Raw genomic sequence first — 104,104 nt, 5'->3', positions numbered from 1 at the left:
GCTTAGAGCCGCTTCCAGCATCACAAGACTATGGGGACAACTCACAAGCTCCTTTGCCCCTCAAACTTGAAGGGCCTTCAATGGGAAGGGGGCAGGGGGGGGGGCACTTCTGCCGGGGAAAAACCGTTACGGCCCTAAAGGGGATGGAGACAGGACTGACAGACCTCTGCTTTCTGGGTTCAGCTGCGTCAAGGCCCCTGTCCAGTAGACAAGTCCCAGAGACTTGGGGCTCTCCTTCCACCAGGTAACCAGCCTTTTAGATGAAGGCCTAGAAACCAGCTGGCTACTCTAGGATGCCCCGGGGTGGGGGGGTGGGGGGGCTTGTAGTGCTGAGACACCAGATGGCAGAATTCAGAGAAAACCGGCCAGAAAGGGGACTTCCCGGGCTTCAGTGTGGAACCCTGGCATTTCGGGTTCCATCAGGCAAAAGCACTCACACTGAACCAGGACAGAGCTTGAGGGCAGTTCCTGGCTTGGGATGGCGCTGGGCCAGGGCTTGAATTGGCCCCATGGAACCCAGGGCTGGGCAGTCTCTACCTTCCTGCAACCCACGACCCGATGCAAGAAGTGACAGCCTCCCCCTGCCCTCCCGCTCGTGCTCTCATGCTCAGTGGTGTTGGTTCTGATGAATTCGTGTCTAAAAGGATGCTCAGCCCCTGGAGGGGTCAGAAGCCTCCCTATCCAGGAACCGTGAAGGAACAGACCAAGTAGCCTGGATACCTGGTTCTCAGGGTGTAGGAAGCCAGGAAGCCAAACCGCAGGCCTGGGGGGGAGGCACGGCGAGGCTGAGTCCACATACGCAGAGCAGTCAGAACTGTCCCATCCCTAGACTGTCCCCCAGAGGGCCAGCTGTGGTGACAGCCTGTGTGGAGAGTCCCATTGTCAGGTGAGCACCGGACCCTGGGCTGAGCCCCCCATTCCTGCTTCTCTTCTCTGGCTTGGCAGAGAAGTTAGCAAGACCTTAGTTAGCAGGTCTTAGAGAAGTTAGCAAACCCTTAGCAAGAGGGTTTCCCGCTAGGGTAAGAGCCCCAAAGCTAGGAAGTCGGCCTTAAAAGGGCAAGTCTTCAATGCAAGAAATTTGGTGGGAATGGATTATGGGAGGTGGAAGCAACAATATCACTTGTAACTCAGGTCCCTGGGTGCCCACCCACAGGGCTCCGTTCTCAGCCCAAATCTAAGGGTGGGAACGAAGGTGCTCGTGACCTGCTGGGGGAGGGGAGAGACACAGGGTGTTTAGGAGGGGTCAGGAGTCCTCTGGGAGGAGGTCCCGTGTCCTCTCAGGTTGCAGCTCAGGGCCCAGATTTCCTGGGAAGGGATTCGGAGGCACCAGCCACAGGGCACCTGAAAGCAGCACAGGGTCAGGGAATGGATGAAAAGTTCCAGAGGAAGAGAACGGGGGAATGGGAAGTCTAAATGCAGTCGCTGGGGCCCTTCTTCGGAGAGCTGGTTCAGTAGCTGTGTGGCAGGCCTGGCGACCCACAGGGTTACTCCTGATGGTTCAACAGAACCATCCGGCCACTGGCCCAAAAAGGGAGATGTGGGACAGGGCAGGGCCCGGGCCCTCCCTCAGGTGAGCCATTGCTGACCTGGTCCAAAGCAGTGCTCTGCTCTGCTCTCGGCCGTGGAAGCCAGGGACGGGCCCCTCCGCCAAGGTGCCCCAGTGTTGGCCCAGAAGCCAGCTGCTCCTCTCACACAGAGTGAACCTGGGTCAGTACCAACTCCTCACCGGCGGATGGGAAAAGTCAGGGGAAAAGAGCCCAGTTCTGCCCTGAAAGGAGAAACCTTGCCAAAGGAAAGTATTCAAAGGCTGCCTCCACGGACTGGTCACGAGGGGCTTTCCTGCAGGGCCCTGTGGCCCTGGGAGAGGCTGCTCCAGCCTGGGTCACAGACTCTGTTCCACTGCCACCTGCTGACCAGAGGAATGCCAGGGCAGAGAGGTTTGGTTCAGCTGCTTCCTTTATTAGAAACAAGTGAGATGTAACCAGTGGAACTACAATGCGTTTGGTACTTCCCCGCCCTGGAAACAGATGCCCCTCCCACAGCCCAGAGAAAAGCCCAGACAAAAGTGAAGCTTCCCCCTTCCCTGTTCCCAGATTCGGCACCTTGCCTGCAGTCAGTATTTTTGAGTTTAATTGAATGAGACTGTCTCACACAGCCTCCTGGAGCACAGCCTGTTGGTGGGCCTGCCTTTGCTTTGCGGTGGGGCAAAACCGAAGACGACTCTGGTTCTAGGGCAGGCAGGCCAGGCCACAAGAAGGCTGACCCCTGGGTGGGTAGGCACCGGCCAGGGATGTGCTCCTGCCCCCTCTCCTAGCCCAACAGTCAGGCCCTCTCCCTCTCCCAGACTGCAGCTCTGTGAAGCCACCCAGGCCTTTGGGTATCTTTTCCGTTGGTTAAATGCTGGTCATCTTTGGGCAAAGAATTCAGACCACAGGGACCCCCACCCCTAGGCTTCAGTGAGCAGCAAGTGAGGGGGGCCATGACAGTTACATGAGAATTGCAGGCAAGGCCTGAATTTCCCACAAACCTGGGTGTCGAGGTGGCTTGGTGTGGGCCACCCTTCAAACCAAATGTTAGCATCTTTGAAAGTAGGCATGTGCGGGGGGAAACAACCCTAGCTACACCTCCATCCGGAACTGAGGCTTCCTTTCTAACCAGCCTTCTCCCCTACAAAGAGGTCGGAGGCCATGGGAATGTGCGAGGGAATCAAATGTAGAGTCAATCCAAAAGCAGGAAGCAAACGTCTGGAAACATGGAGTCCAAAAGCCCAGGGTGGCAGCAGGGTGAGGGCCATCCCTGGGAGAACTTCCAACAACGGCTGCCTGAAGCAGGTCCCAGGTGATGAGCTTGGAGCCCCCACCATCCTGCAAGGCTCCTCGTGAAGAGCCCCGAACCCCAAACAATGCTTCTCTCTGAGCTCTCTGACCAGAAGTCCTGGAAGGGGTTGAGTGAAGAACGTGGGATCTGTCTGGACAGAAAGAGAGACGAACAGCAGGCACCAAGCCGACTCCCACAGACCCGGGAGGCAGTGTGGAGGGCTGGGCAGGGTTCCTACCATGCAGAGTCCAAGGAGCAGGCCACATGGTTTTGCAGGGAGACACGGAGGCCTTTCCCGGAGATCTGTTTCTTCTATAGCAGCCAGGGACTCAGAGTTTCCATTCCAGAACCGGGTTAGCCAAAGCAAAGCTCACTCCAGGGGCTGTTGTGCACCCCAACTTTCAGTGGGCAGCTTGGACCGGGACCTGGCCCAGAGCTGCCCAGGCTTACGATGGGGAACCTTTCCAAGTTCCGGGTCCTGCCCAAGGTAAGAACGAGTCGGACACTTTGTTCTTTGATATCCTCAGGTGCTCGCACAGGATGAGCTGCTCTGGGACTTGGGGCGCTTTGTGTCTGATGTCTGTGAGGCTGTAAAGGCAAGCCCCGGTCTCTCCGACTCCTCCCGTCTGCGGAATGCAGTGCACATCGTGCTAAGAACAGCAGCTTCTTTGGTCTGGGTATCTTGGAGTCAAGGAGTCAAAAGTCAGCCACGATCGCTGGTGCATGCAGTGGGCAGCACAGGGGCAACGAGGAGAAGGGAGGCCCCTAGAGGCCGCTGACGAAAATGCAACACATCGGAGCGGCGGCAGCAGTTTGCACAGCGGGCAGCGCAGGTGGCGCGGCCCCCAGCCCAAGCACACGATCTCCTCCAGCTCTGGGGACCCTACCCGGCTAGCCTCTGGCAAACCTCGCCGGAACCCACAGCCTGAAACTCGGCTCCGTTAGCCTGCAGAGCATGGCCTCCTGGCTAAGGCTTCCTTCCCCCTACAAGGAGCCGAGAAGTGCAAGCAGCCAGGAAACCGGCCCACACCACCTCCCGTTTACTTCCTCCTAGAGCAGTTACACAGGCCTGGATGTGGGCTGCTGGCAACTCCACAGCCCAGTCCTCCCCAGGCTACCTGACTGAGCACAACTGAGGAAAGCCTGCACAGCCTCGTGACCCGAGGCTCCATCGCCCTTGGGGAAACTGGCAGCATCAACAGCCATCACCACTACCACAAAAATCCCCAACACATCATCAGAGAAAACCAGATTCAGACAATGGTGACACAAGATCATTTCTGCTGTCAAAATCCAGATCGGTGTCCGGCCACCGCTCCTTGCTACGACTTGCAGGTTGTGCGTCTTGGAAAGGAGCACGAGAGCTGGCTAATGGACTGGAAGGCACAGGCCACGGGCTGGTGGCTGAAGGGCTCTGGGTATCGGCCCCACGCCATCCTTGGCCAGACACCCTAGGGTGGTCAGGGTGCTGGCTCTTCGCTCTAAGATGAGCCGAGCAAGGATTGCACTGGTATGGTCTCCACAAGGTCCCAGATGCTACAAGGAGGTCAAAGGTCCCCTTCAAACTGCCAGTCACCCCAGGCAGTGGAAAATCAATCTCACAGGGGACTCATCCGTATAAAGTTGGCAACAGCTGGCTAAAGAGCCCTTTAAAATCAGTTGGCAGGATGACTTTCCACAGGGAGCAGAGCGAAGGGGGAAGAAGGGACTCCATAAAAGAAATCTGTTTCCACAGATGGTCCCCGCTGCCCAGTTTCAGAATGCAGAAAAGAACCAGCCCCTGCAGGACAGCCTCTGAGTAGGGACAGCCCCACCCAGGACTCCACCTGCAGCCCTGGGAGTTCTGAGCCCTCCTCATGGTCAGCACAGTCCCTCCACCTTACCCTGCCTTCTCGAAGATCAGCATTTCAGCCCATCCAGAAGGGAGACCGGTTAAGATTCCCCACATCCTCTTTCTCCTGCTCCCCTAAGAGAAGTCAATGCCTGCTTTTCAGAACGAAACAATTCACTGTACCAGTATGTGTTTGTCTGGCACTGTCCTTGCATTCTAATTTTGAGGAATGATCTGGATTCAGTTTTTCATTAGAGACCAAGCATCCTTGTACATTTGGAACGTGAAAGATATTTAAAATATTTATATATATATAATATATATATATATACTTTTATTATTCACCCGTTAACTCCATAATATGCCAATCACGAGCTAGTTTTCAGCAGTTACATTCCCTTGATCACGGCTGCGTAAGGATGTGATTAATTGGAAAACAGGGAGACCAGAGACACGGCCAGAGGTGACATCGCGCAGCCTACGCCATCGTAATGCAATACAATTGTCAAGTTCAGCGGCGGTTTGGTAAAGCCGGTTCAGTTCTGTTCCCTTTGCCAGGGATTCTCACATTTGTGAAAGTTGGACCGACAAGTGGTGGGGTTCCATTTTCTGGTTTGAATTCTCAGTGGCTTTATCCAGAATCTCACTGGCAACTGATTACTGTAACACCAGCCCAACCTAGGAGAGCCAACAGGGAGAGGCAGGGTTGAGTTGACAGCCATCCAAAGTCTGCCCCATTTTCCCACCCGATTCAGAAGTTCCAAGGGACTGGATCTGCACAGTGCCGCCAGGAGCCGGGAGCCCTCGCTCAACTTTCACGAGGGGCTTCGTACATCACCCAGCTCCTTCAAGGAAAGCAACCGCCAGCAACCTGAGCCACACTCATCATGAGGCCTCCCTCCAGCTGGTCTGTCACGCATTCTGTAAGTGCTGAGGACACCATAGCCCCGGGCTGCCCTCTGGAGCCATCAGAGGAAGGGCTGAGGGTCATGCAGGGAATGAGGGCAGTAGCCCAGCACAGGAGACGCCTCAGATCCTCTGACTCTAACCCTCCTAGCTGACCTCGGACAGCTCGACCTGCGGTTCCCTGAAGCGGTCCCGAATGCCCTGCCTCCAGCCAGCCGAGGCGGCTCATCTCGTGGGGAGAGAAGCTGGAGACAGGGTTCCTGCTTTTGTATGGCTCTGGGGCCTGTCCCCTCTGCCACCTTCACACCTGCTGCAGAAAGGGGAATGTGGACTCTGCCGGTCTGGCCCTCAGAGGGAGGAGACTTTCCAGGGCCCGGAACGCCAGCTGACAAGGGCCCAGTCCCGTGGCCCCGTCCTGCTGAAGGAGCGGACGTACCTTCTCTGCCCCCATGCTGGGGCACTTCCAGTTGTAAAGGTAATACTGCAAGTTGCCGTCCCCTATGCCAAACTTGAGCTTCTCCAGAAAGGTTTTGTTCTCCATGAGATCCAGGGCATTGAACACGTCAAACCCTTTCTGCACAGCAGGGAAAAACAAGAACAGGTGAAGAGAGATCAAAGCTGCCTCGCCCTCCTGCCTCCATCATGTCAAAGCCATATGGCACAGGTGGCCAGGACAGCAATCTCCCTTCAGAAGCTCTAACTGCATCCACGTTAAATCCAGACTCCAGCCGGCACCCGCTCTCCATCGGAGGCGCTCAGGACACTCAGAACGCCACCACGCCCGGCCTCTCCTCACTGGCCCTCCGAGTGCACACTCGTGTACTCGGCGTCCGGGTCACTGCTCCTGCCTCCCCCAAACACTAGTCATTGGCACCGTCTTCTCTGGAGACCAAGCCCGGAAGCCCTTCCTCTGAGAAGTTGGCTCCTAGCAGCTGCTCAGCACTCCTGTCTCCCCCTTACTCCCCAGACACCTCAACTACTAGGCCTCAGTGTGCACCCTGTGACTTTAGGGCCGCTGATACACTGCTAGAGAAAGACGCTTCCTAAATCTCACCAAGTTGACCAGAAGTTCTCACGGGGCACAGACTAGACTGGCCACCATCTGGCTGGCCCACGGGGGCCGCTCTCAGTTGGGGCGGGACCCCCGACGAAGGACTGACTGACGCTGACCTCTTCGGGTCTTTTTTCTTTCTTTCTTTTTTTTTTTTTTTTAAAGCCTGGGCCCCTCCCCCGACGTGCTACAGTCAGCCACTCCAATGACTCACCACGACAGGGACCAATCTCCCCATTGCCATGCTGGGGAAGTTGTAAGGAGAACCCCTTTACTCCCGGAGCAGGCCTGGCTGTTCAGGCTCCTTGGGAGCGTCTCCCGTGAGAACGAAACTCACTGAAGTAAATCAGGAGTTCAGTGCCTTCACTTCATGTGGGTCCTCCTAGTTTTGAGCCGCTGGCTGAGGAGTGGTGGGCCCCTTCCTAAGCAGAGCGGGAGGCCAGCTATGCTCACCACTGCTCCCACTGCCCTTCCCCACACGTGTCCAGGCCCTCCAGTCCGCTCCTCACCATTTTGGCGAGAACAAGGGCGTCGCTCATGAGGTCTAGAAGAGGGGTCTGGGTGTGGACGTTGTAGAAAGAATAAGCAGCCTTTAGACTCTTGTGGGTTGGGTGATTCATAATGGTGGAGGGAAGTGTATAAAAGCTCAGGAAATCTGTCACTTCACCGTTTGCATTCTGCAGGGAAAACAATAAAAGGCAACGTCACGCACGCGCGGTGATCCTGCAGCCTGGGAACAGTGTTTCCTATTGCTTCTGCACCACCCGCAGGCAGCTCTGCCCCCTCAGAACAATGGGGGCACACCGAAACATCATGTGCAGGCAGGAGACAACACGCTGCCGAGGGCACCCGAGGACAGAGCCGGGAGCAAGAGGCAGGCCGGACCAGGGGCTGACCCTGCTGAGCTCTCGCCCTGCCTGCAAACTGTCAGGGACCTCAGGCGGCTCACGCTCCCCCAGACGGTGTCCCTGATGCCTGGCCCGCACCACCTCAAGCCGGACGGCCAGGGAAACGAAGGCTTACCTGAGGAAAAGGGACCAGTTCTCTTCTACCGTGTCACCAGTGGGGACTGGGGGTTGGGATAAAGGAAAGAAGGGCCCGTGCCAAGTCCAGAGGGCACCATTTTAGCAAGTACAAGCTACAACTTCCATTCTTCAGGGAGGACCAAGCAAGGAGGGCCAAGGAAGTCTAGGATGCCAACACCGCCATCAACCGGCTGGGTCTTCAGTCACCGAGTGTGAGAAACCTAGCCACTCGAGGAGGATGCCTCACCCGGGCCCAGAACACCCCTCCCCACTCACCTCCACCACAAAAGTGTCGATGATATTCTCCTGGGGGTAGAACCAGTGCTCCACTTCCTCCTGGCTCATGACCGGTGTGAGGTGGAACTGCTTCAGGTACCTGGTGAGGAGCTGGTGCACTACTGGAATGTCCTTTTTTTCCATTGGTCGCAGTCCAGCTGTCTTGGGAGTCTGGAATGAAGAAAGACGACACAGTTATCAGCTGTGCCGTGAGCATCTTGGCTCCCTCTCAAGTCCTGCAGGAACCAAAAACTTCACAGTCTCCTTTCCTACCCCAACCCTGAATCCCTCCACCCAGGTGCTCAAGAGACAATCCTCAGTCACCCCTGGCGATGGCCCCTCGCTCACGGCCCCACTGCACTCAGGCCCGAGTCCTGCCTTGTCGGGGTCTCTGGCCCTCTCCCTCCTAGTGAAGGCTACCCTCTCTGGCTGAGGCTATCGCTTTGATCGCTCATCCATATGGCCCGGCCACCTGCTTAAGGAAACACAACCCATCACGCCCCTCCCTTGCTCTCAACTCCCTAACATGGAACACAAGACAGTCCACCCTCTGGATCAGCTGGCAGTTCTGACTGTCCTGTCGTTCCAGCCCAGTGGTTCTTAATGGGGGCAACTGTGCCCCCGGAGGACATCTGACAATACTCTGAGACATTTTCAGTTGGCACAAGGGGGAGGGGCACTACTGGCACCTAGTGGGCAGGAGCCAGGGAAGCTGCTAAACACCTTACAATGAACAAGCCACTCCCCATGACAAAAAATGACCCAGCCCCAAATGTCAACAGTGCTGTGACAGAGCAAAACCCTCATGGATGTGCTGGGGAAGGCCCAGCCCAGTGTTACCCATCAGCCTAGTGGAGCCTTTCTTGGCTCCTTTCCTCCGAACCCTCGCCATCTCCCACTGAACTGTAGCTGATCTCCTCCTGGGCTGGTCTCTCTCCGGCAGACTTAGAGCATGTCACAGACCAGCTTCCAGTCTAGGCCCGGTGGAGCCCGTGGGCCCAGCAGAGTCCACAGCAGACGCCTGCTTTGTCTGTCTGTTCGGACCCTGCACCAGTAGGGCCTCCAGCAGGGCCTGCTGCAAGTTAAACCCTGAAGAAAAGCACCAAACTCCTGGGAGTTCATCTTAAATCAGGATCCCACCCCACAGCTGCTTTTTCTTAAGGAAGGCTTCAGTGGAATGAAGCCATGTGATGCTCCGGAGTAAATACTGGTGCCGACAGAACATCCCCAAAGGCCCAACACACAAAGGTGGGGTCAGCCAAGTCTGAAAGCCGGGGGGAGTTACAGTTTCTGTATCTGGGGGACTGCCTGATACAACTGCTTCCCTGTGTAGAAACTGTTTTTGAAAGAGTTCGAGGATCTCTACCCACCCAAATTCTCGCTAACCCTGAGGTCTCCAGAGAACACTCACTGACCTCGTTTCTACATGGTGGCTCCCACAAGGACACCTCCAATCCTGCACTGAAAGGGCCTCTCACCCACAGGTGGGGAGATCCAGAGACACCTTCTAGCTACGACACCCCTGTAAGAATGCTCTTTGCCTGCCTAAAACTCAAGACAAGTCTGTCATAATAACAGAAAGACTTCCATCACAGTCCTCCCAAATCTGATCTTTGGGGCAGTATCTAACTGTGCTACACCGTCTCTCAAATCTGGACACTGTCGACCCGGGGCCAGTGCGAGAGGAGCCCAATTCCAGGGTGATTACGCCAGTCTGGTGGCTGACGAATCCAGGCGGGTGCCCCTCTGGTCTGCAGGTGCCCAGTGGCTCTGCTGCCACGGAATGGAAGAGCTCTGTGGGAAGACACGTGGCCTTCAGAGCAGGGGAGGGGATCCTGAAACCACGCACAACTGGGGAGCAAGGAGCAGCATTTCTTTCATTGAGAAACTAGGTAACCTGAGACCCAGAGCAGAAAACCAGCTCACTCAAGGCTGCCTAGTCCTTCACCAGCCAAATTTGGATCGAGATGGGGGGGGGGAGGGTGCAGAGGGGCTGGGATTAGAAATTGAGGCTTACAGGGGCGCCTGGGTGGCTCAGTCGGTTGAGCGTCCGACTTCAGCTCAGGTCATGATCTCACAGTTCATGGGTTTTGAGCCCCACATCGGGCTCTGTGCTGACTGCTCAGAGCCTGGAGCCTGCTTCAGATTCTGTGTCTCCCTCTCTCTTTGCCCCTCTCCTGCTCATGCTCTGTCTCTCTCTCAAAAATAAACATAAAGAAAGAAAGGAAGGAAGGAAGGAAGGAAGGAAGGACGAACTCGAGGCTTCCCTCACAGGCTGGGGTCACCCCTCCTTTCCCTGCCCACCAGATGCTCTAGAGCATATTCATACTGGGCTCTGGGCTGCGCTGCAGGTCAGTGAGTAGATTCATCTTGCTCTTTATACTTCGCTAAGGCTAAAATCACAGAGGATAGATGTTCTCTGAGCTCATCAACAGATGACAGGGAAGCTAGCCCAGGTGCAGACACAGGAGAACTGAGAAAGCAAAACTAAAATAAAACCCTTGCTACAGACAACAGAAACAGCAGAGGCAGGAGGGTTGGAATCCAGAAACGACGAAGTGGGTCACTTTTCTGATGAGCTCCCGCTCCCAACACCCCGCCAAAGCCGTGCTGCGTTCCTGCCCAGGGCCAGGATCTCCTTGGCTTCTCTTGCCCCTGCCCAGCGCCCCAGGGCACCACTGGCCTCTGGCAGTCGGTAGAGCTTCATGGTACGCTGCATGGTCATATTTCTGCTCAGGTGGGAGAACTTCACTTCAATCAGCTTCCGAGGGTTTAGGGACCGATGCCAGTACCTGTAGGGACACAAATGTCCGGTCCTCAGAGGATTCTGGCAAGTCCCAAGGAGGGCGATGGCATGGAGCTCTCCAGATGGCCAGCAGGTGGCGTGAGAGACCCGTCAAGGCCCCATAAGCGCCAGTGGCGGCGCTGGGCACGCCAACATCCCCCCACCAGTAAGAGCAGACCTGCCACAGCTCTTCCCAGATTTCCTATCTGTCTTTCCTGATTTCAAAAGCCACTTCTCTGTTACAGCAGTTGTCTGGGAAGAGCCACCTTCACTTGTGGAATGAAGTCCATGGAAAGCCTTCTAGGTCTCGGAATGTTTATCCTCCTCCTCCCTCCTCTACTGCCTTCGCCTGCTGTTTCTCTTCTGAATTTGAGGCAGAGACTGTCCCTGGGTCACACGGGGATCCGACATGTCTCTTTGGCCCACATAATATTCAAAACAAAATTGTGCCAACCACCGAACACCTCTGGACATTTACCATCAAAATCCAGACTTGGGCTGGTCCTTAAAAACTAAAGCAAATCCCCAGCGGACTGCCCTCCCTTCTCCAAAAGGCAGGAATCAGTGGGAGCTGAGAATGGCTAAGCCCTCTGGACAGGGCACCCGCTCTCCTGTCTGTGCCCACAACCTCCCCCTTCACTCTTCCGTGCTCCCTACCTGGCTTCCGTGGGCGCCCACCTGCCACCTTATCAGACAGGAGACATGCTCTGGGGCGGGCACCAACTTAGCGCCAGTGCTGCGAGTCTGAAGCACGAGCTCCTCAGCTGGAGTGGGCACGCCGGGACTTCGAGCGCCCTGTAAGAGATCTTTACCTGCAGGTGCCAACAGGCTTTGGTAATACCACGCCGGCAGTGTAAACAGCTTGGAAGATGCCCTCCAGGTGAACTCGCCGGGTTATCTCCCGGATCAGGACCGGAGCCACCCTCTTGGAGCGCAGCTTCTTGTGGACACACAGGAAGTTGATCTCCACCATCTTCTTCTCTCTGGAGACAAAGGGAGAACTCCCAGTGACCAGGCTTTTAATGGGGAAGATACTCCCTCAAGCTGCTGGAGCCACCGTGTAGGGAGGGGGGCCTTCAGCTCAGGCACGCGTCCTGCCACCACCTGCACCCGACAGCTGGCACGTGGAGTCCCTCGACCCCGCCGCTGCTCTGCGGCACCAGGCAAGGAACCCACTCCCTTCAAGCAGACCGCGCTTTCCATGGGAGGTGGGGCTCAAGCAAACCCCTTTATCTGAAGGCACCGCCAGGATCTACCTCATGGATCCCCAATAGCAGGATGCCCACCTTTAGCTGGCAGGGCACCTCAGAGTTAAGTCAAGGGCTATCCGGGAATTTCAAGGGTTCTGACTCCCACTAGAATCCGAGGCCTGTAAGCCCAGAAGACTGCAGCAGATAGTTCTGATGTTTCCAGGGAAAATGTGAAGACCAGAGCTCGGAGGTCCCGTGAGGGTGTGGATGTTGAGTCACACTGGCTCCGGCCTGTTTCTGAAGCTGTTCAAGTGCACCACCACGTGACGGGTGCAAGCGCAAACACTGAGTCCCTGTGCAGGTAGCACGCTGGTCCTCAGGGTGGACCCCGTTCAGCCCAGGGCACAAATGAGAGAACCAGCAACAACTCAGAGCAAAAGACACGGTTCCTATGATGAATTTCTATCCCCAGGACCTGAGTTCCCTCCCTTCAAGGGATCTTCACCCTTCCTTTTGTGGAAGGTACGTGTATCTTTTCTTCCCTCGCTCCCAGACCAAGCAGGATGGTGGGGATGTGGGGCGCAGGGGGTGGTGCTGGTGCTTACGTGTCATAGATGTGGATGTTTGCTGGGATGGCACTGATGAACCCGACCAGTTTCCGACTTGAGACCACTCGAACCCCGCAGTGCCACTGGGGGAGCCAGCCAGGCGGCCGGAGAGCCCTAGAAGAGAGACAGAGGCCATGGTGCTGCTGACCAGTGGGCTGGGCAGGCTGCTTGGGCTCCAGAGCTGAGTCTGTTCTAAGCTCCTGCTACACCTCCCTGGGGGTAACCAGCTAAATTCTCCACAGGGCCAAGCCCTCCGGGACACACATGGGATTGAGCCAGAGCCCCTTCCTGCAGCTCGGCCCATTTGGCTTACTTACCCACCCAATCCAAGCTGTCACACTAAGGACTTCGCACCCGATCCAATTTCTTTGTGCTCACTCACCATGACAGCTTACGCTGGAGGACGGGCCTCACTGGCTCAGACTCCAGTGGGTCCTGTGGTTGGGAGCAGATCACAGAGAACCCAGAGCTCTGGTCTCCACCTGTCCCCCGGACACCATCACCCCCTCTTTCTGCCTGCCCAGTCTTCCCTTTTCAGGCAGTCATCCCTCTCCATTTCAGCCTCAGGCCTCTACATTCCTGGATACTAAACATGGCCCCAGGAGGCTGGATGGCTCAGCCAGGCAAGGCCATTTTCATATAACCGGGCAGGCTCAGCAACTGGATAGAAAAGGACCTTTCTTTCTTTTGAAATCTCAGTAGGTAGGTCTCGTCCCTCCTTCCCCTCTTACACAAAGTCACCACACAACACACCAATCTCTTCTGGGTACTGATGCCACAAAGGCCTCCCTCACCCAGTCATTCTACCTCAAATAAGGTTTTGACTCTTAGCTCCACTGAAAGCAACCCTCTCTCCTTCAGATGTGGGGATTCAAACTAGACACACTAGCTTGCGACTGAAGGCTGGTTCTTAGCAGGGATGAGAAAGTGGGCCCGCTGCGGTGGCCCTGCCCCACGCCTACCCGAGCCAGGAAGCCCTCACAGCTCACCACAGCAGAAAGTCCGGGGAGTAGTCGAACCGGAACATATTGTCATCATCCTCCACGTAGTTCTCATTCAGGAGGCCATAGAGTTCCTTCAGCTGCAGAGAGACAAGGGGCGGCCTCAGAACCACTCTGCCCGACGTCCTGGGGCTCAAAGCTTTTCGGAGGAACAAGGTAAACTATCAAAAACCACGTTTCATCTCATAGACCCTTTTCACTCCAGGCATGGCACGGACTCTTTTGGAACAAGCACCCCAGCTGTACTAGGAAACTGAGCCACGGAGAAGTAGAGCGGCCGTGACCCAAGTACACAGAGGGGCAGGGCAAGAATGTCAGTGTCAGCCAACTAACCAGCCACGGCGTCGTTACGACAGGGAACAGATGAAAAGAGGAACGAGACAAATGAACACACGGCAGAAGGGTATTACTCTAGGGAGCTACAGAGCTTAACTCTCCCCCTGCCCGAGAAGCCAAGGGCTATTTAATGGGGCATCTCAGGCAGGCCCCAGAGGTAAAAGACAGGGGACCGGGGTGGGAGAGGGGTGTGTCTGCTCCGACCTGCTTTGATTGGCTCTCAACAGAGTCCTTGAGAAAGTCTTGAGTAGTAGCTGTCTCCGTATGACAGCAGGGCTCACTCAAAGTGGCACTCGATCCACACTGCGGGCTGCCCAGGCCTACTCACCACACCACGGTCCCCCAGGTCCAAGGCATCCCAGGTGAAGCCCTGGGGCAGGGTGTAGGGCTCCTGGCGGATGTTGTCTTTGTCAGGCTCCACGGGGCCATGGGTGTTCACCACTTCTCCTGGAAGAAGAGCGCAGAGCCTCACCCTCTGTCTCCCGGGGGAGGCAAGCGGGGGCTCAGCTTAGACATCGACCGCAGCAAATTCCTCCTGTCCCCAGGAGCCCTCCATCTGAAGAACACTCTGTGCTTGGCAACTGCAGACCATCTTTCCAGCTACCCTTCGTCCCCAACTGAGAGCCAACTCGTGGCAAAGCTTCAGAATAATCACTAAGATCCAAGGTGCTTGGTTTTTTGGAAATTCTTTTAAATCTCCCTTCGGTTACTAAATGACAAACATTTATCTTGACTAATTTGGCTTCCTGCCTCCCGGCTGGTGTAAAAACAACTCTCATGGTCCTGGCTCAGGCCCATCAACCTGGATGGATTTATAAGGAGTTGCAACAAGGCTGCTTCTGTGTCGACAGCAACAATGTACCGGGCCCACTGCTGAACCAGATGATGGCATCGAGGCGCCAGGCTCAATCTTGGCCCTGCCAGCCTTGGCTTTCAGCAACGTGGGCCAGTTAACTGCTGCCGCCAACTTGGCCCCTCAGTGTTTACAGAGTCCTGCGAGTATCTTTAGGCTCAATCACTGAATCCACACAACGCTGCCAGGAAGTTACCCTTGACATGACATCCCCACTCTGGACGGACACCCCTCCTCTGTGGAGTGTGTGGAGAGCGCTTGGGGGTGTCAGACGATACAGGCCTGATACCCGCACGCAGCCCAAATGGACTCATGTGAGACACCTGAACAAATCGACCACTTAATTTTGGCCCTTGGAATTATTTAGTGTCTACAATTCATAGCTCATTCATAGTCACAATTCATAGCTCATTCATAGTCACAACTGGAAGAAGGCAACGTTTATCGTGCTTTGAAAACTGAGCCTTCAGAAGGGACCCACACTGCTTGCTCCCAGCATCAGGCTCTGTACACACTAGGCACTCAATTTGGGCTTTTCCTGACTTTCAGACCCCTGGCCCAAACATGTCATTCTAATGTGTAACAGGCAGCTGCAGACCCTCCCCGGTCACGGACCCATGGGGCAAGGATAGCGGAAACGGCCAGCTCAGGCTATGAGCTGAGGACAACACTGTTTGGGACTGACCATCTAACTTTCTCTCACTCAACACATTTCGTGAACAACACCCTGCTTCGGATGTCGCGCACTGGGATACAGCAGGGAAAAGACAAGGTCCCTGTTCCCACGAGATGTCCCATCTTCTGGTGAATATTTCATAAACAAATCATTACCAACATGCTAAGAGTCACAAACTGGAAAGCACAAGCAACAGCAAGGACACATAGCAAGGAAGCGTCCAGCTACCTCCTATTTACATCAGGCTCCCCAGTAGGTTTGCTTGGGAAAGAGGTTATATTTTTCTACCCTAGTTTATTTTTTTTTTTTTAATATTTTTTTAACGTTTATTTATTTTTGAGACAGAGAGAGGCAGAGCATGAACGGGGGAGGGTCAGAGAGAGAGGGAGACACAGAATCGGAAGCAGGCTCCAGGCTCTGGGCCATCATCAGCCCAGAGCCCGACGCGGGGCTCGAACTCACGGACCGTGAGATCCTGACCTGAGCCGAAGTCGGACGCTCAACCGACTGAGCCACCCAGGCGCCCCACTACCCTAGTTTAGAAACTGGCCTTCTGATTTATTCATAAAGTGGCCCTTGTGAATTAACTGAATATAAGTCAATCTAATTCTAATTCACCACCATGCAAAATTTTGGGAGGCTACAAAGTTGAGGGCTAGACCCTTGGAAAGTACTAAGATTTCTACGCTAGTCTTGTTGAGGTGCTGGTTGATGTTCCCGGCCTTCTATTGAATTTATACCCTTTCCAAAATACATTTAACTCCAGAAACTTTATTTATTTGCGGGAGAGCACAAATTGGGGACAGGGGCAGAGGGAGAGAGAGAATCCCAAGCAGGCTTCACGCCCAGCACAGAGCCCAATGTGGGACCCTGGGATCATGACCTGAGATCATGATCTCAAGAGTTGGGACACTCAACCAACTGAGCGATCCAGGTGCCCCTAACTTCAGAATCTTTTTATTTTTTTCTAAATGATTTCCATGGACAAGATAGTGGTGGTCTTCCCACTGTACTACAATAATCTCAAGGCTAAATCTTTTCAGGGGTACCTGGGTGACTTAGTCGGTTAAGCATCCGATTTTTTTTTTAATGTTTATTTATTTTGAGAGAGAGAGAAAAAGAAAGAGAATGAATGAGCATGCCCGTGCAAGAAGGGGAGGGGCAGAGAGAGGGAGAAAGAACCCTAAGCAGGCTCCCCGTGCTGTCAGCACAGAGCCCGATGGAGGGCTTGAACTCAAGAACCGTGAGATCATGGGGCACCTGGGTGGCTCAGTTGGTTGAGCGTCCAACTCCTGATTTCAGCTCAGGTCATGATCTCATGGGTTTCATGGGCTCGAACCCCACATCGGGCTCTGTGCTGACTCTACAGAGCCTGCTTGGGATATCCGTCCTCTCTCTCCATCCCTCCACAGCTCAAGCTCTGTCTCTCTCAAAATAAATTAAAAACAAAACAAAAAACTTTGAAATAAAAAAAAAAAAAAAAAGAAAAAAAAAAGAACCATGAGATCAAGACCTGAACCAAATTCAAGAGTCAGACGCTTAACCAAATAAACCACTCAGGCACCCCAAGTGTCTGACTCTTGATCTTGGGTCATGAGTTCAAGCCCCGCACTGAGCTCCATACTGAGTGTGGAGCTTACTTAAAAAAAATAGGGGCACTTGGATGGCTTACTCGGGTAAGCATCCGACTTGGGCTCAGGTCACGAACTCACGGCTTGTGAGTTTAAGCCCTATGTCAGGCTCTGTGCTGATGGCACAGAGCCTGTAGCCCGCTTCAGATTAGGTCTCCCTCTCTCTCTTTTGACCCTCCCCTGCTCACGCTCTCTCTCTTGCTCTCTCCCAAAAATAAACATTAAAAAAAAAAAAGGCTAAATCTTTTCACTTATGCTGGTTACTAGGCACTCTAAGCAACAAGCATTCCATTCACTCCTTCATCACATGTTCAGGGAGTCCCAGAATGTGCCAGTTCTGGGGTGGGAGCTGATGAATACAACAGCATCATCACGGGCACCTGCCACCCAGCAAGATGAGGGCCCCCGACAATGACAAACCAGTTCTCCCAGGTTGCCTCAAGGCTGTTTGATATCTTCGACACATAGCTGACAAAGCAGAGTTACAGGAAATACTTAGAAAGCTTCACAGTCTAAGGTGCCAATGAAACGCAGAAGTGGCCATAGGCTCCTGCAATGTTCTCCTGCCAGCCTAGCTTCAAGGCTTCCACCTGCAGGGAGTGACCTATCCTCCAGCTTCTCAGGGCTCTTGACTGCCTCCTGCTGCATCGGTGTGGAAGGCTGCCTCAGAGCATGCTGGGAGTGCAGCCAATGATCTCTAGACCACCCAAACCAAGTAGCCAACTGAGGGTGCTGGAAACTTTAAAAAAGAAAACCTTGGATTTTCAGAGGGTTTCTTTCTGTACCCTTTCCCCACAACGTTCTGTCTTCCAACATCAAAGATTCAAAACCACACAATGCAGCAACCATGAAGGACTCGGAAACAAAGAATGTGAGATCTGGGAGACTTTATCTTTTTTTTTTTTTTTTTAATTTTTTTTTTTACATTTATTTATTTTTGATAGAGACAGGGCACAAGTGGGGGAAGGGCAGAGAGAATGAGACACAGAATCCGAAGCAGACTCCAGGCTCTGAGCTGTTAGCACAGAGCCCGACGTAGGGCTCAAACTCACAAACCATGAGATCATGACCTGAGCTGAAGTCAGACGCTTAACCGACAGAGCCACCCAGGCATGCAGAGACTTTATCTTATTTTTAAATGTTTACTCATTTTTGAGAGAGAGAGAGAGAGAGAGAGAGAGAGCGCTCGTGTGTGAGTGGGACAGGAAGAGAGAGGGGGACAGAGGATCCCAAGAGGGCTCTGAGCTTACAGCAGAGAGCCCCACATGGGGCTCGAACCCACAAACTGCAAGATCGTGACCCAAGCTGAAGTTGGATGCTTAACTGAGCCACCCAGGCACCCCCAAATTTGGGAGACTTTAAACCAAACGAACAGGGCATGGATGAAGGTAAGAGCGGGGAGGCTTCTCTCTCGGAGCCCAGAGAAACTACGTACAAGTCCAAGTCCTCCCTTGGGTAGCTACTTATAAAAACTAATCTAAGGGACACCTGGTTGACTCAGTCAGTAGAGCATGCGGCTCTTGATCTCGGGGTTGTGACTTCTAGCCCCACGTTGGGTGTAAAGATTACTTAAAAATAAAATCTTTAAGGAGCGTCTGGGTGGCTCAGTCAGTTAAGCGTCCACTTTGTTTCAGGTCACGATCTCGTGGTTCGTGAGTTCCAGCCCCATGTCGGGCTCTGTGCTGACAGCTCAGAGCCTGGAGCCTGCTTCAGAGTCTGTGTTTCCCTCTCTCTCTGCCCCTCCCCTGCTCGCACGCTCTCTCTCTCTCAAAAGAATAAACATTAAAAATACATTTTTTAATAAATAAAATCTTAAAACACATTAAATACATAAAAAAAATTAAAACTAACCTAAGAGTGACGAGATTCCAATCCACGGAGATGAGGGGGAAAAGAGAGGGTTCCACATGCCTCTACTACAGTGGGAAAGTGGGGACTTTGAAAAAGTAGAAGGACATGATCTGAAAAGTTTATTTGGGAACAGAGTTATGCTTGTATGTGGGAACACAGAACGGTCACACAGCCTAAAACATGCTATTTAGAAGGCCCTTTGTGGTGAACTTAGGATGGCTGTAAACTTCTCAAGAATTCCAGGTCTCTTCAGTGGAATACAACCTAATCTTACCTCTCCCAACAAGGTGGGGAGTAAACAGTACACTTGATAGGCATGATCACTGGCCCCACCTCAGGGGAAAAAAATCACAGCAAGAAGCTGTAAGTCGCACTACCCTCGGGATACTTGGAAGAACTAGGCTGACATGTCAGCCACAACGACCGAACGAAGCCTGTAATGTGGTGCTTTCTGCGGGGCTAACTCACTAAAACAACGGAATCCTTCATTTGGGCCTAACCGTGGACCTGAAAGGCAGACTGGTCAGGTGCTCAGGGCACTGGCCCTTCCCCAGCACCCCACACTGTAGATGGCCCAGAAGGCACACCCAGAAGAAATACAGCTGACCTCGCTCCACCTTCCTGAAAGCGTCAGGAAGCTCTCAGGAGCAAATGTGTGGCTTTCTCGTGAACTTTCTGACAACCCCTGGAGCACTCTCTATATTTACAGGAGGAGAAACTGAGGCAAACAACACAGTGTAACAGGACTAATGAGGAACAGAAGTCCATGGATCTCAATTTACCTCTTTACCGGGTTCCATGTCTATGAAGAATGAAGCTAAGTTACCCATTTGCAAATTCCTAATGAAGAATAAAACCAGACCAAAACCCCCAAGCCCCATCTGAAAACTGGGCCAGGATGCCTGGCAGCCACCACAAAACGCTGTCGTGCATCTCGCTCAGAGGCGGAGTGTGCTGCTGTCTGCATTCATCCTACTCCTTGGTGGGGAGTAGTCCCTGGGACCCGTTCCTAGTAATGCCCTAGTAACAGCATTGCTGTGATCCAAAGCCTTCTTGGAGGGCTTAGCCAGTGGGCCTGGGGCCTGGCTGCCCTGGGCAGCCTGACAGACAAGCAAGTGGGTCGGGACAGGGTTCTAGAATAATGCCCGCTGCCGATTCACCGCTCCTCACCATCCAGGCAGTGTTTTTGCTTTCCACCCCCTGAGGGGCACACCTCAGCTTGCTTCTGGATTATGATTACACTGTCCAAGAACGGCATCTGCTCTAGAGTAGTTTCTGAAACTTCCAAAGTGGACACAAATCCTCTGCAAGTTCGGACTCCACAGGTCTGGGGTGAGGCCTCAGAGTCTGCATGTCTATAAGCTTTTAAGCAATGCCCACTCTGCTGGCCTGAGGATCACACTTTGAGTAGCACCTCCCCGTGTCGCATACTTCCCACCTCTGGAATAGATAATCCCCGTTATCTATTCCAGCTGCCCCTTTCCCCTCTCCCCTCTCCAGTCTCTGGCGCTACCCTGCCCCTGCCCCCTCCTCCAGACCAAACATCCTGGAGGCGATCAGTACATGCACAACCTGAAGGCCACTTACATTTGGTATCTGAACCCATGTTTTTTCAACATACTTACTTTCTCAGTCACAGAGAAAATAGAAATCGGGCCCCGAATTGTGATGTAACCACTCCAGAAACTTTTTGTCAACAGCAGCATCTGAAGTTAGCCATCAACGTTAGCTGTGGCTTGGTCTCAGCAGGAATCTCTAACTCGCCTGTTATGTCATCTCTTTACATTTTCTGCCTGTCCCACCCCTTTCAGAGTTCAGTATAGCTGTTTTAAAGAGTGCCAACCAAACCTGCACAGGGTATTTCCAGGGGTTGAACAATTGTGGTTAAGCAAATGTCAAATTTACCTGCAGTCGGTAAGCGTGCACTGGCTGACAAAGGGAAGAGGCTGGGGACTCAGCCCAACCCAGGATGAGACATCTGCCCAGATAAACAAGACAGCCCCTCCGTAAAACTCTTTGTGGGAAGACAGACCCATAGGCACACATCTCCACTGACCGTGTGCCAATATACTGTTTTTCTTTGTGACTTACAGATGACGATGGACTAAAAGAATCAGTATTTGTTCTCAACATGAACTCCTGTGAAATAGTAAGGTCCCTGAACATTAGTCTTTTCCATTCCTTTTTTTTTTAAGTAGGCTCCAAACCAGGGATGCCTGGTTAAGTGCCTGTCAAGCGTCTGACTTCAGCTCAGGTCATGATCTCATGGTTTGTGAGTTCGAGCCCCGAGTCAGGCTCTCTGCTGTCAGCACAGACCCTTCTTCAGATCCTCTGTCCCCTCCTTCCCCCTCTGGCCCTCCCCTGCTTGTGCTTGCTCTCTCAAAAATAAATAAACATTAAAAAAAAAAAAAAAAAAAAAAGGTAGGCTCCACACCCAGCGTGGAGCCCAACTTGGGCCTTGAACTCACGAATGACCCTAAGATCAAGACCTGAGCTAAAATCAAGAGTAGGATGCTTAACCGAATAAGCCAGCCAGGCACCCCTAGTCATTTCTATACTACATTTTAAAGACCACCTTCTAAAAATAACCACGAAGGAAGTCCAGGACTCTACTGTCCTCCCTCACAGATTCAGCAAGGCATCCTAAGCACGGCTAAGATACATCCCTCGCCCTCACCAGGGGAAGAAAGCACATACATACCCAGTTTGGGGACAGGCTGTGTGTCCCAGAACTGGTAGCTTCGCTTGCTAGCCTCCTCCATGGTTTTGGCAGGTCCCTGACCCACTGAAAACAGTTCAATGGCTTTCTGTATTTCCTGGATCCTCTCTGCTGGCAAAGAGTTCATCTGGACAAGACAAAGTTGGGGAGAGAAAAGGCCCATTATGTTAACAAGCACTTTTGATTAATCACTAATTCAGTAGTTAAGGGGTGCAACTCAAGGAAGGGGCGTGGTTCCTCCATCCCAATCCCAGAGGTCAGGTGTCATACGACAACTGGGAAAAGAGTGGTTGGCGATGGGCTATTTGAAAGGTGGGTGCTTCCCACTGGGTTTCTCCTTCTTGGTCTCATGATGTCTGATGGCAAAAGGAATACGTGCTCAGTGTCAAATTTCAAACACTGCAGAAATGTGTAAAACATACAGAAAGTAAAAAACCAACAATCCCACCCCTTAAATATAATCCTTGTCATCAACAGTTTTAATTTAGGAGGTAGGGTGAAAAGAGGCAAATATAATTTCAGGCTTTTTTGCATGCAGGCTCCAAACACACACACACACACACACACACACACACACACACACACACACATATTTTCAAAAACTAGAACTGGATCATATGGTATTATTCTACAAGCTGTTCTTTAAACACTATGTCTTAGAGACCCTTCCATGTGGACACACAGACCTGCTTATTCTAACAACTGAGTCCACTTTGTGCCCGGACCATAGTATATTCAGTGAGTCTCTCACCGATGGGCATTTCTGTGGTTTTGTTCTTCAGCTTTACACACAATGCTGTAATGAACCTTCTTGTACATCTATTTTTGTTCACTGGGATACATATTTCTGTAGGAGAAAGCCTAAGAAAAAGGCGTGCTGGGTCAAAGGATATGCACGTTTGAAATTATATATCATCAACTTGCTCTCTAAAAACAGAGTATCAACCAATAGCGCAATGAACAGTGTGTTCATTTAACTAATATCAATTAATAACCAAGTGAGCACATGTTTCTCCTTACCCTCATCTTAAGATTTGCCAAATCTTAAAACTCTACCAATCTAGGAGAAAAAAAAATATTGCTTTAATTTTCTTTCATTCATTGTGAATTTAACCATCTTTTCATACAGTGATGGAACAGTTTTAATTTTGTAAACTGCCTACTCATTTCATTAGTTTAAACTGGTTCATGTATTACAAATATTTTTCCAGCCTGTTGTTTATCTTTTTAACTTTTACAGAAAAGTTTTAAATTTGTCAATTTTTCTCTTATGGTTTCTGGGTCTTACGTCAGGCTTACGATGATATAAAAATACTCATAATTTCTTCTGATATTTTTACTTTACTGTTTTCTTTTCCCATTTAGATAGAGGACAGGGAGAACATAAACGAACATGTTTACAGTGCATCTTTCCTGGAGACAGGACTATGAGTGATTTTCATTTTCTCCGTCTTATTGTTTTTCCTAGATTCTTCACTGCTACCTGCTCTAGCATGCAGGTGCTGTGTAAATGGTGTTTTGTTAAATATTTCTAATTTCAAAGTGAATCACTTTGATACATGCTCGAGCTCAAATCCCCCTGGAGTCTTCTGAATACCCACCCCCAGACAAACAATGAAACAAAAGTCTCTAAAGCCAAATCACGGGCTTGGGCTAGAATCCCTGACCCAGAGATGTGGCTGAGCCACGGCTCTCATCTTAAGAACGAGGAAGACCCCCACCTCCCTAGTAGGGATGTTGAAGGTTTGGGGTTAATTTAAATGAAGCGTCGGGCAAGAACCTGGCCAACACGGTGGTCAATAACGGTGGGGATGTGGTTTTTTTTTTCATAGTGGATTTGATATTGAGAATGGTAAAAAATTACTTGAAGCCATTTCTCAATTACGTAGGAGATTCAAGATGGAGCGTGACATTCGTGGCACAAACACAGTAGGTATACTGGAGCGAGACTGGATTCCTTGTGAGGGTTAGACACTGTTTTGAAGGCAATTCGTAGAGAGGAATTATATGTTTAAGCTTCTCCTGGGGTCTACTCGGAAAGGGGCAGCACTTCACCTGAAATAAAAGGTGCTGGTGTTGTGTTGTGTTGTGTAATGTTGTTCTTTTAAGAAACCAACCAATCCCTCCCCATACTTCTGAATTTCAGGTCAGTGTGTCAGTCTTAGGCTTGTAAGGTCTAGGCCAGTGGTTCTCAACTGTGGGACTCACAGGTTCCGTTACAATGACCGTGGCGCTAAGAGAATGCTTGCAATATATAAAGGTTGGCCTTCAAAAGAACAGGCCTTTTCTTCTCCCACTGGCGAGGACCTGAGACAGAGAAGACTGAGAACCACTGCTCGAGGCGGCAGGGGCCGTTCCGACGGAAGTGCTCTATGGCACCTAGCACAGCACCACATGCAGCTATCCGTACCTGTACATACTGAGGGGGCAACACGCCTGGGGGTCAGTGTCTAACCTGCTGCATCTTTTAAGGTACGGACAGAAGTTTCATCACCTAGGTCTAGGGCAGCAGAGGGCAGCAGGGGGGTCCAACTCCTCCGTCCTGAAGTAATGCCAGTGGAGACTGTCAATCTGAATTGTTCCTATACGTTCACCCCCAAACTCTTTAGTCTGAAAAAGCAACTCTCTCAGTCACAAGAAAACAGAGCCTCCTTGTTACCTTCACAGGCTGATCCTGGGCTGAATCTGTCTCACTGCCTTTCTCTTTCTTCTTTTTTTGTTTCTTTTTCTTCTTTTTGGCTCCAGTGTCATTGGCTGGACTCAAACCACTGTAAGACAAAGTAAATACTGATGCAGGGTTTTTTAAAAATCATTTGTTTTGAGCCACACTGACAAAGAGCTTTCTGTGGAGCCAGACCTTCCTTAATCAGGCCTGTTGGCTTCAGAAGCAGACCAGAGAATCCAGGTCCCAAAGGGGCATTTGGAGGACACCAGCGGACACAGCTCTCCTCACTCCCACCAGCTCTGGGGGTGGTGGGAGTGGGGTGGGAGGGGGGCCTGCGCAAGAAACGTCCTATTTGTTTGGAAGGAACTTTTCAATTCTTGTTTCTATTTTATGTGTGTTTCTTCTCCAGATTGCCAGAGTGCTGGCTCCAGAGGCGAACGAATTGTTAGCAGGGCATTCATACCACCAATACTTCCTTAGAGCCCTGAATTTAAAATGATGACAGCCCATAGCAGTCTTTTTGGAAAGCTTCCTCACCCCCACTCCCACCCTCCCACTGCAATTGGTCTAGTGAGCTTCCCCAGCTGGATCTGAAGCTCAAGGCGGTGCTGGAAAGGGAGGAAGGAACGAGGAAAAAGGCAGTTTTGCGTTGCTACGATCCGTGTCCAAGCCAGGAAGACAATCGCGAGAACTGCCTACATCGAGCCTGCAGGACAGAGGACGACGATCAGCTGGTTCAGGCTGTGTGATTACCCAGAACTGGCAAAACCCAGTACTGGGGATCTGGGGAAAACAACAATGAAGCACCCAGCCACTCCTGCCACAAAGAGATTACATGAAACATGCCTGTGAGCCTACTAAAGGCGACTTCCTTGTGCTGTTTCCCTCTGCGTGACACACCCAACAAATGCAGCAAAAACAGTCTCTTAGCCAGATTTAACCGTCTCCTACAGCCTTTTAACATTGTTTTCTATCAATATCTTCACTGACACACAAATCATGTACTATACTGGGCTTCTTTGACATTTTCCATTCATTTGCTCCCTAATATTTTGTCCCAATTCTTGTTGATTTCTGGGTTTCCTTTATTTTATCTTTGTATTGGGTTTCCTTTATTTTATGGATGAATTTTAAGGCTCGCTTTGCATCTAGCTTTGCTCGTTATGGTTGTACAGTTGACCCTCGAACGACATAGGGGTTAGGGGTGCCAATCTCCCACACAGTCAAAAATCTGCATGCAACTTTCAATTCCCCAAAGTCTTAACTACTAACAGCCTACTGTTGACGAGAAGCCTTACTGATAACATAAAGTCAATTAACACAGATTTTGTAGTTATGTGTATTATACACTGTATTCTTAAAATAAAGTAAGCTAAAAAGAAAGAAAATATTGTCAAGGAAAACCTAAGGAAAACCCATTGATAGTGCTGTACCGTTACAAGTTTGCGGACCCATGTGGTCCAAACCCGTGCTGTGCATGGGTCACCTATGGCTGGCGTCTGCCATGTCTAAACTGATTTTGGCATTGTCAGCCTGGGAGCGATGCCTAAGGCGACTCTACCATGTTCGTTGGAAATCTTCCATTAAAAACTCAAAATGAGCAGTCCCACCCGAGACTACACTGAGCCCTAATCTGCAGGATCAGCTAAGCGCAGGGGGTTTGCTTTATATTCTAGATAATCAATTTTCAAAGAATTAAAATAGCATAAAATGTTTTCCATGCCATCATGGCAAATTCCATCTAAGCTTTATTTTGTAATTCAGAAAGTCTTCCTGGTCTTAAATGCCTTGGGGTGATTATGAATATTAATTTTCCTCTCACAGCAAGTGGTACTGTAGAGGGAGACGGCAACCTACAGCCACGTGCTGCCATTTCCTGTTGGAGATGTAGGAGCACTGGCGTCTAGACTTCATGACCTTATATGTGGACAAAAGTTACCTCCAGCCTTTCCTGGATCTCCCGGACTTCATAATCTTTCTACATCATCCTAAACTCTGTTCAGCTGTGGGACTTACCTCTGTGAAAAGGGTTTCCATGCTAGAAAGTGTGTCCTTCCCATGCTAGAAAGCCTACAGTGACAGCAGCCTCTTATCCTGGAATGTATCAAGCCCAACTTCTCCGGCCCAGAGCCTTCAGTTCCCAACTAGCTCATTCACTCTCACCTTGCCCTGCTCTGTGATAACTGCCTACACCCATCTGCCAGGCCTCTCAATGCCCCTGACGTAGGGAGACTACGGAGTCAGGTCTACCAAAGGCTGGAGGTTACGTTAGTCCAAGGGTAAGGTCATGAAGTCAGGATGCAAGTGCAACTCCTAGGTATTATCTTTTTTTTTTTTTTTAATTTTAAGTTTATTTATTTTGAGAGAGACAGAGAGAGCGTGAGCAGAGGAGGGGCAGAGGCAGAGAGAGAGAGAGAGAGAGAGAGAGAGAGAGAATATCCCAAGCAGGCTCTGCAGGGTCAGCACAGAGCCTGACATGGGGCTCGAACTCACAGAACTGTGAGATCATGACCTGAGCCGAAACCAAGAGTCGGAGGCTTAACCAACTGAACCACCCAAGCACCCCTCTAGGTATTATCTTAATGAGACACAGAATGCATAACATGAAAGAAAGACCAATAAAATTCAGAGGGGGGATAAGGTGAACTCCTTAAAACCAGATGCTCAGCAAAACCCTCAAGGCCATGGCAAAGAACATTAACCAGGAAGTCATTTATGGCCTAAAGAAAAAATTTTCCACTTAATAATTCAATGATGTTATCATATACAGGCCTATTTGCAGCCTGTAACAACTTTAAGTGGTTTTTAAATTCCAGACATACTCTCACTTCATTCTCAAGATTATATAAAGCATTATGAGGTTTAAAAGCTGGTTGATTTAGGAAACAAAGCAGTATCCCACTGTTGATACAATTTGTAAGTCCTCATTCATTTCAGTTTATGGAATGAGTTCCCTAGTTCCTGTCTATGAATTACCATAAAAAATATTTTTTCAAAAGTTCTGTGGATAAAAAAGGTCACGGTGAAGAAGTGCTGTGTATTAACCAACTTACTAAACACAGTTTCACGTAAGGAAAATAGAAGAGATTACTTCTTCCGACTTTAGAAATCTTTACAAGAATGCAAAATCACTTAAAAACTATCTTCCTGCTTTTGCTCTGCTATTCAGTGGAGACACCTCTGTGTAACCATTGCCTCATGGACCCCATTTTTGTGGAAGGATCTTAGACTGAGCACTTGTTCTGTTTTATGCATCACCAACATACATGTCTGACAAACTCTAAGACTCAAACTACAACCAGAGAGCAAACTTCATTTCCCTTGTACTGCCTTGAATCTGCACATGTACCTACTGAGCAACAATCCTGTTTCAACTTGTACGTCAAGCATACAGACAGATGAAGAACAAAGGGAAGTTAAAAGCGAGGAGAGTCATTTTCACTGAGCTGCCAGGTACCGAGCTATATCCATGAGAACACATTATGAGCTCACCATGGTCTTACAGTCAACAGTCCAGACAGGATGACAATGGACTGGGCTCAGAGAAGAGATTTCCAAAGAAATCCAAAGGGTTTCCAAAGGGTTAGTTTTCAAGCTGATTATAGCAATTTTAACTATTCATAAGAAACCAAGCTCAGAGGCCTTGTAAGTCTTCAAGAAGTGTCCTAAGATGCCAATACCATTTCAGAGAATAGCTTCAATGTGGATTTGGGGAGAACCAAATCAGAGGACCCCACTGAAGCAGGCTAGTCCTTCTCTAAGAATTCGGCATCATTTAAAAAGGGACCTGAGGGCCATACCCAGTTGCTAGGCATCCCAGGACATCTAGGGATTCTGCAAATTGCAACAAATCTCAGAGAGCTCTCTAAACCTGCCAGTCACCTTAACGCACTCCAAAGAGATGGGCCAGAACCACAGAATACAAAAATCAAAGTCCAACTTTGGCTTATTTGGTTCCAAAATAATGAGGAAAGAGTTAGTGAAATTTGCCTTCCTGGGGGAAGGGGGTCCCTACAATGGAAACGGACATAAGAGTTCACATAAAAATTTTAAAGTTTACATTCTAAAGTTGATAAGCTCAAGACCAACCCTAGTGAATATGGGATGAATTAGCAGAATTAGCCAGAACGGGGAAGACAGCAATCAAAAAATTAAAGGGGCGCCTGAGTGGCTCTGTCAGTTGAGCATCAGACTTCGGCTCAAGTCATGATCTCACAGTTGATGAGTTCAAGCCCCAGGGCAGGCTCTGTACTGACAGCTAGGAGCCTGGAGCCTCCTTCGGATTCTGTGTCTCCCACTCTCTGCACCCCCGCCCCTGCTCATGCTCTGTCTCCCAAAAATAAATAAATGTTAAAAAAAAATTAATTTTCAAATGTCATTAAAAAACATTTTTTTAATGGGGTGCCTGCGTGGTTCAGTCGATTAGGCGTCTAACTCTTGATTTTGGCTCAGGTCATGATCTTACAGTTTGTGGGACTGAGCCCCGCATCAGGCTCTGGGCTGACAGCACGGGAGCCTGCTTGGGATTCTCCCTCTCCCTCTCTCTCTCTCACTCTGTCCCTCCCCTGCTCGTCTCTCTCGCTCCCTCTCAAAATAAATAAATAACCTTAAAATACATATCTTTTTAATTTAAGTAGGCGCTGTGCCCAACACGGGGGCTCGAACTCATGACCCCAAGATCAAGAGTTGCATGCTCTACCGACTGAACCAGCCAGGCACTCCGAGAAATGTCATTTTTTAATGAACGCCAAGATATTCTCAGTTCAAACACAGAAGCCTTACGGATGCTCTGGTATAAAGTCAGAGCTCAGGGAGGGAATAGAGAATGAGCCTTAGTGCTGATTTCTAGAAACAGAATGCAGTGCCAGGATGTATGAGTGGGTGGGAGGGAGGGGCAGGCTGACAAATGAGCAGCAGGAGCACAGAACTTCCAGATAATGCCACAAGCAGGAACGGTTCATAATGCAGGCCCCTTCTCCATCCTGGGTGGCAGGAGTGACAGAATCCACTCAAAATCCACACAAAGTGGGTGACAAAATCCACTCAAAGGTGTGTGGCAGGAGGGAACAGAAAGCTGTTCTTGTGGGTGACTGCAAGCTCAGCCACCAGGGCTGGAAGAAATCTCAGGGCCACCAGGCTTAACTTGCTGTTTACAGGAGAGGAAACCAAGGCCCAGAGACATGAGACAAACTGGTCATCAACTAACCAACTGGTACCCAGGGACGAGCCACCAATCTTGAAAGACTCGGACCATTCCTTCCCAAACACTAGAGTCTTGTTTCTATGGGAACTTATGTGAGACTCCTCCAAAGCCAAAAGAACACCATTTCATCACCCAGGGCCCTAAAACAAATTTCTGTGGATCAGAGGAGCACGCAATGCAAGGAGGAAACTGAGCCCTGCTTTATTTAGAATGCCTCCTCTGACTACCCTAGCTCTCACTGATATCTAAGATTATGATCTCCCAAACAACTTAATACTCTACATGTAATGTGTTGCTCCCTACCTTCCCAATAAGATTAAGAATTTCCTGAGCAAGGGATATCTTATACAGCTGCTTCCTACAGCACCTCCAGTCGTGCCGAGTGCAGTTAACAGTTCAACAAATGATGTGCTTGACTGCTGCTTTCCAGCATAACAGACTAAAATAAAACCCTGAAAAGCTAGAGCCCAAAAGAGGGTCAGCAAAACATCTCCAGTAATGTTTCCATAGAACAGCTGTGTTAATATTCTATGAAAGGAGCAGAGACGCTGTGCTCTTTTGGGCCACTGGTTGAGATTTTAAACAATCGACTTTCTTATTAAATTATCAACTTCCTTATTTGTCATCTTCTCCCTCCTTCAGATCTGTCCTATTCCTAGGAAAGTTAAAACAAGAAAGTGCCAGTGAAACTGTTTCAAATGGTTCCAAGGTCTTAAGCACAGACCATGGGTTTAGTTTTTACCAGGAGAGCAAAGAAAAAAAGAGTTCAGAAAATAAAATTCACAACTTTTTGTCACTTACTTTCTACCCCTAAAAACTGGAAGTTAATTCTTTGGGCCAAAATTCAAAATTTCTACAGAAACCTATTAAATAAACCCTAGCCTCTAGTATTCTTTTGATTCTACTTTTGGATCTCAGGAAATCCTTCCGCAAATCAATTTACTTACGAGGTGTGATATGTTCACCAGTAATCCTGTTGGTACTCAAAAGGCCCACGAGGTGAATGAAGTGGCATACGAGGGCACCCGAGAAGAAACCACACGGCATGACTCACTATCAAATGCCTATCCTCTGCACTGCTGTGGCTGCAGGCAACACCCCAAACTCTGCAGAGTCCCACCAATCAGTTATTTATATAGAGAACTGCCTGTGAATCCTAGATGATGGGAAAAGTTGAAACACTTTAGCACTGCCATCAAGGTACTCCAGGAGGCCTGTGAAAAGAACAGCAGGTTGTACAAAGAGATTACAAAAATTGCTTGCACTGCCATCCTCGGCCCTTCCCGGGACAGTTAGCCAGAATTTTAAGGGTGAACGAGCCAGTTCCTGTCATGGAGGTTAACTGGTTTCTTTAGGGGTCACAAAAGCTCTGAAATACTAAGCTGTTTAGAACAGGATTGAGAGAGAAGTGTAAATTCCACATCCTCTGGGTTGCTTTGGTGAGCCAGACTGTAACCTGGCAACTCCAAGGTCGAATCAAATGCTGTTCAGAGATCACTTTCAGTAATTTTCTGAGCAATGACTCAATGCTGGCAGAAACTTCACCCACTAGAATGGCCTCTGCAAGAGATACTCATCCATTATGAAGAGTTTAAAGGGGCCGGCCATCTCCATCACCAACGGGATCCTTAGCCTGGGAAAGTCCACGGGTTGCTGAATGGACCCAAAGACAGGACTCACACTGCCGCAGAGTCAGGACGCAGAAACCAAGGTGGTGGGGGAAAGAAATCCAGCAAGTTCAGAATGGATCCTCCAGGGGTGTCAAAGGAAGCAGAGAAGCAAATCTCAAGCGCCACTACAAAAGCTAAATCAGTGTTTGTAAGTGAAGTCTGTTATGACATGATCCATGGAGAGGGCTTAGTGCAGCGACCAGCGTCCACAGATAACATTTATCAAACGCTTAGCAACAGTGAAACCCCCTCAGCTGTCTCTCAAAGTCAGCAGCAGCAGAAAAAATTTTCAACCAAGAACTGACCCTGGCGAAGAATTTTATTAGTTGGCTTCTTTTTTGTTGTTGCCATTGCGGCTGCTCTCACTAGAGAACATCGTGTTTTGTGTTGCCTTAAATGCAACAATCCCAACAGCACCTTCCTTGAGGAATCAGAAGAGGCGCCTGCAGGGTAGAGATTTCCGACAAGGTTACAGAGAAGAATTGTGAAGGAGGTCCTCCTAAAGTTATTACATCTATGGCCCCCAAATCTATGGAGTCTGCAGGCGAAGGATTAACTGCAGATTTGGTAAAGCTGGGAAATTTCAGAGTGAGCACATGAGTTAAACAATGTGAAAAATCAGCAAAACTGGTCTGCCACCAGCAGCAGTCTCCCTGAAATAGGCTCTCATTTACTTTTCATTTCTTCTGCTTTCCAGTCTCTTCTCTTTGAAGCAGCCCTTGATTAGTTTCTTTTTTAATTGCCACTTAATTGGGAAATAAAATTAGAACACTTATTTGATATCAGTGATGAGGTTTCTCGTTTCATTTCTGCTTTGATCTAGTTTTGAAAAACCAAAAGCTGAAGGGAGAAATTACGAAAAAGGGACCTAAAAGACTTCTTGTTTCCAAGAGCTAGATGCAGCTACAGGCCATCAAATAAATATGGAAAGAACCACTCTCGGAGAATCTGAAGAATAAAACAAAAGCAAGAGAGGCTGGCTTTATGGCATTTCCTTGCAAAAAGCCCTCTGTTTTCTGTTAAGTTTCTTCATAAGGGATAACAGCTCAGGACTAGTGAGGTAAACTTACAAGAACTCATCTCAACCTGTCCCCATGGAGAAAGAAAGCTGGACAAGGAAAGAGACATCCCTTATCAAAGGGACAACTTACCAGCATTTCAGAGGTATCAATGACACTGCAAAATAAATCCTAAAAGAATCCTAGGAACAAAATATCAAAGTCCTTTCCTGTTCCAATCATCCAAATAAACTTTACTTGTTTGTTAACCCAAAACTAAAATCTAACGCTAGCTGATAAGGTTTATCCTTTAATAACAATTCTTGGAAAGCCTTTCACTAAAAACAAACAAGCAAATTAAATCATACAGGTGAACTGTCAACTGCAGGGGGATACAGCATTAAGATTATCTTTAGCCTGACTCTTCTGTCGATTGCTCAGGGTAACTTATGTCAGGCAAGTAACTGGGGAGGAAATGCTGCCTGCCTTTGTCGGGTAGATTTTTAAAAACATAGCTAGTAGAAAAACTGCAGATACATATAGATATATACGTATACCTTGCATGTAGGCATGTGAACACACATTTGTGTTTCAATGCATATGTGAAATTAATACTCATCAAATGTTTATTTATAAATTATGGAAAAACACATAATAAGAAAAGTGAAGAACTAAGTTTATATACAAAGGGACACAAGATACTAGCATGTCTGTATTTCCTATTATTCCAGTGCCCGAACGTAGCTTATTTCATTACTGTAAAGTACCATGAGCCCTTTCTAAAAGGAAGGCCTAAGAAAATGATTAGTTTAAACTATCATTAACTTTTATTGCATATTGTATTTAAGACTCATTAGCATCGAAAGGAGGTATTCCCCTTCAATTTTTACATCACTTTTGAAAGCATTTTAAGTGATATTAAGTAAAGACAAGAAAAATTTCAAGAAGCCAAAACAAAAAACAAAAACAAAACAGTGGAAACTTTCCAGGGCAAATGAGAGGATCCCTGATTTCTGTAAGCAGTTCACAGAAAACTGTCGTAAGGCTTACAGTGAGACTGATTTGGGGAAAGAAAGTGTGTATGTAAGAAAAATGTGACACTCTTCCCCTCAGAGAGGAGAAATTCCACTAACATTGAGCCATGATTTTAACATTTGCCATTTGTTCACTCAGCAAAGACTCACTAATGCCCATTAAGTGCCAGGCATCTCAAAGATATGGTCCCTGTACTCAGGCACCTTACAGTCAGGTGAGGCGGGGACTGGACACATGTTATTTAACTGCTGTTATAAAAGCTACAAAAAAAAACAAAAAACAAAAAACAAAAAACCAACACCACACACACAACAACAACAGGGTATGGGATAAGAGCACAAGCTGGGGGAAGGAGGACAGGGAAGATATGAAGAAAGAACACGAGGGAGGGGCAAGGCTGCATTTGGATGTTATCTCATTTAATCCCTACAACTGGAGGTGAAGTAACTTTCCCAAGGTTACAGGACAAGTGTCAGAATCAGGCTTAGAACCCAGGTATGAATGACCCCAAAATCCATGCTTTTCCCACTGTGCCACACTGCTTCTTCCCAAAATCATTTCCTCTGACAATTAATAAGAAAATATTGACTCCTCAGATTCAAGACCTCAGATCTGACCTTAGATTCCAAGTGTCAGAAGTAGGCTGTCCTCCAAGCTAGGTCGTCTGTTTTTCACCTGCCACCTCCAAACTCATTTACACAGACCTCTAGATTTGGGATGCTAATAAATTTGTTCATCCAGGCCATATATGCACGTGCAACAACAATAACAACAAAACACTGTCAAAGTTCTTTTTTAAGGTTACCTCTTTGTTGTACTATAAATAAACCAGAACTTCCTGTCAAACAGTTTTGCAAAGTGATTCACAGATCATAGAGAACTAAACCAATTAGAGAGCTATAGATGTTGGTCAGGGCAACAGTTTAGCAGAGAAAAATAAAAGCGACTACACACACAGCAAAGAAAAAGCCATACTTTCCCTTCTGAAATGACTTTTGAATTCAAGAACTCTCATCTATGATTAGGATTTCTACTCAGGAGGGCTGCACTTTCCCTTCTTCCTGTTCCTATTTCCTCTTTAAAAGCTTTCTTTTTTAGGAATCTCAAGTTTCAAGGCTTTTGTTACATTATTATCTGTTGTGAGTTACAGCAAAAGAACACACTCTTATAAAACCAGATCTAACAAACTTTCTTTTTTTCTACATTCTTCTTGTGATTTTTAATTCTGGTCAAAAAACATAAAAGCTAGATCTTTTCAACCCCAGGATTCATCACAAGCAAACTGTAAACTACCTAAATAATCCTTTGTTCTTCCATCTCTACAAGGCAATAGATTTTTTTTTTTAAGTTTATCCAAAGATTTCAACCTTCTACTTTTACCTACAGGACGACTGCTAATACTGCAAATGACATCATGGCTATGAAAATGGGACTACCATACACATACACATACACACACACACACACACACACACACACTAAATCAGACCACCACAGACTCACCCAAAATTACACATAACTTTCCACTAAAAAACATATATGTAAATGTAGACAGACAGGGACAGAGTGAACTTCAGCACCAGCCACTGTAACAATATGAAGAAAGAAGGATGACAGGGTGTGGCTTATAAGAACAAAACCTGATTTGGAAATAGAACTCAACATTGAAATGCCTGATGAATTTCTTCTGCCCAAGCAACAAATATTACTAGGAGGCAAAACTGTAAAGTACAGGAGATGCAGTATTAAACCCACTTCCAAGCCCCCCGACCAAGATACATCACTCAATTTCTTGAAGCTCTGAGGCTATTTCACAAAGTTAACAGAGCAAAGATCCAGGATCTAATTATATATTGTTCAGGAAACTTATGGATTATTTGGAACAACGGGCACCGAATACATCAAAACATTATCATACAGTAATTACACGTAGGGTTTTTATAAGGTAAGTTTGTATTTTGAGTTTCTCCTGTAGTGATATTTTACAACATAATTATGGTTTGTACAGCCTGATTTATTTCCTCATTGAAGGTGAACTGCAGCGAAATGTTTTATTATTCGTTTATTGCTAATCACGTTGTTCACACACCTCTATAAGTAACGTTCCTTTGAACTGTTCTGTTACACTGACCCGTGTTGTGCATTGAAACCATCGTCCAACATGCTCTTTTCCCTGAATGGAGGTGAAGCACACGAGTGGAACATTACACAGAAGAACTTTTATATAATAAAAGTACTGAATGTCTCCGGCCCTTGATATACTGAGCACCCACCCTGGTAAATGACAAAGACAGCAACCAATCGCCAGGCAGGACCCCAACGTCTCAGCCAATAAGAATATGGGGGTGGGGTTACACTAAGCTCCCGGTGACTTCCCCGCACCCCAGAGACCCAGGTTGTGGGAGACTGGACGGGAATTGGACTCCGAGGATATCGTTACCCCCGGCTGTAGCTGTTGTCCTCCTCGTTCTCGCAGTCGCTGCAGTGCTCATGGCCGTTTCCGTTCCCTTCCATCATCTGCGGCAGCGGAGGTGCCGGCGGCTTCACTGCTGTCTCACTCTCGTCCGCCATCTTGAGTTGCGAGAGCCGGCCTCCGCGCCTCACTACATGAGGGGTTCCTATTGGACGAGAGGAACTTGCGGTATATTCTGGGTTTTGTAGTTTTTGGGGTGAAGAGAGACGTAACTGAGAACAGCTCATTCCCTAGAAACCGGAACAAGGTGGACTACAATACCCAGAAATCATGAAGAGAGGCTGTCCGGGGTGGGAGGGGCCAGCACTATCCGGAAGTCCTGGGCGTTCAGCCCCGTTTTGGGGAAAGAAGGGCCCCAAGGTTGGCTGGGCCGACACTCTGCGACGGGGCGGCCGCGTGGTATGCTGGGAATTGTAGTTCGATGCAGGCGTAGGGTTTCGGGATGAGGCGCCAAAATCCAAGGTTTGACCTCAGCTTGCCCTTGCTAGTGCCTGGACCACAGGTGAGCCGTTATTGGTTGCCGTTAAGGACCGTTATCATTCCCGGGTGAGTAGTAAGGACTGAGCCCTGTGGGTGCTACCCACCGGGAACCTGAATGCGTCAGGCCTTCTTGGAGAGCCTTTGCTTTAAGAAGCCAGGTTGGCTCCTGGCTGCCTTTCTTCACTCTTGATTTTGGGCGTCCCCTGGTCGTTGGTAGTTCAAGACCCCTTGAGAAGTGGTGGATTGTGGTATGCGGAACACTGATCCTGAGTCAGGAAACCTGACTGCTCCGTCAAGCTTTGCCGCCTCTTGGCCTCCAGGTACTGGTCTCCACGAAGCTTACACTGTAGCCCTTTCATTCTCCACCTCTACTCTCTAATGAGCCCTTACATGCCAGAGTCTGTATTTAAGGCTTTTCGTACATCACATGTAATCCTGTCATCAAGCCTAGAATGTGCATTGTACTATTATCTCCCTTTGGCACAGAGGAAGAAATGTAGCCCAGATTGGTTGGTAAATGGTAAACAATCCCATAGCAAATAAGTGGCAAAATCAGTATACAAATTTGGATCTGTCTGCCCTTAGGCCCTCTGAATTCTTTACCACTGCAAAAGTCCCATTGTCTGATACAGTTATTAGAAAGTAGTTGTAACATTTGGGGGCGCCTGGGTGGCTCAGTCGGTTGAGCGACTGTGAGTTCGAGCCCCGTGTCCGGCTCTGTGCTGACAGCTCGAGCTCAGAGCCTGGAGCCTGCTTCCGATTCTGTGTCTCCCTCTCTCGCCCCTCCCCCGCTCATGCTCTCTCTCTGTCTCAGAAATAAATAAACATAAAAAAAAAAAAAAAGAAAGAAAGTAGTTGTAACATCTTAATCTATTTTTAGCATTGACTGAACTGAATGCTTCAATCCCTTGGGTCTCACCCCTGTGACTGAGTAATTGCACCTGAACCTTGAGGCCAGGGCCCAAAGATATGATTCCCATTTCTAGAGATCACCCGTGCAGGTTGGATTGTGGGTTGTAGGGGAAGGACATGTTCTTATCATCAGAGGGTTCCATGACCAAAAAAAAAAAAAAAAAAAAAATGATCTTTGCCTTTGGGAAACTCTTCAACATGGAAAGAGGGATGAAGTGGGAAGAAACACTTCCCATCTCACTCAGGGAAACCAGACAAAAGAGAGATAAATATTGTCAGTTCTTCATTTTTCTCAGTGGCAAGAGCAGAAGTGAATATGATCCAAAACAACAGATAATCTCCTCATTTATATCTGACTTTAGAAGGGAAAGACACCTGCTCAGACTGAGAGTTGTCACCCACACTCATCTCTCCAGGACTAAGACTGCTGTCAATATGATGTCTTGTACGCAGCTGCAGGCCAGAGGAGGAGGTCAAAGATTGTAATAACGAAGCCTTACATGTGTTAGATGGACTTAACGTCTAAGTGTTTCATCTATTTTAACTCATGTGATCTTGTAAAGGAGGTAGGGAAGGGGACTTTAAGAAAATTGGGCTTGCCAAAAAAATATATATGTGTGTGTGTGTGCGTGTGTGTGTGTGTGTATGTATATCACATCACAGTGAGACCTAGTGGCAGAAACAGAACCCAAATCTAGTATTCTAATTCCCAATCCTGTATTTTCTTTTCTCACAGATATGCAGAGGTTGAACGAAAGCTAATAAAACATGACCAAGGAAGAGTGATTATAGGGTCCACTGTGGACCCTGCCATTCTTATAGTTCAAAGCTTAAGAAAGACACTGCCTTATATTTTACTGCAAACTGAGCAGATTTTGTTCGGTGGAGAGCTTTCCTGGGAGGTAGACAGGCAATGGGATTGTCCACGCTCAGAATGCAAATACCAGTCCAAAGTTCTGGAATCCAGCACCTCTGAGAATTTCAGAATTTGAGAGCACCTGAAATGCATTTATTTCCTCTCTCTCAGGATCTTTAGTTAGAGTCCTCACTTAGATTTTGTAGGGTCCATTATTTCTCCATAATAAAATTTAAATGTTACGTTTTTGAAAAGAAATTGAGGGGCGCCTGGGTGGCTCAGTTGGTCAAGCGTCTGACTTCAGCTCAGGTCATGATCTTGTGATTCGTGAGTTCCAGCCCCGCGTCGGGCTCCATGCTAACAGCTCAGAGCCTGGAGCCTGCTTCGGATTCTGTGTCTCCGTTGCTCTCTGCCCCTACCCCGCTCGCCCGCACACTCTCTCTCACTCTCTCTCAAAAATAAACATTAAAAATTTTTTTTAATAAAAAAAAGAAATTGAGTACATGTGATACTTTTTAAAAATGACCACTTAAAACTGAATATTGCCACGTGTGATTTTTTTAGTCACATTGGAATAGAATGATCACTAAGAGCAGTGCAGGGTGGAGTGTCCTAAATTGGGTCTGTGGGTCATTTCTTGGGATTCCAAGAGCTCTCCTATTTGCTCCTATTTTGAGCCTTCCACTTTCAGACAACTCTCATGGTGGAAACTTGGCCAAGTTCTGCCTTATGAAATTATGTGGAAGCATGCAATCCTGTGTCCCTCTAGATAATTTTGTTACGTGTTCTTCAATTAATGCCTGGTTCCCTAAAATTCTTTATTCCAAGGTAAACATTCCCAGCTTCCTGAGTGCCTCGTCAGATTAAAATAGCAGGCTTCTCCCATCTAGCTGTGCTGGCTCTTCCTATCCTCCCCATTTGGGCAGAAGCATTATACAAAGGCAGTGGGGTGCAGCAGGGCCCAAAGGGTGGCTGAAGAATGTGCCTATGAAACACCACAAATTCTGGAATTTACTCCTACTGTGGATACCCCCGTTATCCCTTCACAGTTATTACTGGAGACCATAGAATATAGTGATTAAGAGAACAGGCTTCAGACTCCCTGGGCTCTAAATCCTGGCGCTGCTTCTGCCTAATGAGTGACTTTAGGTAAGTCACTTACAACCTCCCTGAGTCTCAGTGTCCTTACCTATAAAATGAGACAATGCTGAGAAAACACTAAAGGGTCTAAGACAGTCAATACCTAATAAATGATTTCCCTTCCCGGGAAGTCAGCATGTCCTGTGATAACCAATTTTCTCATGATGTCCGTCACAGATCGAGGCCCTTGCTGTGCTCCCAGCCTACCAGAGATCCGTTTCTTCTAATGGGCCTAGGAGAGCCTGAGCCAGGTTGTGGTTCATTTATTCAACACCTCAGAGCGCTCACCACCTGTGAGTTCCATGGCAGGAACTAGAGAGTCAGGCATAGAACAACACAGTCCCTCTCCTGGGTTCACTCTACAAGTTGGCAGCTATTACAGACTGACAGTTATGGCTCAGTGTAAGACAGTGGGAACACCAGATGTAGCAGGAGCCTGGAGGGACCCTTAAACTGGGGAAAGGGGTTCTGGACCCAAAAGACCACTGAGCTGAGTTTTCAAAGGAGACACAGATAAACGGGAAGGGCAGGGGCAGAGGGAGTCCAGCTGCCTGAGACCGGGGTGCTTCTGAGGCACTGCAGCAAGAATGCTATGAGCATTTTGGAGGTTGAGACTGGAGAGGCAGTCAGGAGGTGGAAACAGGAAGGGACATGGATGCCATACTGAGGGGGTTGGGCTTTATCCTGAAGACTTTAGGAAGCTGCTGAAAGATTTTTTTTAATGTTTATTCTTTTTCGAGAGAAGGGGGAGGGGCAGAGAGAGAGGGGACAGAGGCTCCGAAGCAGCCTCTGTACTGACACTACTGAGCCCAATGCAGGGCTCAAACTCAGGAACCGTGAGATCGTGACCTGAGCTAAAGTCAGATGCTCAACTGACTGAGCCACCCAGGCGCCCCACCACTAAAAGATTTTTAGCTGGGGAGACAGAGAGGATCGAACTTTTATTGGAGAAAGATCATACTAGGCAGCAGCCTGGCTGTCCTAGGGAAGGGAGTGCTTCTCCTCTGAAGAACAGAGCTGGTGGGCTCAGTCACGAATAAGGGACAGGGAGATGGTCTTTGGTAGCTTCCCGGCTCCTCTGGAGCTCACTTTTAGGAAGGGTACCCTTCCTTCCTATGACAGCCCCTGACACATGGGCCTGGAACACAGTGGATCCAGCCTTCCGTGGCTTAAATCTGTGGGACTTAAGAGTAGCAGTCATTCCCTGCCCAGAAGACACTTACAGTGAGATTGGGAAAAGCAGGTGCAATTTGAAAACAAAATAACAAGGCCTGACTGGGTATGATTAAATGAGTTGGATAGATAAGTTAACTGAAGTTTGGGGTGGGGCAGGGGTGCAGGTCTCTGGAGTAGCATTGCTAGAAAAGGCTTCCTGGAGAAGGCAGACTTTGAGCTTGGCCTTGGAGGCAACTTGAGTGCTGGATCCTCCATTATAATTTCTGGGGGCTGTGTGGATCCACCCTTGAGCTGGAATCACAGCTGCAGTTTTACTTCTGTTTGTGTGGTTGCACAGTTTGCAACCATTTCCCTGTGGTTCCCCCTGGAACAGGACACTGTTCCACGAAGGGAGAGAATGCATTGGATTTTCCTCACCTCTATATCCCTTGGGCCAGCATGGAGTAGGCCCTCAATTAATATTTGTTGCATTACTTAATGTATGAGTGGTGAGAAGGAAGGGATAAGAGCTTCAGGTGTGGAAACATTACAAGTAAAGGGCAGAGAACAGGAACACACAGTATGGTGACCTATTGTGTTTGGATGGTGCTTTATTGCTCACAGAATGTACTAGCACACTATTTCCTTTGATCCCTATCATCAACGGTCTTGTTTGATGCTGTGCAATGAGTAGGGCAGTTGTTATTCCAGTTTTACAATGAGAGAACAAGAAGTTCAAGGATTTGTCCAAAGTTTCACTGCTACTTAGTAGGAATTCAGACTTGCATCTGGTGTTTTAACATGAAGTCTGGTGCAATAACTAAATCACTTTCCTCCTGGATTTTTCTCAATGGAGAACATACAGTAGGACATATGTCGAGAGGGGGTCCCCAGGGGCCAGGTCACAGAAGGCCTTAAGTTTCAGGCTAAGAAGTTTGGACTTTTATCTTGCAGCTGGTGACAACCTATGAGAGTTTTTTTTTTAAGCTGTTTAATAAAGAATAAATATTAATGGTATTTGTAAGGTATGGTATAAATTTAATTGCATATTAATATTTATTTAAAATAAACATACAGAAAGTAGTTTAATTTCAAGAACCAAGAGTCAAAGACCCAGGAGTCAAAGGAGTCATCTCTCTTGGACTCAGAGGGTTGTTCATCAAACAACTTGAAGTGGTACTATATTCCATGCATCATGCTTAATGCCAAGGACACAGAGGTGACGGAGATACAGGTCATTGTCAGGATGAAGTGAGACCGTGTAAGCAGCTAGAGCCACTTTATTATTGCCATCCTGAATAAAGGAGGATATGTGCTTGAGCTGAAAAAAAATCGTTGATGGCATCACCTCCCAACAGCCAAGGTAGAGCTTCAGTTTCAAGATTGTGCCCGAGTTGAAGCCCCTGCAGCATCCTTCAACTTTTCCTGGGGGCTCATCTCTGCAGAGATGAAGAGCAGAGATGAAGCTACCATTGGCCCATTGAACCACAAGGATGCCTACTTAAAAGACAAGCCCCTGGCCTGTATGCCAATAGATCACAATACTGTAAGGCAGTATCTGGGAAAAGCAGGATCATCTATAAGGGGTTCCTAGCAACATGCTCCAGGAAGAACTTGATAATTTGAAAGAGTGAAGGCATAGTCCTATCCCTATCATTGCCATGGCAGCCATAATTAATGATGGGAGTCTGTGTAGTCCTCGGATGTGTCGGGAGTAGGGGAAAAGTTGAGAACCACAAAGCCAGGGTATCTGTAAATTGTTTGGTTCAGGAAGGGAACAGGGCCATTAGATCTGGCCCTATGGAATAGGAATTAGAATTGTTCTGCCTGACCCCATGGACTAGAACAAGGGGAGATATTGTATTACCTAAGGAAAAAGTTTCAGTGTCAGGACTGGACTTCAAAGACATCATGAAGTTACCTTGAAAGACAGTTCCCTGACACTGGACATGGCTAAGTATAGACCCCAGAGATGATGTGGAGGAGATTTCAAACACTGGATTGGTGTTTGAACCAAATGGGCCCTTTGATCATGAGATACAATCCTATTTATTAGGTGATGGTGACATTAGGGAGAAGGGTGTCAGAGACTGGAGTAGTCATAGAAAAATGTTGAATTACTTCATTCTTCAATGTGTCAGATTCCTACTGTGCTGGGCACGGTTCTAGGCGCTTGGGGATATTTATTGGTGGTGGAAATAGACAAGATTCCTACTTTAAAGGAAGCAGAGAGTAGAGGTACAGTTTAGAGAGAGGGAAAGGAAGCAGGGTAATTAAGGACCCACCGATATGTGAGGCACCATTAGATGTTTTTATGTATTTCCAAATGCTTTCAACAAGTATAGCAGCGATCATTATACTTTAGTCGAGTAAGTGACTTGCTAGGCTTGTTTGTACAGAATGAGCTCTGCAACCAACTGACACTGTAAGAAAGCAAATGGATTAACCTATAAAAATCAGTTTCCTCTTGTGTGAAATGGGGATGATGACAGTACCCACCTCAAGGATTGTGAAAATTCAACGCGCTAAGGCCTCTAGAGGGCTCTTAAGGAGGCTGAAGTTTGGAGGTGCTCAGTTAACTGCCGCAGCCATTGCCAGAGGTTGCGCAGCTAGTGACTGCCAAGGCCTGACTTTGGAACTAGTACTTTCGGGGTTATTTTCCTCGGCTTGGGAGGACTCTGGCTCCAACAGAACAGTAACCCTAAGGTTCCCACCCGGCCCAGCACTCCCGGACTGTGCGACTTCCCCGCCTACCCCTCTCCAGACCCGCCCACCCCCTTCCGCCGGCCGGACGTCCGGTCCACGTGCGCGCCCTCCCGAGGCCCCGCCTGCCCGCCGGGAGCCACCCAGTAAGCCCCTCTGAGATTGGGCGAGCGACGGCGGCCCAGGCCGGGTCAGAGGCCTCGGGTACGTAGCGCGCCGCGCGGGGTGGGGTGGAAACGGCCGTGCCCCGGGGAGTGGGTGGGCGGGACGGTGGCGCCCCGGGGCTGGTTTGTTCTTTCCGGCTCAGAGAGCTGAGTCCACCCCCCGAGACTTGTCCCGGCGCCGGGCCTGGCTCTGGGCGCTCAGAAGCACCGCCCCAGGCCCCCCGGGCGTGCTGCGCGAAGGGGCAGACAGTACGCGCCTTCCCCCCCCCCCCCCCAAGCCTTGGCAACAGTTTGTTGAGCACGTACTGTGTAGCAGCCCCTGGATCAAGCACTTCTGCATCCATGACTCGTTGCCTTGGCAACAACCGTACTAAACAGGGTGCTGTTTACATCTGTGGCGATGAAGAAAGGTTTACAACTAAAATTGTGGCAGAGGTTGTGGTTTCAAACGCAGGTTCAGTCCAAAGTCGCTACACTTCAGAACTTGTGGTCAGGCCTGTTTGATTTTTGAATCCAGCCTCTGCCCCTTCCAGTTATGTGAACTCGAGTAGCGTTCCGACTGCCAGTTTGCTCATCTGGGAGCGGGCGGAATGAAAGTGCTTTGCTGGGTAGCTGCTGTTTTGCTGAGTGATCACTTCCACTTTCCTTTTCTGCGGGAGGCTGGACTGGGTATAAAGTTTTGGGAAGATTCCCCTCACCCGCACACCAGGCCTGGGTGGCATGGTGGATTCCCACTCATTCACTTGTAAAGAGGGTGGCCTGGCTTCCTGTTTTTCTTTCTACGCCTAGTTCCCAGTGGAGACCTTTGTCATTGAGTTAGCTTATGAAGTTTTCTTCCTCTCTTAGTTATGGGAAAATTATCACCCGAATGAATCTTGACATTAAATCCTAATTTTAAAGATGAGGAAAAATAGAAGCCTTGGATACGGGTTTTCAGCGTCTTGTTTCCTTCTTTCCTCCCTCCCTTCTCTTTCTTTCTTTCTTTCTTTCTTTCCTTCCTTCCTTCCTTCCTTCCTTCCTTCCTTCCTTCCTTCCTTCCTTTGTTGAGGGGTGGTGATGGCTGATTTTACCTAAATAAATCAGATGGATTTGGCTGGGTGCAGACCTAGGTCTTGGGAAAGGCAAAATGTTAGAACTCTGGCTGATGAATACAAAGTAGACTGGCTGGTTGGGGTGGTTTTCTTTGAGCAGGGCCCTAAGTTCCCACCGGATTCTCTTATGTCTTGTGCAAGGTCTGAACCTGTCCTCCTGGGTAATATGTTTAAAGGGTTCAGATCCTTTCTTGGTGCCTTGCCTTAGGAGAAAAGATTAAGGTTGATAACTGAAGGCAGGCAAGCAGTGAACTTTTGGTTTGTTTTGGAAACTACCCACTGGCACATTTTCAGATAACTAAAATTTTTCTCTGAAAGTTTCAGTAGTTGCAAAGGATATGATTTCTGGTTAATTGTAAATATTGACACTTTAAAAATAAAACTGTTACACCAGGCATTTAAACCTGTGCAGTGGAATCTCAATACCATAGTGATTTGATTTCCCATATCCTCTGGGGAAAAAAAAATATATACAAACCAGTTTTTAATTAACCTTTGAAATTTTACATTGTTATTTTTCTTCCTTGAACTTATATTTCCACCTAATTTCCTCCACAGAATTTTTTTCTCGTATGATAGATTTTGAAAGCCTTTGGTTTGTCGTCCTACATCTCTGCAACAAACAACAAAAAATATTAAAATTAAAACAGTTTTGAAAATTGTCTTGTGGTCATAATATTAAACAATTTCTTTTGACTTGAGTTTTTATAGTTATAAAATACACAGTCGATCAAAACTGGTTTTGATCAATTGTCAAAAACCTAAGTTTTATTTGAAATGCTTCTCTTAATAAGCTGAGTAGAACTTTGTAAAGTTCATGTGTGCATCCATGTATATTTGCTAGAATGAGCAGAGATTTTATTCATGGCCGTAAGCACTGAAGAAGTCTGTTCATGTAAATAAATATGCAGGACTTGAAGGCATTTTGTTGTGGTAATATTACTTAATTCTTTGAACACCCTCTGAGTTATAGGCCAAAATATCACAGTGAGCTGTCATTGAAATCAGTTATTAATGACCTGCCGGCAGACAGTTCTTTTAGGTCCTCCTTTAACTCTATTGACGGCAAAGATTTGGAAACCACCTGACTCAGCAGGAAGATTTATGTTGTGACTATGGGCAGGCACATATCCGCGTGAATACTGATGTTTCAAAGTGCTCCTGGATGGTGCCAGGGTAATTTTGCACTAGGGATAGTGCACCTTTGCAAGATTTGGCATGGGTGACTAGTTGTGCCTTTCTTTGAAACCTAGGAGATGGGGGAGGGTGAAAGGGGGACCTGGGAAGGGAGAGGATGAAGACATTCCAGAGCTGGTCTGCTTCCAGAGGAAGAGGCAGGGGGCATTGAGGTGGAAATTTATTCCTCCTAAACTGTGCCTTTGTGCCCCTTGGAAGAGCTTCATGCATGCCTCAGGGGTTCTCATTCCCCAGTGTGAAGATCGCCTAGAACTCTGATGGGCAAATTTCTAACTTCTTTTTAACTTCCATTTCTTCCCCTTTAGAATGGGAAAGAACCAAAGAACCTACTGGTTGTTGTGTTGAACAGACAAGATGAGGGATGTCCCTGGCACGTAGATGGTGCTCAAATGGTGGGCAGCTACTCTTATACTCTACTTCCTGCCTGCTGGAAACCTCGCCTTCCTATGTACTCTCTGCCTCAGTTTCCTCATCTGTGAGCCCAAGAAGTTGTTAGCCCAGAAACGTAGGGGTGGGAAGTGATGTGGAAAAGATTTTGTGATTCCCATAGTGGGCTTTCTGAAACAGGTATGCTCTTACTTTAAAATAGTTAATGTTGAGTTCCTGCTCACCTATGAGCTGGACATTTTCCTGCTGTGCTTTATGTGTTCATTCAACAGATACTTTTTGAGGGTCTTCTACTTGTCAGGCCCTGTTTTCAGCACCTTGGATACAGTAGTGCCCAGATTCTGGGTAGAGGCAGATTACAAGAAATGAACATGAAGATACATAACATGTTGGGTGGTGCTAAGTTGATAGCTGCTGTGAAGAAAAGTGGAATGGTGAGGAGACTAGAGAGTGAAATGAGGGTGCTATTCAGGACAGTCTCTGATAGGGTGAGGAGGGAAGTAAGCCATGCAGCCCTCTGGGGGAAGAGCTTTCCATCTGGAGGGAACAATATGTCCAAGGGCCCAAGGTGGGAGTGTGCTCGACATAGTCAAGGAACAGCAAGGTGGCCAGTGTGTCTGGAGGGCTGAGATCAGGAGGGGAGTGGTAGGACGTGTCGGGAGAGATGCCCATGGCCATCCGGAAGCCCCTGTAGAACCCTATGAAGACTTGGCTGGTGCTCTAAGTGAGAGAGGAACCATTGGAGGGTTTTGAGCAGAGGGGTGAAATTATTGGACTTGGATTAAAAACATTTTTTTGATGTTTATTTATTTTTGAGAGAGAGAGAGCGTGAGCAGGGGAAGGGCAGAGAGAGAAGGAGACACAGAATCTGAAGCAGGCTCCAGGCTCTGAGCTGTCAGCACAGACCCGACGAGGGGCTGGAACTCACAAACTACAAGATCATGACTTGAGCCAAAGTCGGACGCTTAACCGACTGAGCCACCCAGCGTCCCCGGACTTGCATTGTTAAAGATTCACACTAGATACTATATTGTGAATAGACAAAAGTTGAGGAGCAAAGGTGACAATAAGAGAATTTCTTTGAGACTACTGCAGTAATCCAGGAGCACAAGGCCAGTGGATGGACCCTGTGGTGTCTAGCTGGGTTGTGCAGGTGCAGGGTGGGCACGGCCAGCAGGGGGCGCTAGTGAGCGGGATGAAGATTGTGAGCGAGGAGCCAGGAGGACACGAAAATTTTTGGCCTGAGCAACCAAAAGGGTGCAGGTGGAGTCGATTGCAATGACTGATGTGTCACACACGCTGGGGAAGATGAGGTGACTGTGACATACGTTACATCATTTAATCCTGATAAAACCCATGAGTAGTCATTATTAATCACGTTTTATATGCAAGGAAGTAAGCCCACAATGCTGAAGTTGCCCGAGGCCACACAGCTAGTTAAGGGACAGGGCTGAGACCCCAGCTGAGGCCCCCATGACTCTGAAGCCCGTGAGAGTTGGTCTTCCCTGTGATCCTTTTTCTGCATAAGCACCAGCATAGTGGTCCAGTGCAAACAGTCTCCCTGCCCACACATAAAAGCTCCCTGGACTGATGGTTTGTGCTTGGAGAGTGCTCGAGAAGAGTGACCTGTTCCCTCCCCTTCCCTTGGTGTTGGCAGAGGAGAAGGTTGAGGAGGACTTACCGCCAATACCTTCTCTTGTGGCTCCCTCCAGGTAATTGGCAGCTTGGAGGAGGTAGTGACTTAATAGGCCTAGCAGACGAGAACTTGGACTCAGGTTTAAACAGCAGCCTCTCACCAATAATGAAAGATTAGGAGTGGGGAAACCATAGATAAAAATAGCACTTACTAGTTAACTGGAAAACAATATATTTTTGCAACCTCTGGTTCCATGAGAAAATAATTGGGTCCCAAGGCGGGGAATGACTCGTTTTCATGAATGATTATATTGATCATTGAAGCAAAATGGATACATCCCTTTTGGAAAGCGATTCGAAGAAGTGTCTGGCAGGTCAGGCATGCCCAGTGTTAAATCCTGGGAGGCTGCAGGAGGAGGAGGAAAGGAAGCTGCAAGCTAATGAGGGAGCCAGGTCCTGGCCCCAGCACCAGCAGGTTGGGGCTGTTGATTGGGACACACAAAGACACAGAACTTGCTTCCAACTTAAGTCCTGAGCTCTCCCAAGGGAGGAAAAAAAGAGTGTCCATTCAAGTATCAGTTTCTTATTCTGTTTAACCCATTGGGTGTTTTGTTTATTTCCTTTTTTTTACCCCCCAGGAGGGATTTACTAGCCTCAAGCAGCATATTCTGATGGAAAAGGGAGCAGGCTGGGAGATTGATTCTAGCCTCCCCCTTGCCACTGACAGGAGAATGCAACCCCAAGTATTTTTTCCATGGAATCATCCAGCCATTCATTCTACAAAGACTTTTCATACACTTTCTCATAACTAATAGGGAGCATGGGTGAGTGCTGGCACCGTTGTAAGCACTTTACATGTATGACCTCTTCTACTCTTCACAGGTACTCAGGGTGGGTGCCATTAGCTCCATTTTACAGGTGAAGAAACTGAGTCAAAGAATGCTCGAGTAACTTGAGCAGTATTACTCACCTGGTACATGATGGATAGACAGCAGACACTATGCTAGATGCCGGGGACAGAGGGGTACAAACGACATGGTGGGTGGCCTCGTGGAGCTTATTTTATCTAACACGTTGAAAACGGTCATACAAACACGATGGGTACAGGGAAGGAAAAGAATGGCGCAGAGAGAGGTCGGGGGCCTGATCTGAGTCGGCAGGTGGACAAGGCTGCTCTGAGTGGAACTGTGGTGTGCCCTCTCACTGCTTTCAGGTCCTCGCTTTGACCTCCGTGGTCCTGACTGAAGACAGCGACCCCCATCGCTCTGGATATGCTCCCCGCTAACCTCACCACACACATTGTGAGCGGATTATTTACACCCGCTCCTCCCGCGGTAGCGTGGAGGCTTTGCTTGGAGGGGGCAGGCACTCTACTCTTGCTTTGAGTGGTGCCCGGGGCACTACTGGTGGTGGCAGGGGCAACAGTGTTGCACATGGAGGCTGTGAGGTGGGAAAGAGACTGTGCATTCGGGGGCAGAAGGCGGGCGTGCAACAAGTTCCTTGATGGGGGGCAGAGAGGTCAAAGGGGGGCGGGCTAGGAGGCGAGGGAAGAAGGCAGTGAAGGGGTTTTGCTTGTTTGTTTTTAAGTTTATTTATTTCGAGAGAGCTAGCGAGCACGAGTTGGGGAGGGGCAGAGAGAGGGAGGGAGAGAAAATCCTAAGCAGGCTCGGCACTGTCAGCACGGAGCCCAGTGTGGCGCTTCATCCCACAACCGTGAGATCATGACCTGAGCCAAAATCAAGAGTTGGACGCTTAACCAGCTGAGCCACTCAAGCGTCCCAAAAGCAGTGAAGGTTTTAAGTGACGTGATCAGAAGTCCACTTTAAGCCATGACCCTGGCTGTCTTGGGAGAAGCTAGGCAGGGGACTGGAGAGTCAAGTCAAGAGGCCACTGCAGAGGTCTGGGCACAGGGTGATGGGACTTAGGTTCATAGGGTGGGGCCAGTGGAGTCAGAAGTAGGACTGGCAACCCAGGGCCATGGGGTTTTTTGTCTAGAGGCCCATGGAGAAGCCAGCAGCCCACTCTCATTTTTCCCTAAGAAACACTGCCAGAGAAGATTCCAAGAGAGACTTTTTTTTTTTTAAAGATTTTATTTTTAACTATTCTTTATACCCAATGTAGGGCTCGAACCCACAACCCCGAGACCAAGAGTCACATGCTCCACTGACTGATCCAGCCAGGCGCCCCAAGACTATTCCTCCTTCAATGTTTTTTTCTTCATCTTCTCTAGGCTGTTGGGGCCCAAGAGGTAAAAAATGAAAGGCAGGTTTGGGGAACCTCAATGAAAGGGACCCCTCCCCCATTTACAGAGCACAATAGAATTTGATCCTCACTTCACAGGCTGCAGACCCAGCCTCTGTGACTCAAGTCCCTACCCTTTCCTTTATACCCTGCCGTCTTTCCCCTGACAGGGAGAATGAGGGAGAAGAAAGGATTTGGTTGTGGCTCCCCTGGGGTTGGAGTCCTGCCTTGCTCATGAATTCAGGACTGGGATTACTTCCCAGAATCCAGCTTCCATGTCTCTTGTACTGGGCATTAGCTTTTCTCTGTTACCATGGGACTTGGGGTCGTCCTTCCTCTTCCAGCCAAGCCAGCTCTGGGAACAGCTTTTGGTATTGAGGAGGAGGATTCCCGGGCCACCAGCGGTCTTGTCAATCACTGGTCACCCAGGGCGAGCATCTATGGACTGCTCTGGGAAGTGCTGAACCACAGAAGGGAGGAAGAGAGCCCCAGTGTGCCTCACAGCCTCCCCTGGGGCTGATGCCCTGTTAGCATCGGCCCCTTACTTACAGGTTTGGAGACAGGATAGGGCAGGGGCAGACATTTGGGGGATGAGCTATTTGTTATTTATGGAGCACTTAACCACCCTGGGCCAGGCTGATTAGAAGGCTTATTGCAGTCACACAGCTTTATGGCAGAGTGCCGAGGGGCTGGGACCCAGGCTTCTCGATTTCCAGTCTACAACCTTCCATTTTAGCAGCGGTTCTGGTGCCCAGCTGGCTGGGACGCTAGGGTAGAGCCTGGGTTTCTGTCCCTTTTCTGAAGTTTCACAGGGGATTCAGATCAGGACCAGGTTTAGGAGTTGCTGTGAGGTTCTCACTGCCTGCGTGTAAAATGGCAGTGGAATGAGGGGAAATAAGTGGATTCTGGAGAAGGACTTTTGAGCCAGAGCAGGGAGAGGGTCAGGAACACGGGTTAAAGAGGTGGTCACTTGTCGCTGGGTGCCTGGGGAGGAGCTACCAGACAGGTCTGGGTGGGACTCAGAGGCAGTCGAAACCTCAGCCTTCTTTTCCTCCTGGCTAAGCCTGGAGGGGTGCTCACTGCCACACTCAGACGCGTGCGCACGCACATGCACGCACCCAGGCCCAGGGGGCGTACCACACGACGACTCTGGCTCACCTGCTGGTGCTGTGTTCTCCTTGGCTGGTTTCATTTGTTACTGTCTCCCCCTCCAGTTTTCCTGAGAGGCAAGACCTAAGTTTTCCTTTGGTCACCTGAGAGTCCCCGGCGCGGAGCTGCAAAGCGCAGAGGTGCTCAGTCAGCGCTTGGTGAAGGAATGAGTTATGGAGGAGCTTACTGGACGGGAACAGCTGGTATTTGTCCGGCCCCTTTCAGCCAGGGGCCCACGGCCTCCCAGGGCATGTGCTCCTTCATCCCCTTGGCCTTCCTGACAGAGGCCAAGCAGCTGTTGGTCTGTTTCCACAGATGGTCATCCGAGGCACAGAGAAAGGAAGAGATTCATTAGGTTGCCCCAGGAGTCTGGGACAGAGCTGAGCCTGGAATTTCCATCTGTGCTCTGGTTGCTGTCCATAAGACCTCACGCCTATCCTGCAGAGGGAGAGCACCAATACGATCATCTAGAAATCATCTTGCTTTGGTTCTGAACCGATCCGCTTAGAGCCAGATTCACTGTCCTTCTTTTGTCTAAGTCTAAAGATAAATTAAACTTTCATTCCCTGAGTACGTTAAGGTAGGAATCTAGACTCAGAGGTGGGAGGCCTGAATTCTATTCAGGGCTCCATTAATAGCTGTGGCCCTGGGTAAGTCCCTTCCCCTCTCTGGTCCTTAATGAAGAGTTAGAGTCGATCCCAAGCCTGTGACACAGAACTGCCAAGGCAGCTCCATTGCTAGAGATTCTTTTTTTTTTTTTTTTTAAGTTTATTTATCTATTTTGAGAGAGAGAGAGAGCCTGCATGCACAAGTGGAGGAGGGGCAGAGAGGGAGGGAGAGAGAGAATCCTAAGCAGGCTCCTTGCTGTCAGCCTGGAGCCCGATGTGGGGCTCGAACGCAACGAACCGTGAGACCGTGACCGGGGCCAAAACCAAGAGTCAGACATTCAACCACTGAGCCACCCGGGCGCCCCTCGATCGCTAGAGATTATGATTCGGTGTGTCTCGGGAGGGGTCCTGGTCCCGTGAAAGGGCAGGAGTTGGGGTCCCATGCTCCTTGGGGCCCCTTCAGCCACGTCTGGCAAAGTTGGATGACCAGGTGACAGAGGCTTGCTTGCAGCAATGAGGGGCCAGAGGCCAGTGGGTTTTTGGCCTTTACGCTGTCCCTCAGCCACCACCTGTCCTCAGGTCCCATTCCCGTGCTTTCAGACCGGCCTTCTGCAGAGGAGAAGCAAGCTCGCGGCTTTAGGGACAACAGCACAGAGCTGGGATTACAATGCTGTTGCTGGGTTTTCCATTTCGCAGCTTCAGCTGAGTGAACAAAAAAAAATTTTTTTTGACAACTGAACCCTGTCCTTAAGTCTTCTTTGTGTAAGCTGGAGGGAGACCACCTGGGGGCGACGCCAGTCCCAGATTGAGGAGCGCTGCTTCGTAAACCGTTTAATAATTGAGTTAGATCTCTCCATTTGGATGACGACTCTAGTGGGTATTTTCCTCTCTCCGCCCCTGGCTGCCCTGGGAGGACGAGCCTGGGCAGATTTAAACTTCTGGGCTGGTCCCCCCACCACCCACATCCAAGCAGCTGCCTCCCCCTGTCACTTGGTGTGTCCTCAGGGGAGGCAAACTCATTTCGGTATAAGCTCAAGCAAAGTGTAATTAGGACAGTAAATCTGCCGTTTTATATTAAAAAAAAAAAAAAAAACCAGCAAAACCCATGACAGATTTCAAGGTCCTAGAGAAGTGATTTGATGCTCAGGGAAGGGTGGGAGAGACCTGGCCTTCACTTTAATTTCTTCTAACCTGGGAGCAGACTCCAAGACACGGTAACCCCATTTACTCCCCAAAATGCAACATGACTTGAAAACAGTCTTTTGTGGGGCGCCTGGGTGGCGCAGTCGGTTAAGCGTCCGACTTCAGCCAGGTCACGATCTCGCGGTCCGTGAGTTCGGGCCCCGCGTCAGGCTCTGGGCTGATGGCTCGGAGCCTGGAGCCTGTTTCCGATTCTGTGTCTCCCTCTCTCTCTGCCCCTCCCCCGTTCATGCTCTGTCTCTCTCTGTCCCAAAAATAAATAAAAAACGTTGAAAAAAAAATTTAAAAAAGAAAACAGTCTTTTGTGAGCGGTGCCAGGGTGGAACAGCCGGTTGAGTATTCGACTTTGACTCAGGTCATGATCTCGCGGTTTGGTTGAGCCCTTGCATTGGGCTGTCTGTTGTCAGCACAGGGCCCGCCTCGGATCTTCTGTCTCCCTCTCTCTGTCCCTCCCCAGCTCGTGCTCCTCGCTCTCTGTCTCTCTCTCAATCTCAAAAATAAATAAACATTTACCAAAAAAAAGTCTCTTGGGAGATAGTCTGAGGTTGCAAGAATGGGGACGTAACTTCACGAACGTCTTTTAGTCTCTGTGCCTCGCGGTGTGACTTCAGCGCCTGCCTCCCGTCCTCACTTCCTTTACGGGACACTTACTGCGTGAAGGGCTTTGTAGGCATTTTCTCAGTCTGCAAAGAGCCTTATGAGATAGGTTCCATCACCCCCATGTTACGGACGAGAAAACTGAGGTTCCGAGAGACAGGCGACCTGTCCAGGGTTGCACAGCATTGTAAGTGGAGGAACTGGGCCTCACCTCCTCTATGCTGCTGCTGCTCAGTCTGAGAGAGCCGCAGATTCCAACGCCACGTTCTCTCCCGCAGCCTGTCATCCTTCCCTCACATTCCTCCTGGGCAAGATCCATACTCCTCTAAACCTCAGGCCTAATCACCACCAGCCACTGCTTCCGCTGAGCTCTCCCGTCTGGGCCACTTGTTGGTTGAAGCGGGAGGATTCTTCTGTCTAAACTAGCCACCTAGACCGTCTTAGTGTTGGTGCTGGGGGGTGGGGGGGGGGGGGGGGGGGGAGGACATTCTTCCCTGTGAGCCTCAGTGTCCCAGACTATAAAGTGGCCAGAGACAGGGGAGCTCTGTGGGCATCTGGAAAGTGCCTTGGGTTCACCACGGAGGGACAGGTGTGCCCTTCTTAGGGGAAGTTCGCCTATAGCGGGTACCGCCGCCTCCAGAAAGCACTCTGCGTCGCAGCACCTGACCTTGTTCTGCCTACTCGGCATTTTGATTGCTAAATTTATACCGTGTTGGTTTGCCTTGTTTATGAGTGTTTTCTAAAGACTACTGGAGGCCTGTCCTGAGAGAATTTTCCATCTTCGGACGGATCCAGAGTTCCCCAAGCTCAGAACTCCACACTCTGCGTGGGCAGGCTGCGTCTCCCTTCCCTTCCTGTGCCTCCCTCTCCCCGGGTCATTCGGGCATGACACTTATCAGGCCTGGTGTCGTCCACAGGCAGGGCAGGTCGTTCTGGTGTTCCTGGGGCGGGCCATCCCAGGCAGCCAAGCGTGCCCTACTCCGGTAATTCCCCGCCTCCCGGCTCTGCATTCTCGCTGGCCTCCTCTTTCCTGGGAAGATGTTCCTGGTGGGCCTGACAGGGGGCATCGCCTCAGGCAAGAGCTCGGTGATCCAGGTGTTCCAGCAGCTGGGTTGTGCGGTGGTTGATGTTGACGTCATCGCCCGGCACGGTGAGTTGGAAGGTGGTGGGTGGGATGTGCACAGCAACTCCCCTGCGCCCCTTTCTGCCATCTTGTCTCATCTTTGTTTCACCTTTTTATTTATTTATTTTAAAAAAAGGTTTTTTTAATGTTTGTTTATTTTTGAGAGAGACAGAGCATGAGTGGGGGAGGGGCAGAGAGAGACAGGGGCACAGAATCCGAAGCAGGCTCCAGGCCTGCTGTCAGTACAGAGCCCGACACAGGGCTCGAACTCACCAACTGTGAGATCATGACCTGAGCTGAAGTTGGGACGTTGAGCCGACTGAGCCACCCAGGCACCGCTGTCTCACCTTTTTATAAGCCCTTTCAAGGCCTCGGAGGAGGGGGCAGCCTTCTCCTTCAGGCCTGGTCTGATTTCCTGCTCCCTGCCCCTCACTTCCCCTCTCCCCGCTCCATTTCCTCTCCCCCCTCCTTCACCTCACCTTGTGACCAACGTGAGGGGTTCTGCGCACTCTGCTCTCTTCCTTAACTGCTTTCCCTCCTCTCGTTTTCTGTCCAACTGAAAGAGGCACCCCTGGGTTCCCCCATCATTTTGCCCCTAGTCATTCGGGGGCCTCTGGCTAGCCTGGAGGCTCTGGAGAGTGACCCAGCCCCCTCCTCACGCCACAGTTGTCCAGCCAGGATACCCCGCCCACCGGCGCATCGTGGAGGCCTTCGGCACCGAGGTCTTGCTGGAGAATGGTAACATCGATCGCAAGGTCCTAGGGGACCTGATCTTCAACCAGCCCGACCGGCGGCATCTACTCAACACCATCACCCACCCTGAGATCCGCAAGGAAATGATGAAGGAGACCTTCAAGTACTTCCTCCGAGGTAAGAGCCAGGGCCTGGGACAGGTGCGGCAGAGCCCTCTCCTTCCAGGGCCAGGGCCCTCCTCCGCTGCAGAAAGTCTGGCCAGGGACAGAGGCGCTGGCTGTCCTGGCTGCCAAGTTCACACTGTTCCTTTGCACCCTCCACGCAGAGCCCTGTGCCAACCCCCGAGGAAAGGTGCACATGTCCCTCAGCATTTAAAGAGGTTGACAATTGAATGAGAAGAGACACTTGAGGCTTTTGAGCCGCGATCCCCAGGAAGTAAGTTGATTTTTCTGGCAGGGATGGGAGTAATACCAGCTGACGAATAATGGAGTCTGGAGACTGGAGTTTAAGTCCTGGTCTCACAGCGTCTAACTGTGTGACTTTGTTGAGTGAGCCAGCCCATCCTCTCCACAGTGAGGCTAATAATGCCAACCTTGAGAAACTGTTAGGGGAACCGAGTCCACATGAGTGACTGTCGATCACCACACAGTATAAACCACGGTCAAAGTCAGATTTGGTGCTGGTCGAGCTGCCTGGGAAAGCTTACAGACTGGACACTGGGGAGGGTCCCAGATGGCCAGGGCGGGTGCAGGGTGGGGGGGGTTCTAAGCAGAGGATAATCCTTTGGGGCTAGGGCTCAGTGGAGAGAGTTAGCCTGACATGTGCCAGGACTGAAAGAAAGGAGAGTGAAAAGCCAGAGTCTGTGCTCAGTTGGCCAGAAACTTCTAGTAGAGGCTGTCAGCCTTTCCCATGCTATAGCCACGGTGCCAGCCCTGTTCTATAGGACAGTGTTGGGCAGGGGTGACCTGATATCATGCAGGATGGGGTCAGTCACCAGCAGTGGAGGAGCAGAGAGCAGTGGCATGAGATCGGGCGGGAAAGTTGGCCGAGGGGCCCTGTAGATCTGCCCACCAGCCTTTGGCAGATGTGTCTGCCTGCCCGGGCATCAGAATGGAAGGCCTGGCTGTTTGTCTCCCCATCATCAATCATGATGCAGAGATTTCCCTTCTTAGAGGGCATGGGGCAGCCTTCTAGGTTTTCTCCTGGCTTTTGCACTATGATCTTGGCCAAACGCCTTATTTTATTCTCTCAGGCATCAAGTTCTTATGTAGGGTTGGGAGAGGTTCCACATTCCTCTGGCCCGTACCTCCCTTCAGAAGGAAAGAGATGACAGGCATCCATGACGTTGACCTCCCCCGCCCCCATCCCTCTTCCCCTGCTCGGGCCAGGGCAGGGATAGGCTCCAGACATTCTCCCTGCTGGACCGGCTTGCTCTGCATCTCGCCCCTTGCCGCAGGCCCCCCTCCCTCTCTCTTCCCTCAAGGAGCGTCTCTGGACTCTTTCTGCCTTTGTCCTGCCTCTTGTGTCTGCGCCAGGACCCCTCCTGTCCCCCACCCAGGAGCGAAGCCTTCTGCCTTTCAGTCCTGCCCTTTCGCATTCGCTCCCTGGCCAGTTGCAAGTACATCTGCAGGGCTTTGAGGCCACAGCGGCTCTCCCCTTCTGAAATTAAGCATCGGATAATGTCACCCGCTCCAAAGTTCCCCTGCTGTGTCATCCACCCAGCCTCCCCTCTCCCCAACCACCACCACTTAAATAAAAGCTAGAAAGCTCTTTTCAGCTCGATAAGGTGAAAAATGGGGACGACAGCTGTGGCTTCCACAGTCCCAGTTTTTCCCTGATGAGTATAACAAATACAACTGTCAAAGTTGGTATAATCAAACGTCAGATAAGATCACCAGCTGTTGGGGAGGTCTCTGTGTAGGCAGACGGATGTCTTAATAGAGTCAGGATAGTTTGCAGAGCTTATCAAGCAGGAGGGATGTGACAGCTGAATAGCCCTTTGCCGGTGAACCAAAGAGCTGGCCACGAGCTGAGCTCCCGAGAGGGGCCCGAGGAGAAAGGACAGTGGGGGGGAGAGAGGAGGTGAGGCGGAGCAGGAAAGGGAGATAAGAGGCCCAGAGAGGGTCTGGTCTTGGCTCCTGTTCTGAGCTGGGAGGGGAACGGGGGCATTGAACGGCCCCCCTTCTTCCAGGGAATGGTGGTAATAATAACCATCATTTACGGAGCACTTGGGGAACGTCTGGGTGAGGAGGCGCCAAGTGGCTTACATGCCTTCGCTCGCTTGGTCCTTACCACCTTCCTGTGAGGGACGTGGCCTTCACTCACAGATGAGGTTTGTGAAGGGGCCCAAAGTCACATGGGAAAGTGGGGGGCTGCAAACCCAGGCGTGTCATCGGAGCCCACTCTCCTAACCCCCTCGTTCAGCTGAAGGTTTTTCTTGGGCTTCCTGAGCAGCAGATCGTGGGGAGCAGGAAAGCCAGCAGCTTGGGTCCTCACCCCTGTTCCCTGCGTCACCCAGAGTGCCGGTTTCCCCACGACCCCCCCGAAACCGGTGTGATGTGTGTCTGGCTCTGGTTGGAAGTGTTTGTGGCGGGAGGCCATCCCAGCCAGGCGGGTGTCTGTGGGCAGAGGCAGCGCCCATCCCTTTCTCTCACTGCTCCCAGTCCCCCGCCAGCGTTTTGCACATACACAGGGGACGCTGGCCCGAAGGGAACTGGGAGTGTGCAGCTCATGGTGTTTGTGTGGGCAGCCTGGGCACCCGCCCTCTCACTGTGGGTCTTGACTGGCCTTGGCTCGTACTGGGAGGGCCAGCCAGTGCCCTTTCCCTCACTGGAGCAAGTTATATTTTATTAGTCATAACCACCCACCACCTCCAGACCAGCCTCGGCCATCCCTGGCTGGAGGCCGCCTCTTGTGCCAAGAAGCAGCCTCTTTCCTTTTGGGGCTACTACTGCTGCCCGCAGATGAGCCTTTTATGAAGAGTTGGTGGAGAGAGCCATACAGGACTCTTCTTTAACAGAGAGCCGCACTTTGGTTTGTTTGTTTTTTTGGGGTTTTTTTGGTTTTTTTTTTTTAGCAAAGATGGGTGACATAGGGCAGAAAGGGCCAGGTTCCTCCTGGAAACTCCCCAGTCTCCTCCAACTCTGGCTGTGTCATTTCCTTGCTCACAAATAACAACTCTTTAGGTTCAAGGTCAAGGCGAACTCAACCCTCTGTGCCTCCCCTGACCACCTCACCAGCTTCGTCGCCCATCGTGCGAGGCCTCTACGGCCAGAGAAGCAGAACCTCGCTGCTCCGCGCGCTTTGCTGGTTCCCCCCATTCCTGGAACCCTCACCTCAGGAAACTCATGTTCAAGTACCAGAAGTCCCACCTGGTTTTCAGGACCAGTATAAACGCCATCCCTCCTGCAAGGTCTTCTCTGCTCATCTGGTCAGGATTGGCCCTGTAGCATTCTGTTACGGATGGCATCAGAACCGGCCAGCATTCAGGTTATGCCTATCCTTGCAAGGTCTCCCCTTTGCTAGAGAGCTCTCAATGGTAGGGGCCAATGGCTTCACCTCTACTCCCTAGCCTAACACAGTGTTTGTTTGCAAAATTAAACTGTGGGTTTCCTGGCTTCTCCCCAGGATATCGCTATGTGATTCTGGATATCCCCCTGCTGTTTGAGACCAAGAAGCTGCTCAAGTACATGAAGCACACAGTGGTCGTGTACTGGTGAGTGTGTGTCAGGGCCAGGCCTGACCAAGGCTGGAAAGGTGGGCCCCCGGAGTACAGCGTGTACCTGAGAAATGGCCCACATCGCTTTGCCCTTACTCCACTGGGCGACCGGGAGGCACTGGGGGTTTGGGCGATTGTGTCCAGAGACTGTAGGTACCACTTCTGCGCCTGACCCAGATATGCCCCAGGTAGGCGTGGGAAGTGAAGGCCCCCAGGTTTCCCTAGTTGCTTGGGAAGGGCTCCCCCTGCTGGCCATTGGGGGCACTTCGGCCCCGATGCCCTGAGCTACCGTGTTGTTAGTCACTGGATCCCTTTTCCCTCCTCTAGCATTTCTCAATTTTCAGACAGCTCCCACATTTATTACTTCACTCAATTTACCTTTCAGCATGAGGTGTCCAGAGCAGGAGTTGATGCTTCTGAGTTATAGGAGAGAAAACCTGAGGGGGAAGCTACTTGAGGGGGTGTCCAGGGTCACCCATTGGCAGCGCCTGTGAATGGACGGTTGCCGGGAGGGATCTGTCAGAGTCCAACTAAGGAAGGAGCTTTGTTCTCAGAATCCCTCAGGACACGAAGCAAACCAGAATCTAGGTTTGGCAAACAGAGCCAGATCAGACTGTCAGAGAAAATGAGTCACAGTCCCAGTGGGGTGAGAGTAGATGAGGCTGCAGGGTGTCTCTGCCTCCCAGAAGCTTCCTGGATGCCACCCACAAGTACAACAGACACAGAGGTGGGCACTTGGCTCTGTGGGTATTTTGGGCACAGGGTGGCTCTCCAGAGACTGGTGCGTGGGAGGCTCCTAGCACACGGGAGGTGGGGCCCGGAGTGCTCATGCCCTAAGCATAACCCTGCCCTCCCCCGCAGCTGCCCACCGAGGCTGCCACTTAAAGCCCAGTCTGACTCTGCTGAGCCCAGTGTAGGGACTCAGGCTTCCTCATAGCTCCCCCGCTGGCCCACATCTCCCCTGTAAACCTGCAGCTTCTCTGGGTTCTTTAGGCCCTGTTTGTGAAAGACCGTCAACTGAGGCCAAGTACGCTCTATGAAGACTTTGCCTTGGGGTCTTAATACAATTGGAACTTTGCGCCAAGGGATCAGAAAAGGGTGGGGGAATCTTCCAGTGGAGGTGAGAACACTGGTCGTATCTGCAGTCACGAGAAGACCCACGCCTGCCCTGTCACCTTTCTCTCGCCGCACTTTCCTTCCAGCTTTGTCTGTTCACTAAGAGCAGAGAGAGCTGTGGTAGCCTGTTTTTTGTTGTTGTTGTTGTTGTTGTTTATTTATGTTGAAAGAGAGAGCAAGTGGGGTAGAGGCAGAGGGAGAGACAGGAGAGAATCCCAAGCGAGCTCTGCACTGCCAGCACAGAGCCCCATGTGGGGCTCAAACTCATGAACTGTGAGATCATGACCTGAGCTGAAATCAAGAGTCAGATGCTTAACTGACAGAGCCAACCGGGCGCCCCTAGATTCAGCCTGTTCTACAGATCCTTCAGGGCCGCTCATCAGCCAGAGGAACCTTTGCTGGAATCCCGAGTGCTGTTTGAGAGAGGCTGGAGACATGTGAATGAGTGATTATTCACTTTTCATAAAAGAGATTTACACTTTACAAAACTAAAGATCCCCTCATGGATTCGTTGAACTATCCGACTATCCCTGGTGCCTTTGAAATAATATGGGGCATTTACCAAAGTGTGATTATACTGAAACATGATTATTCACATTTTTGAGGAATTTGCCAACTAAGGAGTAAGTGTTTGGGTAAAAATCTTATTACCATAAATAGCGTCATTCCTTAAACTAACCATATGGGGCTGTGTCTGAGCCCCAGGAAGGGCTGTCTGGGAGCCCTGCCTTCCCATTCCAGGAAGCCCTCTGCTCTAGGCCCACACCTTCTAAGGATGTGCCCTCACAGGTGGCCCCGAGCCCCCTCCATGCTTTCACCCAGATTTCCGCAGCCCCAGATTTGCAGTGTCCCTAAGATCCAGTCCTTGTTCTTAACCACACAGGGGTCGGCCCCACGACCCTGAGAGGATGCTGTTCCCATAACAAAGGAAATGATGAGAAGTCCTATTTATTTTTAAGGCCAGTATAGATGCCATCTTTCTACAAGGTCTTCTCTCATTGGCCAGCCAGAAACGACGTTCTGGAGCCTTCTGTTCTGAGTGGCATTGGAATTAACTGGTGTTCAGGTTGTGTCTGTCCACGGAAGACACATCCCAGGAGGGCCTCTGGTCTAGGCCACACCTAAGTGGAGACCAAACCGTAGTGACCAAATCCTCTCATCTTACGACTGGGAGAACCCAGGCCTAGTGGCAAAGCGGAGAGACCCCAGATGGCAGAGAACAGCTGCAGCAGCCCACCCCCTCTTGTTCTCACCGAGGGGCTCGGGCAGCCATAGAGCTAGAGAGGGGTTCGAGATGACCCCACGGGATAGCCTGGTGGTTCCTGTGTAGCCAAAGGCAAGATGGGAGTTTCCCGAGGAAGGACCTAGGTGGTAATATCAGAGGGGGCGAAAGACATACTCTTTGAATTTCCTTTGGTTGGTTTGTTTGAGATTTTATTTGATTTTAAGTAATCTATACACCCATTGCGGGGCACGAACTTACAACCTCAAGATCAAGAGTTGCATGCTGTACTGACTGAGCCAGCCAGGCGGCCCTTTTTTTCTTTCTTTCTTTCTTTTTTTTTTTTTCATTTTATTTTCTTTGAATTTTTTTTTGGAGCTAGGCGACTGGGTGGTGGTTGGCTTAATCTGCGGTGCCTAGCGCTGTCCCAAGGACCAGATCCAGCTCTCAAGTCCTTGCTCTAAGGGGAAGCACCTTGGGGCTTGCCTGTCCCACTCTGTCACTGGCATCGAGCACAGCAGCCACCACCTCGGCTCTAAATGTGAAGGGGTGAGGGTGGTGAAGCAAGGAGAGGGGTCTTTGCGGTGGCTCGGGAAGCTATTTGGGATGCGGCAGGCCCAAGCCCCAGGGGAACTATAGGAAGCGGTCGGCTGGCGGGCACAGGCCTTTCAGTAAAGGTCACCCGTCCAGGGATCCAGGATGTAGCTGATGCCAGATGACCAGATCTTCCCGTCTTACAACTGGGAAATCTCAGGCCTAGTGGCAAGGCAGCAGGACCCCAGATGGCAGAGAACAGCTGCTGCAGCCCTTCCCCCTGCTGTTTACGCCAAGGGGCTCAGGTAGCCCGCCATGCTGCCGGGGTCCTCAGAGAGTGAGGTGAGGCGGGGGTAGCCCCCCTCCCTGACTGTGGGCCCGAAAGAGGGTTGAGGGAAGGGGCTGCCCGCCCCTGTCACTCGCCAGCGGGAGGGACGCTGGGGCCTACAATGCCTGAGCAGCCCTCCTGCCTTGTTCTTAGTGACCGGGACACACAGCTGGCGCGGCTGATGCGGCGGAACCACCTGAACCGCGAGGACGCGGAGGCCCGGATCAAGGCCCAGCTGCCCCTGAAAGACAAGGCCCGCATGGCCCACCACGTCCTAGACAACTCGGGGGAGTGGAGCGTCACCAAACGCCAGGTGATCCTCCTGCATGCTGAGCTGGAGCGCTCCCTGGAGTACCTGCCACTGAGGCTGGGGGTCCTGACAGGTCTAGCCGGCATTGCGGGCCTCCTCTACCTGCTCGCCCGCTACCTCCTGCCCTCCCCCTAGCTGGGCACTCCCAGCGCAGGAGGCCCCAGGCCTTGATCTCCTCAGAGGCTGAAGCAGGTAACAACTGCATCCTGTTTCCTCCCTAGCCCCTCAGCACACACGCCCTCTGAATCTGGGCTGAGCCCTGCACTGGGCCGACCCTTCTTTGGAGTGCATCCTGTCTGAGGCAGAGAAACAACCCTCTGTCAGTAGATACTCCTCCTCACCTTCCCTCGGGCCCCTCCCTCTGGAACCACGAATGGTATCCGTGATGGGGCGTGAAAGCGATGGTGGGAAACTGTGTCAATTTCTTGGGGATGCGGGTGAGAAGCACTCTCTGTGTGGCCATCGGCAGTGTTTAAGCTGGGAGGTTCCCTGGGGCCTGAACCCTCTCCAAGCACATGCCCCATCATGACCGAAACCTGCCACGTGGAGCAGGGAAATAATTTTGGACCAACGGCTGCCACCTTCGGACAGGATTCTCTAGGTTGAAGCCCCGGGCCGGGATGCAGTGAGAACTCCCTCGTAGGTAATGCTGTAGCTGGGCCCCTCGGGGGATGACCCACTGCCCCACCTTGGCGTTTCTCCCGCATTCCCCACACCTGCTCACCACCTGCCACCAGTCTGCCTCCCACTCCGTGTCCTCTTTGCCCTGAACTCTTGGTAGCCCACACGCAGCAGGCCGTTTCTTGCCCCTGTGCCTTCTCTGTGCTGTTCCCTTACCTAGAATACCTTTTGTTTCTCTGCAGTGGGTTAACTCCCAGCTCAAGCACCATCTGAAGCCCCAGGCTGGGTCAGGTGCTCTGGGATAGCCTCCTTCTCTCCCCTCCTCCGTGTTTTACTTTAATCCACAGAACTGTAATCCGCCAAAAGCTGGGTGGTCTCTCCTACTAGACTGTAAGCCCCTAGAGGGTAGGGACTGTTCATCTCTGTGTTTCTGGCGCAGAACCTGACTTGCCGTGGGTGCTTAATAAAGTGTTGATCTGAAATGCCCTGCGCTACTGTTTTTCCTCTAGCACCGTGGACTGACAGGTTCCCGATGTGGCTGTGACCAAGGGGTTACGCTTGGTCTCCTCCCACACTGAGGCCTGGGTCCCTCACCTCTCCACCTCTCCGGTAGCCCTCTGACTTCTCGTGGGGCCCCGGGAGGATTCCCTCTAGGCCCAGGCGTGCCCTGTGGGAGGTGGGTGGAGGTGCTGGGGCCGGCCTCCCACTCGCTCGCTTCATCTTCCTTCCCTGACCAATTAGACCAGCACACACTTCAGCTCTCTCTTGCCGGAGCTGGCAGACCTGCTGAGGTGCTGATCCTGCGGCCAGCAGCCTATTAAGGCCACAAATGAGTGTGACAAATGCAAATGCTGTGGTGGCCATATTTAGTGCCCCCTTTCCCAGAGCTGCTTATACCTCGGAGGCCAGCTCATTAAGTCACCACACACCCCCGAGGGGCAAAGAAAGACTCAGCAAGGAGGTGTCTGGTTGTGTGGGAGTGGGGCGGGGGGGTAGGGGTGGCAGGGCAGGATAGGACCCAGTTCTGTGGGACCTGGCAAGAGGAGGAAAAGGAGAATAAGGCACGGACCCCTTACAGCGCCCTGTCCCCCCAGTCGTTGAGAAAATGACTCCTCATGAATGCCTGTGACATTCTGGACAGTGTGCTGTATGCGCAACACCCTATAGCTAACATCACCGATCACGGATTCCCGCCCCAGAGAGGTGGAGGGATCTGATTCAGGTCACAGAGCCAGGCTCCGGACCCCTGCTGGCTGTACCCCTGAGATTTCTCAGAGAGCAGCAGCCTGGGGATTGCATCCAGGCTCTGCCTCCTTTTTTTTTTTTTTTTTTTTTAACTTAAGAAAAAAAAATTTTTTGAGAGAGTGAGGCCTTTCCCAGGGGCAGAGAGAGAGAGGGAGAGAGAGAATCGGAAGCAGGTTCCCTGCTATCAGCAGCAGAGCCCAACAATGGGCTCAGTCTTTTGAACCATAAGATCATGACCTGAGCTGAAATCAAGAGTCGGCTGCTTAACCTACTGAGCCACCTGCCTACCCCCCCCCCCCCCACTGCCTCTGCCTCCTTAATGTGACCTCCTGACTGGAGCTTCTTCTATCAAGTTAGCTTCATAATGCTTCCATCAAAGGACTTAAATGGAGGACAGTGAAAACCCTTTGCAAACTGTACAGTTCCAAAAAATTATTTCCTATCCTGCAGAATCTGATGCAAAAATGTCAGAGCATGGCCAGACTGGAAGGTGTACAGAAAACGCCAGCCAGTCCTCCTGGTACCCTGGTCCTGCCACCCACTCCCACCTCCCACTTCGCTCCTTTCCGCTCCCCTTTCCCAGGCTTTGTAGCCCAAGGCAGACTTAGAAGGCCTACTGGGGGCGCCTAGCTGGCTCAGTCGGTACAGCATGAGACTCTGGGTCGTGAGTTCAAGCCCCACATGGGGCGTAGAGCTCACTTTTTAAAAAGAGAGGGAAAAATGAAGAATAAGGCTTACTTTCCCAGGGGCATGACTTCACGGTCGCTCCTCGGGCTCCAGAGGAAACAGCGGGAGCCGGGTCACCGGGAGCCCAGCCCCGCGCCGGAGCGGGCGGCCTCCCCTCCGGCCGGCAGGTGGCAGCACTAGCCCGGGTTGGGGTCGGGCCTCCGCAGCGGGCGTTTGCGAAGCGGTTACTAACTTTGCCGGGTCCTGCTCCCGCCTCCGCTCCCGGACCTCGGGCGCCTCTGATCCCCTGCCAAGCGGCTGCGGCGGGAGCGCGGACGCGCCGCCTTGCCCCGGGCGCTAATTAAAAAGCGGTGTAGCTCGCCGAGTCCTCTTTGCTGGAGCTGCGGGCTCCGCGGGCTTCTGGCGCCGCGGGGCGGAAGGATGTGTCCCCTCCCACCCCCGCGACGATGATGACAGGCCTGGGACCCCGGCCTCCCAGCCTCCACCTGCGCGCTTGGCCCCACGCCCCATTCCCGGACTCTGGGCCTTACCTATGCCGCGGAACAACAAAGACACCAGTGAGGGCTGCGCACGGTGGGGGCGAAGGCGACAGGCAAGGCCCCTAAAACCGTCCCCATCCCCAGGCTCTGGCTGGCCCTAGGGTAACTAGCAGAGCTTTACCGTTTACAAAGCACATTCACGCAGTTATCTCCTTGAAATCTGTCAACTCTGCGAAGGGGTGAAGGAAGCAGGGCTAGAATTTACGGTTGAGTCGTCGGGCCCAAGTAACCAACGGGCACAGTCACCAAGTTCTGGACTCCCAGTACATGTCCCTCCCACTACCTTCACGGCGGCTTTAATTACACCTTGGGTCTTTGTCTAGGAGTTACTGTCAACTCCTCTTCAGATGTCCAGTTTCTTTCTTTCCTTGGGGAGGTTGAACGGAGGGGCAGGGGGAGGTTTGGGACACTCCATAATGAGCCTCCTTGGCTGGATACTGGATGGCAGAGGGACAGCCAGGTCTGCTAAGTGCCCCTCGTTCTGACAAAAGCACTTTAGGTCAGGAGGAACCAGTTCCAGGGGCAGGAGAGGGAATGGGGGGGGGGGCAGTGATGACCCTGGGCCTCGGGGCCACATAGGTGATGGCAGGGGAGATGCGGGCGCGCGCGCGCTCGCGCGCGCACACACACACACACACACACACACACACCAGAGATGGCAGAAGAGAAGGAGCCAAATGAAAGGGGTAGTGAGGCCCTATGGGCTGCTTTCCCGCTCCTTTCGGAAGAGACTTGGCCGTGGCTCCTTTGTGTCACCCACAGAGCTGAGGCTGCACCTAGCTGGGGCCCCATCCTCCTTGTGCTCCCCACCCTCCCCTCCCCGTCGCTCAGATTCCAATACAATTTCCAGCTAACCAGCATGTCGATAGAACAAGTCGGGCAGCCGGATTGCTGGCCAATTACAGGAAATCATTCTGCTCCACAGCTCAGCGCCCAGGGAGAGAAGGGAGGGAGGGAGGGAATGGGAGGGAGCGGGAGCCCAGCTTGCAGGCTGGGAAGCTGTTTGGCTTCAGCTGAGGAGTGCGGCAGCCCTTAGGAGGGACCAGGGTGAGAGAGCAGGGGTGGATGGCGGGAGGGGGGGCGGCGCTTATGAGGGCAGTCCAGGCGGGGGCTCTTCCTCATCCTTACACTAAGCTCTGGGTCCAGCTCCTCTGTAATAAGAGACCCATATCCCAAGCCACGAAGAGAACTGGGCACTGAGGGCCCATGAGGAGGGCCCGGGAGGTGAGGCAACAGCTTGGAATAGAAGGCGGACAGAAGGGGGGATGATGAGACCAATCTCCCCCAGAGCCCTGTGTTTGGGAATGGGGTAGGCATCCAGGCCTCCCTGGCCCAGAGGACCCTGCAGAGACATCTGGGTGCCTGGAAGCCATCCATACACAGAAGCAGCACCTGTGTTACCACACCCAGCTGGGAACCAAGGGGATCCTGGGGTGGGGGTGGGGGGGCAGAAGAGGCTGTTTAAAGGGGAGGAGGGGAAGAAAGGGGCTGCAGCCTGCAGCTGAGTGGACCAGCATCAGCCTCACTCGGTGAAGGGGTAAGTCTGGAAGCCACCTTTCTGCCCCCAAAGGTGGGGCACAGCCATATGGGAGGGGACAAGGACTTCCTCACTTAACTTCTCAGCCCCTCTGCCTTACCTCCCACACCTGGCCCTCAAGAAACTTTAACTCAGATGGAAGGACCCCAACTCCCCCCATGTCAATCCATCTGAACCTGCTCCTACCCTCCACACTGACCTGGATGCCTCTGCCACCCCCACCCCCATCCCTCATCACATCTTTCCCAGAACAGTCTAAACTACCCCTCTGGGCTGCCCCACTCCGCAGACCCTGAGATCCCTCTGCTTCCCAACACCCTTGATTAGCTCCCTCCCCTTTCCAGCACTAGGGTCTCTCCCCCAAAGAACTGAAAGATCCTTGAGGGACAGAAACTTTTCTGTGCGGTGAATGACTATTGTTCCTATGTTTGTCTTGAATGCCAAAAGGAGGCAACTGTGACCCAAAGATCCTTCCTCTGCCCCAGGCTGTAGCCAACTCCCTAGAACCCCTCCCCATTTGCCCAGGATCTCACTGCTCCTCCCAATTACAAACCCTCTCCTTCAGACCCCACCAGGGGTGGGGCCTGGCTTGGATTCAGGCCAAGCGCTTAGGCCAACCCAAGGGTAGACAAAGGGGCAGACCTAGGAGAGGAGATGGGCCTTAGGCGCCCAGTGCGCCAGGAACGCAGCGGCGCCCAGGAAAGACACCGAGTGAATGCTGTTGAAGGGCAAGGCCATCATCAAAGTTCCTTTGGTGGGTGCATTGGGAGAAGGGGGTCAGCGCCCTGGGGCCCCTCCTTCCCCGGGGCACCTGCCCGAGAACACAGGCTTGGACGTCCGGAGTGGGATGTCCAGGCTGGCCCTATTTGTGTTCCCCGCTTGGCACGCAGTGGGCTCCCCGAGCTCTGCCGTGCTGATTAAGCCGAAGCTCCCCACTCGAAGCGCCGCCTCCGCCGGCCCTCCTCCGGGCTCTGCCTCTCGAGGGCCCGGCGCCCGGTGCTCGGCGATCCGGAAGAGGGCGCCCGCCCCGCCCGCGTCTGCGTTGCCCCCCGCCCGGCGCGCGGCTCTCGCACCCGCAGGCTCCGCGCCATCGATCGGGCCGCGGGGACCCGGGCGCGCCGCCTTCCCCTCCCCCCCGCCCCCCACTTCGCTTTTCGCTTTTAATTGAAGTTTGTTTGAGCAGAGTGCGGAGCGGGCAGAGGCAGAAACCAAATATTTAGTTGCTGCAAATTGGCACCTCCAGATCAATTACCCGGCCCGTGTCAGGGCCCGCGCCGCCCCCCCGCACCCCGCGGAATCTCAATGCCGCGCTGCCCCCGCCCGCGCCGCCCGCCTCCATTCCGCCGCACGTTTCTCATCAGCTCCAGCCATACATCACCCGTGGCCGCAAGGGGAACAGATTTTCAACGGGAAAAGTTCCCCGGGAGGGTCCTCGTTGCTGATTCCCGCCGCGCCCTGCGCTGTCTGGCCCCCGCCCTCACCCGGCCTGTCTGATGGGGACGGCCCCCAGTGGGAGTGAGCTAGAGTGAGCTCCAAAAAGAAAAAGAAAAGAAAGAAAAAAGAGTGAGCTCCAAAGCAAGGACTTTGGGTCACAGGGACTTGACCCCAATCCCACTAACTCCTCTTACCCTCGGGGTGACCTAGGAGAAGTTATTTATGCTCCCTGAGCCTCGGTGTCCCCATCTGTAATAAGAGGCTCAACCTTCACCTTGCAGGGTTGTTGTGGAAGTCAACAGGAGAGAAGGATAAAGCCCTGTACTGGGCTAGCACATGGTGACTCTCCATAGATATTAGTTCTCAGCCCTGCTAGGAGGGAAAATAGGTTCCAGAATGAAGTAAGGAACACTGAGTTGGAAATAACTCAGTCAAGCTACTGGAAAATACCAAAGGGAAAGCAGGGGGTAGCCAGCCCCTCAGAGTCCCTGGCAGAGGCTGAGCAAACAGCAGGACTCGGGCTCCATCAGGGAAAGGTTTGACCCCAGCCCGGGTGCATCTGGGTACAACCAGAAGAGTTGCTTCTCAGTGTCAAGGATGGGGAGTTAGATGGGCCTGAAGGTGAGCAGACAGAGCCATGACCCCAAGGCTGGGCCAGGGAAGGAGGCTGGAGGGTTCTGAAGGTCACCATAGACTGAGTGCCAGGAGGCTACGCCCATGGCAGAGAGTGAGGCGGTGAGCCCTGCAGAGTCAGGAAGCTGGGCTGTAGTTGAGGCCTGCCTTTTTCCAGATGTACGACCCCGGGCAAGTCATTGAAGCAGTTTTCCCATGTGTAAAATGGGGCCGACACTCTATCTCCCAGAACGTTTGTGAAGAATACAGGAGACAAGGTATGTGAGAGAGCAAGAAACTCACCGGCAAGCATTAAGAAGTTGGAGCCGCGGCTCCTGGCTGGCTCAGTTGGTGGAGCATGCAATCTTGATCTCGGGGTTGTGAGTTCAAGCCCCACATTGGGGTATAGAGATGACTTAAAAAAAAAAAAAAAAAAAAAAAAAAGGATGTGCGAGTTCCCATGCTCAATGTTGTTTCCATTCCGAGAACCCCTTGAGGGAACTGGAGTCAAATAATTTGACATTTTTAAATGGCTGCCTTGCCAGACAGAGTGACAGGCATTCTGGGTGGGAGGAAAGGTGTGGGGAAAGGCTGCGGGTCTCAGGCTTAGGGCTCTGAGAGCCTTACCTCGACTCCTCGGGGCCAGGGTTACCCATGCCTGGAACAAAGGTTTGTTGTTTTTTTTTTCCTGTCAGCATCAAAGTCCGGATGGAAGGCCAAGGCTGACGTGGACTCTGGAGCCCCAGTGGGAAGTAAATTCACTCCTCAGCCCCTTGATTTTCCCAACTGTGAAATGGGACCATAAATGGTGAGCCACTAATTACAGGGTGCTATTTGGACTGGTGGGTGACCTCCAGAGGTTACCTTCCATGCAGGCCCCTCTCCCACCTGCAACAGGTTTATCTTTGCTGGCAAGACACCTCCACCAGCCTCCTCGGGGGATGGCAGCCACTGTCAAGTCCTTCTGACTTGACACAGGAAGTCCTTCTGACAGTCTATCTTAAATCTGTCACCGCTTCCTTCAGGGCAAAGTTAAAGAACGAAGAACAAAAGATAAATGCTTACCGAGAGGCAATGCCACGCTATTTCTTAAAAATACCCCCAAAGAGGGCAGGGGGTGGGACTTAGCTTCGGACACAATGGTCTTTACGCTAAACATCTTGGCGATAAATATAGCTGTGTAATTCTTTTTTTCTCCTTGGCAGAGAGAAAGGCTGAGGCTGGGCAGAAAGGCAGAGGGACCCAAAAATATAAATCAATATGTGACTTTAATATATGTGCTCTCGGTGTCTGTGTGTGCTGGGGGATTATTAGTAACCTTGATTCCAGCTCAGTGTCCATGTGAGGCGGGGAGACGCGTGGCCCCCGGGGAGGAGAAGAGAAATTAGGAAGCCAAATTCTTCTCCTGATTGACACCTGGGTAAACATTATCCTGGCAGAAGGGGAAGAAAAAAAGATCAATGCCGGGTATTTTTATCACGTTCCAGGGACGGACAGGGGGGGAAATTAAAGAAACAGTCCCCTCGCCTCATTGAATATGTTCATCTCCCCCCCCCCCCCCCAGGAGGAGGCAGATGGGGTGAACAGGGGCGGGGGAGGATCAGGATCAAAAGTGGGAGAGGAAGTGGGTGTGACCCAGGAAGCAGTGGCCTGGTGCTTCTTTGGCCCCGGGGGCACTCCCGTGAGTGGCCGCAGGTACAGAAGAACACTGCTTTTAATGATAGGGCAAAGGCACCAGCTTTGATGGGCAGAATCACAGGCCACAGAGTCTAATGTGAAGTTAAGACTCTGACTTCAGTGGAGGGCCAAGAGGCATTAGTCTTAATGGGGTTAGATCAGGGGGATGTTTCTAGTGGGAAGTTCCCAGAGCATGGGGAAGGAAGTGTCGTTTCAGCCTGGTCTGGGGCAGTGAATTAAAGGGGGGGCGGGGACGATCAGCACCAATGTGGAGAGAGGGGTATCTCTCTGGATTGCCTTGGAAAATGGGTCTCAGTTCTACAGTCAGGAAAACCTGGTTTCGTATCTGGCCTCCACCCCTTCCTGGCTATATGACCTTGGCAAAGTCGTGTGACCTCACTCTCCTTATTTGTGAGACGGAGGCACATAACCCCCACTCCTCTCTCCCAGTTTTCAATGAGATCCTACAAAACACTGTGCAGGGGTGAGGAGCTATTTCTATCTAGAACGGTACTGTCCAAAAGAAATATAATGCAGGACACGTATGTGCTTTAAAATGTTTTGGGAGCCACGTTGAAAAGTACATAAAAAAAAACAAACATAGAGGGGCGCCTGGGTGGCTCAGGCGGTTGAGCATCCGATTCTTGGTTTCGGCTCAGGTCACGATCTCATGTTTTGTGAGTTCAAGCCCCGCATCGGGCTCTGCGCTGACAGTGTGAAGCCTGCTTGGGATTCTCTCTGTCTTCCTCTCTCTATGCCCCTCCCCTACTCGTGCTCTCTGTCTCTCTCCAAATGACTAAATAAGCTTCAAAAAAAAGAGAAAAAGTACAAAGAAATAGGTGAAATTTAACTTAGACCATTTAAAAAAATTTTATTCATTCATTTCTTTTTAAGTAGGTTCCATGCCCAACGGGAGACTTGAACTCATGACCCTGAGATCAAGAGTCAGACACTCTACCAACCGAGCCATCCAGGTGTCCCCCCAGCTAAAAATAATTTTTTTTAAAAATTTAACCCAATAGGGGCACCTGGGTGGCTCAGTTGGTTAAGCATCCACCTTTGGCCCAGGTCATGATCTCACTGCTCATGGGTTTGAGCCTCACATTGGGCTCTGTGCTGACAGCTCAGAGCCTGGAGCCTGCTTTGGATTCTGTGTCTCTCTCTCTCTCTGCCCCTCCCCTGCTCGTGCTCTATCTCTCTGTCTCTCTGTCTCTCTCTCAAAAAGAAATAATAAAACATTTTAAAAAATAAAAATAAATTTAACCCAATATATCTGAAGTATTATCATTTCAACATGTAGCCCTAGCCACAACTGAGCCTCAGTTACCTCATGTGGCAGGTGGCTACCATATGGGACTAGTACAGGTCTAGAATAAGAAACCCACAGGGAAGGGGCTTTTGCTTCTGTGACAGTAGGGAGGGGCCCCTGGAAAGAGAGGGCCAACAGTGTGCTCCCATGAAATGCAAAGCAGAGCGCCCTTTTGTGAGGATCAATTTTCTTGTTCTCTTTCTTTCTTTCTTTCTTTAACATTTATTTATTTTTGAGAAACGGAGAGAGAGAGACAGAGGACAGGGGAGGGGCAGAGAGACAAAGACACAGAATCGGAAGCAGGCTCCAGGCTCTGAGCTGTCAGCACAGAGTCTGACGCAGGACTCGAACCCACGAACCGTGAAATCATGATCTGAGCCGAAGTCAGGCACTCAACCGATTGAGCCACCCAGGTGCCCCTGTGAGGGTCAATTTTCTGACTGTGAAGAGGCCCCAGCGCCCCAGAAGGAGGCTCTCGGGGGGAGGGCAGGGGATACTGACCGATGGCAGGGTCTTCCTTCAGTAGGTCCACCACAGGCCCCCAGTTCTCCTGGGCAGGACCTGGCGCCGGGTGGACTGAGCTTCCTGGCGTCCCTTGGCACTTGGAGCAGCCTGGTGTGGAGGGACAAGGCTGCCAGCTGGACTTGGAAACTCCTTTCATTCCTGGTGCCTCTGCTTTCTGGCTGTGGGATCTAAGGCAAGGCCCTTTCCATGAGCTTCAGGAATGCACATGGGGATGGTCATGAGATGCCCCATTCCAGCAAAAAAAAAAAAAAAAGTATGCTTTGTAAACCATGAGCATGTGTGAGGAAAGGAGAAAATGGGGACACTGGGAGGGGGTCCCTTCCAAGGTCACCCCTTGCATGGTGGCTATCTTGCTGGGTATGTTCTCAGGGTCCTCAAGGGCCACCCTACTCCTAGGGGAGGCAGGCTCCAGCTGGAAGAAGAGGGTAGGAGCAGAGGCCCAGGAAGGGTGTGATTCTCTAGGAACCACACAGCAAACCCAGAAACGGCTTAGCTGAAGCTTCCAGGTTTGGAGCCAGGACACCTGGGTCCTGCTTCTCAGCTGTTCTCAGCACCAGGATTTGTGGGGAGGAATGAACAGGGCTATTTCAGGGCAATGCAAAGGGTGCTCAGCGCTGGCCGGGAGGCAGCCCTCCTGGGTCTAGCCTGACATTTTCAGCTTGATGCTGGGAGCTGGGGAAGAGGGCCTGGCCGCCTGGAGCTCTCACGCCTTGGGGTGGTTGGTCCTGCGCCCCAGCAGCCCCAGCCCTACGGCCCAGCAGTGCTTCCGGCCTTGGCTGCAGAATTGTCCTGCCAGGGGAGAGGTATGGGGAGAGCACCAGACTGCCCAGGACTCCTGTGGGGTCCTGAGAGCCATGGTAAGCTCTCACTTGTAGCTTTCGCAGAGCTGGGATTTTAGGAGATCGAAACCCTAGGAGACTCAGCAAATGGCCTTCAGGAGATCCAAGAGCACACTTTTGCTCATCGGAAGCAAAACCTTGAGTATGTGCGTTTTTCTAAGCTAAGGGTCTAAGCTTTTGTGAAGGCTTAGAGGGCTCTGTGACTCCTAAAAGAGTAAGAACCAGTGCTCTAGACACCCACACTCACAAATATGCACACACACAATATAGACACACTCACATATAGACACACATACATATACACACATATGCAGTGCTCGTGTAGACACACACATACACGTACACACACACACAATACATATACACACATACACACACTCTCTCTCCTTCTTTCTGCTACAGGTTTCTTCCATCTTTCCACCTTGCGCAGAAATTCATCTATATGCGGGGAGCCTGGGTGGCTTAGTGGGTTAAGCATCCGACTTCAGCTCAGGTCATGATCTCATGGTTTGTGGGATCGAGCCCCACATCGGGCTCTGTGCTGACAGCTCTGAGCCTGGAGTCTGCTTCAGATTCTGTGCCTCTCTCTCTGCCCCTCCCCTACTCATGCTCTGTCTCTCCCTCTCTCTCAAAAAATAAATTAACATTTGGGGCGCCTGGGTGGCTCAGTCGGTTGAGCGCCGACTTCGGCTCAGGTCACGATCTCGCGGTCCGTGAGTTCGAGCCCCCCATCAGGCCCCTGTGCTGACAGCTCAGAGCTCGGAGCCTGTTTCGGATTCTGTGTCTCCCTCTCTCTGACCCTCCCCCATTCATGCTCTGTCTCTCTCTGTCTCAAAAATAAATAAACGTTAAAAAAAAATTAAAAAAAATAAATTAACATTAAAAAAAAAGAAAAAAAAAAATTCGTCTATATGCATCCTCTCTCCCAAACTGCTCTAAGCCCATTCTTCCTAGCTAAAGACTCGACGTGATCCCTAGCGCCTACCAAATGCAGTTTCAGACTCATCAGTTTGGCATTCAAAGAGCCCTCCGCCACAAAGCCCTTGCTTCCTAACACACACAGGAACCTCATTTCCAGCCCAGCTTGCGGGACTCACTGACCCTGCCAAGTGCGGTCCACCCTCCCTGCCTCCGCCTTCCTGCAACAGTGGTCCGCTTCCACGTGTTGCGATCCCACCCATCTGCAAGCCTCGGCTCACAGGCCACCCCTTCAGGGCAGCCTTTCACAGCCTAGTCAGAAATGCCTGCCTTCCTCCTGTTCGTCTCCCATAGTCCCTTGCGTGTCCCAGGCCTTGGACCCTTACCTCTCCAAGCCTCACACTCTGGGTCACTGGGGACGGCACCTAGCTTGCTGCCCTGTGCAGACTAGGCCCCTCGAGGGCAGGGTCTGTCGGGGGTGTCCATGAGTCCTTTCTGAATCCATATCCCATAGTCACACTTCCTGTGCCGCTCCCCCCCCCCCCCCAGGGCCAGAGATGAGAAAAAAATAGATGAAACACCATTTTGCAAATCATGGTGTAAACTCCATTCCAGTGCTCCCCTCCTCCCTGTTTTCTTGCTCCCCCCCCCCCCTTCCCTCCCCCCCCCCCCTCTGCCCTCCCCCCCCCCCCCCCCCCCCCCGTCCGGATGTGCTGAGCCTGAGTGGCTCAACTGGAGAGACGGGGTCTCTCTGAGTCTGGATCTCTGTCTGTGTCCCCAGTAGACATCTGGTCTCTCCCATCAGACTGGGATCACTGGGAATGTGAGGACCTACCTTTTCTTTTTTTTTTTGGTCTTTTTTCTTTCTTTCCTTTCCCCACTCCATTCAAATAAGGATTTCAAACCGCTTTCAGAGACACGTGACAAGATAAAAAATGAGAGAGGAAGCCAGGGGCGGAAGAGGTCCTGCCTCCCCCTTCCCCAGGCTCTGTCTCTGGCACCCAACAAAGGGCACCTTTCGGAGCGGCTCATCATGGGCCTTGGCTGAACCCATTCAGCCTCCTTCGCAGGGACCTCAGGTGTGGACTTGGCCGGCGCCCTCCTCCCTCGCCAAACCACCGGGCTCTGCTGCCAGCCCTGGCCCTGCCAGCCGCCGCTCACCTGACCCAGCCCTTCATGCTCTGGCTCTTTTCCTCCCGCCTCCATCTGCAACCACAGCACATCCCAGCTGTCTGATTAACTCAATTGATTAATTAAGCTCTAATGAGAGCTGTGACTCACCCCTGCAGCTGCTGACCAGGAGGCCAGCCATGCCGGGAAGGGCTTGGGGCCACAGGCATGGGCCTAGGAGGGCCCAGGGGACAGGAAGCTCATGCTCGGGCCTATTGGTAAGAGAAGCACAAAGCTTGCCCGTGGCTGGGTCTCCCCCAGAGCCCTTGTGGGCAAGGGGGTCCTGTGGGCTCTCTTGTCCAGCCAGCTCCAGAATGATGTATCTAGCACCAACTTTGCTGAAGGCAGGGAGGGCAGAGCAGGTTTATTGATGGGCTGAGAGGTGCAGGGAGGAGACTAGATCCCCCGCAGCCTCTCTGTGACTCATGGGGCCTGGACTGCCCAAGGCCCAGAAGGTACTGGCCACGTGGAGGCTGGAAGCCAAACACAGAGGCCGGGCCCAGCCCTGTCAGCAGCCACCAGTTCCACGATTTCCGGCTCCCACAACTCCCAGCCATATGGTCTCCGGCCTCTGGCTCCCAGGCCCAGGTAACCACAAGGGCTCTGCAGAACAAGTAGTGAGTTCTAGTCACCCCCCTGCCTCCAGCCGGCCCCCCCAACCCTAGCCACTGGCCTACCCGCCCCCAGGCTCTAACCCCTTGTCCCGGGTGGGGGACAAATGCCACCCCCCCACCAGCCCACCATCATTTTCCATCTCACAAAGAACACCCATATTCATTCTTCTCTAGAACCCTGTGAGGTAAGCAGAGAGGGGAGTCCATTCTAGAGATGAGAAAATTGAGGCCTTGCCTCGCCCAAGATGACACCTGGTTTCTTGTTGCTTCTCAGCCTTTGCATTCATTGTGGGAAAACACTCCTCTTCAGCTGGAGATCTCAGCTTAGGGATCGCTTCAGCCGGGAAGCCACCTGGCTCCTCAGCTGCAAGGAGGGACTTCCTATCATGTTACACACGTTAACTTGTTCGGATCAGCCATTGGGCCATGAGGGCAGCTACCGTTCTGTCTATCCCCACTCATCCCTGGCACCCTGCTCAGGACCTCACACACAGTAAAACATAATGCATATTTTTGGGAGAAAGCAAAGAAGGAATAAATGAATGATACACCACGAGTGGCAGATATCCTGATCCCCAGTCTAGTGCTGGGAGGAAGGACGCCACAAAGGACAGGGCCAGGCTGTTTGGTGTGGACATTTCTGCTGAGGGTGTGCAGAGAGCCTACAGCAAGCAGGTCCATGGGACCAGAGAGCAAGCAGGTTAGGTAAGCTCTTGTCCTCCCCAGCAGAGAGAGTGTTGGGGTGGGGGGGACACCTACAGGGGAATCTTGGGAGATGGGGGTGGGCAGGGCAGGAGAGAGTGGGGGCGTAGAGCTCTGGGGCACCGGAGCTTCCTCCAGGGGAAGGAGACGGAGCTCTGGCTGGAGAGGAAGACCAAGAGGGAGTCCTAGCTTCGCTTGACCCCCCTGGGTGACCTTGGCCATGTGGCCTTCCCCGCTAGGCCTGTGAATTGAGAAAGTCTCATGGACTCAGGATCCTGGTTGTCCTCCCGTGGTCTGGGAGCCTTACCACCCCAAGAGACATCTGTGACCAGAGGAAGTGAATGAATGGTGAGGGACGGTAGGGGGGGGCACATAGCCAGGAGCCTCTGATCCCCATGAGGAAACCCCTGCTGCCCGCCCCCACTCCTCCCAGCCCCTCAGATTCAATTACCAGCTTGGCTTTCAAATCGGGCTCCAGCCAGTAACTTTGCTGGAGAAAATGACTATGTGATTATTTCAACCTTGCTCCAAACACCATTTTAATTGGATCTGGGAAAAGGCGATTTGGGCATGGAGGGGCCATTGTGGGGCAGGAGCAGAGCAGCTCGGGAATGTCAAGGAGGAGCCCGCTAGCCCCTGAGCCTCGAGCAACAGTAGATGCTTCTGAGCCCCTCCTCCCAAACCCCCACCCTCTCCCTGATATTCATCCCGGATCTGGGGTTAGCCTCAGCAGGAAAGACAAAATTGGTGGTGGTGGTCGTGGGGGGCTTCACAGGCAAGCAGGCTGGGGGGGGGGTGCGGGGTGGATGATTCCAGCAGCTGGGTTTCCTGCCCAAAGCAGCCCTCAGCACCTCAAGAAACTGCTTTTCTGACAATCACCATTCTCTGCCCTCAACCCCAGCCCACCTGGGAGTAAACTTTTGCTCCAATGCTAGCCCCGAGGAAGCAGAATTGGAAAGAACATCTGATTTTCCAGAATTCAGCAGAGCCTTCTAGAGGGATTTGGGATTATCTGCTCCAGGGATCACTCTGCCAGCTTTCTCCCTATTAGGCAGATAATTGTGATTTGACTACATACCAATCTTTCTGAGCTTCAGCTTCCATAACTGTCAAAGGGACAGTTGGTCCTAGGTGACCCCTAAGGCCCCCTCTCAACTGGGAAGGAAGCCGTTTCAGCTGATTCCCCGTGTGTCTGTCCTCCATGAGGCTGGAGAAGTGCAGCCTGAACTCCTTAGTGGCCCTTTTCGTGGGGCCTGTGGGCTCTCGCCCTTGCAGGGTCCGTGGACCCCGGCAGCTAAGATGTCCCTCCCCATCTCTGAGCCAGATCTCCGCCAGGGGCCAGGATGAAAGTGTGAGCCTGGGATCGTGGCAGGAGGGCAGGGGCGGGATACGCCCCAGAGGTGGAAGGGTCGGGAGGAAGGACACAAGAAACGACCCCCTTGACGCCATCTTCCTGTGTCTCAAGGTCTGGCCTTCCCAGGGCTCCCTCTGATGACTTTCCCCCATAGCCAAATGAACGCCATGTCAACGCTTTTTTAAAAATTGCGTGGGGGCACCTGGATGGCTCAGTCTGTTGCGCATCCAACTTTGGCTCAGGTCAGGATCTCACGGGTTCCTGCGTTCAAGCCCTACAGTGGGCTCCTTGCTTTCAGGACAGAACCCACTTCAGATCCTCTGTTCCCGTCTCTCTGCCCTTCCCCCACTTGGCTCTGTCAAAAATAAATAAAACATTACAAAAATAATAAAACGTTTATTTAAAAATAAATAAATAGGGGCGCCTGGGTGGCTCAGTCGGTTAAGTGTCCAACTTCGGCTCAGGTCATGATCTCACCGTTCGTGAGATCGAGCCCCGCATTGAGCTCTGTGCTGACAGCTCAGAGCCTGGAGCCTGCTTCGGATTCTGAGTCTCCCTCTGTCTCTGCCCCTCCCCAATCACACTCTGTCTCTCTCTCTCTCTCTCTCTCTCTCTCTCTCTTTCTCTCAAAAGTAAATAAACATTAAAAAAAATTAAAATAAATAAATACAAATAAAAATTGCTTAAAAGCTGTCATTTGGCAAATGTGCTCCAGGGAGCTACCCACAGCAAGAGTGAATGTGCCCCCCCGCCCCTCCCCACCAAGACATAGATGCTGGGACTGTAGGGAGGACGGGCCAGGCCCTGACACACCCCAGCATTTGCCGGTCATCAGCGAGCACTTACAGGGCACTTGGTGGGTATGGGAAGAGGGACAGTGGGTAGGTACAAAGGGAATAGAAAATGTTGGTTAAATTCATCCACCCTATTTAGCACCTCCTGATGCCAGGGAGGGGGCCAGTGTGACCCCAGGAAGCTGACAATCTTGTCTGGGAGGCAGGACACCCCTTTCCTGGATTAACTTCAGAACTTTAAGACATGGCAGAAAAGATGGTGAGGTAATGAGGCCCTGGGCTCTTACGGGCCAACAGTGTCAATAGGACGAAACCTAGGAGGACTTCCTGCAGGAAGGAAGTCTGGGTGCGATTTGGCCCCGGGGATGTTGGTGGGCATTCCGGAGGTAGCTGAGACGCACAGGGAGAAGAGGCAGAGAAAAGCAAACAAGCAAGCACCATGGTTGTATCTTACGTCTCACAACACCCCCAAGAGGGGCGATTATTATCTCCATTTTACAGACTAGAATCCTGGGATGAAGACAGGTACGGACACTTGCTGGGGCCACAGGAAGCCAGGAGGGACAGAAAGAAGGTCTGCCTTCCCCTGACCCGCTTGCCCTCATGCTGACAGCACCAGCTGGCAGAAGCCCCGGGCTGAGTTCCTTGGGAATTCGGAGGCCAGGGCTCTGGGGATTTCTGGGATCCACGAGGATCCAGGAGTAAGATCTGAGACACACAGGACCCCAGCCCTCCAAGCGAGTGCCTGCTTAGGGGAGGGAGGGGTTCAAAGGCACGGATCAGGGGAAAATTATATTGTCAAAGAGGGAAGCCAGTGCTGCCATCCCTCTTTCACTCATTAATTTCTGGGGAAGTATTAGCTGTCAGCAAGCAGCGGCCCTCCAATTCAAATTACAGAATTTGAATTCTTAATTTCTCCTAATCCATCAGTGAGCTGCCTTCCTGGGCTAATATTAGCAGCGCTGGCGAGGCTTATAGCACAGTCATTGATGTCTCCCTCCCCTCAAAGAAAGCCCTAATCGATAGGGCTGGGCCAGAGGTGGGCCCTCCGGGGCAGGAACCCCCTCCCCACTCCCCAGCTGCCTCCAGTCCCGGGAAGAGTGCAGAGTTTTGGGGAGGTCCCTGGAGAGACTGGAGAGCAAAGGAGAGATAGGGAAGGCAGAATCAGAGGCTGAGAGACTTGGGACGAGGGAGGGAGGGAGGGAGGCTGAGACCCAGGGAAAGGCAAAATTAGCGAGACTAAGAGAGGTGAAAGCAGAGTGATGGGGCTCAGAGAGATGGATGGAGATGAGGTGGAGAGGGGGGAGGGAGCCCTTCAGAACCTAGGGTCAGAGGGACACACATACTGGCTTCATTCATGGAAAAAGCCCAGCAAAGCAAAACCAAAGCCCTGCGGGACCCCACGGGATGGTGGGAGTATTAGGTCCCATAGATAACACGGCACCTCTAACACGGGACCCCATAGTCCACTTTGCCTATAGGTGTCCTGGAGTGAGGCACCTCAAATCAAATCGTAGTTCAAAGGCCTCCTCTACCAGGAAGCCCTCTTGCTTTCTATCTGGCAGGACCATCTTTTTACCTTTGGGGAGTAGCACCTTCTCCTGGTCAGCTAGCTATCTGGGTCCTGGAGACATTCTGTAAGGTTGCCTCTCTGCGCAGGTGGATTGAGGAAGACAAGATGGTGAGCTCCTAGGCTGAGCACCTTATGGGCATTTCTATTTCTCTCTTCAACAAAGCCACGAGGTAGGAACTATTATCACCCCCATGTAATAGGTGAGGAAACAGCTAGTTAAGTCACTTGCCCAAGGTCATGGGGCAATGAAGTAGCAATGTCAGGATTTGAACCCAAGAAGCCCAAGTCCAAAGCAAAATGGTTAACACCGTGTGACAGAATCTTGAGGGAAAGCTCCAGGGGATTACACATGGTGCAGTCTCTGTCCTTGTTGAACTATGGAAGGGTGAAGGACAACGTCAGGCCAGTCCCATGACTTCCTCACATGACCCTGCTTCCATCAGCCGGTCTCCTTATTAACAGCCGTGTACCTTCGAGCCCCCTCGCCCAGCTCACACCTCTCTCTCCTGCTTTTCTGTCTCTCTAGATCCGACCCTTCATCCAGGCAGGGCTGGTTCAAACCACGCCTTCAGCTGGAAGCCTTCCTGTAGCCCCGTCCCTGACCCCCACAGCCTGTCTCTCCCTGGCCCAGTCCTTGTCCTTTCTGTGAATGTCCTGCCTCCTCAGCAAGTTGCGAGGCTCTCTGTGCACAGCCCGGGCGCCCTCCAATGTCCTAGGAACTCAGCCTTGCCCGTGCCAGTGCTCAGTAAATATTTGACTTATCTACTGATTGATTGGTGAGTGAAGACAGGAGGCCTGGGACAAAGACGGTTCAGCTGAGCAGTGTCCCTCTCCTCCCGGGCCCTAGGGAAGTGTCTGGGAGCTGGAGACATGCAGGTGGGGACTCCAGGCCCGGGCACATGTGAATGGTCTGATGTGGGCAGTGCAGCTCTCCAGACTGCTCACCCAGCTGCCCCTTGGAGGACCCTATCTCCCCAGGCTGGAGGATTTGGGGGTATGAGTAGGGAAAGGAGAAAAAGGGGCCCCTCAGCTTGGGAAGTGAGCCCTTCAGATGGCTCTTGAAGCTTCTCTTCCCTCCCCAGGCTCTGCCCAGGCACCCAAGCTAGAGACAGACTCCAGGATCTCCCCCGGGGCTGCGGTCACTGTCCCCACTCCCTTTGCTGCCCTGCTACTCTTCCTTCCCTATCTGAGAGGCTGGGCCCAAACAGAACTATTTTGGGCCAAACTTCTGAATTATACATGCTCTGGCCAGTGAGGCCATCGCTCCTGATCAGTGGCAGTAGGGGTTGGGAGTAGATGATCACTGCGTTTCATTTTTGGCTCAAGTGTCAGAGTTTGTGCCTGTGCCGGAAGGAAAGTAATGGGGTTGCATGCATGTGCTTGTGTAAATTTCGTGACTAAGGGATTGTGGGTGTGAATGAATGATTGTGGGTTCACAGGTAGAAGATACAGCTTCTCTCTCTCTCTCTCTCTCTCTCTCTCTCTGAAGCTCCAGGATGGTGCTGGGCCCAGCCTCCTGTGGGGTTCAAATCTGTGTGTGAGGCCAACATACAGGGCGGATGGAGGCCCAGACGCACGTGGGATGACACCACAAGTCACCCTGCCCCTGCCTTGACTGTTGATGGGATCCTCAGGAGCCAGATGGACAGACAAAACATACTACCTCATCAGGACCAGACACAGGAGACATGAAGGATAGGCCAATGACTGCCCGAGAATAATAGCTGTAATGGCCATCGTGAGTTGAGGACCCCCTCTGGGTCCAGGCATTTTACATCCACAAACTGAGTTGAATGTCCCAACACCTCTGTACCATATGCCCTATATCCCCATTCTACTGATAAGGAAATTAAGGCTCAGAGAGACCAAGTAACTAGCTCAAGATTGCATGTAAGGAACTGGCAGAGTCAACACTAAGAGGTGCCTGGGTGGTTCACTTGGTTGAGCGTCTGACTCTTGATTTCGGCTCAGGTCATGATCTCGCGGTTTGTGAGTTCGAGTCCCGCGTCAGGCTCTGTGCTCGCGGCTCAGAGCCCGGAGCCCGCTTTGGATTCCGTGTCTCCCTTTCTCTGCCCCTCGCCCATTCCCACTCTGTCTCTCTCTCTCAAAAGTAAATAAACTTAAAAAAAATTTTTTTTAATAAATTAAGTAGTCGGAAAGGGCTATAGAACAATCAACACGTACATGAAAAAGATATCCAACATCATTCATTATCAGGACAATTCAAATGAAAACGCCAATGAGATACTGCTACGCACCCTTTAGAAGACGGACCATGATGAGCGTTGGTGGGGTTGTGGCACAACTAGAACTCTTGTACGTTGACAGCAGAAATGTACAATGGTGCGACTACTTTAGAAAGCAGTCTGTCAGTTTCTTAGAATTCAGTTACCATAGGACCCAGTCATTCCACTCTTATGTCTTTACCCAAGAAAAATGAAAATATGCATTCACACAAAGACTTGTACACACACGTTCGTAGCAGCTTCATTCACAACAGCCAAAAGCTGGAAGCAACACGAATGTCCGTTAACAGGTGGCCAAACGATCACATATTCATACAGTGGGCTCCAACTCAGCAATAAAAAGGTATGAACCACTGGCAAAACAACAACATGGATGAATCTCATAAACGTTATGAAAGGCGAAAAGCAGCCAGACACCAAGAGTACATATTACATAATTCCATTTATATGAAACTCTAGAAAAGACAAACCTAATCTATAGTGACAGAAAGCAGATCAGTTGTTGCCTGGGGCTGGGGGGAAGGCTAGGGATCGACTGGGAGGGGACACGAGGGAGCTTTTGGGGATGATGAAAATGTTCTATATCCTGATGGCAGTGGTGGTTATATGTGCATATAAATTTGTCAAGACTCATCAACTCGAACACTTAAAATGTGTGCATTTTGGTGTATGTAAATGATACTTCATACAACTGAAAAAAGAAACCCAGGTAAGCTGAGCTCAAATCTGCACCTGTAACTATTATGTTCTGTGTCTCTTGAGGTAGTGGCAGGTTAATGGTGGATATCTGAGGTCCCTTTGAAGCAGAGGAAGATCTGGGGATCTAGAATTGATTGCTTGCTCCCACTGGGAGGAAGCATCCAGCTTTACCCTGCCTTTACTGCCCCCTACCACTCAGGCTGTCTCTGGCTCTCCCTATAACCTGAAGAACTGACCGCCTGGGGGTGTCTAGTCTCCTGCAGGGGGTCTCTCTCTGACTCAGCTTCCTCAAGCAGCATCCTGACTGGTGGGTCAGGAATCCTTAGGGAGTCAGCGTCTTGTCTCCTTCCACCTCTAAGGTTCAAGTCCAACCTGCACATGCCCCTGAGAGCCCTCTCCCGCCCACCACGCAGGGGACTGGTTGGTGATGGGCCTCCAGTGCCATGGGTGGGGGCACGGGCACTCTGCACTGGGGCAGACATCAGGCTTACCCACTCAGGAGTCTCCAGGGAAGGCCAGCGTGCCAGTGCTCACTCAGAACCCTTAGCCTCAAAGCTTGCTATTATCATCAATCGTTTCCTGAATGCCTATTAAGTGTTAGGCTTTGAGTTAAGCCTTACGCCTGCATTTTCTCTGTTAAGCCTCTGGGCAACCCTAGGAGGCTGAAGCTATTATTGCCCTCATATCACAGATGAGGACGCTGAGGCACAGAGAAGGTAAGGAGGGCCATACAGCCAGCAGGTGGAAGGAAGGCTAACAGTAGCCAATGCAGTTAATTTCCTACCTGTGCCTACAGCAGCCCCTTGAAGAACTTTTTAAAAATACAGATTCCTGGGCCAATGCTTTGCTTTGTCCTTATTTCCTCTAGATTCTCAGGAATGTTCCTGGGTAGAAGATCAGCCCTGGCCCCTGCAGAGACCTCTGGGTTTTGACACCCCCCAACCCCACTTGGCTGAGCACGGTGCCAGTCTGTTTGACTGAGGAGGGAGGCAGGGCTGAACTTGGTCAGGACTGGCTGGGGTTGGGGGCTGGCAGAGAAAGAGGATCTACAAATAGCAGCAAATTGCTCATTGATTTCTGTCCTGTTCGGGGGAGCCCTGGGACCAGCAAGAACGGGATTGGAGAAGTGGAAAGGGCAGGCGTGCAAAGTCAGGAGGCAAGATATCAGGACCCTGTTCCCTTAGGTACCAGGGCCCTGTCTGTGGTCCTGAGGGAGTAGTACCCCCACCTCCATCTACTCCTGGGGATGCAGATTCCTTGAGGATGGCCCCGAAATCTAACTGGCATGACCTGCACCCGGGGAAGGGGTAAGGAAAATGCAAGAGGAAAAGGTTCCACTGCTAAAAATACCTGCTTTCCCAAGGTACCCTTATTTCCAACATCTGCCCCCATCAGGCCCTTAAGCACACAAAACTGATCACCCCAAAGGCTCAGATTTGGGGATCAGAAAATGGCCTTCATGCCTGGAGAGAGCATTTGAGAGGTCCCCTAACAAGTCTTCCACATCCTGCCCACAGTCCAGGCTCCGTGGAGTTGGTTACATGCTCCACATGCCCCCCCCCCCCCCCCGCAGCCCCTCTGTGTCTTTGCATCAGCTGCTCCTTCTGCCTGGAACATCTCCTCCCCACCAGGGCATGCCCTGTGCGGTCCCGAAGACCCAGACTAACTCCTGCTTCCCGGTGAAAACGTCCTAGCAGTCAACAGCCTTCTGGGGTTCTTCCTGCCATCTCCTTTGCGTGTAAGTGTGCATGCGTGCGTGTGCGCGTGCGCGTGCGTCTGCATGGGGAGGCTGGGTAAACGCTGCACTCCTGTGGTTTCTTGGGCAGGAGTCCCATTTCCTCTACTGGACAGTAGGGGCCTGGGCACCAGGAGCCGTATCTTAACCTTCCCCATCATCCCCACTCCTGCAGCAGACAGCGCAGCCCACAGATGCTGCCTGGTCACCCTTAGACTCATGGCCTCGGAGACCTCTGCAGCTGGAAGGAACCACAGCGGCGTCTTGTCCCCTTGCCCCCTGCTCAGAAAGTTCTAGTGATGGGGAGCGGTCCTTATATCATTCTACGAATTTCTGCTCCGTCATCTAGAGGTGGCAGGTTGAAGGGGTGACAGGTATCTTGACCTCTGATCTGCCTTTCATCTCCTCCATTCCAATTCCTTCAGCTCCCAAGGCCCTCTCCGATTCCCCTGACCTGTCCTTCATCATGAACCAGTGCCCACCCTCCCTTGGTGCCATGGGAAGACGGTGACTCATCCCTGAGATGGGGCTAGAGAGCAGAAAAGGAGTGGAGAACCCAGGAGAAGTTATTGCCATCAGGCTCAGCCTTGTTTCAGCTGGGGACAAGTTACGGGGGTCTGTGGCCATGCCCAGGACAGGAGGGGAGGAGCCCAGACATCAGCCCTCAGGGCACCCGGGACAGCAGCCTTCCTCGTGGGAATGAAGGGGAAATTGAGGCCTGGGGAAGAGACATAACTTGACCATGGACGCATATGTCGGAGTCCAATCCACGAGTCAGTGCCTACCGGGGGTGTGGGGTTCACTGTGCCCCGGCCCCAAAGCTGGCATCATTCAGGGCACAGCTGGCACATGCAGGTTCCTGGGCGGGCTCCACAGAGGATGAGGGTGGACAGAAAACCTCCTGACCCTGAGGCCGGGGCTGGGCCAGAGCTTCCAGGGACAGACTGATTTCCTGTCACTTGGCCCATAGGCCCAGAGCAGCTGCTCCCTCATGTAATTAATGGCCCTGGTTCTGAGTCCTTGATGAAGGGGGATCATAAGCAGTCACCTCTGTATGAGCCTCTATGGAGCTTTCTATTAAGCAAGGAATCAGGAGGGGCCGGGAGCGGCCGGGGTAGCGCATGGCCGACGTGCCAAGGACTGCACCCCCTTCCTGCCTCTGGCCTCGTCTCTGCCCCTGCCCTTCCTTAGCTCCCCGCTGCCTCCACCCCTTGGCCAGGTTGCTGCCCATTCGCTGCCCTTATAGGCCCCCTCTGCTTCTAGTTCACCGGATCCCCTGCCCCTCCTCAGAGGCTGTGTCTAACTCCTTTACGGTGAACCCCCACCCTCCACCCTTTGCCTGGCTTCAGGAAGGGAGAGGGCAGGGAGAGGTGCTACCCTCCACCTACAGCTCACATTGAGGGCAGCGGTCTAGGGGCTTTCCCCGTGAGATCAACCCAGCCCAGGGCCACGACCCTCCGCAGACTCACTCCTAGCAACTAATACCCTGGCTTGGGGCTGGAGGGTGGGATGATGGAGGCATCCAGCGAGCAGCAACCAGATTTCTCCGGGGACAGCCCAGGGACGGTGAGGAAGACCCTTTCCAACCAAACTCTGCAGCTGGGCAGTGCCGGCTGGGAGGAGTCGCTAGGGTCTGGTCAGATGAAGAGGAGTGAGACTGGAGACCCAACAGTCCACCACCCCTGGCTGACAGGACAGGTCCCAGGAGCCAGAGGAAGTCTGCCATAGTACCCAGGCAGGGTTAGGGCAGTGGGGCTGTGACCAGCTGACATCTGAAGAGCTGTAGGTAAAGCACAGGTAACAGTCAGCGACTGGGGGGTGGGGTGCTTGTTGGGTACAATCTTAGGTGGCCAGTGGAGAGTGGGTTGGAGTGGTTAATTTGGGGTGGTCAGTTTGGGGAGATCTGTATCGAGAGTCATTACTGGATGTCGGGGTAAAGATGGGTGGCCAGTGTTGAAAGGATGTATCAACATATTGATGTTGGGCCATTAGGTATGGCTGGTCAGCGGTGGATGGTTGACATCGAATAGTTGGCCAGACGGGGCCATCAGTGTTGGCAGGTTGGAGTTTTCAGTGGGTGGTCAAGACTTCTGGGGATGGTCACTTGGGAAGTCAGTGTTCAGAGGTAGATGTTGAGTGATCAGTATTTGGAGGTTGGGACAGAGTGGCCAGTTCCTAAACCCTAAAGGCATGGCACCCTGTCTCACACTCCGCCTGAAGCCTGATAAAACAACACTGAGCTCAGCCCCTGGTTCCCTGCCCCAGGGCTTCCTCCAATCCCAGGCTACATTCCTGGCTTTGTAAAGCAAAGCTGTCCTGGGGCTGAGGTGGGAGGTTTAGACTTTTGGGATTGTGGCTGACAGGAAGGCAGGTCTAGATCCCTAGAAGTGATGCCTGGGGCATTGGGGCAAGGAGCTGAAGTGCTTAGGGATGCAGCAAAGCTCCACTGGGGCTGTGGGCCTCAAGGCCAGGAAGCTCATTGACGAATCGATTCCCATTATTGATGCCGCTTGGAGAAGTTTCGAAAGACGGAGCCAGGGGAGAGGATGGAGTTCTCACGGAGAAAACCGCCACAGCCTGGCCACTCGGAATACAAATAAGGCCATCTGCTCACCTTGGCCCCTCATAGCTGCCCCCTGCAGTGCTGCTGGGAGGTGGGGGCATGCACCCCAGCTTGCACTGAATTGCAAATGTGGGTGTTGGGGGGATCCAGGTAGGCAGTGGGCTACAATTCTTGAGTGCGGCACCCCAGCTCTGGGCAAGCTACAAGCTTGCAGCCAGATGTGCAGGGAGCATCAGGTTTGCGTGAGACGGCCGCAAGGAGACGGGGCTTGACGACCTGTGAGGACAGTTTTTCCAAAAAGCACGTTGTTCGCCATGAGAGAAAGCTTCCCTACCTCCAGAGGCACTGAGCACCCCGGACTGAGTGTCCAAGCAGAGGTGGGAAGACCCTTCTCAAGAGCCCCCGAGGCTAAGGGTGCCTGGCTGGGTCAGTTGGAAGAGCATGTGACTCTTGACCTCAGGGTCATGAGTTCAAGCTCCACATTGCGTGTAGAGACTACTTGGAAATAAAATCTTAAGGGGCGTCCCGGTGGTTCAGTCGGTTAAGCGTCTGACTTTCTTTTTTTTTTTTTTTTAATGTTTACTTTTGAGAGAGAGAGAGGGAGACCCAGAATCCAAAGCAGGCCCCAGGCTCTGAGCTGTCAGCACAGATCCTGATGCAGAGCTCGAACTCTCGAAACACGAGATCATGACCTGAGCCGAAGTCGGACGCTCAATGGACTGAGCCACCCAGGCGCCCCTAAGCGTCTGACTCTTGATTTCCACTCGAGTCATGATCTCACGGTTTGGGATTCTCGCTCTCTCTCCCCGTCTCTCTCTGCCCCACCCTCCCCCCTCCCCCCATTAAATAAATAATAAAAATGAAATTAAATCTTAAAAAAAAAGAAAAGAGGCAGGTTGTCCTGACAGGAGAGGATGAAATGGGCGGTGCCCCGGACCTGAGAGTGGAGGCCGGCAGGTGGGCAGCGGGAGAAGCTGGACTGAGGACCCAAGCATGCTGACTTCCTGTCTGCAACTTCCGGGGGCTGGCCTAAATTCTCGGCCACTTGCTGTGACACTCTCCACCCCACCTTCTGCCCGCTGTTCTGGGCTCCTCTCCGAATTGTTGAATGTACTCAACCCAGCAGGAGGCCATGGCTGCCACTCCCTGGCAAAGAGGTGGCATTCTCAACCGTGTGCGCATGCACACCATGCCTGCTGGGGCTCCACACCACCGCCCCCAGGGACGCCCGTCTTGTCAGCCTCTTCACCCCTCACCCAGGCTCCCCCCCCCACACACACACACAGGAAGTCTCCAAAGGGATTTCAGCTCAGAAGGGCAGCACCCCCCCCCCCGCCCCCGAATCAGACCTGAATCCTTGGTCCAGTTGTGGCAACAACTTGCGCTATGACTTTGGACAAGTCCCTTTCCCCCTGTCCCTCTGGACAGTGAGGGGGTTGGCCTCCTAGCTCCCTGCAAGTGCTAACCCTCTCTGAGCAGGAGTGGCTGAGAGCCATCTCCGCTCCAGGCTCCACCTTAGCAACATGTGACCTCAAGCAGTGATTTAACCTCCTGGAGCCTTAGTTTCCTGTAAAATGGGCACAGGTCAAAAAAATGGGCCCCGGAGCTGCATTTGCCTCCTGGGATCATTGGGAAGAGCAACGAGATAAAGGCAGGAAAGCGCTTGGTACAGGGCCTGGCACGTGCTACCTGCTTGGTAAACATTATTTACGGCTCTTGTTGTTAAATATTCTCCCGCCAGGAGTAGTAACGTCTCTGACCACGCTTCTCTGGGCCCCATTCCCCTTCTCCAGGCAGCTCGGTCACGGCTGGGCCTTCTGCCCAATTCTTGTCGCATGTGATCAGCACCCGCACCGCCCACTGCCCCATTTCTGTAAGTGCCACCTTCACCCAGCTCCCCTTCCCAGGGACAAGGCTGCGTGAGCCCCCTCCCCGTACACCCGCTACCACTCAGAGGGCCCCCTCCCAGCCCCCCTCTCCTGCAATTATGTAGAGCAAACAAGAGCAGCTGATGGGAAAGGAGATGCTATTAACTTAACCTTTCGGGACTGGAGCTGCTGGGACAAGGCAGGGAGGCCTGTGGGGAGGGGGCTCCTGGCACAGGTGGGGCTGGGAGAGGGAAGGTGGAGGAAGGGAGGTGGGGGGGCACACTTGCTCTAACTACGGGTAGGATGCGGGGGCCCAGAAAAAGCAAGAAAAGGGACAGAGAGCTCAAGGAAGACGTGGAAGTGGAATTAAGGAGACTGGAGCGGTATGGAAAGAGGTAAGGCACAGAAAGGCTGGGAAAATAAAGCCCCAGAGCTGTGCGGAAAGCGCCTGCCACATGGGCCAAGGCCACGGCCACTTCATGCAGAAGCATGGGGCATTAAAGGCTACAGGCAGGTTTTCTCCATCTGCTCCTATAGAATGAGGGTCACCAGAGCTGCAAGATGCCTGGGAAACCACAGGGCCCAGCTCTCCCACTTTACAGATAGGGAAACCAAGACCCAGAGAGGGCTTTTGCCTCTCCCAAAGTCACGGCAAAGGTTCACAGAAACCAGGTGGACATTTAGGCTCCTGACTCGTGACGCTGAGCTCTTCCCTCTTCCCTCTGGGAAGTGGATCACTTCCCATCCATCCTTCTATCTCTCCATCCATCCACCCACCCATCCATCTCTCCAAGCAGGCCAGGCAGGTTCCCAGTCTGAAGGAACTCAGACATGGTGGGGGTGACACCATAAGGAAACCAAACACCGATGGAGGGAGTCCCAGAGAGAGACAAAGTTCCCACCAGGCACACGATTGCTTCTCCTCAGTAGATTTAATATTATGAAAGTGTGTCAATATGTAATGTGAACGAATCTTTCCTTCTGTGTGAACTAGTGGGGGCTTCGGGGAGGAGGTGACTTTGATGTGGGGCTTGAAGGATGAACTGGAGGAAGCCGTGACAACTGCACCTTTCCCAGCAGAGCCAGGCTTGGGTGCTGCTAGAAGCCAGGGGTTCGGGGAGGCCCTTCCTCCTCTCTCCTCTGAGTTCTGGGAGGCAGAAAGAAGCAGGTGTTCAAGGAGGTAGGACCTTGGCCACATGCAGGCCTCTCCCTCCTGAGGTGGGTGGGATGGTGGATGGGACCGTTGGTGTGAAATTGGTCGGGAGCTGTGAGGGGGTTGCTGAGGGGGGCCAGGTGGCAGAGGGGGACTTCTGCCTTTCTTCCTGCTCCCACCCGTGTCTCATTCCCAGCTCAGGTGGGCTCACTGGGGTTGGGGGGAGTCAGAGACCTGTGGAGCCTGACCTGGGCTTGGCCAGGCACTGAGACTGGCTGTGACCCTTCATCCTGCAGCCCACTCAGGGGGCCGAGGGAGGGGACGGGGAGGGGGGGAGGGGGTGGGAGGCTTGACTCACACTTAGCCCACAGCCTTGGCGAGACAGCAAGGAATATTTTTAGGAGCTCATTAAACAGGGAAGAAAGAAAGGGAAGGGAAGGAAGGAAGACGAGGATTATGCATTATTTTTCATCCAAGTGACAGCTCTGAGCATCTCCACTGGAACTGTCACACAAAAGAAATGGCATGTCTAATATTATTAGGGAACGGGTGTGCGTGTGCGTGTGTATGCGCGTGAGCGCGCGTGCCGCTGGTGTGCAACTCTGTGAGGTGGGGCGCCCACAGGTGACACGGGGCAAGAGTGCTTGTGCGTGCGAAGAGTGGCGGGGCGGCTGTGCGAGTGTGAAGGCGGTGTGTGCACCGCGTGAGGGGACGGGAGCCTTGTGATTGTCACTGTAGGAGAAACTGTGGAACTGTGTGTAATGGAGCGTGCAGACTGTGTACAACTCTGTGTAATTGGGTGTGTATAACGCTGGGTGCGTGAGGCAGCGCTGCGAAGCTTGTACCCCCGGAGCCGTGTGGGGTGGCATGGGGGTGAGGGAGGGCACATCACCCGAGGTGAGGGGGCAGCGGGGACCTGTGGCAGGGTGGGGGTGCGCAAACAGGAGGGGACAAATGGGTGATGGCGCAGAGGTGATTCAGAGTCATGCCCCCAGAAGGTGATGGGGAAACAGGAGAAAATGAGGGGGACACTGGGCCCACCTGCCCTGTCCTGCAGGGCTCACACCCCCTGTCCTCTGTTAACCTGGCTGACTATGAGGCCAGAAGGACACGGGCCCCACGGGTGTGAGCCTCGCCCTTTGGTAGGCACTTGAGGATATCTTGGGTTTCCACCACCCTCTGGTGAGGCAGGTACTGTCATTCTTCCTGTTTCATGAGTAAAGTGCTCATAAAGTAGCTGAGGCTCAGAGGGGTTCAAAAGCGTCCCTGACCTCCCAGAAGCCGGCAGGAAGCGAGCTGGGATTTGAACCGGCCTCTGCTGAGTCTCCGTGGCTTGTAGCCTCCAGGGTGGCAGGGCAGAGCCCATGGTGGTCGTAAGTGGGGAGGGGGGCGGTCAGCCAGGGAAGCTATGACTGTGAGCTGGGAGTTTAGAGAGCCTTACAAGGCTTCTTTGGGGGCTCTCAGTGGTGCACATGGATGACAGGTGCCCAGCATGGGGAGGGGACCCCCGAGAGCTGGTGGGATGCACAGGGCGGCCAGCCTGGTGGGGTGTGAGAGATTCGCTGCTGTCAGCGGCTGAGCTGTGGCGCGGGCCCTGCCTACTCGGTAACTAAAGCCAACCTCGTAAGTGGCTAATTGATTTCTGTTCCCTGATTAAATGTGCGGCACTTTACATGGCAGCAGAAGGAGGTCAGCGCTCCCCCCACTTCTCCAGCGCCGCGTGCGGAGAGACAAAGAAATTGATTTTCCAATCGATGCTCTGAGCAATGATTAAATGTTCTCTGCACAGCGGGCCTAATGAGTCCCCGAGGGGCGTGCCGGTCCTTTAATTAGAGACTCCCATGGGGGTCTGGGGTAGGGGCTACCCTAGAGTGAGGGGGTCCAGCCAGGGAGCAGACCTCACCCCCAGGGACTAGTGGGCAGAGCCCCTGGGGGGAGCACCCTGGCCTAAGAGACGCTGTCTAGGGGCCCCTGGGCATAGAGAACCTGTGGAGGGGTCCCTGGGGGCTCAGGCCCATGCCAGTGCGTCTCTTCCCCCTACCCCCCAGCATCCAGGTAGCCAGCGGTTCTCCTATGGGTGGGTCACTCCAGCTCCTCCATGGCGGTGGCAGCGGCGGTGGCAGCGGCGGCGATCAGACCGGACAGGAAATGAATCCCCTGTAAGCGGCTGCGTTTTCATTACCCGGCTGCCCCATTGGAGGACTAAAGACTTTAGAAATTCAAATGAGGCTCTCGGGGGAGAGCGGGGGGCTTAAACATTCCCCAGCGCAGGCGGCTTTATTGAAGGAATAAACTATATTTGCAAAGTAAGATATTGAGGCTGTCAGTTTCTCTTAGGGATATAATGAGATCCTGGGAGGGAGGGAGGCAAGCAGGATGGAGCTCCCCACGGCGGGAGCCCTAGGCAGGAGCTAGGGTAGCTGCCAGCCGTGGGCCAGGCAAAGTGCCCCCTCACCCCATTCTGTGACCACCAACTGGTGGAACCTAGATTTCTTGCACATATCCCTGATCCCCACCTCCCTTGTGAGAGCTTCCAAGGAAGGGGGAGGAAAGAAGATAGTCAGATGGTACTGCTTGGCCACAGAAACCTCAGGATCGTGGGAGCCCCTTAAAGTCCCATCTGCACACACACACCAGCTCTCCTGCATGTGTAGAGTTCTGCCTCTGGAGTCAAGACTCTGGTGTGGGGCTGTGGCGGAGGGGAGGTTCTGCTATTTGCTAGCTGTATGACCTTAGGCAAGTTACTCAACCTCTCTGTGCCTCAGCTATCTTGTCTCTAAAATAGTAGGGCGTGCCCTATAGGGCTGTTGGGAAGATTAAATGAATTGTTACATACAATGTACTGAGCAAGCACTTGTCTTATGGGTGACACACAATAGACAGGAGCTGTTATTAAAGATCTGGGGAAAAGAGGTAGAGGAAGGTAGTGATCGGCCAACCTTCCCCTCACCTTCCTCCAGGAGGCCATACCTCATTCTAGTCATCGAAGAGCTCCTATCACCACCCCCATCATCACCACCACCTCCACTACCCTGCAATCACCACCTCCACCCCCACCTCCATCATCATCATCGCCTCCAACATCATCACCATGACTCAAGACTTAGAGTCAGATGCATAGTTTTGAGATTGAAGGAATGGTCAAAGGGGTCAGGGGGAGTAAAACTGTGTGGGATGAATCCCAGAAGTCTCCCTGGGGGAGGGAGTCTGTGCATACTATGCAGCCTAGGCACAATTCTTTCTCTCTTCTTCCTTTTTTCACTAATTCCTGCTGGGTCAAGGGGAACCCATCCATTGATTTCTTTTTAAGCAGGAGCCTAAGGTCCAGAACCAGCAAAGAATGAAGAGAGCAGCAAGACAACTGGACCCCTATGCTCACCACTTCAGAGTTCAGACAGGGATGAAGGTAGAGAGTGCCAACACTTGTCCCTCTTCTTCGATGCCAGTCATGGCTGCTACAGTCTGGTGCCCCAGCCAAAGGAGGCTCACAGTCAGATCTGGGGGAGGGGGTGTCAAGTATAATGGGTCAGGCAGCAGCTGCGTATCTGTCACTCTCACTCTGACGCTGGAGATGACACTGGAGTTGACAGTGTACAGGGTCAAGAGGACAGCAGATATAGAGCCTGCCCCAGAGACCTGAGGAGGTCTGGACTCTGGGCCCCTGTCAGGGCTGGGGCGGGTAGCGTGCTGGTGGTTCCTCTGTCCTCCTCAATGAGCCCCCAGCCCCTGGTGAAAAGAAGGATGCCAAGACCCAGAAGTGAAGAGGAAATGGCCAGGCTCTGCTTCTAACTGCTGCATGAACTTGGGCAAGTCAGTTGACCTCCCCGGGTCTCCATTTCCCTTGCTATGAAATATAGGTTGCTTCATGATGGTCTAGGGAAGGAATACGGGGCTAGGAGTCAAAGGACCCAGGGTTTAAATTACCTCTCCTGTCTTACTAGCTGGAGGCGGGAGCCAGGTCACTTGTTATCTCTGGTCCCGTGTCCTTATCTGGGAAAGGAGACAGTAATCTCTGTGCATTGTTATGAAAATGAAGCAAGCACCACAGGATCTGGCCAGAGAAGGCCCTCCGTAGCTTAGCTGGAACTAAGTAAACTCTCTTCTAGCTCTCAAAATCTCGGCATCAGATTCTGAAAAGAGCTCCAATACCCCCATCACCCCCCACCACAAAGACCGTCATCACATTCAACACCACCTAAGCTGTCATCATCACCGCCTCCATCACCGTCATCACCACTTGCCATCAATACCTTCACCACCACCAATACCATCATCACCTCCACCATCACCAATAACATCAGTACCTCCACCGTGACCCCCATCACTAGCACCTTCGCCACCACCATGACCATCATAACCACCTTCCCCATTACCACCTCCACGGCCACCACCAATGCCATCGTCACCTCCACCACCACCATCTCACAGCCACCATTCACGCACAATAATGCTTCTTTTCACTTGAGAGCCAGAGAGAGGGGAGACAGGATGAAGAAAAGGGCTATTTCTCTGGAATGTTCAGATAGTCCAGGAGGCAAAGCCGGACCTCTCCGCCCTCTTCCCCTCAAATGAGAGGCTCCCCTCAGAGGGGGCTGGACTTCCTGGAAGGATGCCACGAAGCATAGATTCATAGTGCATGGATCTCTGGGTTCGGCGGCACCCCAGCCCAAGCTTCTGCCTCCTGCCAGTGAGGAGAGATGCAGTATAACGCTGGAAAAGGGGCAGGGCGAGGGGCTCAGCATAAGTTGAGGTCCTACTGTGTTCTGGGCACCATCTTTGGTGCTTTATATACTCAATCTTATTTGATGCTGATGGTACCACTGTGATGGGTACTTTTAACAGAAAAGGAAACTGGCTGAGAGAGATGAATGGTTTGCCCGAGGTCACCCGCCAGGCCAATGAGTGTCCAAACTGAGATTCAGCCTCACAGTCACACTCTGTCCACCATCCTTAGATGGTCTGGCTGCCCAGGAGGGCAGACCTGGAGACACAGGAGAGGGGCAAGAAGGGAATGTTGAACCTGGGATGAGAGAAGGATTTCATGTCACTTTCAAGCATTCAGCCGGAAGAGCAGGACGTCTGGGTCCCCAGGCTGGGTGCCTAGACACTGTTCCCTGGCCTCGTGGGGACATCACGCTTTGTTGTGCATTTGTTTGTCCTTCTTCGATCAACCCTAAATACCGCACAGGCAAAAGCCTTGTCTGGCTTTTGCACTGGCTCCCAGGATGCAGCACAGAGCCTGGCGCCTGGATGAATCATGGCTGTTGAGGAAATACATGAATGGGCCTGAGAAAGCATGAATCAATCAGGGCGTCGAAACCTGGGTGGAACGCAGCACTGATGATTGAAAAACAGGAAAACGGCAGTCAACACGACATTCCCTGCTCTTTTATTATTATTATTATTTGCTTGCCTGTCTGACTTTATAGAAATGGTTGTTCCCAGATTTCAGAGTACAAACGGACTGATTGATGCCCCAGAACTAATACCCTGAGATAGACCCGAGGCAAGAGGGATGATTATTTAACACAGCGTCCAGGGGCACAGGGTGTGAAGACGTCATTCTTGTGCATGGTAAAGAAGATGAAGTAAAAAGCTTATGGCAAAAACATGTTTGGTCCCTCATAGTGGCTTTCTTCTTAAGCTCCTGCCTCATGCACTGGTTCCTGTCCATGTCTGCTAGGTCCTGGGTGTCTGGGAGCAGAGGGCCCATAGTTCCCAAGCTCAGATTCAGTGGCTGGGGGCCTGGGCAAAGTCTGCCCACCTTTAGGAGAGCAGGGTCTAGTTGTTCTCTCCCCCTGCTGTGGCCCTCCCTGTGAGGGAAGGGCAGCTGGGCTGGTCACTGGTCTCATCTGGACCCCTGTGGGTGATGAGATGGGCACTGATGGGTGAGCTGGCAACTGGGCCAGAGTGGCACCGTCAGCTGCCCTGGGCACTGTCTTCTCTGCTTGTCACCACTCCCGGCTGCCCAAGCAGCAAAGCAAAGCCACAGTGACAAGATCCAGAGGGGAGAGGCCCCAGCTGGGGGGTAGTGCTGGTCTCACAGGCCACTGGAGCAAGAATGTGACAGCTTCTCATCCAGGGGGGCCCTCTGTCCCCAGTTCCTGCCCTATCTGCCCTAACCCTGCTCAGTCTCCATTTCCTTGACTTGCCTTTGTCTCGTCTTGCTTCTGTTCCAGGCCGATACTGGCTCTGAATGGCTCTTGGCCCACACCTCTATCCACTCGTCCTTCCTCTTCCTCACCCCCTGAGACCAGAGCCGATTGCCCCCCCCCCCCCCCCCACATACACAGCCCACCTCAGTCAGGGAGCAGGAGGTTCCCTCCCAGCACCTGTGATTAAAACTGGTGGGGAGTGGCTGGGACCTGGAAATCCAATGGGATTGTGAGTGTGAGTTGGCACCTGTGCAAATGTGTGAGCGTGGGTTTGTGAGAAGGAGATGAGCGTTGATGTGGGAGTTAGAAAGTGTGTGTGCACACACATGAGCACGACGTGAAGGTACATGAGTGTTGAAAGAGTGTGTGTGAGGGCGAGTCAGTGGGGCAATGGGTATGTGAGCACGCGGGAGCTGGGCCAGGGCTGGAAGGAGGAGAGGGACTCTGAGTGTAGAAGCAGACCCCAACGGCGCATAGACAAGGGCATCCTTTGAGCTTGCGTCTCTGAAAGAGGACGCTGCCGGCCCCGTGCCCTGCTTGGTCACCCCCATCTCTGTCATCCCGGGCTCCCTCAATTAGGTCAGGCTGTGGGGAAGGGGGAATAAAGCTACTGAGCTCCAGGCAGGGTCCCTGCCGCTCCTTGGGCCTGTCAGCCACTGATCTGTTCCATGTTCCTATAAATATTTACAAATCCCAGCTGCTGAGGAGCAAGACATCCTCCACCAGCTGGGGCTCCCAGCCTGGAAGCTGAAAGGGAGGGAATGCGGGGGACGGAAAGACGGGACTTACACTGGAGAAGCAGGCGGCCAGGACTCCTGGGTTTAGCTCCTAGTTTTGCCAGAGGTTAGCCTGCGTGCCCCTTCGGGAACTGTGGAGCCAGAAATTTCCTCCTCAGCGCCTCTGCTCCAGGAAGCCTGCACCAATCCTACCTGACAGACAGGGGTGGGGGTGGGGGTGGGGCTCCTTTACAGTCAACTTCCTGCCTCCTATTAATGTCTCTCAATTAGGGGTAAAGGGAGGGGGGGGGGTCTTACTTGTTAAAAGATACAGAATTCTCCCTGAGTCCCTAAAGGGTATTGTCTCTCTGAACTCAAAATCTTCTTCAGGACACCTTGATAAATCCATCTGGATCTTTCTAAACTGGAGGCTGAGGACTTGCGGCTCTTGCCCCAGCCAGCCCTGTCACTTCCAGAGCTGGGCTCTTGCAGAACCCGGAGAAGGTTGTGTTAGGTGAGACCCGTGGAGAGGGCTCACCTGCTCCGGTCTGTCAACACCATGGCCCAGGCTCGTGTTCAGATGCCCTGGGGAACCAGCCCAAGAGAGTATCCCTTCTCAGGCAGAGATTGATTATCAATTATAGGCCCTTGAGCATTTGTGTGGAATCACCAGCCGTCTGCCAGGATCTCCAAGTCAAGCTTTCCCAGCGGCACGTGGTGGCGACTTCCAACTCCTAGACCCAGGAGGCACTGTGCCTGGGGGATGGCACCAAAGTCCAAGGTGTCCCAGCCCTCCTAGCTCAGGCAGGCCTGGCCTAGACATGGAAACCCCAGACCAAGTGAGCTGAGACCTCTTCCCCTATCTTAACTAGAATTTCAGGTTTATTAATGATGGACCCTCTTGGGCCCCAGTGGGACTTCCCTTGGCCTTGCCCAAGTAATCCCTGTATCCTGGCCTAGATTTGTCCAAGAAGCCAGGCACTGGAGTGGGAGAGAAAAATAGGGAGAGGGAACCCCACGATGTTGTGAGGTTCTGGCTGCTTGTGTGGGATACCCAAATGGAAACTTGGCCCTAATGGGGCATTAAAGTCATGCAGGCAGGAGGCCTGGACTGTGGTTTCCTGGCTTTTCCCAGGGGCCCAGGCCAGCTGTTTTCACTATGGTCGGGAGCCTAACCATCCCAATTTCACAAGGTGAGAAGAAGGGGCTAGGGAAATGCTGAAATCTGCCAATCTCCTTAGGCCAGAGCTGTGATGAAGGGGAGAGGGAGAAGACACAGGGCGGGACAAGGGGAGCTGGGGGAGGGGGCAGAGATGGAAACTTCTCTTGGCGAAAGGCAGCTGGCCTCACCCAGGAGGAAACTGTGACCTTCTCAGCTGCCAGAGAGCAAAAGCAAGGACCTGGGAGGAGGGATGGGGAGGAGGACAGTCTGGAGCTGGCAGAGAGGTCCAGTGATGGCGGTGGCACAGGAAGAGTTAAGAATATTCCTAAAATAGCCCAGCCAGAGCCTAAGCCAGCCGGCTAGTGCCTCTCCTGGAGAGCAGATCTATAGCGGGAAAAGTCAGCCTGCTCTGCGCCCACCGCCTGCTGCCTGGTTTGGGCTGCTAATTAAGCCTCCCACCCCACCCCTAGCCAGCCCCTCCTGCCCTAGTGGGGGCCGGGTGCAAATAAGCAGAGAGCCCAAGTCTCCCCAAGGGACAGAGAACTCCAGCTGGGACCAGGAGGTCTGTGTGTTGGCACCCACCTCCATACACCCCACGCCCTGCCCTCTGCCTGAGTCAGTGATGGGCACACAGGCCCGTGGATGAGATGGAGGCTGACAGGTCAGGGCAGCCAGGTTCTCCCGACCGCACACATGCACAGTCAGCCCTTGTGGGGTGGAGACCCTCAAACGTCAGCTTCTCCTAGCTCTGTGCTCCCCTCCGCTTGGGGCATCCTGGGGTGAGCTTGGGGCAGGGAAAAGCCAGGAGAGCCCCTCCAAGAACAAACCACATCTCCGTTTCAGGAGCAGGACCAGCTATGTAACTGACAGGACCCAGGATGAGATGAAAATGTGGAGCCAACTTCAAGACAGTGATAGCAAAGCAGAAAACCAAGTGCAGGTCCCTTCTGGGGGCAAGGCCTTTGTCAGTGCACAGGCGGCACGTCCTTGAAGCTGGCCCCCTTCAAGGGTTCAGTTTAGTGAACATTTACTAAGCACCCGCCGCTCTGCTCCATTGCTCTACTGGCCCTGCTACCTCGGAGATCCTGTCTCAGTTACTTCCGTTCTCAAATATATGGCTGTGAGGTGCTCCGATATAAGCACCTAAATACGGAAGTGGGGCTGGGCCCCCCCCAACCCTGGTTGATTCGGGCTCTCCAAGGACACTGCTGCATACAGAGTTCCAACCCCCACACCCAGCTCTCAGACCTCTCCAAGCCGCACCTCCCACTACTACCCTCAGAGAGCCTGTGGGGACCACCTGGTACTGGGGGGGTCAATCAGTCCCTCCTCCCCTTGCCTCCTGACCCCCACCAGTAGGGTCCTGAAAAGGGCTCAAGGAGCTCCCATCTGGCTCTGCCTCTGATAGGTCTATGACCTCGGGCAAGCTAGTTCTCCTCTCTGGGCCTCAGTTTCCCTGTGTGTCAAAGGAGAGGTCTCTCAAACCTTTCCAGACCCTAAGTTCTAGGTCTCCTGGGATAAGAATGCAGGGGTAGGCTTTTTCCTACGAGAGACAGGACTTCCAAAGAAAAAGCCTTCCCCAGTCATCCTGGGGAGTAGGAGGCTTTCTCCCCAGAACCCAGGAAAACCAGCTACTCCCCACCAGCCCAGTTGCTCCTCCATTGCCCTCTCCCCAACCCTTCTCCTCCTCCCTGCCTGCCACCACCTTGCCTGAAGCTGGGGGAGCAGGGAGTAGAGGGGAGAGGGGGTTCTGGAATAGTCAATGCCTGCGGGAGGGGGTGAGAAGCATGCAGACCCTGCTGGCCAGACAGGGGCCTTCTCTCTGCTGCCTTTGCAGGAGGCTCAGCATAATTGCACTGCCTGTCACTCCCGCGTCCTGCTATCTGTCTCTCAGGCTGACCCTGCGCACCCGCCATTATATTGGTTCCTGTTGGGGCTGCAGAGCCTCATTACTTATACATGCAGCTGGGAGACGCAGCTCTTATTAGGTCTCTTGTCCCAGTCCCACAGCCAGGGCCTGTTCCGAGCCGCCTCCCTGGTGCTGGGTTGGGAGGGGCAGCAGGTGGTTGCTGGGCTGAGGTGGGGAGGGGGGTGGGGGAAGGAGGTCCAGGGAACCCCCAGGCACAAATGGAACCCCCAGGCACAAAGCCCAGAGCTCTCTGGCGAGGGAATATGAAAACCTGCCTATGATGTGGGTTCTTGGGTTCTGCCCCCTTAATGCCACCCACTCCTCCTACGGATATGGGGGCTGGGGAAGGGGCTTCTGAAGAAGGTTCCTCACCAACCTGGGAAACCCAGTCAGACTGAGGAATTCTGAGTCTCAGCCCCGGGGCCAACCCACTTCGGGGTGTCCTGGCCCTTCACCCCCAGATCACAACACAACTTCCATTCTCTCACCCTTGTTGACCAAACGTTCCCTCTCCAAAGGGGGCTGAAATTACAGAGGACTTTCCCGTGGTGGATCTGGAAGTATCTGAGTTAAAATGTCATACAGGGATTTTAAATATTTTAATGGATGACAATGGGGAGTTTTCTTTAATAGGAGAATCACAACCTCTCAGAGCTGCCCTGGACAATTCTCCAGCCCGGAGAAAGAAATGAAAGCCCTAAAGTGTGATGAGACTTCCCCAAACACACACGGCAAGTTCATGGCCTAACAGCCTTGAGATCCAGCCTCTGTCTCTTGCTGCCCAGCCCTCCATCCTGCCCGAGCCAGGACTGTAGACCAGTGGCTTCAACTCAAAACCAAAAATATGCCTTTCACACAACTGGCTGATTCAAGCTGTTCTTTCTCACTCAAGTGCCTTTCCTTGTTTTTCCTACCAGGTATGTACCTGTTGGGCCAAGTGGTAAAGAGCCCCTACTTGGGGTCAAACAGACCTGAGTTGTAATCCTGACTCTCTCTCTCTCTCTCTCTCTCTTACCAGCTGTGTGATCCCAGGCAAGTTACTTAACTTCTCTGAGCCTCAGCATCCTCATCTCCAACGTGAAGACTCCGACGTGCTTACTCCTTACACTTCTAGTGAGGATTAAACGAAATAGCGTATGTAAAGTGACTGGCACACGTTGGTACCCAGGTAACCGCAAAAACATTCATCCGTCTTCATTCATTTCATAAACATTTCAAGATCCTTCTACAAACCTGGAAATATGCTCCCCACCCCACTCCCATCCCATCCACAGCAGGCCACGATCAGCTCTCACCTGGACCACTGCAACTTCCTCCTACCTAATCTGCCTATGATACTCTTACTATGTTTTAACCCCTCCACTCCACACAAACCAGAGAGATCCTTCTAGTCTGATTATATCACTCATTCAACACCTTTCAGTAGTTTCTACCTGCCCTTAGGATGAATTATACACTCCTTGTCACAGCCCACAATGTCCTGCAAGCTTGGCCTAAGCACAGGCTGTTCCCTGTGCCTGGAATAATCTTCCCTCCCTCCCTTTTACCTCCACCTCTGGTGGCCTTCCTCTTCACCTTGCCATCCTTTTTCATCAGGGCTTAAACTTAAATATCACTTCCTCCAGGGAGCTCCCCATGATTCCCTCCCTCAGATTAATGTAGTCAACACTGTTGCGTACTCCTATAGCACCCCACATATTCCCAGGTAGTTTGTCAAGCTACATAGCAGGTGGTTGTTTAACCGTCCAGGTTCCTTCCAGACACCGTAAACTACATAAGGTCAGAAGCCTTTTCATGCCATCACTGTGTCCTGTGATAACAAGAGATGCGGTGGACAGTCAGTTAATATGAACTTATAGAATGGACGGAGGATTGATGCATGAGACGGATGGAAAAAGTGACACCGTCCCTCTGAAGTCTTCCTGAGTCCTCTGGACAGGGACTTTTCCATCTGTGCTTCATATCGCCTAATGCAAACCCGTACCCAAGCCTTAGTTCTTCCTCAGCTATAAAATGGGGAAAATAACACTGCCTACCTCATGGGGTTATTGATATTCAATGATGGAAGCCATGTGATAGTTTTAAGTCCATGATAATAGGTTGTTAAATTTAAATAAGATAATCCATGTAAAGTGCTTAGAACAAGATCTTGCCCTTGGTAAGTGCTCAAAAAACTTTCATAAGTGTCATAACATTTACCATTTCTTGCTGCCTGTGTCACCTGCCAAAGAGTGAGCTCCTCAGGGGTATGGCTTCGGTCTTACTCATTTTTGGACACACCAGCACTACCGCGTCATAGCGCCCAGCTAGATGTTCTCAGTAAATGTTTATTGAATGAACAAGTGAACAAATGAACGCAGGTCTGCCAGCTGATGATTCAGGGCACAGCATCCCCCTCGTCACTCACAAACCCAGACGCACATTAACACAAACTGTCTCTTACACGTTCACACCCACTCACATTCATTCAAAAAACCCCAAAATACCACGGAACAGCCACCCAGTTTCCTAAAGTCAGCTATGTGTAAATGAAGAGTCTTACTGTACCCTCCGCACACCGCTGCAATGGCCAGCACCCCCCTCCCCACCCCTGAAATGACGGGGGCTCTAGGAGTGAGGGGGCTCCCAGTCACAGGAGGGAAAACAAAGCCGGATCTTCAGCCCCCAGCTCTCTTCCCCCGCTGCTCATGTCTTTCCCCTTCTGTAAACCTGGGTCCCTGGCCTTGACAGGTGGTTGAGGAAGAGGACAGAAAGCCAGAACCCCAGGGGCCCTTCATCACTCATCTAGTCTTGTCTCTGAACCTAGAAGCCTAGGCCATCCTCCTCCTATCCTAGCGCTAAGCCCAGCAACCTGTAGGAAGAAGGCAGGAGAAGGAGCCCCAAGGCCTAGGGGTGGTGGAAGGGCCTTCTTAGCCTGGAGGTGAAAGAATTATATTAGCCACCATTTACTGGATGCATAACAAAGGTCAGGTACAGAGCCCGGTGCTCACCTACGTTATATCTCATTTCATTCTCACAACAGCCCTTTTTCCAGAGGAGGACACTTGAGGCGCTGCAGGTTAGGCTATCCTAAAATCACCAGCTAGGACTGGCACGCAGATCTCGAATTCTTCAACCGCCGAGCTCCAGAGAATTTGGTGGGGGGGCGGGGTGGGGGAGGTCCGCAGTCATTAAGCTGGGGGACGCCCCCCAAGGCAGCGCCCGCCCTCCCAACCGTCCAGGCCCTCACGTCCGGGCGGAAAAGGGGCGCCCGACTCCGCGGTGGGGGTTCGTGTCCCTCGGGGACCTGGGCGGGGCCGAGGCGGGGCCCGGCGAGCCGGCGGGAGGCGGGAGCCGGTGGCCCAGGCTCACAGGCCAAGATGGCTGTTAATTAAAGTGCTGGCACCAGCTCCTTTCTGCAAAGTTTGAAGCCGTTATTTTCCACTCCAGCGAAGCGGGGAGAATCCGGCTGGGCTGACAGAGACGCCACACCGCGCCAGGGAGCGGGCGGTCGTTCGGGGGGCGGGCGGCCAGGCCGCCTCGCCGCGCTGAGCGCGCCCCTCCGACGCGGGGAAAGCGCGGGAGGCGGGTGCTCTCGCCTGGTCCCCGA

The 104,104-nt window shown here is 51.8% G+C and overlaps 2 protein-coding genes and 1 long non-coding RNA gene across 4 annotated transcripts; 1 reads left to right on the top strand and 2 right to left on the bottom strand.

Moving 5' to 3' along the window:
* Positions 1 to 1,917: 1,917 nt before the first annotated feature.
* Positions 1,918 to 35,953, bottom strand: NMT1 (N-myristoyltransferase 1). The gene is made up of 13 exons (XM_049636288.1): positions 35,862 to 35,953; positions 35,568 to 35,745; positions 24,216 to 24,324; positions 21,539 to 21,683; positions 14,155 to 14,273; positions 13,479 to 13,570; positions 12,487 to 12,603; positions 11,504 to 11,674; positions 10,590 to 10,698; positions 7,907 to 8,077; positions 7,115 to 7,282; positions 5,991 to 6,128; positions 1,918 to 5,326 (listed from the first exon to the last, which is right to left on the bottom strand). The coding sequence occupies exons 2-13, from the start codon at positions 35,696 to 35,698 to the stop codon at positions 5,306 to 5,308; spliced, it is 1,491 nt and encodes a 496-aa protein (XP_049492245.1). The 5' UTR covers positions 35,699 to 35,745; positions 35,862 to 35,953; the 3' UTR covers positions 1,918 to 5,305.
* Positions 35,954 to 36,092: 139 nt separating this feature from the next.
* On the top strand, positions 36,093 to 63,262 carry DCAKD (dephospho-CoA kinase domain containing). 2 transcript variants are annotated; one of them, XM_049636290.1, is made up of 5 exons: positions 36,093 to 36,146; positions 54,033 to 54,265; positions 54,905 to 55,108; positions 58,559 to 58,646; positions 62,003 to 63,262. In XM_049636290.1, exons 2-5 carry the CDS (start codon positions 54,154 to 54,156, stop codon positions 62,292 to 62,294), a joined length of 696 nt encoding a protein of 231 aa, XP_049492247.1. In that variant the 5' UTR covers positions 36,093 to 36,146; positions 54,033 to 54,153; the 3' UTR covers positions 62,295 to 63,262. The 2 variants fall into 2 exon arrangements, with proteins under 2 accessions (XP_049492247.1, XP_049492246.1); XM_049636289.1 differs by lacking the exon at positions 36,093 to 36,146 and adding an exon at positions 42,954 to 43,050.
* Positions 41,164 to 42,914, bottom strand: LOC125926651 (uncharacterized). The gene is made up of 3 exons (XR_007459125.1): positions 42,643 to 42,914; positions 42,429 to 42,566; positions 41,164 to 41,582 (listed from the first exon to the last, which is right to left on the bottom strand). It is a non-coding gene; the product is annotated as an uncharacterized LOC125926651 (long non-coding RNA).
* Positions 63,263 to 104,104: the final 40,842 nt, after the last annotated feature.

This window comes from Panthera uncia, chromosome E1 (assembly GCF_023721935.1).
Source record: "Panthera uncia isolate 11264 chromosome E1, Puncia_PCG_1.0, whole genome shotgun sequence".
NCBI lineage: Eukaryota > Metazoa > Chordata > Mammalia > Carnivora > Felidae > Panthera > Panthera uncia.
The sequence above is the reverse complement of the archived record's forward strand: the minus strand, read 5'-3'. Positions and strand labels throughout refer to the sequence as shown.

What these genes read in the sequence shown, in the direction of transcription:
- NMT1 (XM_049636288.1), bottom strand. Translation starts at nt 35,698, where the DNA reads ATGGCGGACGAGAGTGAGACAGCAGTGAAGCCGCCGGCACCTCCGCTG. An exon ending in GACAACAGCTACAGCCGGGG is followed by an intron (nt 24,325 to 35,567) that starts GTAACGATATCC and finishes TTTGTCTTACAG; the next exon opens with TGGTTTGAGTCCAGCCAATG. An exon ending in CCCTTGTTCTCGCCAAAATG is followed by an intron (nt 6,129 to 7,114) that starts GTGAGGAGCGGA and finishes CCTGCTGTGCAG; the next exon opens with AAAGGGTTTGACGTGTTCAA.
- DCAKD (XM_049636290.1), top strand. Translation starts at nt 54,154, where the DNA reads ATGTTCCTGGTGGGCCTGACAGGGGGCATCGCCTCAGGCAAGAGCTCG. An exon ending in TGACGTCATCGCCCGGCACG is followed by an intron (nt 54,266 to 54,904) that starts GTGAGTTGGAAG and finishes CTCACGCCACAG; the next exon opens with TTGTCCAGCCAGGATACCCC. An exon ending in CTTCAAGTACTTCCTCCGAG is followed by an intron (nt 55,109 to 58,558) that starts GTAAGAGCCAGG and finishes GCTTCTCCCCAG; the next exon opens with GATATCGCTATGTGATTCTG.